We start from the raw sequence: 144179 nt of genomic DNA on the forward strand, positions 1-144179 counted from the left end.
TCCTTCCTGAAGTTCAGGCAGCCTGTTGGGGTGGCTGGGTTGGAATCCTGGAGGCCCATTAGAGGTGAGCCCGTGGCCCGCGTGGGGACGACACCCCTCACTGTCGTCAGCCCCAGAGTTAGGTGGAGCCGTTCGGGAACAGCCTCCAGTAGGGTTGGATTCGTTTTGGGGAAGCTTTGATTATGAAACATTTTCTCCTTACGGTGCCGAAATCTTTCTCCGGGTGATCACCCCGCCCCTGCTGGTGTCTGCTCCCCAGAGCTGCGGAACGTGGCTCTCCTCGCCCTCGCAGCCTCGCTTTGGGAGGAAGGAGGCCCAGAGCCATGGATCGGCAGGGCAGCCATTGCACTGCTTGGTTCTTCTCCGTGCCACCCGCACACTCAGGATGGGAGCTCACACGCAGTCACCGGTGTGCATGTCCCTGAAGGAAACATGGAATCCATCTGTGACCCTGGGTTTGCGGGGAGGAGCAATCGGTTATCCCAAGCCTGGCCTGTGTAAGATGTCCAGCGTCAAAGTCAAGGAGGCCGGCGGGGAGCAATGCCCTTCCCTGTGTGCTGTGGCGGCTCCGCGCCTGGCAGGGCAGGCGGCTCCCGGCTCCCAGGGCACTGTCCTGGGAGCCGACCCACACCTCACTCCTCCGCTCAGCAGGGCCCGCCGGTTGTCTCGCGCCATCCAGCCCCGCTGGCCCTTGGCCGGTCCCACAGTTTAGAGGGTAACCAGGCAAACAGACGAGACTAGAGGTGAGTCGCAGCAGAGGTCTGAGGCACCGGCCCCTGACGGGGTGCACTGGCTGGGCTGGGGGGCCGCCAGGACGCTCTCCCTTGAGCTGGGCATGCCAGGCCACGGGACAGGCAGGGATGGGTCGAGGTTTGAGAAGCAGGCTGCTCAGGCCGGCGAGCAGCTCCGTGTGGCTGGGACACGCTGGGTGTGGCAGCTGGCACGCCAGCAGAGGCTGTGCTGCAAGGTCTGGGGTGCCCTGTTGCAGGTGGGGGCGGGCTTCCTGGGCGTTGGAGGACTAGGGAGGGGAACCACCTGCTCAGCTCTGGGGCAGGAAGGCGGTGTAGCCAGCGGTCCTGAGGGACGTTTGGGGACTTGAGACTGACAGCAGGAGACCGGCCTGGGGCTGGGGCTGCATTTTGAAGAAATGCCAAGGGCTGCGCTGAGCTGCAGGGCGGGAGGGGAAGGACCGATTTGACAGTTAGGAAAAGCAGCTTGCGGGACGCGGACACGATGGGGACGCGGGAGGAGGGAGGGGGCTTGAAGGAGCCGTGAGGCACGGTGGCCGGGGCCCTGGGAGTCGGGGCGCCGGATCCTAAGGTGCTGGGAGGCACTGGCCCAGTCAGGGCTCACTGGGCTAGGCTTCATCCTAGAGGTGGGGCGCAAGCAGGCTGCCAAGGACGGGCTGCTGCGGCATCCAGTGCAGGGGTGTCATGCTCCGCGAAGGTCCAGAGTTAGACGCAAACCAGGTGTCAACACACTGTCACCTGGGAAGGCCCCCCCCTGCCCCCCCTGCATCTCCCCTTAGCTGTCCTGCCCAACACGGTCCTGAGGAGTTTCAGGTCAAGTGTCCCAAGGGGTCTGGCCTGGGATCCCAGCACCTCCTGGGGTCGCCTAGGGTCTGATCCGCGCCCACCTTGGCTCGGGAGTCGGGGCTGGAGGTCCAGCCCTGGCAAGTCCACTGGGTTCTCCGTCGCTTAGCGTCTAACTCACTTCCAGGGTCAGTCACACCCCTTTGCCTCTTGCCTAGCCAACGATTCAGCGCAGTGTTTCGCAGACGGGTTCTCAGCTTTTCTACAAACAAAACCACAGACCCAGCCTGCTGTCGGCCACAGAATTATTAATTCAAACTTAACATAAAACAAATGCCTATGTGAAAGTTACAGTATGGCAAGAATATTTATTTTGAGTGACTGAACTATACACTTCCTGTTCAGTGTTAAGGAAAATTGGTCTTTATTATTCCAGGGAAATGTCAGGATCACTCAGTATTGTAGCATTTTGACCTGTGTCATGTGGAACTAACTCCCCACATGTTTCTCATAAAAATATACATCAGAGGTGGCTTCAAACTGAACGTCAGACTCAGTTAAAGGTACAAACCTCTTCAAAGTTATTGTGAATATCAAATACAACAATCAAATGCACATCAGCACGAGCTGCTTTTTCTCAGGCGCTGCCTCATGCCGACAGATTTAGCGACTCTGTGTTATTCTACTTGCTGGAAGGGAAGCCTCTGCTCCTACGGGAATGACCTCCGCTGGCTGAGGGCAGGCCTGGGCTTCGGAGAAACTCCCTCTCCACGTTCTTTAAAAATGTTTATGACCACTTAAAAAGCGTATCTTAAAAATTTGTTCTCTTTTGCTGATCTGTGTGATTCCCTGGTGTATACATATGATAAGTGTATCAAGCTGTGCACTTTTTTTAAGTTACTGTTCAATTAAATGAGTTTTTTCAAATCCCATGGACTACCAGAAAGAGTAACTTGTTAAAACTTCTTTCTAGTAAGTGGTCGACAAGAAAGTGTTTTGCAGGTACTTATAAAATCTCAGTTCTGTAACCTACTCAATCTTAAGGTGAAATTGTCTGCTCAGCAAAGGGATGACTCGTCTGTATCTCCGCGTTGGTAGGGGTGGAAGGGTGGGGGTGAGAAGAGGTTGGATCTCCTAGGTTCACAGGCATGCGAAGTGCTCTGTGGCTCTGGCACTATTTTGTGATGGTAGTCGCTAAATTCCAAAATGGTTTTTGTACCTATTTTCTTGCTCTAAACATCTTAGAAGACTCAGTGATACCGAAGGAGCCTGATTTCCAGAACATACACATTACTTTTTAGGGTTAAATTCCAGAAAGTGTAAAGGCTTGTGTGTTTCTAAATTATCGATATTTGCATGCTTGGTAGTGAGGTTGTTTCTGATTTTCCCTCACCTTTTCCTTTTGAAGCAAATCCCCTTGGATTACCCTGGTTTAGAGACAGTGTGGTATACTGGTTAGGTGGGTGAATCCTGGCACCAACCTACCTAGGTTCAAATTCTTGCTCCTCCACTGGTTAAGATGGGAGTAATACCTCTTCTGAGGTCAATTAAATTAATAGAGCATGTGGGAAAGTTATGAGACCACAATAAGCTCAGTAAAAAAGCTGGACACTGTAAGATTTCCTGCCGATCAGTTCTAACAATAAATGATATAAAATGCTTTATTTCGTGTCCAACAATATGATGCCCAGACTGAGTCTGACGTTTCAAGCACCCAGCTGAGCAGTGGACCCCTCTAGAGAAAATCTAGAATTCTTGCGTGGAATTCTTTTGACTCCTTTCCTAGTCAAATAGCTTCATTACTTAGGAACTTCAGTATCCGATAGAATGAGGACAGCATAAAACTTTTAAAAATGATCAGGCTGGGCATATCAACATTTATTGAAATACTGAAAGAAAATTCCATTTCTGTTGAGAAATTCCTGGCAAGAACTGACATGATAACATGGGTTTCACTGATACAGTAAGAAGACATCAAAGACTTCACGCTCTAAGCACTGTGTGGACTCAAACCCAAGGTAGCTGCAGATGTGCAACACAAATATTCAGACATCACAGATGGTCTGTTTACAAACGTAGACCAATGTCACTGACCAGGCTGAGCCAAAGCCTCTGTATTGGCGTCTGCTTTGACTCATAAATCCAGTGACCGATTAGGCAGTTCTGATGTCTGCTTACACATTTCATTGGCCAACTCTGAATGGGCCACAGATGCTGGCCACGGCACACTGTTGTTCACCAGCTTCTGTCCCCGTCAGCAGCAGTGTGCACGGAACTCTGTGGCCCACCTTTCTGACTGTTCTTAGGGTGTAATTAACTAGGTCAACAACATGCCACTAGTTGACATTTTTTAGGCTTAACATTCAGTAGGGAGTACTGCAGATTTAAAATAAGAAAACGTGGACTTTCAGAATCGATATATTAGGGGTTTTCTGCAATGTTAAAAGACCCTCCAAAGAGCTGTCCTCAGTCTTGTAACCACCTCCTGTTTCAACACGCCTGCCGGAGCTGGTGCATCGGCCGCTGACACCAGCCTTGCTCCGCACGTGTCTTCCAGCCCACTTGGCTTCTAACTGGGGACAGCAACACTGCCGTTCGGTTTAATGCTTGGGCTATGGACTCTGATCAGCTGTTTGTTAGGCTCGGGGCCCTGAAGATAAGCCAGGTGGCGGAGACCCTGCACGAGGAGCTGCGGATGCTCAGCTCGGCTCACGCAGGCCCTTCTTGCGGACGAGCATTAAGGTGAATGATAAAAATAATGAAATGATCCTCTTTGTGCACACAGGAGTAAGAACTAATATCTTTGGTATACAACTTACAAGGTCTGGAAAGGAAGACCAGGTCAGCCTTCACCCTTGTTGAATTTACTTGACAACTGAGGAAGCTACTTACTTGTCACAAAATTTACATCAGATTTTAAATAAACTATGGTAATTATGAAGATTTACAGACATTTAATCAAGTGAATGATTTTAATTCATTAAGACCCTTCTCTGTCCCTGAACTATGTTCCACTAAGTTGAAGACATGCTACAGTAAACACATATATTTGGTTTCTTCAGTCTTGGCTGTTATCTTACACAAAAGGTGAGACCGAGGAACAATAAATTAGCATCGTAATTGTCTACAGTTGAAACTATGATATACAATATAAATAAACTATTCAAAAGCCAGAAACATTTATGAAAAAATTAAGGGACTAGGAGATACTTCTATTTTTTTTACAGTTTTCTACAAGTGATTGTGCCGCTGATAATCTCAAAAAAATTAAAGTCTAAATGAGATTCCCATTTTGATTTTAGTGTCTCACGACATACAATAATTAAACCTGTAAAAAATAATTACCAATCAGAAAAATAATATTACGGAAATTACCACTTTAGCTATTTTGTAATGTCACTGTGTCCCCGCCCCTGCCCCAGGACCTAAAGAATGTAAACACTGTATTTTATTTGACTTTAAAGTGTTAATACTTTATTTTAAACAAGTGTTGATCCATGTCTGCACAGCTACCTCGTAATTGTGAAATAAGGCAAGACTTCCATACCTGTGGCTTGCATGTTAATAATACTGACATCACTGTTCGGAGTTCTTTGTCCTCCAATATTATTTGTTCTATGGCAGACTTTGGTCTATGACTTAGCTCAGGAGCACGCTCTTCCTTTCCCTTTTGGGGAGGGACTTGAGTGACTTTGGTATCTTTCCAACCCATAGGTAAAAAATCACCCTTTTCACTCCCCGTTTAAAGGACGTTCAATTGCAGTGAGAACGACCCTTGTGTCACTCAATAATCAGCTCACCCTGCTTTTTGCATAGCTTGACATGCTTGTTGTTCTCAACCACTCAGAACTGCGACTATTTCATTATTTTACTTTTTTAAATGAACTATAAATTTTGACGACCAAAAAGACTGATGTATCCTAACAAGCCTTTTGGCAAGAAGTTTCTATGAAATTCAGTAATGCCAAAGCCACAGTTCAGTAACAGCAGAAATAACGTCTAGCTTGCTTTATTTACTACGGAGCATTTGCTTTAAAGGTTTGTCGTCATTTCCCTTATGTTAATGAATGCTTATATTAAGACCACAGGAGGGATACTGACTTTTTTTCTTTTTTTTAACATTGTGAGCACGTGACAAAACAACTCAGAGCCTACTTAGAATGGCAAGCTGACATTATTAACAGACTCATTAGCTGTTTGCAGGTCTGAGACACAGACACCCAAAGTTAGGCTTTTCATAACTGGAGCTACTCGAGTGTGTGGCTGAGCTCAAGTCCTTAGTCTGTGATCACAGCACAGGAGGGGCTGGGTCCTCAGGAGGAAGGGGGGCCCTATGATACATGTGGCTGATGAACCCTTGAGAACTGTCAGTTCAGCTTTACCATGGAGGAATTCTGTGAGCTCAAGTGCCCCACTGTGTAAGCCTAATCAGTAACACAGACCAGTTCCTAGACTTCTTCACAGCAGAGATCAGTTTAAATATACAAGAACTGTTCTGTCCGATTTTATTCTGACATGGTGTGGGCATCCATCTGTGGGTTCAATCCACTCCATTACAGTATTTTTTCTATGGAATCCTTTGGGGACACGGAGCCTTTGATTCACAGTTTGCAATACAAATACCCTGATACATCATTTATTTGCTATTAAGTACTTGATTATTATGCCTTTTTAAAATTGAATATCTTTTAAACCAAGTTCTTAGTGTTGCTTGGAGCGGTCTAGAGTATTTTCTTTCTTCCTTCCTGTTTTCCCCCCTCCCCCCCAAACTCTTTTTGTGTTGAAAGCAGAGTTCCTACGGGCTGTGACTTAAGCCCTTTTGGCATGCAGCATCTCGATGAGAAGGTTGTTGTAGGGCACGTCGCCGTTCAGGTGCTTGTAGTACAGGTACTCCTCGGCCTGCATGCTGATGGCCCTGATTTCCGGGAGCCGCAGGAGGAGCTGCCCGAACTTCTCCGCCTGCTGCGGGTAGTTGCACATGGTGTAGTCCAGCAGGGCCGCATTGACTTGTTCCTGGACACCTTCCACCAGCTGGAAGTTCTCAAGGTTCTTGACATCTGGATTAAACACACAAACAAAAGGGCACACTGTTTCAATGGCATTTTCATTCCTGTGTGCTACGGCAGTGTGTTCAATTAATGGATGTGTTTTCCGCCTGACATAAAGCATACTTTATATGCTGCTGAATATTCAGTGAGCCCCACGCACCGTGGTTCCTGGGAAAACGATCACAAAAGAGCTTTCGCAGAATGTCTCGTGGAGATTCTGCATATACCGCACGTCAATTAGAAACCGATGGATTTTGAGCAAGGTCAACTCTTTTCATATCCTACAAAAGGAAAGGTTTGCGGATTCCTAAAGTACAGGGATCGTAATATATTGCCAGCAAATGAGTCCCTAGAGAAAGACCTATCTTAACCCAGTATATTACACAATTCATATAATTCTGTATTAATTTTTCTGACCCAAGGTGAAATCTGTGTCCAGGGTGTGATGTAGTTAATTCTAATAAAAAGTGACAGGGTTCTTGTTTCTGTTTGACATTTTCTAAGTGATTCTGAAAGCCTCTGACTTGTCTAGCCTATGCTAATGAGCCATCTGGTACACTCCAGCGGCTGCCAACCGAATATTCACTGCTGGGAACTCTAAAATATATATCTTGGTGACTAATGATCTTTATCAAATGAAAGCCTTGTCCTTTAGGCAGAATACAAGCCAGGATGGCCGGTGCCCTTTAACCTGAATGCGATTTCTAAAGTCTGATACTTTTCTTTTTTCTTCTGCCGCTGGGTCACCCGTGTAGAGAGGCTGACCATCCTGCTGTTTTAAGGCAATGGCCCTAGAGGTCCTTGTAAATACTGAAGAAGAAGGAAAGAAAGACAGACTGACATACAAATACACACACAATGAGCAAGGGAAAATGGTTATGTTGGAATTTCTTTTCTGGAGTTTATGTTAACTGTACAACTTTTATACAATGTATATTTAGAAGCCTCTGCAAAAAATATACAAATGTGTATCTGTTTACACACATCCAGGATAAAAAGTAACCAGATGCAGCCATGCTCCACCCCTATTTTATTTCCTAATTGGACAAAAATAAATGATTCTGAGGAAATCCACATAGAAGACTAAAAGGTTAATGTACTAAACTCAGTTAACAGTTACCATAGGAACACATATCCATGATTTTTGGCATCATATTCTGTTAAACAGCCTTTACACATGTGTGTGTCCGTTCTGGTATCTTTAAACGCTTTTACAATAGCACAGTGCCTCACGTTTGCTGTGGAAATGTGTCCCGGATGATTTCACTGTTTACATTTCAAACCATCACTTTGCATTAAACCTGCTTCCCCCTTTCCATCCCCAAGTCTTGTCCCCAAATTAAAAACAGTGAGGAATTAGTATTGGAATAGATAAATCATGTCAATGTTGGCTACCACATCAATTTCTAAGTGAGATGGGAGAATCAAAAGTATCTATTAATTAATGAGAGGTCCAACAGACAAATGCTATACCATCAGGAGCTCTGAATCTTCTTGTGGCCTTTCACTGTCATTCAAGTTGTTGTCCACTAACACTTTACCCATGTGGCACGTTATAGTGAATAAAGCATTTTGCTCTAGTGTTAAATTTCTTTTCAATCATTTAAAAATGCTCCTACCTATCAGTTACATCTGGTTCAAAACTACAAAATGTAAACAATTGGAAATACCTTCAATATGCTGTCCCTGTGTATGTGACAGAAAAATCCACCTTCCTGTTAGCTTGGTCTCTGCCACGCATGTTACACCGCACAGGCGCACATTCAGGTTAGGGATCCAGGCCCTTCGTAAGGAGCCATGGCAGAGAGCCGGTGCCACTTAGAAATAGTGCATCTGAATTCTGGCAAATTTCCGTGCTGCTTCTCTTTCCACTCCACCCCCACCCAGAGAAACAGTATTTAGCTTTCTCTTTACACACCACTCGGAAACTGAGAAACAAAACACGCCACGTGCAGTGTTAGTGGTTTAAACACAATGATAGAAAGAAAAACTGAAAAGAAGCATTATTTTATGCTACAGTGAAAGAAATTCTCACAAGCCAACAGTCACTGAGATTCATAGGGAGGATGCAGGAATTTGCACGGTATAAAATGTAAGATAAACGAGTAACAGTCTTTTTAGAAGTTGTTTTTTCAAACTTGTTTTGATAAATGTTTTGAGAACAAGCTTCAACCTCCTGTGATGAATTATGCCACTCTACTAAGAAGAACTCAAAAACTAACAGACATAAAACAATGGATAGATCAGAAGTTCTGGTTTATCCCCTTACTATCATGACAGAATGATTGTTCGAAGTCTTCACATCAACATTCACTGGATAATTTCTACAAATTCTGGCCCAAATCAGCACCTTTTCCTAAAAGTTTAAAAACATGCAATTTTCCTTCTCAAGGAAAATATACAAGTTTGGCATACTTTGGCCATATGCACAACTTTTCTCTAAAGTTCATCAGCGTTGAATTCACATGACTGAATGAATTATCCCATTAAACTGTTTCTATGAATTTATCATTAAATGTAACAAAAATTATCCTTCTAATTGCCCCAAAGTCACCTACTGTATGTCTATTTTGTTTCTATATACACAGGCAATCTGTCATTTGGTGGCAATGGTCCTGATATGTAAGATAATAAGGTCAAAAAAGGGAAGAACAGAAAAAGAAAATGATTTTGATTGAGTTACTCATTTACTGACCAGAGTCCCTGGACCACGGCTCTGCTGGCTGGCTCTCTCCTCAGCTACGGGTCTCTTGCTGCATTTGTGCCGCCTCCTTAACTGGTCACTTCCCTGTGTGGTCTAAAAGCATCTTGGGGAGGAACTGTATGTGCTATAGTCCAGGCGTCCCCAGAGAACATCCACAAATGCTCGCTTCGGATTATGGGTGTATTTGTCCGAGACTGTTAGAACTGTGAAATTACCTATTACACTAACTGTTAAGTATCTTATAAGCCAATTCCCTTTCTTTCTCTAATTCAAAACCTGAAATAAAATATTAAAACATTTTACAATAGTGTTTTCTACTCAGAGAATCTTGTGGTGAACCCTGTTGTGATCTGAATAGTTAAATCTTAATTTACATGTCTTGCCAATGAGGATTTTCACTGCTCAGGTCTGCTTTACGGGAAACATGTCCACATTCCCATTCGGATCTGGAATCAGGTCCCCCTATTCCTGAGTCTCTTGCAGCTCCAGCCTCGTTTTCTCCACCTTGGTTGAGACAGTTCCCAAGGGCTTAAAAGCGATGGAGAAGATAATCACCAAAATACAGATTACCTGGCTTTGCGAGAAACTTGGAATTCTCTGTTTTATGTGGCTCACTTGTATTTACTTTCTAGGAAGACGCCGCTCTAAGTGTGCTCCCACAAAACTCATGATGGAGTTGATTTTTCTGCTAATTTCTGTCCTTTATTTTTAAGGACAAAGAAAATGTTTTAGTATCTAAGATTAATATATTTGTCTTGTACCAACATAGTTGTAAAATATAAATATTAAAATATTTTAGGGGGAAAGAGGTCCCCAAAGACAGTAATATCTCAGTCCCAACTAAGTCATGATGGTACTGATTGTAATCTTTACTTTTCTGCTTATTAATATGAACCCATTATATAAGTTATTTGTCCCCATGCCTCTTTAATCTTTCCCAAATAACAAAGTATCATAAACATGTTTCTATGTAAGTGAAGATTTACTTCTACCTAACTGATATCTGTTTTTTTTTTACTGAAGTATAGTTGATACACAATATTATATTGGTTTCAAATATATAGCACAGTGATTCAGCAGTTACCCACATTATTAAATCCTTCTTAAATCTTTACCCCAACTAGTGTAGTTACTACCTATCAACATAGAAAGATGTTATAGAACTACTGACTATATTTTCTATGCTGCACTTTCATCCCCGTGACTAATTTATATTATGACTGAGATTTTGTGCCTCTTTATCCCCATCACCTATTTCATCCACCCACCTCAACCCTTCCCCTAATCCATGATGCCCTTTCATGAAAATTTAAGCATAAAACATTTTGAAATCTTCACCATTTTCTCTGGGAGGTTCCTTCTACAAATCAAGTCCTGTTCCACATTAAGTACTAAATAGGAGCCAGTGTATACAGGAGTCTTAATTCACCTATAGCAGGAATCCCTATACCAAAAATTCACACATGAATGGACATTAAGTTATGTGAGAAAACAGAATCTGGACAAATTATGATATGTTCTAAGAGCCCCCAGAAATAAGAATTTATGAGATGTGTTCAGTTCCTGTATTAAAAATAGCATCTGCATTATACCTGGACTTTTAGAGAGTGACCTAGCTGGAGGAGCAGAGGTTGATATGAACCCCAAATTCCCATCAGCTCTGTAGCACTGGATCTCAAACTCTCCTACATTCGGCAGGCTACACGTGCCATTCAAATTTATGTAAGCTTCATTTTAATACAATTTAAAAACACAAGTTGATGAACCATATCATTGCAAATTCTGGGTTGGAAATTGTACATAAAGAAACAGAGGTATCCCAACCCTTTCTCTATAGCCTTTACATTTTGGTGACTAGCAAAAGCATTTTCTGCTTCTCCTCTAAGTACCAATCTCTTATCATCTATTCTACTTTATTCACTCAGGGACTAATTACCAACTTTTTACATGAAGCAGCATTACTATGAGCTCGCAGTGGCATGCTCAGGTATTTTCCATCCTTCTTGGAAGTAAAGCCTTAGGTCTTCTTGAATATATTTCAGCTCTGGCTGCTCTGGACACACACAGCGTTCAGGCTCACTTGAAGATGAAGATACTGATTACTGCCTTCTTAGTACCCGCTGTGTGGCACAGCCTGTAAATCTCCCCGTTCAGCACACGCTTTTCAGCAACGGGATGGGGCTGGGGGTGGGGCACAGTGAGCCATCTTCCACCAAGATTCACCTTTCCTAATTTTCCACCTGTGGGAGAAAATTTGACCTTGCCCTTTGTAAGATATAAAAGGAAAGGAGAGGTGCCAGTTTGCATTAGAGAATGCTTTTCCCTGAGCTTCTGGAGGGATGGCCATCTGTAAATTGGCACACAATTTGTCCTGAGAAGACCCTTTCTTTGGGTAAGTCAGAAAAGGAGAGAGAGAAAAAAAAAGGAATTTTCTATAAGGAATTAATTTTTTAAAGGGCCATATTTAAACCATGTGTATAAATAATTTTGTAAGAACTTTTAGAAAGCAACATGTTAGTCCTTTTCATATGAAAACAGTTCACTTAATAAAGAATGAGGGCCCTTTGCAGGTTGGAGATGGGAGAACGGGGTACTTTCAGGGCCAATGGCTAAGATTAGATTCTATCCTGTTTTCAGCAAAACCTGCAACTCAAGATCTTAAATCCATCACTGCTAAGGCCTCTGTATGTGTGTGCTTATTAACCCAAGAGTTATTTTTAGCCACTATAACATACAAGTCAGTGTCTTAGTATGTAAATTACTAACAAGAAAATGCAACTCTTTGCCTTGTAAATTACTCAAGTGTGCATCATTTACTATTTCATGCCTTCATGCACATACGATATATGAATTCATTCATTCACTCATTCATTCATTCAATCTGACAGCTCTGTGCCAGGTATTAGAGATACAGGAATGAAAGATGTGGTCCCTGTGTCAGGAGCTTATTAATGTGATGGAGACCAGCAGCGGGTCCCTTGCGCACACGTAAGAGAGGCATCTGACCCAGGCCTGGAGACAAGCAGGGCTGGGGGGTGACACCTGAGGGGTTTAGAGAGAGGAGTCAAAGTGAGCCGAGCGACACATGCGTGAGGAGGGGACCCGGCAGACGGCGTTCTCCATACAAAGCCTCAGAGTGAGAGCACAGGGGGCCTTGGGAACGAGGCTGCAAAGTGGCCTGACTCTGGCGGAGGGGGACAGCAGGTGCCAGGCGGGGGCGGACTGGGAGCTCGGACTGTGAAGGGCATTCCATGTTGGGTAGTGTCAGCTTTGTTCTGAGAACAACACAGGAGCATCAGAGGCTTTTAAGAAGGAAGGAAAGGGTCAGTTATCTTGATTTAGGAAGAGGCCTCCGCGGGGAGGGCGGAGAGGGAGCCGAGGCGAGGCCGCTGCAGGAATGCGGGCGAGAAACACTGCGGGCTGGGGGGGCAGTGGGGAGCGGGGGTGGGGAATGCACTTGCGTGGCACCAAATGGTTTGCTGGCCCTGGTCAGTGTGCACAGCAGGGGCGAGTGAAGGTCAAAGGTGGTGGCCATTGCTTCGAGAGGGGCAGAATACACAGATATAACAGATCTGAGGGGCGGCACTCAGGGAATCTAGGCGCAGCCACGCTGAGTTTAAACGGCACGTGGGACATCCAGTGATGTAGAGGAAATGGCTGGAAATAAAGGTCTTGACCTTGACCAAGAGGTGGGACTGGTGGTCTAGACTTGGGACTCACCAGGGGGCTGCTGATGGATGAGACCCCAGGAGTCGGTGAGAACGGGTAGAGAGGAGGGAAGGGGCGCCGCGGTGGGCTCTGGAGAAGGATTCACCAAGGATTCTACGTTGAGGAGGCACTGAGCACACTATGAAACTAAGACTAGAGAGATGAAATGCCCTTTCCAAGGTCTCGAGGACAGGCCGACCCCGAGAACAAGGGGGCAGCTAACATTTACGAAGCACTAGTCAGTGTGCAAAGGATCTTATGCAAGTTTTCTCATTTAATACTGTGAAGAATCTTATGGGGAAGGTACTGTTACTCTCATTTTCCAGATAAAGACATAGATTTACAGGGGGTTCAGTAACTCTACTCGGTCAGCTGGTAAACCAGACCCTCCAAGCCCCCCAGGTCACAGCCCGCAAGCTGCTGCTGGGTTTGGAGGATGGGATGTGCTGTTAGTCAGTTTCTCAGGAGTCTCATGCTACGTGAATGAACAGTTCTCAGAGAACCTGAATGAAATGATACACTGCTGACATGTACCACACCTTAATAATCTTTGATGATTTTGAAGGTGCTTGAACATCTTAAATGGTACGGATCATGACTGTAGGTAGTAGTCACAACTGAGGCAGGACGGCCTAGTGTCATAGGTCACCCTCATCGGTGACCCCACCCTAGCCCTGCCCACTGGGACTATGAGGTGCTGCGGCTAAGAAATGAGAGCTTCCTCACTTCCATCTGCTTTACATACGGAATTTAGAGAAGACGTCACAGTTTGACAACCACTTGATTTTTGTGCTGCAATCACAACGTTCAACGGGAGGGCTCGTCAACCTATCTCATTGACCAGTCCTGTCAATCAAGTCATTCAATGACTCTAGCTTGTTTTCCCACCTGCAAACTATGGGAAATTAACTCATATTTCTCAGAATCACTTAGAGTAAAATGATACACTAAATGTGAATAAACTTTTAAAACTGTGTAAGCATTGTATCCTCACAAGGCATTACTTTTCTTACAATTTATGGATAATATTATAACTTAGTGATTGATGTGGTTTCAGTACACGTCTGGGAAGTGATCTTCCTGAAGAGCAACCCGATCACTTTCCCTCCACCAAGTGTCACGGACCAAACAGAATCTCTGACTGTTGCGTCTTCCAAAATTAATGGGAGGCAGAGTGAATATTTGTATGTTTATCCCAGTATCAATACAAAGAATATTCCAAGAAATCAGGACCAATTCTTAAGTTTTGGTTGAAGACTTCCCAGTCTGTTTTATTAATTTTGAAGCCAAATCTTCCCAAACATACATGGTGGCCCTCTGCACAAAATGCTACAGACCCATTGCCCAGTACAGTGGTGAGAAAAGTCCAGGCTCAATTCCCTGCACAGAAATGTCCCCTGCAGGGGCTACTGCCCTTGGTAAATTTTTTGTTCACAGTATGTCATCTCCAAGAATCAGCGGAGTTTTTTCACCCACTGGGAAAGAATATTCCTCACTATTGAAATGTCTTGATTTCTAGTCTTAATTTCATCTCTTAACAATAAGATCATGAGCATGTCGCTGTCCTGGGACTGAGGCCTCCTCATCCATGAACTCCATGGCCTGGACCTGTTCTCAGCCCAGCCCTGATCGCCTGCAACTGATCAGGGAAGGGAGGCACTGGATTCATACTGTCCACACACAGGTCGGCCCACCACCTGCTATTTTATTCAACCGTCTGAATATTACTGCAATTTTCCAACATGGTTTTTGGCCTGAATTAAGAATTAAATACTTTGTTTAGTTTATTGCTTTGACTTGACACAATGCGCCACAGGAAAATGGCAACTGAATTCATTTTCATCAGAGTAGCCCCGTCCTTCACAAGGAACGACGTGGCTCTCACTTGTGCAAATATGAAACTCGCAGAGATTTCAGAGCCAGTTCCTGTCTGTGCTGACATGTCAGGCGTCTTTTCTCAGCACCTAGAATATAGACTTGGATACAAACGGCATCACTTGAATACCTGAACAGAACATTCCCTGCGTTTATGTACATTTCCTTCTCTGAGTAAATCTGAAATCCCTGGTCACTGTCTGACCCTGGGGCCTCCTCCCCGCTCTGTGGACGCACTGGTCTTCCCTACGCCGAGCTTGTTTCTGCCTTAGGGCCTCCTCATCTGCTGTTCCCTCATTCTGGGTGGTTCTTCCCCTGATGGGTGGGACTCACTTCTTGGTTTTACTCCTGTCTCTGCTCGAGTCATCACCTATTCGGAGAAGCCTTTGCTGACTGCCCTGTTTAAAAGAGCTCTGCCTCACCGTGAAATCACCCTCTGTCCTCATTTTTCTTTAAAAATATACATAACATAGGGAAGAGATATTTGTACATCCGTATTTGTTCACAGCAACATTGCTTGCAATAGCCAAAAGGTGCAAGCAGCCTAAGTGGCCACCGAGGGACGAACGGACAAACAACATGCTCCACACAATGGGATGGGCAGCAGCCTGGAGGCGGCGGCACATGCTGGGGTGGGCTGCGAGGTGGTGGACTTCGAGGACACCATCCAAAGCGAAAGATGCCAGGCACAGAAAGACGCATGCTGTATGACTCCCCTGGGAGGTCCCCAGAGCCATCAAGTTCAGAGAGACAGAATGCAGACCGATGGCTGCCAGGGCCTGGGGGAGGGCAGGGGGCTGCTCGTTAACAGCCAAGAGTTTCGGTTTAGAAAGATGAAGAGCTCTGGGGACTGGCTGTACAACAGTGTAAATGCACCTAACACTCTGGAACTGTAGACTTAAAAATGGTTAAGAATGTTAAATTTTACTTTACATGTATTGTACCACCATTAAAATTTTTGAATGTAACATATACATCAGGTTTAAACATAATGTAACGAACACCTATGAATCGACGGCTCTTAAGAACGGGAACTTCACCAACACCCTCCAGGCCGCCTGTGTTTTCCCTTCCAACGAATTCCTGGTGCCCAGACAACCGCTCTCCGCGCCGTGTTCTCTCACCCTTGTATCCCTGAACTGTATGTTCTCACTGTTGCTCGCTTGACTGACGTCACATTACACAGTGATTTGTCTGAGATGTAGAGTTGCCTGCCTCCCCCCACCCCCCAAGAATGAGAGCTGTGGACACGGGACCTGGTCTGGGTCTCCAGCAAATGTGTGAGGGATGAAGGACTAAGTTTCTCGATTAAATTTTCTTGATTAAATATTGTTTTGGCCTAAACCAAAATTTTTTTTTTCACCCTTGACTTGTTGCTATTCTTCCACATCAAATTCATGGCAGACTATTTTTGTTTTCTGTAGACTTATTTCATACCAGTAAGCAAAAAGCATCCCCCCGCCCCTCCCCCAGCATGTGCTGTGCTTTCTGGGGAAACGGATTCTAAAAGGCATATTGGCTGCTGCTCCGACTCTGGCGCCGAGCCTGCCCGTGGTTTTTTGTTGGAATCCTTTGACTTTCCCACCGCTTTTGCTGTCCACGCTCTACCCCTCCACCAGCTCACCCCGTGACCCACGCTGAGGGCTGTGGAGAAGGACCTTTCTGGGCTCTGTAGATCCCACTGCTCGTCAGAATCTCCGACTGCATCTCAAACTCACAGTGCCCCACACTGAGCTCGACTCCCCAGCTTCCTGAGCTGCTCCTCCGGCTTCTCGTGGTCAGACCAACATCCCCCCGGCTCACCACAGGCACCGCCGCTTCCACAGAGCTCCCCGGAGCCTGCTCCTGTTGATTCTGCAGCACCTTCCACTTGCCCACCACGCGGGTCGCCGGGTCACCCCACGGTCACCTGACTGCCAGTCGTGAGAACAGGGGTGCATCTATGTCGTTAATGGCCACTCTCTCCCCTAGGCCTAGCTTGGTGCCTGGACTACGTGGGAACCCATTTCACACTTGCTGAGTGAAAGAATGCATTTTCACATTAATTCACACACCAGTCTTTCCCTTGCTTGTGTCTGGAAGAGCTGCCAAAAACTTCCGACCGTAGCTTCCTTCCCATCCTTTCTTGCCCCCCCAGCCCCCGGTCTGTGCCCCGCCTCCCCTACGAGGCTGTGTTCTCTGGAGGCAAAGTCTGGGGAATGTGTATTCCTCACACAGCACACACAGCACCACACACACAGGTGTGCACACGGGCTGTCACACTTGCGGTGTGAATCACAGTCCCACGAACATAAGGCGGATGCAAATCGATGACCTAAGGTCACACTGAGCACCTTCCGCGTCCCATCGTCCCAACTCTCGACTCTCGTGCAGTTTTAGAGTTCCTCACCTTGTTAAATTTATAACCAATTTCAAACAGAACAAGAGAATACATTTCTTAGAATTTATTCCTAGAAAAAGTATTTGATTCACAAAGGAAGAAACTGATTTCAATGAATAGAAGGAAAAACATTCTGGTGTGTCTGGTGACAGGAAGCGGTAATGTGAACACCGGGGGCCTGACCGGGGCCGCGCTGGGCTGGGGCTTCACCCAGAACGTGCGCATTCTCCTTCTTTGTGTAAATTTGCATGCCATTTTCCAAGATTCTTAGAAATAAAAAAGGCGGCAGCAGGTTACCCTAAAGGGGTCTGAAGGTCATGAAGTGAAACAGAACACACGTTCTATCAGCCTCTCCACACCAGACGACAGTGACAACCACATAAAAATGCACGGAGGGGACAGAGTGAAGGAGAAGAAACTTTCTGGCTGGAAATCGATTGAATATTTGGAGCCAGGAAACAGAATTTAAAGCGGCATCAGGTGAGGCCATTTCCTGGTTTCCCTCTATTTCAAATAAAGCTGCGTGTCCAAAAAAACTTAATACCAAAGGCAAATACAATGCTTGGCCACACAGGGAGCATTCCAAGCACACGCGTGTCCAGAATGGCGGCTGCCTCACCGGCCAGCCTTGAGCGCCTCGGCCCTTATCTTGTTATAAAGACCATATGTCCCCTTAGAATATGAAAGGTCCACATTCATAAAAAGCAGCCCTTCCTTAGAGAAAAGCTCTTCACTCCATTCTTGGAGTCACGTCCTAAAACAGTTTTTGAATCCTAAGTTCGCATCTGATTTCCATTCAGGAACTTCCTGGGTTTTGCAAAGTTGCCTTATTGCCTCAGAATAAGGTCTGGGGGGCAGTGTGTCCAGGTGGCAAGCCAGGACTATGAATAAACCAACATCACCCTGTGAAAGGGAATTAAACAGGCAGATCCAGGTGGGGATATATTAAGCCGAATTTAAGCTGCGGTTGTTGAATTGGGCCTGTACTACATGTCTGATTTGCCTCGGGATAAATTCAGCTTTCCTGCTAATCGAATGAGGAAAACTGCCTCAGGTGTGGTAAAATTTACAAGAGAGCTGCCGAACAGCTCTTGTTAAAAATATTAGCTTAAAGGCATTCTTATCATCTTCAGGATAAAGACTGTATTTGCATTTAATTATTGATTTCAAACTTTTATGAACCTGGATCAAACATCGGCTCAGCCAATTAAAATGTTATTTTGTGTGAGTGTGGCGGACAGCCCAGTCCAGCTCGGCACGCTCGGCTTTGGGGACGCGCTCTTGGCAACTGTCTGACTTTCAGAGAGGCTATTTCTACTAGAAAAGAAAGTAACATTTGAGAATATGCATTGCATTTAGTAGACATGGTACTATATTCAAAACAAATAGTTCATTTGAAACATTTCTCCACATTATGGTGTTGGTCTAGAAGACAGAGATGGGATCTTCTAGAGGTGTCTACCCATACAATCAATACTCCTTCATAATTTGGCATTTAGAAAGAAATCCTCTTTCTGCTAACTACCGTTAGTCCATGGGCCATGGGGCACTTGGGTGGCCAGGAGCAGCCTCCCGTTTGCTTGTTCCCCACAGAGTGCTCGTTAGAGCTGCTGTCTTCTACCCTCTAGGTCTTGAGCTGCAGCAAGGGACCCCAACTCATGCAGAAATGGGACAGGGATGAGAAGGGAGGTAGGTGCCATGGGGAAAAGAGGTTTACCTGTCACCAGAGAGCAACACCACACCCTAAAAATCTTTTCAAAATAGAATGGTTGGCATCAAAGAGGCATCAACATCTCTACAAGAAGATATTCAGTGTCTGCTGTGACTTGTATCACTCAATCCTTGGGGCCCGTAGTGCATGAGCCGGACACTCCCTAAAGTCTGCTGAACTCAGCCTTGTGGCCCCGAGGCCCTAGGTGGCAGGACAACCTGGTGCCAGACAATGCAGGTGGGTCCCCACCGTCCTGCTGTGCCAACCCCAATGCCCATGGGGCACGGGGCCCCGGATGACATCTCTGCAGTGTGTGGGCTTTGGCACCTCCTGAGAATGGATATGAGGCGATGTGAAGCCCAACAACTGGAGGGCCACAGGTGCCCTGGTCTCAGGGACCATCTCACCTCAAGACGCTGGACGCCATAGGACTCTGACATGCCCTTCATGTGGAAGATTAAGTCTCGATCGTTTAAAAGAAACACCTAACAGTCAAGTCAATACAAGGATGTGTAACAGGGTAGGAAACTGCCTCCCAAGCCGCAAGAAGTACAGGAAAACGCTACCACCGTGTTCTTCCCTGTAGTCGCTGGCCCACTAAGTCTCAGCACCTTGAACTGTGTGCTGACTCGGACCCCACAGCTGGGCTTTAATTCTGATGGGAAATTTCAAGAATGCCCTCCCTTCTGTTTCATACGCTGCATATTTAACTCATGAGAAATAAGTTCTGTCTAACACCAGCAGCAGGAGTTAATGGAATTAAGAGTGTTCTTGATGTGTCATTTATTATAACCCAATTTTTAATTATTACAGACCTTTTATAGGTATTCCATGAAATATATATTAAAATTTCCAAGAATAAAATATCTGCTTAGTTCTTTGAACTTTTCTCAGAACCCCTTCATGTATTTTCTCTAACTGCTGCCAATACTCCAGCAGGCCTGGTAGTTTCCCTTCTGAGAGACACACACAGTAAATTAGGAGAAAACGACCTATTTTCCCATTGCCTCCACTGGCCCAGCCCTGTTCCATCACACCACACTGTGTTAACTACATTGCTTTTGTGCAAGCAGCGTGCTGAGGTCCTTGACACTGCATTCCTGCAAGAACACCTACATACAGCTTTTTGTCGCCAAGTTGAGTTGTTGTTCTGAATTAGTAAAGTTTATTGTACTTTGTATGTTGTTTGTGCTTGTACTAAAAATAAAAAGTAAGCTCACAATCAGTAAAATGCTTGCAAGTTTATGCCGATGAGGACTGTTACTTATACACGTCTGCTCTAAATCACGTAGGGATTCTTTAGTTTGTAGTGTTAAAATAAAACTACTCTTTAGGAGCAAGATATACTTATTACTTGTTATTCCTTAATTTCCCTTAGTTTATTAAAATTCTGCTCAGTGAGACCAGAAGTTGAAATGAAGGGGGGGAAAAACCCATCATTTCAGCTGACTGACACTTGCTCGGAACCATCTGGACTGTCAGGAGGAAGCAGGAGTCTTTGGGGTGAAGAACTCGGGGAAGGGGAAAGGGAAGCTGATTACCTAACAAGATCATTAAGGCCAAATACTTCTCAGTTTTTTGGACATGCTTTAATTAATAATTTATCCAATTGCTCAGGGATATGCATTTGTGTGTGAAAGGCAGAAAATCCATATTACCCGTTTGTTTTGTATTTGTTTAACCATGTAGCAGAGAAAGTAACAGGAAAGATTAGTCTAAGGACTTGTAAGAGCTTGAAACATTTTGCAAAGGAAGCTATGTCTTCTTTTTGTAGTGCAATCATGGACTTTGCTAGCACAGTGAGAGTAGTGATACTCAAATTATCTTCCATCTGATCAAATTTGTTCTATAAATTGCTATGCTCAACTCTAAGCCCCAAGTAAATGGAACTAAGAGCATGGTCACATCTTTTAAATGTACTTTAACAGTAATTACCAGGAGGCAGGGCAGGGCTTGGCTGGTAAGTACTAGCGGCTCCTTCACCCTCCTGCAGCGATACCGTGGCTGAACATGAAATATCTCCGCCTCCAAGCCCACCCGGTGCGGCTCCCAAGCTCAGGGACGGTTCTTCCAGAGCTTACACAGAGAGCAGCTCTCCTACGGCATCTCAGCAGAGTCAGGGCTCCTGGGCTGGTCTGCCCGACCACATGCCCACAGCTCAGGGGGCCTCTCCTGTGCCTCCCGAGGAGGCTGCTAGGGAATTTGCCCTCTAGAACCATAGGCCTCCTGGGGCTTTTCCAACGGACGGACGCATCCAGGACTTATGACAAAACACAGCCCATTCTCCATACAGGAGCCTCGCGGTGGCTCAGCGAATACAACCCACCATCAGACTCAAGGGCAGCTCTGTCACTCACAGGTCTGCAAGCTGTAGTTGGCATGTGGTAAAAGCTCTCATCTTCCAAGGTAGAGGATTTAAATAATTTTGCATTTTGATTTTTGGATTATCTAACGATCAGGGCTGTCTTTAGGCCTCCATTAACAGAGAAAACTAGGGAGACTGAGATTCTAAGTTCCGACAGCGCGAGATGAGGCCACAAACCGCCTGGGTCACGTGGCCGTGACAGTCAGCCACGGCTCTGAGATGCTCCCTAGGTATGAGATTCTTCCGCAAGCAAACTGTGGTGCAGCTACTCCCTGGTTGTGGAGGGAGAAAGGTCTACCGTTTCCCGTATTTTAAAATAAACACTTCGAAGCATTAAGCATTTACAAAAAAAAAAAAAACCAAATGTTGAGATGTTTGACTGTCTCCCTGTCTATTATATAATTAATAATACGTGAAAACAATCCTTTGAGCTCTACTTTCACCTTCTAAGGATGTCATTTGGATTTTAAAATATTTTTAACAAAATGCCCAAATCTTAGGTCGTGCGAGGTGAACAGAGCAATTGCTTGTATTTTCTGACATCTGTTCAGTGCGAACAAATCCCTCCTCATTCACGTATATCTGATCAAAACCAGTTTTATTTCTCTCCTTGAAACACAGTCATAGAGGAAAGGAAGTCAGTGCGATGTACAGAAATATATGCCGTCTTGCAAGAGCTGTGGAAGCATCTTTCAGCTTTTAACTATGGCGCTTTTGTATTAATGATAAACTTCTGAAAGAGCCACTCAGGCTGATGCCAAGGGATGGGGATGTGGGTGAGGCGAGTCAACGTGAGCCCGGCCCCGTCGTAGGGATGCGGCCGCTTCCAGCTGCACGTGCACCCTCTGCTCTGGCCAGACCCTTCCCCAAAGTCTCGATGGGATTCCTGTAACGCCTGTAACCATCAGCTTATGCCCTTCAGGGGGAGGCAGCCGTGGGACCGCTAGAGTCGGGGCTCTCTCTCAGGCTCTCGAGGGCCACCCGCCACTCCGGGCTGATTCACGGGGTCCGTGATGCCGCCGCTCCTCGAACCCACCCAAAGGCAGCCGTTTCCTCTCGCAAGGCAGGGCTTCGCTTGCTGCCCAGCTGCGGGCAGTCAGAGAGGACACACGGCCCCTGCCTCGGGGGGCAGACCTGTCCCTTTCCTCAGTGTGTCCAGTGAGACAGCAGCTGCCAGCAAGTGGGAAGCCAAGCACAGGAAACCCACTGCCTGTGGGGCTGACCCGCACAGCCCCCCGGGCTCAGTCATGCTTACACGCCCCAGCGCTTGCACTGCGGAGGGATCCGGTTGGACAGGGACACAGGCGGGGAGCTGGCGGAAGCAGAGCAGGTGGGGCGCCCCGGGATGGAAAGGTACTTCTGGGGACAATGCAAACGTAAACGTATACTTCAGAAACATAAAAAAAAAAAAAAAAATCTAATACTTTTCTTAGAGAATTTGCATAAATAATGCACTAATTTAAGAATTCGATTGGATCACAGAATAATACTGATGCCAGTGCAATTCCAGAAGTTTTTTCTGACGTACAAATGTCCTTTATATTTTGGTAACTAAGAAGAGCATTTCAATCTTACGTGACCGGGGATGAAGTAACTACGATCACTGTTCCTGGTGTATCTGGGACTCATCTTCCTTCCTTCCCTGTTTCCTGGTGCACATGTCGCTGTCTCATTCTTCCTGTACTTTCGATTCCTGTTTCAAATGTATTCTTTTGCTATACGTATTTCAAAAACATTAAACACATACTACATGTGTAGCTGTCTGAGCAACAACCTCTCTGGTGGGGACTCATATGAATTGATGGGAAATATGCTGTCATTCTGAACTTCCTCCTTATCCTGACCCTAGGGGCTTGGAACAGCTGCGCTGGAAAGCCCCTACTGTGTGTGCATAATAATCCTTTGCACATTTTCCTGCGCGAGTTTGCACCCTCTGTCTACGGAGTTCCAGGGCAACCCGGGGCCACTGCGACATTCCCAGAGGGAGTGTGCTCCTAGGACCTCAGGGGAGGCACAGCTTGGCATCAGGGTTCCGTGTGTCGCAGAAGGAATTCTTTTTAACTATGGGAGACAAAGTATGTGGAAGGAATTTGCTGCCAGATGATAGGATTGTTTTTTAAAAAGCACGAGTGTGGCATAGGGGGCAATGCCAGCTTAGTTTAGAGACTCTGTAATCATGTCCAGCTGAAAACCATCCAAATGATCTTCCATTATACTTAGACCTCCAATCCTAGTCAGGACAACCACCTCTAAAGTCAGTTAAAAAAAAATTCTGAGCGTAAATAAAATATAAAACATCAACCAGGAAAGTAGCAGAAGAGATGAAATGAAAGTGAGAATATAATTAGAGGCTGAAATTAAATGAATTATTTTTACAGTTTCAATCGTTAGGGACAGGCAAGGAAAAAGGCTGACCTTTCCCTTGTCACGGCTCCTGCTGAGCTAAGGGAAAAAGGACCATTTCCAAGGCAGTGGGGTGGGGTCTGTTGCTAGTTTCTTGTGTTCTCCGACGTTACCACCTTGGGCTAACTGGAACTAGGCTCTCCACAGTCCTTGCGGGGCACACCTTTCGGGCCAACAGATGCTTACTGGAGGGCCCACAGCCAAACGACATTCTGGTGTCAGAATGTCAAAGGGAAATTTAAAATACTCATGTCACTTCTGGTTAAAAAACACAAACCCAGAATTTGGGAAAAATATGAAAGAAGATGGAATCCTTGGAAAGTTCATCACTGAAATATTCCTCCCTTTCCCCCTGGAAAAAAAACATCCCAAAGCAATCAAACCACTTGCTCAGATTCATCAGTATTTTTAACAGGGTTGCTTGGGGAGGCTGACCTGCTCAAGACTGTTTGTGGATTATTTCCAAAAATACTTTTGTCACTCCGTCAAACTTATGCAAATGAATGCAAAAATTATCAACATACAGGCTGAATATATTATCACTGAAGATAATTTTTGTAACTGGGTTTGGGGTTGGATTGTAATAGTGAAGTATGAAAAACCTTTATCTAGATTATTACAATCAGAAAGTAATGAATATATATGTATATTCATGTATATGTATGTGTACAACACACACCTGAATACATTTCACTGCACATGTTTTTGAGATTGGGAATTCAACAGGATTTATGATTTCATCTCATTCAGATTCAGGCCTTGGCGGGATCTGCTTGGGAGATCTCTTTATGTTGCCCCAATTGATGCTAAAATGCCAGAGAAGCTCTGAGGACTTGCCTGCCCCCCAGACCGTCAGTGCGCAGTTCTGCTCTTCAGCATTCCTGCCTTACACACACTAATTGGTGGCTGATGTGATCCCAAAGGCAAATACAGGTATTTGTTGCTTTAAAATCCTCTTATTCTTTTTTCAACATGTGCTTTGAAAGAGAATGAAACTTGGTACGTGTGTTTATATAGGACTCCTGAATCTAAGGCTTTGACGCTATGACTACACATGCACGTGGCGTTTAGCATTCCCACTGCTAGGCCGGTGCTGAGCGTGTGACTGTGCCTGTTACCGAGGTGGCGGCAAGTCCTTTTGGAGTCAGTCTGGCCCATTTACCCGGCACGTCCTCTCTCTGCCCAGGTGACTGGAGGGAGACAACTGCATGACGAACACGTGGGAACTGCATCTTTATGTCCATCCTGGCAGTGCCGCTTGTGTTCTGGAAGATGATCATGCCCCTTGCCCACAGCATTCGAGTGACTCTCCGGGTGCTCTATTCTACCATTTGAACACAGCAGTATTTAAAAAATTCCCTTTAGCTGATTTATCAAATTCCACAATTTTTCATTTAATCTGGAAGAAAACCAGCCATGTGTTGCGCACCTTCTGCTGGAAAGTATATAACAAGGGTGCTCCTGTAGTGAGGGGCTCTTTACTTGATGGACACAGTAATGAAAGCTCCCTATTGATTTTTCTGTAGCTGCTTGTAACTATTATAGTTGATACATCAATAGAAAAGGAAAGCACAATGTTTCATGGGAGGCAGAAAATCAGAGAATACGTGATGGTCTGACAGTAAATCATGGTATAATCTCAGGAATTGATACATGGTTCCTGCTAACTTGAAACCCATGGCTTTTCTTAAGAAGACTGTTCCATAATCGCCTGATACGTCCTACCTAACAGACTGCACGGAACAGGGCTAATAGACACAAGATGCTTCACAGTGTAAAGAAGGGCCTTTTCTCCTCCAGGGGAATAAATGGGGGACATTTCAGCTGGGTAGTACGCCGTCGGGGGACCATTTCCATTTTGCGCTCTTCTTTTCAGAGCTGAAATGTGATGGACTCTAAGCAGGCTCAGAGCACAGGTCACTGCTGAGAACAGCAAACAATGGGAGGGAAACGAGCTACTATTAATTCTTAACTCCAAAGGGCCTGGAATGAAAAACAGAACTCTTGTGGAACTTGGGCACCGGAGGAAGAATATTTTAGTTATTGGATCAGAAAAGGGAACTAGGCTGAAAGGACTTGCCCTCCAGCAGTTTCTGCCTCTAAAAAGGCACCCAGAGTCCTGTGACTCATGGGTGATGCCCTTATGTGATCAGAGACATAGTAAAAAAAATGCTTGGGGCATCTGAATGCCTGCCTTCTGCTTTCAAAAAAATCTCAAATCAACAAAAAGACCTCTAAATTGGTGTGATATCTTGTGATTTCTGTGTCCCTCACTCTCGACCATCTTCATTGAATATCTGCACACATCTGTATATATGGGGTTAACTCTAAAACAATTATACCTATGCCGTAATTTTAGTGTTTAAGCCATTTTACAAGCATATTGTAATTAGCCCATTAATTACTGGAGCTTTGAGCACTGCTGAAAGCTTACCCCATCAATGTATTAATTATTTAACAAGGAGCCATGTTTTTAAGTGGTGCTAGTATCATACAGAGTTTTAGCGCTATAAACACACAGGCATGAAATATAAATGATACTTACTAGTGTCCAGGACTGTTTCTGTCTTTACACCAGACTGACGCTATAAAAACAAGCTATCATGGATAAACTGGTTTACCTATTAACCCCTTGTATGAATGGCACAACTTTGTATTTTCTCCACATGGTAGATAAATATCTACCAAGGGATTGGAGTCTTATTCTTCCATTTGATTTTGGTGTCATTCTGCAGACTGAACGAACTGGGATAGCAAAAAAGCAATAATCTGCCCCTTTTTGACGATAGAAAATACAAACCTCACTTCTCCTTGTGCCCAGAAACCAATTTTTATTTCATTTTTGTAGATTATTTGTTGAGCTAATGAAATGTATAGAAATCACTCAGGTAGAAATGGTGATTTAATAAATTTTATCAGGGAGGCTTTTATTGTTAAAAAAAATTTTTTTTTGTTCAAATTTAAAGCTCATAGAAATTAGACACAAATAAAGGGAAATAAATCCCATGCTTATGGATAGGAAGAATTAATATTGTCAATATGGCATCCTGCCAAAAGCACTTTACAGCATCAATGCGATCTCAAAACACCAAGAACATTCATCAATGAACTAGAGCAAATAATCCTAAAATTCCTATGGAACTTCAAAAGACCCTGAAAAGCCAAAACAATTCTAACAAAGAAGAACAAAGCTGGGGGATTATGCTCCCTAACTTCAAGCTCTACTACAAAGCCACAGTAATCAAGACATTTTGGTGCTGGCACAAGAACAGTCCCATAGATCAATGGAACAGACTAGAGCTCAGATAAAAACCCACACATATATGGCCAATTAATATATGATAAAGGAGCCATGGACATACAATGGGGAAAAGACAGCCTCTTCAACAACTGGTGTTGGCAAAACTGGACAGCTACATGTAAGAGAATGAAACTGGGTTATTGTCTAACCCCACACACAAAAGTAACTCGAAATGGATTAAAGACCTGAATGTACGACATAAAATCATAAAATTCCTAGAAGAAAATGGCAAAATCTCTTGAACATAAGTATGAGCAATTTATTTGTGGACACATATCCTTGGGTGAGAGAAATAAAATTAAAAAATGAACAAATGGGGACTGTCTTGTCCTCTCCTGGCATGAGCCGGGAGCTCTGTCCTTTCACTTTATCTCTAAATAAAAGCCTGTACCTCGCTCTCCTACCTTGACTGTTTGTGAAGCTCATTCTTCGGCTCCACAAACAAGAACCACGGCATCATCTTTGGGGGCTTGTCCGGGATAACTTCGGAGGTGAGTATCGGCATCCAAACCTGCCTTTTCTTTCACTGTCCTTATAGAAGGAAGCCGTCTGTGGCACACAGCATCGGGTGCTTGTCAGCCACTTAAATGGGACTAGCCTGGCTGCCGATCTCCAAGTCTCAAGCGGCAGGTACCTAATAGATTTAAGTTCTAATAGTTAACTCTAATATGTTCCAGAGGGCCCCTGGAACATGTCAGAGGAATTTTTTTCTCATTGGAGAAAGTATTTGGCTAATTTGGCTTATTTATCTGATATATAATTACCTACTTAATTACCTGGAAAGCACTGTCAAAGGGAATGATGCTAAACTTTGTTACTGAATGTTTTGTGTTACAGAAATATCCAAGTTTCCTTATGTCAACTGTCTTACAGTAAGCTCTCATCAGATCTTTAAACATTGTCTTGTAAGTCTTTTGTCATTTATAGTCACTGTTTTATTACTCCTAAGCTAGTAAAGAACTAGATTTCAGCAGAACAGGTATTGGTTACATAAGATTAAGTGAACTAAGGAAGATGATTTTGTGGCTTTTTGTTTCAAACGTTGCTGATAAAAGTGTTTTAAGCTTTTTCTCTTAAGCTGACAACAGTTTATTAAATGACTAATCTTTATAAGCAGAATTGAAACTTATCTTTCTACCTGACCCCTCAAGAATTTAAAAGCTTTCAGTATTTTTATATTTCATGGCAGTACTTACATAAGTTCAATAAGAACCTGCTTTCCTTTTAAGAGGACCAATTGAAAACACTGGTTATATTACCAAGGCTTTGACTGGAATGTCATACCTGAGAGACACGTGTGTAAGCTCAGATATGAACAGACAGCTTTAAGGAACTAAGGTTGACTATATAGAGCCAGCAAAGCCCCTTGGAAGAACTGGCCTGGTACCTTGTTTACAGAGTTCCCAGCAGCCTTACAGGTGAGTAAGGAAGGTCACTTCCTGGCAGGTGCAGGAGCCTCAGGATGTTTTGGGGACCTCGAGAAGAGAGGAATTCACCTAAATCTATAGGTATTGCAGGCAAAACCTGATGGCAAGTCTGACTTGGCTGTCTGGCCTCAAGAAGCCTTTAAAAGTTCAATCTGAAATTCCTTACAAAAAGTTCCAGCAAAGCACATTTAAAAGAGCCCATGTAATCAATTGCTCTTCTTGCTGCACTTATGCAAATAATAAAGCCAAGTGTTAATTATTTTCTTAATCTGGTTACTTCTAATAGAAATGAGGGTGATTTTGGAGAAAAGTATTGTTTCAATAATGCAGCCTTGTCCATACTAAATCCTAGTACTAGTCATTGAGACATAAACTAGATCCAGAATTTCTAGCTTCTTCAAAATATCTAGCTATGATTCTCTAGATGCTTTAGTTTTATCCTATCATTTCAATTAAAGTTTTACTATTTCCAGTTCTCATATTCAGCCATGCATTCTTAATCTCATCAGGTCTGTCCCTCCAGAATGGAAAATCCAACTCCAGATACTGCCACTTAACCTAACAACACAATTTATTCTATCTTGCCTAGAAGCCACAAAACTGCAAATGGAGATAGAACTTGGAAAGGAAGTGCCCATCTTCCGAGGCCCTCTCGAATGACCACTGATGGAGACCTAGCTGCACCCACTACTGCGCCCCCTCTCAGCGTGAGGCAGCCAGAGCGGTCATCGCCCCCTTTCACTAGCAGCAGCTAGGGTCTCTATATGTAGAGGGGGGAATAAGACAGGGACCATGGATGTAGTCAGAGTAGGGTGAGGGCCCCCGGAGGGGGCAGGGTGGGATATTTGCAGTCAGAGCAATGTAACTACATGCAAGGAAACCCCCCCTGCTAAAACTCCATGTTTAACATTGAGCTCTAAAATCATTCTTCAGTGAAATCAGTTAATGTTCCCCAGATAAAGAAGAGCAGCACATGTTTTATTATGCTAAACTTTTGTAACCATGTGGAAGATTCATTTTAGCATCCTAAAGGCCCAGGCCTATGCGCTGTCTTTCCTCCTTCAGATCTGACAGGTGATTCTGCAAACTGGGCAACTGACTCAGCTGCAGGCCCAGCTGCAGACGGCAGGGTAAAGGGCAGGAAGAACTCCATCTTGAAGATTGTATTTTAACACCCAGGAAGCTCAAGAGGCAAGATTCTTTAGTAAGTAGACACAATACCTCAGCCCACCTTGGGGGCTGGGCAGGCAGCCTTTTGATATGCCCCCAGACCAAGATGCTGGTATCCCAAGGAGAAATCAGAGGAAGTTGCTGTGTTAATTCTAAATATTCAGAGACCACTTAACAAGTCCACACCCCTAAGCTTTTTTCACATTCCCAAATATCCTCAACTGCCTATAAAAACCCCTAGACAACGCACCACCATGGGCTTTCTTGTCCCCTCCTGGCGTGAGCCGGGAGCTCTGTCCTTTCACTTTATCTCTATATAAAAGCCTGTACCTTGCTCTCCTGAAAAAAAAAAAAAAAAAAATGAACAAATGGGCCTACATCAAACTAAAAAGCTTCTGTACAGCAAAGGACACCATCAGCAGAACAAAAAAGCAACCTAGAAATATGGAAGAATATATTTACAAATGATTTATCTGATTAGGGGTTAACATCTAAATTATATAAAGAACTCGTATGACTCAACACCAAAATAACAAATAACCTGATTAAAAAATGGGCAGAGCATCTGAACAGACATTTTCCAAAAAAAATACAAATTGCCAGCAGGCACAGGAAAGGATGTTCCACATCGCTAATCACTGGGAAATGCAAATCAAAACCACAGTGAGTTATCACCACACCCGTTAGAATGGATACTCTCCAAACGACAAGAAATGTACCGAATGTCGGCGAGCATGCGGAGGAAAGGGAGCCCCCCTACACTGTCTGTGGGAGTGTAAATTGGTGCAGCCACTCTGGAGAGCAGCAATGAGGTTCCTCAGAAACCTATAAACATCGTACGACCTAGTAACCCTACTTTTAGGAATTTACCTGAAGAAAACAATTTAAAAGGATGTATGCCCTCTTTGCTTATTGCTGAATTACTGACAATAGTCAAGATATGGAAGCAATGGAAGTGTCCATCAACAGATGGATATAGAAGATGTGGCACATACACACAATGGAATATTATTCAACCATTAAAAAAAAGAAACTGCCATTTGCAACAACATGGATGGATTTAGAGGGTATTATGCCCAGTGAAATAAGCCAGGCGGAGAAAGACAAGAATCATATGATTTCCTTACTAGTGGAACAAAACAGCAGTAGACTGACTCACAGACCCTGAGATGTGACTGGTGGTGACAAAGGGTGGGTTGAGTGGGCGGGAAGGGTGAGGGGGACACGAGGGCAAAAAAATTCTCTATCATAATATAACTTGGTCACAGGGATGGTAGCACAGCATGGAGAACATAGCCTGTGACTCTGAAACGTCTTCCTATGTTGACAGGTAGCAACTGCACTGGGAGCGGGTGGGAGGAGGTATGTAGTCATTTGCGTGACTGTTGCACCAGCGTGGTATACACTTGGTATGAACTATCCTTCCATAAAAAAAATCTAAAGCTCATCTGTCTTGTTTTTGATTCAGACCTTTTCCCTAATGTATCAGCACTTCTCCATTTTTTAAGTCTGTAATACCGCTTTCTTTCCCCATTTTTTCAAAATTTTTACTAACATGTGATCATTAATAATCAACCAAGCTTCTATTTTGTATAATCAACGGAAACCATATATAGTGCCAGATCCTACTCAGCATCAGACAGCTACCAGTGTACTGACCTGCTACCATTAAGTAAAAACTAAAGAAATTTTGTGTTCTTTTGCATTTACAACCTTACTGCAGACAAATGAGCAGTTTTTAAATGAATTCTGGAAACCACTGAAAATATTTTGGGCAGTCTGGTGGTTACTTTCGAGTTCCAGCCCCAATCTGGGAACCATGCGTTCCACAGGCAGGCAGACAGGATGAACTTACGTTGCGCCCACCTTAGCAATTTGCACGTGGTCACTATTTAGTAAACAGTCCTGATTTAATCTTATTTAGTATTTAAAAGCTATCAAGTTCTTTTTTTATTAGTAGAAGATTAGATCTTAAATGTATCATAAATTGCCTTAGAAAAGATCTAGTACTGGGACAGGGATGAAGAATATGAAGAATGGCAGGTGGTTTCAGTGGTATTTACTGAGGGCTATTTATTCAGACTGGTAAAAATCAGAGCTGTGTCGTATTAAATCAAACAAGCAAAGGAACCTACAGAAGTGCCTTATGCCTCCAAAGAAAACTTCCTACACTAGTCTCAGCTAAGCCATCCAGAACAGTGGGGTCCACCCGAGAGGGATACAGGAAGTGAAACTACTCTTTTTACTTATTTCTGTTTGGAGTGCTGTAGACAGTTCATACTGACTTTGAGGAATCCTCTGTATTACCAGGGCAAACCACACGGATGTATTTCTCCAAGTAAATTAGGACCTTAAGAAACTTACTGTGAATATTGAGCAACCTCACTAATATTCAGTAGTCTTCTATCTTGGATTTAGTGAACTTAAAATTTCATTACATTTATATCTTAATTTTGCTTTTTATTAAAGTGAGAGGTTATATATGCATATGAACCATTATTTATCAGATATCAAATTTTGAAGAATGAAATTGTATTTGGTAATAATCTTTGGTAAAGTTTATAATCATTTATCCCATGAATTTCTTTTCAAAGTTCAAATCTCTGAAAGCAGGTACACATCTATGTCTGTGTGACGAAGTGCATTCTTCCAGTCATAATGGCCCTTCTTGCAGTCATGTTAATTTTGGGGGTATTCAGGCACCCAGAAATCTACAATGGGAGGACCTAGTATGGCCAGACCTTCCACTTTTTTAGAAGGAACCTGAAATTCCCATTTCATATTGGTTCTCTTCATTTTAAGAGTTGAACCACCACCTTTAAAAATCATCCAAATTTTATTAATGGGCCTTCAGTTTAAGGCATTTACCTAGTCAGTATTGTTCAGACAAGGATTGGTGGACCACCTGCTTCAGACTCACCTTGAGATGTTGTTTTAAAAATGTTGACATTACTCTGGAAATTCTGAGTCAGTAGTTCTGGGCATTATTAACAGCCGCCCCTCCCCAACCTCCAAATGATTTTAATGAGCAACAAGGTCTAGGAATTACCATTAAGCCTAAAGTGTTTGAGAATCACTTTAAGAGGTGATTAAAATAGTTTCCCAGGCCCTGCCCTTACTAGCTGGTAGGTCTGAGAGAGGTCCCAGGGCTCTGCACTGTCCGTGAGGACCCCAGATGATGCTGACGTAGGCGGCCTGCGGACAGTGACCTAAGGGTCTCACATTCTAGTAGCACAAACAGCTATCACACAATCACGTGAGACCAAGTAAAACGGGGGCCGCAACCCGGGCTCTGCAGCCGGCCAGCCTGGCCGGGCCCTACTGATTTGAAGGGCTATACACCACATACCAGCTGGCCCCGTGGAACTTACTTGAGTACGTTCAATTTCCTCACTTGTAAAATGCATAGATTTTAGTTCATATCATAATTGGTGAAAGAATTACATGAGATAGCAATAACCTCAAATGTCTTGCACATCTGGCACATAGTTTCTTAATAAATATTCCTTTTATTAATATCTTCTATATAAGACTACTTTTTACCTTTGAGACTGGGTAACACGTTTTATAACAGTATTTTAGATTACAATGCATGCTGCAATAGACACTAAGAAACACACTGGGTTACAGGAGAGAGAAATGATCTCCCAGACAGGAGGATTGGGAAAGTCTCCCCGAGAGAAGGGTGGGTTTTCAAGAGCTTGCAAGGTCGGCGGGAGCCATGACTGGCGTTTCAAGAGAAGTGGGAGAGTCAGAGAGTGAGATGAAACGCAGGTGCCAGGAATGAGAAACGGTCCAGTTTGTGGGGGACACAGTGGCTTGGAGGGAATAGAGGCCCGAGGGGCAGCAGCTGGGGCAGGGGCGGAGTCCAAGGGTGCAGGACTGTGATACCATGTCTGCGCCCTGGGTGTTACTCTGTGTGTGCGAGAGAGACGGCAGGGGGACATGGAGGGATGTCAGGATCTGTGGAAGAAAAGCCACCCGCTGGACTTCAGTTGAGATGCCTCAAGGCCTCCACATCTTGGCGCTCCCTGTCTGTTTTAAACATATCAACAACAGGAAAATACAAAGTGAGAGAAACTGATAATAGTAGACTCAAAAACAGTACCAACATCTGTCAGAAACAGAACAGAAATTTAGCGGGGGAGCTGGGGTGACAGTGACGGGGGCTGGGGTCGGCCTCGGAGGGACGGAATGGGGGCTGTGCCTCAGAGAGAGTCAGGGCAGGCCCAGGGTGGGGCAGGGGGTCCTCCTCTGCTCCTTGTGTAAAAGGAGAGAGAGAGAGGCAGGAGGCAGGCAGAGAAGCCTCCCCTGTGTCACTGCCTGAGCTACCATCTCGGCAGGCCGCCCTCGGTCTGTGACCAGGTCCGACCCACGCCCAGCATCACAGGGCAGCCTTAAGGGCTCTGAACTGGGCATCTCGTGGTGCCGCTGTAAACAGAGAAATGCTGAACAAAAAGGGAGGTCAAACTGGTCAGAAAGAGAAAAAGTAAGACAGGAAAAACAGAAACAATAACCACCACCAAAAATTTCACCCAAAACAAGTCTGCCAATCACACTGCGAAAAGCCATGAGGATAAGAATCACCAAGGAAGCAGCCGCAGAAGGAATCGTTTCCATGGGGGATTCAGGTGAAAACTCAAAATTAACTCACTATAGAGTGTTCAAGAGATAAATAAAGCAGTATTATTTATTAAGAAAGAAAAATAAATTATGAAAAGTAGCAAAAATTAACTAACAGCTACAGATGAAAATAACCTATTAAACATCTGTAGAGCAAAAAAATATTCAAATAAAAATTTTAATTGATGGGACACACGCTAGGATAGATATGATTGAATATAGAATTAGAAGATGTTTATTAACACAAAGAACAGCACCGTGAGACAAGGGGAAAAGGGCATGAAAGAGAGTGACATAGAAAATAGACTGAGAGACTCCATGTTACTAGGAGTTTTAGCAGAAGGGATTACAGGGAAGTAATGTATGGAAGGAGAGTAAAAGAATATTCAGTGTGTACTTCTGGAATAAATCTATACTTAGATTAAGTTACAGTGAAAGTATAAGATATCAGCAATCAAGAGAAAATCTTAAAAGTTGTCAGGGAAAAATGGCAGTAGATTTCCAATAGACTTCTCAAGTGTTTATATGGAAAAGCGAAAACAGAATAATAATTAAGACTATTTAAAAATGGAAAGTGGAGGGACTGCTCAAAAGATATCAAGATTTACAGTAAGAATACTTAAAACATGTGGAATCAGCACTATGATAATCAGATAGACCAATGGGACACTAGTCTGGAAGGAGACTCACATGTATACAGATCTTGAATAGATAAGAAAAGTGGCATTAAAAAGTGGGAAAGACAAAGTTATTCAATAAACAGTGTTGGGACAACTGACTGTGAGGAAAATAAGACAGAGTAAAATAAAAACTCAATCTCTACCACATATTATACACAAAAATTAATTCTGGGCACATAAAAGATTAAATATGATAATCCAGGTTTCAGTGTGTTCAGAAAAAGGCTCAAGGAGAATGTGTTTTATGACTTCAAAGGTCGAGAAGGATTTCTTAAAGAAACAACAAATATAAAAAAATTCCTTGGGATGTAATATACAGTATGGTGGCTACAGTAATAATGCTGTACTGTATATTTGAACGTTGCTAAGAGAGGAGATCTTAAAAGTTCTCAAAAGAGAAAAAAAAATTTCTAACGATGTGTGGCTGTGAGGTAGATTTATTGTGGTGAGGATTCCAGTACGTACGTATATGCAATCGTTATGCTATGCATGTGGCCAGTTACATGCTGATTTTCAAAAAGCTACAAAAAAAACAAAAAACACTAAAGAAAATATTGATGAATGTGTCTACTTCTGTGACATGAAAGATATATTAAATATAGTGTGATAAAAAGCCAGACTATTCTCCCTATCATCTATCTATCTATCTACCAATCAATCAAACAGAACCCTTCAAATCAATAGGAAAAGCACACATCCCAATGGACAAAAGACATGAAGAGGTACTTCAGAGAAACATAAAAAAGTCTTCATCTCACTAGTAGTCAGAATGCCAATGAAAACAGAATAATAATAGGAATTCCATTCTAGTGTTGACGATGACCCTGGGAGCCCTCAGTCACTTGGCTACGAGTGTAATTTGGTCCAGCCACTTGGGAAAATAATTTTGCAACCTCTAGAATCGGGAAGAATTACCCGGCAATATAGGCAGGAATATGTGTAGAAAAAGGTTCCCTTCTCACTGTGTATAATAAATATCCATCAACTGGGGAATAAATAAAAAAAATTATGGAGTACATTATAATGAAATTTGACAACTCACTAAAAATGATGATACAGGATCTGGATTTATTAAGGTTTCCAGAGCGGCATAAAACAAAATAGAAATCTGGGAAACCTAACATGGAGCAAAAAGGGTAAATTAAGATATTTTTAATCCTAGCAGCCTTATTCTTTTGTAAGATAAGAAGTTTCTGCAGCTCCCTCTGTGGAAGGGGAAGCCCCTTGAAGTTATGATTAGAAATGACACTGTCACAGTACTCGTGGCCCTCGGTCCCTTCTGATACGGGCTGTCCCCAACAAACGCCAGCACATGTGGTTAGCCAATCTGTCCGGCAATTTCTCATGGCAAGCAATGACAACAGTAACTTTTTTTTTTATTTTAAAAGAAACTGCTAATTACTAAAACTCTATCCTGACTATGAATTCAGGAACATACTAAAGATTAAATGATAAAATTTTTATTTTGGTATTCTTAAAATACTTAAAAACATACATGAATCCATCTTTTCATCTCTGTTTCCTATTCTCCCGCCCCACTAAGTCCAGTCCTCTGAGTTTGAAGCCAGCAGTCTTGGGAAAGGGAGAATCTATTAATAATTCACGCTACGAATCTCTGATGAATTGTCAAATACTGTTGACAATAAAGATGTGTAAGAAGATAAGAATTTGGACACCAGATGCTTCTTGACATTAAAAAGAAAATCTGCACCGAGTCAGTAGGTCAGTCAGTGTGTAAGACAAGCACCCTGTCATTTCAGCAGTACGCCTCTGGCTTTGGCGTCAGAAAAGCTCGCCACCTCACTCCTAAAACTGGCAAATAGAAAGCAGGACCACACTTGGCAGTCTTGATTGGGATGTTGAAGGGCATTGCTAACCGTTTAAAAGTCACTTCCGAGAAAGATCTAGAAGGATCAGATTTCGTCCAGATTCCTGACGGGTCTACTGAGAATGGGTCCCCATCACCACAAATGACAAGCATTGCATCGGGTCCCACACTTCACCACGCCAACAAACAGCAGCAGTGAATGCGGGAAAATCTGGGCTCTGAAGCCGGAAGTGCACAAACCCTTGTTCTGCTACTTTGTAGCCGGGTGATTTTGCGCAGTTGACCTCTGTTCTCAGGGAAGGATAGTAAAACAAGAATGGCTAACGATGCTTGTCTTCTAAGGTTCTCTGCGGATTAGAAACCACAGCACAGATGAGGCGCTCTGCTCACAGAAGACGGTAAGAAGTCGTTCCTGTAACTGAACATGAATTAAGCCAAGGGCTGCTTTTAACAGGAACTGGATTCTGAGCATGGTGCGCTAAGCGCTAGGAATTCAGGATGGAAACAGAGCCGGCCTTCTCACAGCCGACTTACAAAACTACAAATAGCATCTGCGGAGATTCGTGAGAGAAGCGGCAGGAACTCAGCAGGAGTGCCTCTCAGCTGGGAAGACCTCTGAGGCGCTGAGCGTGAACCGAGATGCCAAGGGCGGGCCTCACGCAAACGCCCCGCAAGGCAGATGCTGGCACCCTCTCTTTCCAGATCTGCATGTCGTTACTAAAGCAGGGTTCATTAAAGAACCCAGGACTTTGGATTCCAAATTCCCACATCTCTGAACCATGAAAATATTTTTAAAAAATGCACAAATTCATGTTTTGAATCTCCTCTCCTTAATCTCCTATGCCACTTAGTCCCTCAAGCTGAAAGCTAGCAATATGAGGAAGGGGAGAATCTGCTATTATTATTACATAACTACAATTAATAATTCTTATTAATAAGGCATCATGTTATCTTGTTCAAGATTTGTTAAATAAAGAGCAAAGTTAATTTTGCTTAAAAGTTTTCAGTTCTCAAATTCCAACATATTCTCTTGGAAGGAATGAGTTTCCCAGGGTTTTAATTCCAAAAGAAATAGGCTTTTTTAAGTGAAATCTTCTATTTTGTATGGATGAAGCCATCATATCTATTTGACTATTAGATTTAGAGACTAAGTATTGATAGGGGTGAAGGAAGAATATACAACCTTTTTAGGTAGGTAAAGCTAACCGCAGAGGATTTACAATGCTAGAAAACTGGATGAAAAACTTGAACATTCCTGGCATAGCATTCTCCAGGAGCAGATGTCTGCCCGGCCACTGCACCCAGTCAGATCACCATCTGGGACCTCACCTGCCTCCAAGAGGACTAACCATTTATTATTTGACTTTGGTTTGACTTGGGACCGGCAACAGGTGAAATAAAGCCAAGTGGCTCGAGTTTGCGTCTTCTGACATAAAATATCAAAGAAAATAACGACTCCTTTGGTTAGTAGATTGAAGGTTTCAAACTATGGCTTGGTACTGAATTAATACAACAGTTACTGTTGACGTAAGGAAGACCTTTTTCATAGAATCTGTACACCAAACACTATATAAAGAAGTATTTCCCAATAAGGGGCCTATACTTAAGTGACTTTTGCTGATGTAAATACAGATGCTTCTAATGATAAGTCACTGGTACTATGTGCCAGGCATTGTGCTAAGTTCTTCACACTACTTATGCCATTTAACCCTCCCAATGATGCTTTAGGTAGACCATTAGTATTTTGACTTTACAGCGGGGAAACCGAGGTGACCTGAGCTGCCTATGGATGCAAGTAGAACAGCGATCTGAACTCACGCCTGCAGGCTTGCCACTGGGCCACTGACCCCCCTCAGCAGTACATACCTAGTTAGGAGTGCCTCCCTCTTCCTCCCTTCCTGCTTCATCTACTATTTTTCCAGAACCAAATCGTAAGACTTAACTCTCCTGTGTGGCATAGAGTGAAGACAACAAGGTCCGGAATCAGAAAAACTGGCGGGGGGCCTGGGCCACCTCAGACTCCGCAATGTGGCCCCGGGCACATCGGCCACGCTCTGAAGCCAGTCACATTCTGTGAAATTACTGTAACCCTCACGATGTGCTATATGTAAAGAGTACTTCCCAAATAAAGAAAAGTTCTACACATTAATTAGAATGATGGCTGCAGGGACTGGGGGAGGAGGCAACCGGGAACCACTCTTTAATGGGTGCAGAGTGGTGATGGCCAAAATGCTCAATTTCATGTTAGGTACATTATTCCACAATTAAAAAAATATCAAAAAAAACCTGTACCTTAAAAGAAATCCCACACAGATGATAGCCCTGCTCATACGACGACTGCTTTCTTGTATGACAAGCGGCAGGAAGGATCATCTGAGGCACGACCAATGCTTACTCGTTGCCAAGACTGGACAAAATCATGCACAACCAGCCTGTGGTCAGTCTGCACTCGGGTCACCCCCACCTCTGTGGAAGGCAGACATCCACGCACCCCCAGTGAAGCTAAGGGCACTGGTGTGCATGACTGTGGAGATGGCCGCCTCTGAAGCCCAGGGCGCCCAGGACCACGCATGTGGCAGAGCCCGGCCCCGTGGGAAAGTCGTGGGATCCTCTGCACATCCCAGTGATGACGTTCTTAGATTTCATTGGAAAGGATGGCAGAGACAAAGTAGGTCTAATTGTGAAAATAACACCAAAGCGTGTTTCAGGAACCGCGGATGCACGTATGTGCGAACGTCTCAGTTCCAGGCCTGACGGTGCGACTTACACAGGTCGCTGAGCCCCGATTTCCTTACCCACAGCCGATTTCCTTGGCCTCAGCAGCGGTGCAGCTTCTCTGCTCTGGTAAAACCCTAGGATTCAACACCTTCCCAGGGCCAAAGCCAGAGTTGCCATCAGAGGTCTGGGTGGCTCAGGGTGCGAGGTTCGCGCGGAGGCCCCGCACACAGACCCCGGCTCTCCGTGCCGCTGATCACTGGCGGGTCTATGTAATGTGCAGGTTGAGAAGGGCCTTCTCCTGACAAAACAGGACCGACAGGACCAGCCCGTGTGGAACACACTGGTGGGTGGGAAGGAGGAGCCGAAAGGAAGAGCAGAGACGTCAGGTTTGCACAGGACTCGGCCACCACGCCCATGGGACCAGGATCCCAGGACCTGGGGCGCAGTTGCACCTCACACTGAGGGGCTCCTTCCCTTGGTAAAGACTCTGCCGCCCATCCACACGCTGCCTGGTGCAATGCGGTTTGTGGAGCTTAAAGTTTCCACGTGATGGAAGGCCTTTAACTTTCATTTCTGCTTTTGGTCCCTGGCTTGACTGGCCTATTCGGAATTTAGCCGTCTTAACCAAACCCAGCCAGAGCTCAAGCTTGGCTCAGCGGATTCTATCAGTAAACCAGAAAGGCTGATTAACCAATTGTTCAGACGTGAGTCCGAGGGGCTGTATTTTGAAATATACCCTAAGGCCTCAAAAGGTCACTGTGTGGCCGGACCTGAGCTATGTTGTTAGCCCACTAACCTCTTCTGGGTCAGAACTGATACAGCCACTTTATTCTGAGAGTTTAACAGCTGAGTGGCCCTGCCGTGCAGGGAGAACGCCCACCAGAGCAACCGATGTCCTCATGCCGACTATCAGTTTGCCAGGCTAACACACCTCTGAAAAATCATCCCACTCGACAGCAGTACTTAGCAAAATGACAGTATTAGTTCTAACAACTAAAAAATGATGAATATTTTAGGCATAAGCTATTCGGAAATATGCCTTAATAAATGCTATTTAGGCAATTATATTCTTGTGCCAGCAGATAACAAATGATAATTACTTCTTCCACGGCTATAAATATGTATTGATTAAGTTCAAACTTGGAACTCCAAAATGAATTACATCTCATCACTGCTAAACTGCTTTGCTCACTGAAAGAAAAAAAAAGTCCACATAACACCTATTATACTGCATTTAATTAAGACAAGCATCAACTTTATGTGCCATTATTTGCTTCTACCAAATCTCTATGGTGTAAATATTGACCGGTGGCATCTCTTGAATGCTAATCAATCCCTTCTGAATTTCAGATGATTACATACATTTTAGGAAATGCTTATTTCCCCACATGCATATCCACCCTCAGCTGCACAGCTTTCAGGGAGGCGTCAGTAAGAAGATATGCATAGTTATTTGACAAGTGTCTACTGAGCATTTTTCTAAATTAGAGTATCACATATGAAAAGGTAAAAACCGGGACTGAATGCTAATCATAAGAACCACCCTGGGGTGTCTCTTTTGCTGATCTGACTTCATGAGGAACAATTTAACCAAATGCACTTGGGTAAAGATGAGAGGTGCGTGTACTGCATCACCAGACTTAGCAAGCGTGTGTGTGTGTGTGTGTGTGTGTCTGTGTGTGATCACATTTAGAGGAAGGCTGTACTAAACATGACCAGCCTCAGAAAAGACAACTACGGCATCATGAGGACACCGGCTGTGCCGTAGGAGACCATCTTTCATGCAGACACATAACACAGTCTCACAGCCCATAGACGCCTGTGTCTGTTTCAGAACCGAGTTAATGAGTTGATACTCAGACATACGTCATGATGCACACATACAAATATTTACCAGTTTTCTGCCTTCTGAAGCTCTCCTCTGACAGCCCTTCCGGAGGGAGGTGGCCAGCTAAGGAGGAGGAACAGGTGCGCCCAGCTGGCTTCCGCGGCGAGCTGGAGATCTGCTTTCCCAAGAACAGGACCTGCGCCCTCTCTGACTTACGCATGAAAGTGCATTTTTCTTCAGGTGCGGTGAACGCAGTTTGATCACTGCGATCAGATTTCTCTGTTGGATTCATAAACCTCTTGCATTAACCAGATTTAATGTTGCTAAAAAGCAGAAGGGGGATTCGTTTTTCCTTTTGTTTCTGTTACTTTGCTTAACACTGCTTCCTTACGCACAAACACACGCACATGGACCTTTGGTGTAATGGCAAAAAACTCAGGCCCAACAAGTTGTCTCTGCAGGAGAATTGGAGGAGGTGGGGCAGAAAATGCACCTTCCTTTGTAACCCCCTGCATCCCCTTTTCCAAAGGTGTGTCCTCCAGTATTTCCAGGCGACTCTGCAAGTGCTGAGGGGAGGGAGCACCAGGACCCCAGTCCTGCCCGCGCGCACACCCCCGCGGGGCGGGCAGCTGGGAACGCCTGAGAACCGGGGTCCTGAGCGCAATGCAGGCCCAAACAACTTTTCTTTCCCAGCCAGACAACCTAACTGGCCCACTGTCAGGTGATCCTGCAGATGCCTCCTCGGCACGCGAGGGGGAATTCTGAGAAACCTTTGTGGTTTATACTGCAATGCCGGGCTAACATCTGGACCCACATTAGCAGGTGGAAACGCAGTTTAAGCAACCAGTTTACAGCTTGCCCTGCCCGACAGGACATCCTTCCCAGGGGTAGCAAACAAGCCAGACGGGACGAGAGGCTGTGCACAGGGGAGTCTGCTCATCAGAGGGGAGTTCTCTGCGACCTTGCTGGGAGCTTCATAACAGTCCATCCTGCTGGGCAGGAGCAAGCAGTCCTCCCTGAAGGGGGCCCTACCTGAACTGCCCCGACTTCTGGGCTGTGTTGACAGGGCAGCCTTTTGTGGGCCTCCCTAATGACTGGGCGGTTACTCTTCCCACAAGCTCTTGTTGTCTCTTGTCCAGTGAAACGTGGGATCAACAGTTGCCCTGCAATTCTTTGCCTGTTTTATAAAGCCTTCATTTTTCAAATATAAACATATGAAGTATGTGTATAGAGTCTGGTCCTGACAGGAGAGGGTGCCTATGTGACCATTCCTCCTGAGTCTTACGCTCTTCACAGGGGCACCGGGGGCTCGGATCACACAAAGCCCACCTCCCTGTTGCTTTACCAATGGCCCCATTGCAAGCTTGGACAAAGTGTCTTGGCCAGGTGCTGACCCTGAATGCCAGGAGGAGAAATGGTGTACTTAGGCAAGGGAAAACAAGGGACAGACCTTTACTTAAATACCAAAGCAGAATTACAAATAAAGAACAAATACCCATCATATCAAAAACTAAGCCTTCTGGAAAACTAAGCCCTGAAAACAAACTTCCTTTCTGGGAAGACTGAACTCATCCCACTGGTCCGCTGGCAAACACGGTGCAATATGACTATTTGCACGGCCAGGATCGCATTCACGAGCAGAGTGACGGTGAACCCTCTGGCAAAGTAGAGGTTCTACCTGGAGAGGGAATCTGCTGATTCTCCCCACCAAGGAGCTGCTTCTCCGGAACCTTATGACACGTTTGCTCCCCTTTTTCTATTTTAGGGTTTTCAGTGCCAGTGACCACCGAAGGGGAAGAGGATGACCGAGTCATGTTCTTTCAGTGAGTCCTTTTACCATCACAAAGAGCTCTAACACATGAGAAAATAGACACGCAGGTAATGAAGGCTTACAGTCACTTAGTTTTTCTAAGTCTGGGGACTGCTCCAAAGAAAATGTCAAACCAAAGAGACAACAATAAGCTCTAAGGAGGGATTCTTAGGACAGGGAGTACAAGGGTTGGTCAATGCTTCCTACTGGCTCATGGAAACCTTGGAACTCAGAGGTCCCAGAGACAAAGACAGAGACAACTTACGATATATTTAGAAGCCAGGGGCAATAAAAGTTTTCTAATAATTTAGTGTACTTAATAAAAATTGGAGAGAGTCATGTAAAGCAGTTTCCCATTTCTATCCAAGAAAGGATGGTTTTCTGTTTTGACCCATTCTTCAGGTGACTGTCCCAGTTCCCTACATCATTTTGTCTACAGAGATGGCGCCTTGGTATGTAGGTGATATTTAAAAAATACTGATGTGTAAGTTCACATGTCCCTGCAGTGGACAGTGGGCCCCAGCAGAGAAAACACGGTCTGGCGCCTGGGGTTGCTAGCTCTAGAACCGGCTCTGGGCCTTAAATGTTGGATAAATCACCTAATTTTTACAACTAGAAAATAGGAGGGAGATGACCTCTTGGTCCCTTCCCCAGTAAGGGAGAAAGTAAGTGGTTCATGCCTGAAGGTGTTTCATGACGGACACCACCGAAGAGGGGAGTTGGACTCAGCCTCTATTTTACATTAAGAATCCCCCCCTTCCTAAGGTGCAGACTTACATCCTTACTGTCTAAAGCAAAAAAGATGTCAGATTCTCTAATATTTATGCATAGGACCTATTCCCTAACTCCCTTTCTCTCAATTTTGTACTTGTACTTTTTTAAAACTAATTTTTCCTAGTTCCCATTAGTTTCTTTTTAAATCTACATGTTGCAAGGAGAAGCATTCTTTTATTCATGAATACAGTGTTATTTAAAACCCACATGTCAGGTGGTAGGCTAGGAGCAGAACATATACTTCCTGCGTCCGTGGACATTCTAGTCTGTTACTCTGGGAAGTAAGAGGCCTTTGCAAAGAAACCTGGAACCGGAGAGCCCTGTTTAGTGTAGGGCTTGGTCAGCTTAAAGTAGCCACACAGACAAGGAGAAAAATGTCCTGCTCTGCCTAACGTATACTCATTTTCTCCTTCCAAATTATGGTTTTGAAGGTCTTAAGGACCTGAGAGTGTGACCCATCCATTTTCAAAACCCTTTCCAACTAGTGCATCAAGTCACACACATACTATTCTTTCTGGGACATTTCAGCAATTGCTTAGATGGTCGTTTCTGTTTTCTGAACTGCGCCCACTGCTCACAGTGGGGGCTCGGGTGGGTGATGAGGGCATCTGAAGGGCAGGAGCCTTCTCAGGTGAGTCATTCCCGAGGCGACCGCAACCCACTGTCCCAGGGGTCGCCTCCATGTGGGTGAGTCCCACCCGGGATGCACTGCGGTGTAAATGAATGTCACATTCAGAATCTGGAAATTCGGTGTGGACCAAAGAACTACCATGATTAACAAAGATGGTTCTGTCCGTCCGTTCTCATGTAACCAGGGCTCTGTCAACGCTAAGAAGGAGGCATGGCATCTCCCAGCCGCTGAAGGGCTGAGCCGCATCGGCCTGGGACAGAACCGTGCCTGCGGCCTGGTTCTCATCCTTATGTGCCCGGATCGTGCTGCAAGCCGGCTTTCCCCAAGGGCTTCTATGAATGAGCATCTCCTCTTATAAACCGGAAGGATGAAAATCCTAATAGCAATAGAGCATTTAATTTTAAGAAGGTGTCTGCCAGGCAGTCCTTTGGAAAAACTAGTCTCAGAAAAATAACTGGTACCTGAGGCAGGGCTTTGGGTAAACCCCCAGCCGGGACCCGTCACTAACTGCTGCGGCACAGGTTCTGCTCCGAGTGTAAAACCAAGTCCGCTTATACATCTATGGGGTAACACCCTGTTGGTCCCTACTGTGTGCCAAGCAATGTGCTAGGAGCCTGGAATCCGGAGAAAAATGTGGGGTGCTCTCTGACCCCACTGGGGGCTCGGCCGGGACCCAGGCCCACACTGCCCGGAGGTGCCTGCGCGGAGCCGAACCGTCCTCCCCTCATCTCCGCGGACTTCCGCAGCCCAAACTTAAGAGACTTGGGGTGTATGTCAGCTGCTGTCCAGGCTGGGGAAACCTCAAAAAGGAGTAACGATTCCTTTAACTCAGCTGAGTATGAAAAAAAAAAAGCTCTCAGAAGCCCTGGAAGTCACACCATAACAGGGGTGTTTGCTAGGGGCAGGAGGGGCATGTGGCCCTTGGACTTTCTCTCGCCCCGGGGATGCAGCCAGAGTCCGGCAGGGCCTGGCCACTGGGTCTTGAGGCTGAGGACACCGAGACCAGAGCCATACCGTAGTTGGCACAGTCCCGTCCCCTGCTGCCTCGCGCACTTACGCCGCATTACCATCGCTGATGCTGACGGGCTTGAATGCACAACGACATTATTTAGGTCAGGACTCTGCAACTAAAGGCCGCATGACTGCTTCCTGGTTCTGCGTTTGTTTCTAGAGATGGAGCTGGTGGCGATTCTACTCATCTCTGGAGCACGTGCAGTAATGGCACTGCCTGGGCAGCGCGACCCCACACACTTCGCCCTCTGTGAGTTATCTCTGCATTCGCTGGGGACAGACAGCAAGCCTCCTTTCACCGGCCACTCTGATTCCTTCTTATAGAAGGTGGGAGTATAGACCAATAATCCTTATTTTGGCCTCTCCTGGGTCATCAATTTTAATTAGCCAAATTAGACTATCTCCTTTTCTGCCAAGTTATCAATGGGCTCAAATTAGGTTATCTCTTAGTTAGGCAAATATATGTATATATATAGTAATTTAACAGGATTTTAAGAAAACATTACAACCAGGAGCAACTGGCCTCTAGAGTCTACTATACACAGAGAAATATCCTGAGGGAGGGGTATTTTTAATTTTAGTATTTTTTTAACCAGCTTAATCAGTTGATGTTTGCTCATGGATACAATCTGAAGAAAATAATCTTTTCAAGAAATTGAAGAATGATTTTAGAAGGATGGTTGCTACTGGAATTGGCTTTGACTGAGATCAGCTGCTGTTCTTGGAGATTCTTGGTCAAAGCACCCAGAGACCTGGCACTCATCCTAGACTTTTCCCTCACAGCGCCGTCGCACGCCGTGGTTCACACCCTCCAGTGTCCGTGTCCCCTCATCCCCAGGCCCGTGGACGGTTAAGACCACCTTTGAACAGTTTCCAGCCCCGCTCGGACCAGAAAGGCAAGTCAACGTTTGTCACTTGCCCCTTTTAAAAGAATCCTGCTCTATATCCTGTTGGCTTACAGAAAGGAGCCCGGGGCCCCAACTGGTCAGCACCGTGCTCCCAGGGCTACCTCCGGGCCCGACACACAGTAAATGCTCTAAGTATTTGTTGAATGTCCCCAGGGTCTTCCGTGACCAGGCTCCTGCTTCCCTCTCCAGCCATATCCGGGGCTTCCCTGCAGCCATACGGGATTCCTAGGATTCCTGGACTCTTCCGCTGTCTCTTGCCTGCTTTTGCACCAGCTGTACCTTCCACACAGCACACTTTCTCTGCTTCAGCTCACACCTGCCTTCTTGTACCACATCTGTGTGCAAAACTCTGTTTCCTCTCTCACTGGGAGAATATTGCTGCAGCCCTCTCTCAACACAGCCCCTAGCCTCCGATCCATCCACAAAATCCTCATTTTCCTCCAGGCTGGAGGTTGGGCTGGGATTGGAATGTGTCAGGTCTCAGTCTAAGGGCTCGTGTGGGTTTGGGATGGCAGGTACCGGCTCCAGACTTGGGCTCGGGTCCCGAGGGTGATCCTGGTATTTCACTCATTCCCATGACAGATAAAAGAGGTGTTTGTGGGCTGGCCTGGGTACCTAAGTTTAATTATCCACATACCTCGATAAAGCTACCCCCAAAAAGATTAATTATTGTTAAAAGGGGGAAAAAAATGTTTTCCATCCATAAACTGGAAACCTGGCCTTCACCGCCAGTTCCTTCTTCCCTGCCTCTTTCAAAAGGAACTCTTGATCGGAACTCTCTGACCTTGACGTGAAAGTCATCGCTAAGAGGCTCTAAGACCTCTTACACATATGTTACCCCATTTTTCACTTAATTACTGGTCAAATATACTAGTTGAAAAGACTAAGCTCTTGCTGTAACCAGAATAACTTGTGGGATTACAGCAAGCAGGCTCAGGCTACCTTCCTCTTTATTTTCTGAGAGCTGTTCTCGGGTAAAAGATGTAGACTTCCTTGAGTAGAACTTTCCTATTTCTTGTGGTTAATACAGAAATCACACAGCATGCAGTCCTGGCACTGTAAACCTTTGAACATGACATCTATGAAATTCTGTTGTCTTTTTACATTTTCAGTAACATTTCTTTTCGCTATATTTATCACATTTTCCAAAATACGAAAATGTTCTTTTTATTTTACATGTTGACTACATGCGAAAAATTGACTCCGGTTCTATTACTTCAAACTCTCCCTTTATTAGCAACAGTTGTGTGGTGCTGTCAAGAAGAATTTTAAGACGAAAATACCAAATTTGGGGAGTGGACACATCTGTTTTACTTTGCCATTTTATTGTTTTATTTCTTAGGATATGAATTCACAACTATCTTGTAACTGAAGACTAAAGAAAAAACATGTGTTAGCAAATCTGATTTCTGCATTTTTTTTTTCATTCAAGGGAAGTTGCCTCCCTCAGCTGTCTGCCAATAAGTAATAAATGGGGACTTGGCGAAAAGTTTATTTAAGTTGGCTTTATTAAGCCAACAAAATAAAGAAATCAAGTATGGGACAGGCAGAAAAATCTGTTCCTTTGAAGTCAATAAAAATCCATCTCCTTAATCCTTTTTTTATTCCAAGCAGTGGTGATTTTTCTCAACTGACTCACTGAGAACCTTGATTCAGCCAATCTGTCTTGCTTAGTTATCCTTGTCCTCCAAAGCTTCCTTAAGAAGCATCGTTTCCCCTTGACAAGCATCATCTTTTACACCGGCAGAATGGTGCACTTGGGTATAAACATTCTCGACTTAACCCGGGTACAGATTTAAGAAACCGGTTTTTAATTACTATCCATATTTTCAAGAATAAAAACAGCAGTAGCTAGCAAGCTGAAGCAAAAGGCATATAGAAAGGACCGAAAGAAAGAGGGCTAAAATTCGAGGCCGCGTCTTTCCTAAGTGATCTCCATTCAAACCCGTCACAGCGTTGGGAGTGCTGCCTATGGACTTGTTCCATTATGGAGGAAAATGTGGGAATCCACTCCAAAACCCCCTTTTCCATACATACCCAACCTATCCTCTTAAGGGCCATGAATCATGCAGAGCACATACATAAAAATACATTCGTCTCATGATGTTATGCTTGAAAAGAAGGGCTTTATCCTGGTAGAACAAACACACACACTGACTTTAAGACACTCAAGGTTCGGTATCATCCAGTAACCTGCGGGTGTACGTAGCACAAGAAAAGAATTCCTTACCTAAACTGAAAAGCACCAAGAATTTCAGACACACGAACTCTCGTTGATCGAACTGGAGAGACCGAAGCTTTGCCACTAATTCCTGTGCGTGACTCATGAGATTGTTGAGGGTGGCCCCCGCTTGTGACGCTATTATGGAATAGTCCACCTGTAACAGAACCACAGCTTTAACGACTATCAGAATCAGAAATATGTATTTCCCTTGAGACGCTTGGAACTGTGGGTAAAATCAGACCGCAGGATCCATTTATAACGGAGGGGGCTTTTCCCATAAAGTAGTCGGGGGTATTCTGATTGTAACATGGATCATCATTGGCCTGACCCATCTCACCATTTTGCTAACAACCTTCGTAGGGAACAGGCTTTGACTCCCTTTATTTTACAGGTATATTATCTTTATCTTTTTTCTGTTGCGAAACTGCATCATCACATAAGATTCACGTTTAGCTCTCATGAGTACATTTAAAGAAAAATACACTGTACACAAAAAGTGAATCCAGGACAGAGTTCTATGAGCACACAAGGACAGTAACTAATATAGGAGTGGAGTGAAGGCACAGATGTTTCCGTTTTTATGAAGAGATACATTTTAAAGTAACCATCATTCAAGGCTGCATGCTTATGTGATGAAGGAATCATAGGTACATTAGTTTGCTATTTCCTAAAAAGCTACAACTACTGTTTTCACAGGATTACTGATACATTCCTGTCTAAAGACAACAATGATCTTAGGAAGAAGAATAACTTCTGAATTTGGGGGGAAAAAAAAAAAAGCTTATTACCTTGTTTACTTAAAAGCTACTTCGATGCACCATGTCACATTATTCACGGGGGCAGAAGAAGTTAAGTTTATAGCGATAAGCTGACGTGCTGGATGGCTGTGGACGGACGCCCTGGCTTGGCTGCTGCAATCACAGTGCGTGGGGAGAGCCCGGCTGGCACCTGACGCTCTGCTCCCACCTGCCTTCCTGGAGAACTCTTGGGCAACCGGATCCTCTTTTAGGTGCATTTAATATTTGCAGTGGCAGCAAATTTGTCTGGGAGGCAAGCCCTCACCTGTCACTCACGCAGAGCAGACTGTATTAAATTTTTATATTTATTGACATTTCATTACCATAATTGACTGCATTTGCTTCTCTAGGAGAAGGCACAGGGCTGCCTCCTAAGCAGGAGAACTAGTCCCCCGAGTAGAATTTGCAATTAAAAACGAGGCAGAATGGATTTTTTTTTTTACTGTGTAAATATGATGAGTTGAATTTTCAGCTTTAACCAGAGAATGCTGGGTGTACAGAAACCTTTTTCAAGAGTGAGAAAAATTATGAGTCAGTGGAAAGATGACCCCCAAAGGTGTCCATCAGTTTATGTGGCCTCAACTAGGCCACTGTTAGTGTGTGTTCTAGGAGGCTCTCCCCTCAGACACAGCACTGTCCCTGTTTTGTCCCTGGGCAGACATCTGTCCCTTAAATGTAAACATCAAACATTCTGAGAGCTCCTTAGGTTTCTGCTTGAGAACGTGTGAAGGGAAAGGGCTGGTACCCAGGCAGCCTGAGCCCCGAGCACATTATGAGGATAGGCCTGGCACCAAAGGGGCATCTCAACGGTGCCGCCACAGGTTCCCTTACAGAACCTCCTACCCTAACGACCCCTTCTTAAGTGGTGCCCACGCCCTAGATTCTTCAAAACCTGCACATAGGCCAGCTGCTCCAGGGGATGATGATGGTAACACAGCCGACAAACAGGAGAGGGGGGAGACGATGGCGAGGACGCCCAGTGGGGCCACACAAGTGGAAGGAACCCGACACGGAAGAGGCGGCGATCCCGGCCACTGCGGCCACTTGAGCGCGGAAGCGCCTTGGGCTCAACATGTGAGTCTCCGTCCCTGGGTGTCCTGACGGCTGAACCATGCAGGTGAGCCAGGTGACGATAGGGTGCCTCCTGCGTCTGCGGTTCTCAGGGCGTGAGGGTAGCGGGGACATGCCACCTATTGAAGCTCCGAATCCCGCTAAATGCTCACTGCTCCTGTAGCTTAGTGTGCACAGAGTGCATTTTAAGCAAAATCACTAGACTCCCTAAACCAGGAGCTATCCTGAAGCAAATCACAAGTACGTCGGTAATAGTATTTTTAATTTTTAAGACAGGGTTAAATTTTGAAATGTCGTTCTGACAGCCGTGTAATGAGTTTAGCTACTAGAACTTCCCACCTGAAACTGCAGCACATAACTGAAATGAACCTCAGTATTTTTTTTAGATGGGTTAATTAAAATTCAGTATGTGCGTAGTTCTAACAGGTGTGTAATAATAAATTCAACTATTACAACTTCGTACTTAAAAAGAATGCCCTGTAACTGAAAGGACTGAACTTGTTTCTTAGGATCCTGTATGCAGCAAGTAGCCTATAGTGAGATGGACTTTGGGAAATGTTATTGCAACAAGTTTATCGCTATATATTTATTTACACACTGATTTGAAAGCTCAAACATGCTTATTAAATAGGGGCTATGGTAACCCTTCCTTCAAGGATAATTTATCAAACCGCACGACTCTGAAGGAGGACAGGTAATTCATTCCTGAAACAGCACACAGATCTGCAACTTCCTTACATTTTATTACAAACGTAATTATTTTTTCATTGTTGAATGCAGAGTTTGAGCTCATTTCATGAGCAGCTGGCCTTGTCTTTTATGTACTTAGTAAAATTAATTTATTGCTCGCTTACATGTAATCTTTGTGTCATTAAATTCAAGGCAAATATTGAAGAAATACTATAAGCTGATGTCCCCTTTGGATAAATTTCACTCATCATGAAGGTAGAAACAGTTTAGCTAAATTGCTTTTAGTTCTAATAGCTGAAATTTTTAATGACTTGTAAGATGCCTGTCACTTTAATATGATACACAATAATAGAAGATAATGAATATATTGCCGGCAGACCATTCCCTTAGGATGATATTACAGTGGCTGTTAATTAGCTACAATATGCAAATACGAAAAGTGACCCACTTCAAAGTACTCAATTGTTATTTTATGTATATACATACATATATATATATATAAATAGATACAGATGTGTATGTTTTGTGTGTGCATATTTAAATACTGGACAAAAATGACTTCTTGTCATAATTCTAAGATGCTAAATAATAAAATCGATTTGGCAATGCTTGATATTATTAATAATTATTTCCCTGTTGTTTAACAAGTTTATTTAATAATGTATTTATATAGATGCCTGTTAAAAGACATAATTAAAATGTAACGGCTAACTTACTAGGTGAGAAACACGAATCCTCAGTTCGATACGAGGAACTGGCACCCTGGGCTACTCTTTGCAGTGGGACTATTTCAATTTCTCTGGTTCTGAATGAACTATGAGGGGACTCCATTCTGCAAATGTGTACTGGGCAAACAGCGTGGTAGGCACTGTGCTAGTCACTGGGCTTATAGGAAAGTTGTGCTATTTTATCTTTCTTCTCTATCTCCAATCCAAGTACCAATTCTCTGGAAATCTGCTCATTTTTAAAAATTCAGTCTAGGCTTTTTCTCTCTCCTCTACTGTATTAAATGAACCACATTATTTACCATGAGCTGCATTCAGGAGGAAAAAGCCAGAACCTGGTACCAAGGAGCACCTGGGACCCTGCATTCCTTAGCTGGTCGAGAAGAGCTGCTATGAAGTACTATGTGGGAATGATATACATGCTTTAAGGTGACAGCAAATTGCTCCCCTTTGTGTCAGGACTGTGGCCCCACTATTACAGGCTGAAGCACATTTAATATTACTATTTACCGAAGTACTCAGAATTAACCTTTTCATTTGTTCTAAAGGAATCATCACAGGGCAGTTGAGAAAATTCTACAAGCAAACCTGGAAATTTATGGAGTGATTTGGGAGCACTTCTGGCTAAGGTGAGGCTGAAAAAAGGTAGTGGGGTTTAGTTAAAATGTCACCCAGCAAGCCCATGTCCCTGCTCCCCTGCCCCTGGGACGTCCGAGCACCGTCACCTGCCTCCACCTGTGAAGGAGGGGTGGGCGCAGCACCCTCACTTTACGGGTATTCCCGAAGCCGGACCTGACAGTTCCAGTGACCACCTGATCCCCTCTCACTTCCCCTTCTGGACCTTCTCCCGTCTGGCCTGACCCTGCGTCGGGGGCTTACCTGGGAAAGGGCACAGTGCAAAGGTCAGTCATCAGTCAGCCCATGAACTACACCCCTCACACTGGGGGCAGGACGGTGTCTGATTTCCCCTCCCATCTCTGCCTTCCCTCATTCATCAAGCCTTCAGAAACCTTTTTCAATTAACGGAATAATGGATCCCCTCTCCTAGAGGGCAGTGGTAAGCAGCCCAAAAAGGAAGTAATGCCATTTAATTTGTTTCTGTGGTACCAGCATCATGACTTGATACAGTGTGTCACGGAGGCCGACTTCTATCAGTTTAAGGTCTCTTTGCACAGATCCACCGTGGAGTTCCTTGGCAGAGAATTATTTTATTTTGAAAAGTCGGAAAAGCCCTCATTTAAAATATATTGTGTCCAAAAACTGAAAGAGAACACTTGGTGTAGGGTGGTGGTGTTATGATTTTCTTTTTCCCTAGCTTTCCCTTAATGCTGAAATAATTTTATCATAGTCAGTAATCATCACATTAAAATCTCTTCTAGAAAATTTAAATTTATTCTTACAATGTGTTTACAATGCCCCACCAAAAAAATTTGGGGAAATTCATGTATTTAGGCTAAATAAAAAAAAAGTGAAATTTGTTTTGCTTGGAAATTCCATACAAGCTGTCAGGCCCTGAAATTACTTGAGGACCCCGCCCCCCGCCTCCCCTCCGCCACCCACAGAGACCCTATGCTGAAAGTTAAGTCCTGTGGCAACTGTGAGTTTTACCGAGAGGCAGTATATGGCGTGTTGATTAAAGACACCAACTTTGGCACTGGCTGCCTAGATCTGAATATTCTCCTGAACTCATTTGTTGTGCTTTGACCTTGACTCAACTACATCACCACTCCTTGCCTTAGTTCCTCATATACAAGAGGAAGATTATAGTGTTTTACTCATAGGGCTGGTGACTCCATAAATGTCAGCTTTTTACTGCAATTCTCTGAGACAGATTCCATTATACGCCCCACTGCACAGGCGAGAACTAGGAAACTTGAGAGGTAGAGAGACCAGCTTGCGTTACACAGCCAGTCCAAGATCAGGGATGGAGACTTGAACACAGGTCATTCTGAGACTGAACACTTCACACCCACACACACACCATTTTCACACCAGAGAGCAAGCCATCTGCGCTAGTCATGGGCGTACACGCTACGCATAGTTCAGATGTTATTAGACCATAAATACAATGAAGGGGAAGTTCTCTATTTTTTTGCTTTCTTCAGCTACTTCATATCTTTTTAAAAATCATCCTCCCTTAATATTGCTTTCCTCTTACACTTAATATATTTCTATCTTTCCTTTCACCACGTTCTAACAATCTTCTTAAAAATCAGTATACAGAAATAATGTAGTTTTTTGTAACTGTTGACAAGTATCTAGGTTTCCCCACCCTTGCATTCAGGGAAGTGTTTGCCATTCCAAGAAACTTGTAATTAACATTTTCACGTTATCCCCCTGGCCCACAGGGTAGGAAAACTGCACGTCTACTGCAGTAAAAAGCAGTTGATTATTGTAGAACCACTGCTGGTATCTCAGCCCCACAACAGAAAGTTGGAGGTTAGTTATAAAAGGGGATAGATGATATCTGGGATGTGGTGAGGAGGACTATGTGGGTCTGGAGGCCAAGTTAACTTATTTTAATTAAGCACTTTGGTCAAGGCATGTCAGTTCCAATTCAGTACAATCAGCTAATATTTATCATGCTCCAAAATATTCAGCACTTAGTAGGTGTTGTGCAGACACAAAAATGTCTATGACCCCTCGTGAAAGTATCTCCCTCGCTCTGTCGGGAAGGTCATGTGTTGGGAGAGGCCTCCTTTGCAGCGCTGTACTTCCATCTTAAGGAAGTCCAGGAAGCCCAAAGGTATGTTTAAAATGTTTTGTCTAGCCTATTCCACAAAGGGAAATAAAAAGATCCCCCCATAATTTCCAGGAATGACAACATTCAAGAACTATTAGGCTGTTCACTTGGATCGGGTGGGAAAGAGTAGGGGGAGCTGGACTGAAGTGTGACTCACTTTGCGGGGGTGCTAGGAGAACCCAGGCTGCGGGGGGCGCAGGGGACCCACCAGTTCTGCACCGGGCGTCCCTCCTCCCGTTGTGTCAGCAAAACACAAAGCAGCAATAATTGATACTGAAGATGATCAATACATACCATCAATTCCTTGGCTGCTCTTGGTTTTGAAAATCAGAGAGACAAGAAACGCACTTTCTCTACTTTTTAAATGGTAATCACCTTAACCAGGCAAAATGAAAATTTAAGGCAAAATGAAACATGAAATGAGGAGTATTTCAAAGAGCAGGAATGAAGTGCTCTGAGGAAGGCTGGCACAAACCCATTTGATTTCTGAAACCCAAAAGTAAATGAAATCAAATTAATTTATGGGTTGGTTCCTAGCTGGGCAGGACTGGGGGATGGGCAGCTGGGGGTCTCCCCAGAGCTCAGACTCTGGAAATGGGTACTTCACCTCCAAAGACGTGGATCACTGGATGAAAATGCTGAACAAAATCTGAAGACACAGGAAGTCGAACCCATTAAGACTTATTTTCTCATCTAGAGAGCTTTCCTCCGAGAGGTGCCGAGAGCAGGGACCAGGCAGGGACGGACATGGCTGGACTGATCTATTTTGCAAAAAACCCCCAAAGAGTGCTTGCCTTTAATTTGATTGGGAAAAGGTGATTTATTAATATGATAAATAAACAGCAAATGATGTGGAGATAGCCTTTCATTTTCAAATATGCACTGCTGTGGTTTCACAGCACATAAACATTTATGGCTAGACGTAAAGATCCCGGTGCCTGGGCACCAATGTACTGAGGCACGGCTGACTCCCCTGCAGTGATGCGTGGACAGCAACGGCCCAATGGACTAAGGGGATCACTGTGGTCCACACATTTATTTTAGCAACACACCAGCTACAGAATGGAAGCTAAGACCTGGGATGTGCCAGAATCCCGTAGAGTTGGAATTATGTCTGTGATATACCTTCTCTTCCCCCCAGGTATCTACCAAGCCAACGCCTCTCCTACTTCAAGTCTTTATTCGAGTGTCACCTTCTCAGTAAGGCCCAACCTACTGTTCCTGTTTAGCACTGTAATCTACGGGTCACAGTGCAATGTACACCCACCTGTGTGGGTGGATGCCCTTCTACATAGCGGTTAATTTTTTTTCTTCTTTTACTCAATAGCACTTAGACTGTTAATATATTATAGGTTTGTTACAGGATCATTCTTTATCAACAGCTTCTCCCTGTTACAAAGTTACATTTTGTGACAGTAGTAATCTTTTCCCACTTTGTTCACCAATAAGTGCCAAAGCCCCAGAACAGTGACTGGCACACTGTGGGATGTTCAGTTCAGTCAGTATGCGTGGACTGACTAGCATCCACTCAGAAAGGAGTAGAAACTAACTAACAGTAATTTCCTCTCTGTCTTCCTTTTGAATGGTGCCTGGCTCTTCAACTAAAAGTCCTATCCCTTCTCATGTGCTTGCGTTTATGCCAAATATTTAGATAATGTTACGATTTTTGAATGAGCCTTTCCCACCAATACAATTCCAAACTAGTAAGGATTCCACCATTTATAAGGTTTTTACATTGCCGACAAACACACGTAGTGGGTTAATGCAAAAACACGTGGAAAAAGCCCTTGGTACTAACCATTAATTCTGACCTAGCAATTGTTCTGACCCTTCAAAGCACAACTTTCCATCCAGCCGACTGGAAGCCACAGAATGCTGGTGATTATGTTTGCTTTTACAAGTCTAACTGTAATCATGGGAGCAGCAATGAAGCTCACCGAGTCAGCTTTCCACAATTACTTACAGCCAATCTCTTCCTTTCAAAGCACAAGAGTGCTTCTGACCTACTTAAATTCCTGCCATTCTCAACATGCTTAATAAAAATATCATTTTTTTTTTTTAGTCTCTACACTCACTTGTTGCCCAGTAACCAGGAAGATGGATCCTTCCTTCCCGTGGACCACTTGTCGGTAGATGTGGTCGAGAATCAAGAGCTCACTCCAGCAGTTCTGCAGCAGCTTCATTTGGTCATCAACCTGCAAGAGAGGTAGGAAGAAAATGTCACTGTGACTACTTTTTTGTGTGTTTACGTAGTTTTCTACATAAGGTAACTCCCTACCAGCAAGGAAGTGTCCATCTACGGTCGCCAAAGACAGACGCTCAGAAGGTACATCACTGCTCCTGAAGAATCATTATTTTCACTTGGACGGATACTTTTTAGGCCACATATAAATACTTAAGCTAAGTAATTGTAATCAATGAGCTGCTAGGAACAGGTACTCCATTAGCCCGGCTACCTAACACTAATAGAGCTATTAGGGAGGCTTCTGGGAGGCGCGGGCGCCTCAGGCTCTCCTCACCAGACCCCAGGAGAACGGCCTCGCATGCCCTGCGCTCATGTACCCAGAGGTCCATACATGGAACCGGGGCTGACGTTAACAGTACAGAGACGTGAGCAAACCGCCAGACCAAGGAGGTCCATCCAGAGACCACCAGCGTAACACGCTCCTTCTGGCCCCGGTGTTGAGTGAAGTCTGATCGCGCTACAGACTTGGAACAGAACCACCACCAGCCGTGTTCTGCTGATCCGCACCTGCTTTACGGTCTGAACATTTTCCCCAAACTCTAAACTTCAGTGCCCCGATGTGACAACGGGGCAGAGAACAGGGCCTCCCTCATGGATTCAAAGGGAGGCGTGGTGTCACAATGGGCGCTGCACCCACTCGCCATCCTGCCGCCATTCCTCACCAACAAACACGTACCCAGTTCGTGCACCACCCACACACGCACGGCCAATGTGAGCGCACGTGGATCCAGGCTGTGGTTATTTAACCCTTGTCACCTTGTGACGTGCACCAGCCAAAGGCCCTGTACTCGAGTGCCATGGCCATGCTCAGACATGCACTGCACATCTGTCCCTCATGCCGGACGCTGACTTGTGGCCAGTTCTTAAAGTTTTTGTGTATTTCTTTAGATTTGATTCACAGAACATGCCTTTGCAATTAGCAGAAGTGGTACCATTACAATCAATTTGCAGAGGACAGAACAGGGTCTCAGAGCAGTTTAGTGCCTCCAGGATTCTTTTTCTCTCTCTCAAGCTCTAGGCTGTCTCCAAGTTACACGAAGTGGTGCTAGAATTTTCTAAGCCAAATCAATCGAACTCACTTTTAACAGGTTCATTGCTAAGCGGCCACTCAATGGGACTGGATAGTGGGTGACTCTTAGGAATACACAGTACTGAGAGAGCTTGTGGCTGACCTCATTTCTGTGAGTCCAGGACACAGCCAACACCATCAAGAGAGTGGTGGGCATTTCAGATGCGGAACAAAAACAGGGATTTCAGACAGTTACACACTTCCTAGCCACGAGAGCCTGGATAGGCCACTTAATTCTCCAAACCTTATTTTCCCACCTAAAAGTACGTGAGGTAGTTCTTGTGAGGATGACACAAGAGGGTCAGTGGGAAATCCCCTTCGTGAAATGCAAACAACACCCCAGAGCAGGAAGCACCACCCGAAGGCCCCCGACTGCTGGGCCACACTCACTCTGCTTAGACGGGAAAGGCGACTGCAGAGACTGAAGCTACAGTCAGGCTCTGCGATCAGGGAAAGGCAGCCCCACCATCTCCATCAGAAACACCTCCAACCAGAATTTCAACCATGAAGTTAACATGTTTCTGAGAGCCACATTTGGTGGGTGTAAGCGCCAGACCTGGTGTACAGTGAACAGGGCATGCGGGCTGCACCTTGCGGAGCTCCGTCCCTAGCGGTTTAGTGGCAGTGACGCTCACCCTCCCCTGCAGCAGGAATTCCCTGGAGCACGTGCGTCCCAGGTCATGCTGTGCACAGAGGCAGACACAGACCCCCCTCAACGTTCTCTGCCGACAGGTGGCACCAGGAGCGGTGGTCTGCGACCCAGCACCAGGGACAGATTCCAGGGACCGTGTCTCTCAGATGCTTGGGGTTTCCAAGCAAGTGCACTTTATTCTGCAGGGTTTTATTATATTCTCGTTCCAGCAAATATACCATCAGCATCTTATTTCAAACTTATGGGTCCATGATGGCTCCAGTGTACGTTTTCCTCTGTGATGTAAGGCTTTAGTTACATATTTACACTCTCTTCAGGGAAGCCTAAAAACCCTGCAGTCACAGAGGCCTCCACAGAAACAGTCACCGTACGCGTCACTGCTGCAAAGCATCTCGAGGTGGCAGGGGACAGACACTCCTCCGAGTGTGCTCAGGGACATCGGGAGGGGGCCACTGAAGGGCATTCACACAGCAAGAAAACGTGGTACTCCCATTTTGCACGTGGGAAGATCGAAGAGCCAGGAGATGACCCGCCGGCTGTGGGGAAGGGGAGGAGAGGAGTGGGGGCTCGGCGAGGCCCGTTCCCCGGAGGCATCTCGGGGACGGGCTCTTCCCCTTCGCCCGTGCTGGTTGCCGAGCAGCGGCTAAGAAACACCCGTGGTCCTGGTTTGCCACCATCAAGCCATGTCCACACTGCGAGGTAAGAGAACTGACTTTTCCTGGTCTCTTTTCTCTGGGATGCTGAGAATCCACTTCCAGACAGAGTTTTGTCTTGTGTGTAGAAAAGGAGTCGGGTGGATTTTCAGACCTTATTCCTGAGGCTGTGCACGTGGATATGGGAGAGAGACAGTGAGAAGGGGAGAGAGATGGAGGGATGGAGGTGGGGGGGGTGCGGCAGGGGGAAGGCGGACCGCCGGAGGGAGGGCACATTCTGCTCTCCCGGGCCGCCTGCAGGTTCCTTACAAGGAGCTGGACAGGCTTGTGAAGTCTGCATACATTTCCTGGTTCCTCTGCTTCTTCAGAAGTTGGAGGAATAGGCGAAAATGCCCATTGCCATCATCAGCACTTCATTTTTGGTGTCAAATCTTGTGCTGCTCCTGTCACCCTCTCTTCCTTTGTGCCTGACAGAGAATCTCTGTGACAATCTCCTTGTCGTCACAAAGTCCAGCAGTGGCTCCTGCCTCTGGCGCCCCTGGGGTGTGGGGACGGCAGTGACGGCCGGACCAGAGGCTGTGGCTCCCAGTGACCCCCCCAGCCCAGAGATGCTCCCGAAGGGATGCAGGGCTGCATCGCCCCCGTTTCCCCAAGGATCTGCCCCTCGCCTCTCCGCCGCCGGTGCCCAGCCCTCAAGATGAGCGGGCGGCTCCTCCGCGTCTGTGGAACCGAGACCACCGTGACCTGACACACGCGTGCCGGAAACCACCGCCGACCCACTGCACGCGCAGCTGGCCCTTCGTAAACACTTCTTGACTGATGGTAATTTTAAAACCCTCCAGAGCAATTGATTCCTTGTTTTAACACTCTCTGAGGAGGTTTTCCACACCAGCATTCCATTTCAGTATTTTCCATAATTGATTATGTGATATTTTATGTTATCTTGCAACTGGCGAGCGTGTAGCTTCCCAGCACTTCAGTGACATGGTTTTCGCGCAGTTCCGCGATCAGAAGGGCAGGTGCATCTGATGACTGACTTGTTCCCTATCTCTCTAGATAAGAAAGGTTGGCAATTTTGAAGGCACTTTTTCATTGGAAAGCAGGGTTATTGGTGATATGGGGCTGAGGGGGAAGAGGGGAGAAGTAATCTACTACTTTTGACTGAATTCTCCAGGTGTTCACACCAGCCACACCACCAGGGTAGCATTTCGGGAGCCCAGAGGGAGGGAGGCACAGCATAATTTCCAGTGTATATCAAAACCTCTCACTAGGCAGCAATACCACCTCATATAATCCTGTGTTATCAGCCATAAAAAAGAAGGACTTATCTCAGAAACCTAGTTACTCATCAGAGAAACTATTCATGCTGATACTGTAGATGAGCGTGTAAAGGAATACAAACCTCATATTGTTAAGGAAGCGCCTTCCCACACCCACAGTGTTAATCATTAGAAACGTGTGCTTTCTCATCAGAACAGAGCATCTGGCAGCAGTCAGAAGGAGGAAAACATGAGGATGGTTCTCAAGCCCACACTGAGCCCCTCAGAACATCTCTCTCGCCGCTGCCTCACTTTCCCTCTTGCAGGAGCGTTTTAAAGTTGACACCATAAATCTGAGGTGGAGTTTTAAAAAAGGTATGTCTAGGAAAACATTCTACTGACATGGATTGGAGTTAAAGCTTGGACCTGAACCTATTTTTTTGGGGTCACTGAGTCTGCTGTCCCAGGACTTGTGTTAGAAACTGGGGGGAAATCTAAGACACCATCCCTGGCTCCAGAAACTCATTCCCAGGGAAGAGCCGGCAGTAAAAATCTGTTATCATTATCTCACCGGCATAAAAATCCAAGGGGCAGTTTACCTGCTTCATTTCTTGGGGAGATGCCAGAGCATTCAGGGAAGCCCCCAAGAAGGGTGCCTTTAAGTAGACCTTGAAATCACTTAATAAACCCTTTTTCTCTGTATTTCCTATTGGCACAACTCTTGGAACAAAGTATTTAAAAAACAATGCAAAGATTCTTCAGAATCATTACAAAGTGTAGCGATTACTCTGGATAAAAAAAGAAAAAAAGTTCCTGGAGGCGGCCCTCCGTTTCTCTACCCTTCCTCCTGTGGCAATGATGGCAAATCAAAACCAAGACAAGTCGAGACCAACTTCACAAATCTTAGCAGGAACCTGCTCTGGGCAAGGCGGCCCCACAACTGCTTTCCCCCATTACTGTTTGGATAAAGAGCGCTGATGACTATCTGCCAACTCTATAATAAACTGCTACAAAGTCCAACAAAAAGTGATTTCACATTAACAATGATTAAACAAGAGCTAAAAACAATACTGTACAAGAGAAGTGACAGCCAGTCAAACTCCCCTGTCAGCTGTTGCAACAGCCATGAGATTTATGACCAGAAGTCCTTCCCTGTCCTGAGATAACTGGAGTGACTCGCATGTCCTTTCTAACTGGGTGGCTGTGGGTTCACAACACAAAGACCTATCTGTCAACACTTGGCCAGGCAGCCGAGTTATTCCGGCCCCTTTCTATGTTCCTCCAGTGGAGCAACAAAGGATTTTTCTCTTCCTCTGGGATCTCAACTCCCTTTCACAGGAAGGAAGCAGGAGGCAGAAGGGTCTAGATGCATGGCATCTGCACATTTTTTCATTTCCACGATCCCTTCTGACCTACATGCATGTCACCCGCCATCTGGGTCATGACCAATAGTCCACAGAATCTAGGACCTAGGAAAGTCTACATGCTTCCTTCCATCTCTTGTTCTAAGTTGTCATACACACAGTCATTAGAATCATCTATTTTGGTCATGATTGCTTTGGACAGGAACGCCTTCTCAATTCCCAGATTTCCCCTCGAAGACCTTGACCACACACACCAGACCGCCCTCGCCAGCGGGTGCCTGCTCATCCGTCAGGCGAGGGCAGCCAGGGCGCCCAGAACCGAGGCTGTCAAGGTTGCTGAGTGGCTGTCATGCAGCTGATACCCTTCATCTCAGGGAAATGGAACCAGTCAGCCCTGCCCCGCAGCCACATGATTATGTCCAGGGAGATAGGAGCGCGGCTGCCAAGTGAACAAGCCCGCTGTCAGCAGAAGGAGGAGAGAAAGAATAAAAGACACTGGGCCCCTACTTCTCGACGCCCTCACTGCAGCCGCCCTGCAGAGGCAGTCAGAGGTCCTGAGCCTCTGCAACCCAGGGTCCAGGACCCGGCACCGACTACCACGGAGACTCACAAGAACAGGCTCAACAAATCCTGTTTAAGAGATCAGGAATGGTGGGATTTGTGTTGGAGGCCTTCCATCAAAAATTATTACAATTCAAACAAAGTCTAATGCTTCCAAAGGTAAGTTTCACTTATCCTGAACATTTGTAGGCCTGGTATAGCTTATTTCCCAGGGGATGCCAAATGCAGTATTTATATAAAGATGTATTAGTGCCAGATACTCAGTGATGATTTTTGGGGGGAGATGAGACTGCATAGTGTACACAAATGTCAAATATCATTACTGACATAGACACCACCAGACAACATAACGTAACTTAGCCGACTGCTTTCAAGTAGAATGGTAGCTACATTCTCAGAGTGTCAAACCGAAGGACGCATTTTTCCCAGTTTTGATTCCCCTTCTTACCCACATTACAGAAAGCTTCCTGTTGAAGTATCAGTGAATTACCTGCTAAGTGTAAGCGCATCCTCTCTGGGGGGTCAAACAGGAATCTGCACTCCCTCACCAGCGGGTGCCTGCTCATCCGTCAGGGCTTCTGTGTCTACTGTCCCACAGACAGCCACGTGTAATTTACACAATCTGATTAAGGTGGGCCCTGACAGGTCATGAGATTTTCCACGTGTCTTAGGGAATCAATCTCATTCCACTGCTCTGAGTTCAAAGCATGTACAGATATAAAGAGATGGGGAAAATGGGAGTTTCTGCTCCTCAGAGAATGTCAGCTGTGCCCACACTTCCCCAAAGAGTTGCTCTGACATCATGAGAGAGTCAGTAGCTGGGGCAATTCATCCAGGTTGCATGCAGCCCTTTGCAGAGTACAGAGGACAGGAATTGGCACAGTGATGAACTTGACGGCTGCCCCAGCCTCGTCTTTAGTGAGACTGGTATTAAAAAGGACAGTTTACATGAGGGCATGGCTAACCTAGGAGCCACGTACCTTGTCAGACTATGGACGTACCCCCATCAACAATAAATCCGACAACATATATTATTGTTGGGTGCTAGTAAGACTTGAATGAATGTAAGGCCTAGTTCTTATTCTCAAGGAACTTATAAATGAACTCAACAAACAAGACATATCCATGCCAAATAATTTGTGTACAAGGTAACAGGAAAGGTGTTAAACACTGTGGAACCAGTAATTAGAAAATGAGTATGTATGTGTATATATGTTATGTTTGAGTGCATGTATATAGGTCATATCCTCAAGAAAAAGATTTGAAGTTTACATTTACCTATAATAAAAGATGAGTAATGAAATAAGTAAGAAAATGGAAATGAAGAACTAAGTCGAAGCCAAGAATAGCATCCGCCCCATAACTAAGCTCCATGAGGGTTGTTCCAGTTGTTGGAAATGGGCCACTTTGGTTTCTTGTAGCCAGAGCACCATTACTAATGTTAAAATCAGGCAGTTACAGCTTCTCCTAGTGCTGGGCTCCCGAGAGAAATTTCTAGGGCTTCTCAGAGGAGGGTTCCAGATGCAGTGAACTGGATCTAGTAACATCCTCTGCACTTCCGGATGCAGGCTGCTAGGCGGACAGGATTTAGCTACACGGAGCCTTTTAAGGCTGTTGGCAATGTTAAAAGGGGCCGAGATGATCTGGTCCCAGGACACAATTTTCTAATGGTGTTTTCCAAAGATAAACAGAGACAATTTAGAAATAGAGAGCATTATGTATTTTTAGGCCCCTCCATTAATAGCAGAGTTCAGGACCATTTCACACTCTAAAGGAAATGGATGGGCTTTGTTGCTCGGAAACCTGAGTTCCTATCTTGGCATTCCCATCGCGCAGCTTTGGGCAAAAAATTCAAACTTCTTGAACCTCAGCTGCTCTCATAGCCACAGTTTTTGTTCAAGAAGATAAACGTAAATGTATCCAGTTCAGTGACCAGCACCCCACTAATGGTAGTTCAGTCTACCTCCAAATATATAAAAGAAGGCAAAATGTAAGAGGTGCTAAAGGAAGTACAAAGGAGAACATTTCAGGTGATAAAAAGGGGTCGATGAGTGAGAAAAGAATAATTTGGAGGTAGATTAATGTGAAATACCTTCCAGCATTTTTCTCTTGCTGAGTGTTGTTCATGAGGACCACTGCCCGTTCCCTGCTCCCTGGCCCAGGGCTCCCCTCAGACCGTCTGAGCCCAGGCCCTTGCCCGTCTGACCAGGCGGGTGTCACTGCCCCAAGCAGCAGAGCTCCGGGGATGCAGGGGGCCCATTACCTGGGCACTAGCGATGAAGACGGATGTTAAGGGAGTCCTTGGGGTACTGGAGCGGGAAAGAGGGGGAAGCGGGGGGTCACCGGGCATGCCACAGGCTCCATTAGGACCCGAAGGTCTTCGTGCAACTTCTTCCTTTCTAAGATACATTTCAAAGCCAGAAAAAAAAAACCATTTTTTTTTAGAGGCTACAATGTCCTTGGTCCTTTCTGGCTGGCAGCTCAATCAGGCAGTTGGCCAAAGAAAGGAGGAAAAGGACCCAAATGGCCTGAGTGTCCCTCACCAAAAATACAACCCAAATCAGGGCAGAGGCCGGGAGAGGCCCCTGCAGCCCGATCAGCGGTGGGAACTCGCTGCGGACAAAGGCTGCTTGGAGGATTCCCCCGGCCCCAGCGACACGCAGGGGACCCAGTCCGGGCACTGTCCCTCTCCCCTTAGAGTCCCATCGCTCAGCGTGCGGTCAGAGGTGCCCAGAAACGGGTTCGTGGAGAAGTGGTGGCAATGGAGGGCAGAGCTCCAGGAGTCAGAGGTGCAGCCCCAAGGTGAGGGTGGTCACTTCCAGGCAAACCCAACGATTTCTGCTTTGCGAAAATCTCTCAATGGTGTGTATTGGGAAACATTCACTCCGGTGCCCTAAACACAGCGTGTGCACACCACAGACAGCTCCCACCCGACGTCCTGCCTCCGGAGCTGCGAAGGGCACCCCACCCTGTCTGGATCACACCCTGGTCCCGCTGGCAGCAGGGCTTTCTCTTGATCGGTGCTAAAGGGACTGAGTAACCACCGTAGTTGAACCGCTTGGTGTTCCAGAGGAGGGCACTAGGGCAGGCGGGCCGGGATGCGCGCGCAGCAGCTCAGGCACCGGGGGACGCTGGCGCTCTGCTCCGGCCCCCGGGCCCGGCCACTAGGGTCTTTTTCCTATAGGAGAAAAGAACACTCTCCCTCCTTTTCTCTCTAGAGGTTGGTTTTTTGAATACAATGTTGCCTTGACTGTCTTCCTGCAAGGGAACACACACATTAGTAGCCACTTAACGTCCATTTCAAATATAAAGCAGCTTGTAATTTGAGAAAAAAAATCCTTTGGAAATATAAAAACACAGATGTCAAATGACAGAAACTTGGAATTATCTGGACATAAATTCTAGACAGATGCTCTCTCCTATTTGGGAGAAAAGATTAGGAAGGGTGACATGGACGGGGGGTGAGCTAAGGTACAGTGTTTACTTAATTCCAAGGGGGCCTGATTTGGGCCCCAACTGAGGCAGAAATGAGGTTCTCTGGGGTGAACTGGAATTGACATGCAGGAGGGGTCTAGCGAAAAAAGGATTATGCTCTTCATATTTTTGACAATCCAGATTATTATATGACATGACTGACTAGATATTCCTCTCAAGATACTTAGGCAAATAATAAGTTAACAGAACCTGGGACCTTTTCCCTAGTATCCCACAGGTAACTCCATCAGGAGGTGTCCCATTTGGTCACAACTGATCGAGTGGCACCCTGCCACCATTGGTGGGAACCAGCTCCCCCCCCACCGGCGCAGCACTTGGGGTCCCTGCCCCTCACACGTTCGAGCCCTGCTCAAGTGTGTCACCTCTGGGAGGGCTGGGGAACCCCTTCGTGGCCCGGCCCCAGTCCCAGAAGACCCAAAGGTGACCTGAACCATCACGGGACTGCCAGATGCCTGTGCCCCTCCCTGCAACTGCTAACAGTTCAGCAGGGGGAGTGCAGGGCTTCTCAACCCCACTAAAGGGCCCAAAGACGTAACACTAGCCACCAGTATCATCTGGCACTAGCTTTGACCGAGCTTTAGTTCCCCAGTTCTAAAAAGCTGGAAACATCCTATGTAAACTGCAAGGTAAGGATTCTGGAATCAAAATCACACAAGCTAGATTTTTAGCAACACCCATCCTGTGGGTGAGGTGGGTGTGTCTTGTGATGTATTTCCCACTACTTCTCCTCGCATTTTCTTTCTATTCCAAGTTCAGGGCGAAAACCCTGCAGGCCACGGGGCTGTACTGCGCGTCCCCCTCCCGCCAACCCCCACCCTATAGACCGAAGCAGGGCCCAGCTCCATCTGTCCCCGAGGCCACAGCTCTGCAGCTTAGTCCCAAGCCGATTCCTCATGACTTCCATATTTCTAGGTGGTGTTTCCTTCATTCACCCTTATAAACTGTACAGCTATGGGGTTTATATCTTAATATAATGATAAAAGAAGGTAAATCAAGCTGAATTTATGCACAGCTATCCTGATACACAGAAGTTCCTGCAAAGATGCCTGAGAAGTGAGATGCAAGATACTGAATCCCACTCTCCCACTTATTCCCACTGGAAAATGGGAGAAATATTTTTGGATTGAAGGAAGGTTCTCTAATGGAGGTGGTAGGAGTGGAGCATCCTCGAAGAAGAGAGAAGTCATCTTCATTGCCTTTAGCTTTTGCACAACGGAAGTAATAACCTACGTAAGCAATCTTGATTATGTTTTATATTAAGTATGGATCACCCAGAACACGGGCATAATATTTATAGGAAGGTATTATTTACACTTTGCACACACCATGCTGTTCTTTGGGGGAAAGTAATCTTCAGGGAAAGAGAAAGCTGTGTGTTTCTGTCCGCGGAGGCACCCTCATGGCACGCTGCTCACATCTGCTCACATCCGACATGGTTCGGTGACATGCTGCGCCTCCAGTCAGCTGGCAGGCTGGTTTGTAGGAGTAGGCTGGCCGACTGACGTCAAACAATGAAGTATTTCAGCCAACTCTTAAAATTAATTTTTGAGCTGAACTGAGGTGACATGGATACCCACCTAGAGGTGGACCCTCACTACACGCCAGTCACACAGCAGTACTGCTCACGCAGCTGGCCCTATGAGCACCCTACTGCGTGTCACACTAAGCAAGCAGCATCATTATGCTGTGGGTAGTGTCTCAATCATGGGAATAATAAAAACACAGCAACATGAGTGTAAGTGTTTAAAATGAGTCAGTCACGCATCCTTGTCTTAATGATGTTTGCTACATGCAAGTCATGAAGCAAGGTGTCTCCAGGTCCAAATGCAGTTCTTTTCCTATTACTTCTTTATGACCAATTAGGACTTTCTCCTGCCAAAAATTTTTTTCGAAAATCTTTCTTGAATATTGATTCAGAACCTAGAAGGTATCAAAAAATAATCATGATTTGCTCATAGGACAGAGTGCCTGAAATACTCCACCTAAGCAGGAGCTAGCCTGGTGCTCCAGGGCAGTCCAATCTGTGCAGCATCCTCCTCTCCGAGTCCCAAGCCCCTTCCAACTTCATCTGAACCGCCTGCTCATTCCTCACCCGCAGCCTGAATGCGGCAGGTTGGGCCGAGGCCTCTGGGTCTCCTTGCTTTCGCCGGGCGCCCAGACAGAAGCCGACGGAGCGGTGAACCGTGTCCTGAGATATATCCTTAGACATGGAATCTTAAAAAGCTCTGAAGTGGCTAATTTTTTACAGGAAAAATAAGCTGTTTTTTGACATCTAAAGTGTGACATCCAAAATGTAACATTCAAAGAGACACAGAGGCACATTTCATAAGCACCCAGCCAATTGCATTTTGCAAAAAATCTGGCATTTATACTTGCTTCAGACACAAGCTTCACTCTTTCTCAAGGTACAATCTGGGTTGAAAACGAGGAAAATCAAGTCTAGGAGACGACTTTAACAGAGCACAAAGCCCGCTGCTCGCTGCTGTCCAGCAGGGCTTGGGCTGGAGGGTCCAGGAAGGAAAAGGGACACTTCAACGACCTTCGACCACCCGCCATGGAGGAAGCCCGGCAGGGGCCGTGGGCGCGGTTCCCCGCCCCCCCCCCCCAACTCTACTCTGTTTTTAAATAGGAGACAGTTGCTTGCTGACTTGCACCTGCCTCACCCCTAGAATTCACATGGCCCCCCGGCTTCAAAGACGAAGTACACAAGGGTCACATAAATGTTTACAAGCTGGATTCACCAAGCCACTCCTTCCTCGATGTTTCTGCAATTAAACAGTCACACATATATGGAATGGCAGTGTTCTCACAAAAAGAAACGCAGGCGGACCCGGAAGATCCTATTGAGCAGGTATTTTTTAAATTAAGAAACAAACTAAGTTTTCGTAACATCAATGAATGCTACACTTTAAAGCAAGCCGTCCACCTCTATCCAAATACACTGAACCCCTGCACTGAGTACACAAGTTAAAAAAACTACAAAAGAAAGACAATACTCCTTATAGCTGAAAAGCAACCTCTTTCTTTAAAAACCTTTTCTGAGTAACTGATGTACAAGCAAGAGATCCTAATACTAGGAACCAAAAGGAGGTGCACCTGTGCGTGGCTGTGCCCCTGCTCGAGTCCTCGGCCGAGAACGCTATCCATCTCCATTCACACGTGAGCTGAGCAGCTCAAGGAGGAAGCGCCAATGAGCTCTCAGATCGATAAGGTGAAGTATGGAGATTGATCTCTTCCCAGAGTGAGTACATTAACGAGCTCCTCTATATGACCTTTGCCCAGCGTACAAATTAGACTCCACCACAAACCACAATCTTGAATGGGAACCTTCAGTGCTTGCTTTTAATAAAGCTCACTGCAGGCCGACCTCAAAGATGACTGTCAAAAATTACCGTGCATCCATCCTTTCTACAAACTAAGAGGTCTTGCAGAATGAATATTATATCTAATTATGGACAATGAAACATAAATGCATGCTTCTAAAACAAAGCATCTTGTTTTAAAAAGCATGGTCATTTTTTGAACTAAAGGTGCTGGATATCTTACTAATAATAAACAGGACGCCCTGCTAATGGCTTCACTTCATTCTCTTGTCAGAGTTCAGGGAGATACCGCTGTGCCCGAGATCTGTGCTTCTCAAACTTTAAGCCACCTACAATTTGCCTAGGTAATCTTGTGATTTAGCAGGTCTGGGGCAGATTCTGCACATTGAACAAGCTAACCAAGTGATACCATCCTTTCAATAAAAAGCTCTAGATAATTCCAGCAAACAGATATTCACCTTGACACGTGCATCCGTGTGCACACACCAACCTTTTAGGCATGGAGTATGGTCTGAGGGCAGAGTAAGACAGTTTTGCCATAGAAAAGGCCTGACACAAACCAGGCTCTACCAGCGGCAAACAGATGAGTGGGCGATTGGTGTAAATTCCTGAGCCTTAAGTTATTCCAGCTTATATCAAATTCTATTCATAGTGCCCCTCCCCCCACACTGCGCCTTGCGACTGTTGAGCTAGTGCATGAATAAAACTTAGGACAAGGCTTGGCCTCCATAGATAATGGCCTTAATTAGAGTCTATCAATGATCTAGAAAGTAGGATTAGTCCTTTACCCTTCATCTAGTCAAATACTACAAAACAAGTAATCGTTCAATGCAAAATGAAAAAGCAAGAGCTCTAGGTTTGGACGTGGTCTCCTCATTAATTTTCTGACCAGAAAGAAAATGTAGTTGCCGGAGAAGCCCAGAGGGACCTTGACCTCGGGCAGGTGAGCACAATGGCACCCAGCTGCCCCAGGGTGGCCGCAGTGTGAGTGTGTGTTGGGACGGGGCAGCGCTTGCATGTGGGGGGTCTGCCCGTCAAGAGACCTACACCCTCGTGTCTGTGCTGTCCCCAGGGCCTGGCCAATACCCTACCCCTGCCAGGACAGTGGCTGCACGACCTCAGTGGTCTGAAGGGTTTCTGTCACTCTGGGTCACTTTCGTGCACTCTACTTATCTGCTGATTTGAAAATTCCAGGACGGGAATTGCATTCAGTTGGCATCAAGCTTCAACCCCTACGAGAGAGTAAATGCCCGCAGAATGATGACACTCAGATCAGGGGTTTTAAAAGTCTGATCAAGAGGTCCAAGAGGTTAAAACCATTTTCCCAATTATACTAAGATGGTATTTGCTCTTTCCACCCTCCAGCCCTCACGTCTGAACAGAGGCCACAGGACGTAATGACATCACAAGGGTGATGAATGGAATGTGTGCTTGTGAATTCTTGTGTTTAACCATTTCTCCATTCTCACTTCTAATTAATACTGACAGTAGAAACGTATATAAACTAAAGGTCTCTGGAGTCCTCTATCATTTTCAAGAATGCAAAGGGTGCTAAGATCAGTAAGTTTGAGAACCTCTGCTTTGTATCATCATTTCTGTGTGAGCAGAAATCAATTTCTGACAAGCTAACAATTTTGTGGACTAACTACCGAGTTCAAATTCTGTGCTTGGGGTTGAGAGAGGTGACAAGGGGCAGGAACGAGCTGGGGAAAAGGGTGATATGATCACTATCTGTCCCTGGGTTTTGTCAGTCCCAATTTCAAATGGTTCCCTGACTCCATTTAGATTTGTCACATCCACGGCTTTTAGCTTGGTGGTGGTGACAGTATACGTATGTAGATCGGCTGACATTGAAGGACATGCAAACCACTACAGGAATGTAAGGAAGAGGGTAACTAAATGCAGCTCAAGAGGCCGAGGGAGGTTCTTAGAATTGTGCGTTAAGCTCAGCCAGGTATGATAAATGCCGTGAAGGGGCATCTAGGCAAAGAGATCGAAGCGAGCCGTAGCAGAGGCGTGGTGATGCAGGAGTGGGGACAAAGACGAGCAGGTCGGTGTGCCCGGTGTCAGGGAACGAGCCCGGGGTGGGAGAGGAACGATAGATCATAATGACGGGTACCCGGTGGGGAGTTTTCAACTTTTTCTGTACATGCAGTGGAACTTGGTCAAAACACCTGGAAGGAGAAAATGAGAGGAGTAAGGGAGACCTCCTGGAGGTGGTGTCTGTGATGTTGGTGACGAGCATTTATGTTCTGAGTGTGCAGAAGCCTGCCGTGGAGTCTGCGGAGGAGAACGGGGTAGCAGTGCTTGTGGTGGCATCTCTGTAAACAGATTACAAGACCAACGACAGAACTCAAGAAACATACATAAAAATACACAGCGAGAGGAGCCGGTGAAGGGACTTTGCAGGGACCACCAGAGAGAAACGCTAACAGTGACCAAGAGGTCTGCACCCAAGAGGGTCTCAGTGGTGCTCGGCGGGGAGGGAAGGGGGACGCTCAGCTTTGGGGGCCCAGCCCTGGGGCTCCACCCACAGGCACTGGCCGTGGAGACACCGAGAGTAGGGGCAACACGGGGTACAGGTACCATGACCAGGGACCAGGATGGGCACCTACGGGGGTCTGGATTAGGAGGTGGGGTGTTTTTATTTTTAGGAGGGGAGCCTTGAGGGGACCCAGGGGAGTGGGGAGATTAAAATGCACGCCGGGGATGAGAAACCTGAAGTGAGAAGGCGGGGTGGAGAGTCCACGTGGGAAAACGAGGGGAGATGAGGTTGGACTAGAGCGCGGAGGTGAACCTCCCTCGAGGAGGCCTTGAGAGGCGGTGTGTGGGAGGAGGCACCGCGGGGGAGCCTGGGCACAGGAGGGGTACGGGTGTGGCTACAAAAGGCAGACAGGCCACAGCAAAAAGGCAGAAACCACCCAACAGTACTTCAGAGACTGTCACGTCCACCTTTCGTTTCATGTCCCCACTTCTAACCCAGGTCTGAGATCTAGATAGAGAGGCTGGGACTCGAACTTGTTAAGATTTCACTCTCCTCGGGGGACCTCTCATTGCACGCACCATATTGTGATGTAATTACCTGAATTTCATTTCCAAAAAAGTTTCCAGAACTCATTCTCTCCCCACTCTCATACCGTTAATAATAGACATAATTATTTGTCACACATAAGCCTCGGTTGGCATACTAATAAAAGGTAGGCAAAGTCACTTAATGACAGGGAATGAAGCGCGTTTGACTCCTCAGGTCCTCCCCCACCCCGACCCCGGCCAGCATTTCCGTACCCGCCCACGGAGGGAGCGAGGCTGACAACCTCACCAACTCCTGTCTCCTTCCTCTGGGCTTCGGTGGTGACTCCAGGCTGGGCAGGCCTTACATCAGACCCAAGAGCAACGGGAGAGGGTTACACAGACCAGAGAAACTTGTCCGATAAAATTCTATGTAACTACAGAACAGGCACCAAATACATATGAATAAATATATTTGGTGGTTTGAACAGGAATTGTCTTGCTCTTTAGCAGGTGTTTCTATTACAATTTCTGAAATGTCCTTCCTGCCTTGGCGATACTGAGGCACAGGTTTGGGAACAGCGTTCTACCATCTCCTCCTCCCCCCCAGATGACAGTACTGGTATTCTTCCGCTGTACCCCCCACTTTGACAGTAGAGACCATTCCTAATTCACATCTATGTATCAAGGTTCTAGCATGGCACACTCTGCATGTATGATTTTAATTTAAAAATACCATGCAAGTTGTACATTGCCCCTATTTTATACACAAGGACACCAACGATGAGTTACTTTCCTAAAAGCACATGCCCAGCAAGTGGCAGGGCAGGGCGAGGATCTGAGGCCGAGTTTGACTCCAAAGCCTTCTGATTCCCACCCGAGGCAGCCTCCTGCGCGGTGAGAGGCCAGCTGGGCCCGGGTATTTTTTGAATCAATCAAACACAGCACCAGACACTTTCATGCATTGATCAAGGAGAGGGGAAATCAACATTTCCTGGACATTTTCTACCAGAGACTTGACTTGTGTCAAGTCCTCTCATCTCCCATTAAGCCACTTAGAGAAGTCAACACTGCATTTTACAGAAGAGGAGACTGGGCCTTCAACAAGCTCACTAGATAACCTACAACCGGGAAAGGGCCCAGTCCGCCTCTGACCCTCTCCCACCCCCGAGGGCTGGAGCAGCTCCTGGAACAGTGGCAGCTCCCGCTGGGGTCTCCGTGGGGCAGAGCCAGGGTACTCCAGCCGGGACCAGCATCTTCTAGTCACTTGACCTGCTACAAAACTGCTCACAATGTGGCTCAGTGACAGAATTAACACGGTAGATTTTAGCAGTGTTCAACCACGGCATCGTTTTGTGGCTAGAAAACCTGATCCTTTTTTGCTAAGTGTATTTGTTTTCCTGTTACATGTTGTATTTGTGGACAGAATATATACTCCGATCCTGCATTTTGCTCTGCCCAAACTGTTTATTGTACTTGCATCATCAAACCGATGAGTTAGAGATGTCACTGCGAAAGGACTGATGCATTTTTAATGAAACTGCATGATACGGATGCGTGATTCTCCAAGAATAATGGCAGAGCTAGGGAGTTCACACAGGTAAGAGCTTTGCAAGTTTGTCTGAAAGTCTGCAAATGGGTATCATTTAACTGTAACATGGACAAGTATTCTTAGCGGTTTCATCAAGCTTTAAAACCATTGCTTATTCATGTGATGTCTACCCATCTCTGTGATTAGCTCACCTATACTTACTAACTATAAATTTATGAAAAAATTATTCTTCTTAATTCTTCTTCTTTTTTTTCTTGACTCCAAGCAGAAACACTTAACTATTAATATAATCTCAGAACCTATCCAGGGAATGTACTCGAAATGGTGAGGTCTCCTGAAGGCTTAAAAAGAGGGGGCACAGAAACATTCTACTGTTCATACGGTTTTAATCCTTGATTAGGCTAGTTTGCTAATTATACTTTTTCTAAGTTAGTGTAATTATTCTGAAAAGATTTCTAGTCACTAATGTATACATAAAATATCTTCCTCAAGGGAAGGAATCTTGTCTGTACTCGTGTTGAATTTTCAAGTCCTAAAACATTAACTGTCATGCAGCTGACACACCTGCTGAATAAAAGACTCTAAAAAGTACCTGGTGAAACCTAAGGTAATTAAACTGTGCATTTATTACTTCAGTGGTGTAACTGGAAGGAATCTAGAGTTCAGACTGCTTCAGTAGGTACTGGTGGGTACTCACAACCCAGTCTTTCGTTATCCAGGTACAATACAGAGGCTGTGCAAACATCCAAACAATGTGTACAAATTCTTATCATCTCACCATTTGACCTGATTTAAAAAACTATGTATGCTTGCATATATATTTTTTGAGCTGCTTAAAAATGGTAAGAAAACTTAAAGGAAACATTAAATGAGAAACTGCATGACAAGAATAGCAAATTTGTTACTGAAGAAGAGGCACCTGGAGTTAACGCTTTAGAATGAAAATAATTGATCTGAATTTCAGAAATACAGTAAATCGAACCTCTGCTCTGGCGTATTTGTAGGTAAAACCAATATAACTTCAATTGCTTACATAATGACAAAGCACAATGAAAGAAGGTCACAGAACTGTTTTACACTGTTGATAATAATCTGTTGTCTGGTTTAAAGTTACCATTAGAAAACTGAGTTCTGAAAAAAATCTTGACTCATACAGACAACTTGTGACTTTTTACTTTTAAATGAAAATAAAGCATTACTATTTTTAAATTCAGATTTTTGGTCCAAAATTTCTAGACTGAAAAATTCAGGGACACACAGTCTGTGTTTAGTTTCTTAGGGCTTAGGTTAGAAGGGCCACACTAATTCCAGGAAAAGATATAAATGCTTTCCAAAGGTAGCTTGCATATCTTTTTAGATTAAAAACTGGCTAATGTAAAAGGTTTGTAGATTCACAGCAAGTGTTTTGAAAAGCTGACAACTAATTATAGAAGCTTGACTGGACTAATCAATTACTCAAAATCAACATTAGGGACCTGTTATATACAGAAACATGGGAATTTTATCTCCCTTAATTAATGTACTAAAACCATGAGTCTAAACCATTCTATGTGAAATATGAAGGCAGAGCAATCTTATTATTAAAACTCCTTTCAAATAATAAATCGACTTTGTGTCTAACAGATTTTTTAAATTCTTTATTTCAGTTTGATTCCTAATTTTGTTACTTTGTTTTATATTTTTAGAGACAAATGTGAACCAAATAATTAATACAAATTATTAGTGCAAGCATCCAAATGATGTGTACAAATTCTTATCATCTCACCATTTGACCAGATTTAAAAAATTATGTATGCTTACCACAGTGCAAAACATCTAACAAGATGTTCTTGTAACAAAAATCAGTTTTTGTTTTTCAAGGAACTTTTATTATATACATAAACATGATCATTATTTCTAGAAGTAAACATATCTAGAACGTAAACTTTTCAAAAGTGCATCTGTTGTATCCAAATCTGTTTTCAACAATTTATCCTAATCCAGATATTTTCCTAGACTATCAACAAAAATTTCCTCTTACAAACAAGCTTTCAGGGAGCAGTTGCCTATCAAATACATGCTGTGCTTTCCCTCCAGTGGGAACTCTCTCTGGTGTTTAGGAAAAAAGCAAGTTCTTAAATAGATTCAAACCATAGGAAAACCAGAAATAGATGCAACCAGACACCTGCTGATGAACAGTGACAAATCCCACTGACACCACACTGACCCCCAGTTAGTCCAGATTTAATTAAGGGCATAATTAAGTCAGTGGAACAGAACACTAATGAGTGTTTTTTTTTATATGGGTAATTACACATAAAAATACAAAGTGTGACGGAGGCCTAAATATATCATTAAAATGAACAGTACAGAATAACAACAGAGTCCTAAATATGCGTCTTCTATTGCAAAAAAAAAAAAAAAAAGTTGACTGTGTCTCAGGCTGAATAATACCCAGGCAAGTTTATGTTGGCTTCATGCTGGGAACATTTGTTATTCTAATTTTGCAACAATAAGCGACTATGCGTATTGAGATCCTGTTTTCAATGCAGATTCCACTGGCTTTGAAGTCTTTCTGCTTTTAGCATTTTGTCCAACTGCAAATGAGCAATTAAGAGACTGTTGGCAAGTATCTGGCTTCCTACGGATCAGCTTATGGAGGTGTCCATCTGAGCTGGGAGACCACAGATGCAGAAGCCTGGAGTTATTTACGAATCCAGAATGAGCTTCCATTATGTGAGACCCTTTGATTTGATCTTCACTTTAGGCACTGACATAACCCACAGGATCGGGGGTTGACTGACTGGGAAATACCACAGAGGAAAGGTAAACAGAACTGAAATAAAGTTGATAACTTTTCAAACATAAAAGGAGGCATTTAGGTCACAGGCAAAAAAAAAAAAAAAAAAAAAAAGACTGAAACCACCACGTTACGTTCTGTGATTGAAAAGCATGCCTGTGTGGCTTGGGACCTGCCCTTCTGCCAGGATTATTTTGTCTCTTGTACCCCCAACTGGGGGCTGAAGTCGTTGGCTGCCTTTTATCCATTCACCCAGCAACAAGTGGAAAAGCAGATTCTCCTGACTGCTCACACTTACATCCAACTCTCTCTTAATTAGCTTTCCTTTAAACAAGTGACCACGTTTTCCTCCTGCAGATACTGAACGTGTCTCTCCGGCTTCCTGCTCCTGGTCTAACCTGTGCCTTGCAATATTTCAGAGGAAAAGAGCATCTTTATAACCCCATTGTGAACAGGGCTACGGCCAGATGATACTGTATCTTTCTATTGTGGGCTGGGCTTGACTTGGTCTGAATACGGATTGTGATAAGGGAGCCTCGTACAGCACACGTGACTGTCTGTCCACTGCTGCACACAGTGCCTCTCGTTCAGAAATTAAATCCGGATGGGCACTCATGTTATCCGGCTGGCTGCCCCATATTAACTTTTTATAAATACCAATGTATCTACGGTGCTAATGCAAAGTTTCTCCATGTGAAAAATTTGCTTTTGACAAAGCCATTCAGGACAAAAGATGTCTGCAAATGGAATTCTGACATCTCATACGGCGGTGCGCTCACCGAGCACAGCGGCAGCGGAGCGCCGAGCCCTGGCGGGAACGCTCACCTGTTGTTGAGATAGTGAGTTTACGGAGGTCGCTGTCCTTCATGTGCACCATAAAAATAGGCATTAGCTTTCTGACGAGGCTGGTGGTCAGGAATTGTAAAGTCAAAGTTTTCATACATACACATTCCCCGGCCCAGAGTGGATAATTAATTGCTGAATATTTATATATTAAGGAATACTAGAACCCCAATACTTTAATGACTACCAGGTCTATGAACATGAGGTGGGGACTAAGTGACCTTTGCAGTCTTTGACTCAGCGATACAACTTTTTAGAGGGCACACAAGGTTAATTCAAGAGACTGGTTCCATTAATACAGGGGCTGGTTCGTCTTTCACATTTGAGCCTTTCGACGTATCTGTTGGTGGCATTACCACCCAGTGGTTCCCGTGAGGGAAGCTAATCATCAGTCTCTGTATAAAGCATCTTTTTTCCAACTGTCTGTTCACCCCTTCCCACAAGTCACCTCGGACTCTCTGAACACAATAACAGAAATAAGCCATTTATTAAAAGCTTATGGGGGTGCGCAAACAGTTATAAAGTCAAAGGCTTTATGTAGGCAACTTTTAAAGCCCAAATGACTGAATACTGCCTTGGACTCATCTTGCCAGACAGACACACACAGTTGATTTTCTATGTCCTTTTCACCCCTCATGCCACCCGCCCCACTCTGGGGCAAAGCCACCCTTATCAAGTCTTGTATGAATGAACAGAAGTGTCTTCCAGCCCCCACTTGCCTCCTGGCTCAAAAGGAACTACGAAAATAGCAGCAACAAACATCCGACAGCCTGCCAACCGGCCTGCACACGTCCTGCTCTTAAAGGCATGTGAAAGGTTGGAGAACTCAGCAGAATTTTTATGTACGGGAACAGGCCCAAGGAAAACTCACGCGCCATAACCAATTGTGGACAGAGGATCATCTATCAGCAGACAAATGCAGGAACTCCAGAATGTCTCTCCCCAAATGAAATAATATATCTTTGAAAGCCAATGCCCGTTTTAGGCCCGAGGCCCATATATCAAGCCAGAGAGGCTTGTGGAATCGCTCCAGGGCCATTAACCTTCCACCTGTTTCCCCTTGTCCTTCAGGATGAGACCCTGCCCTTGGTCGCCCTCCCTCCCCCTGTTCATCTTCCGACAGAGTGTAAATGTAAAGCAGCGGGCTTGGGAAATAATTCAAAGGCAATGGACCAGGGGCCTGGTTACAAATCTCTGCCACTGGCACTGTGACTTATGCAGGCAGTTTGTCACACACGAGCCAGGTGACCTCTATGACATAACTGAGAAAAATATTGCTAGAGATCAAAGATGGGATTCGGGGTGCTCTCGATGACGGCCCCATGGAGGGAGCGGGTCCCCTGCTGCCCCAGGAGCCCCCCTCACACAGGTAACGTTTGTTCTAGTGAAACAGAAAGGGTAGGCCAGGGACTCCCTAAGTGAAACAATTTCTGTCAAGTAGAATTGGGGGCTGTTCTGTAACATCAGGAGTAGAATTTGTTTTCTTGATAATACAGTTGCTGTGCACGCCGGAAGCAGGCAACAGAAATCTATCTCATTTGACCTTAAGACACAAACAACTTAAGGGCTATAGTTATGAAGGTTAAAAAGAAAGTTTTACTAAATCTTACAAATTTTCTAGGTGAAAGAAATCGTTTAGTCAATTTTCTGAGGCTTACACTACTCATTAATATGAGTCACCATGTTAGGTATTATATGTAAAAAAAATGGTAACAACTAAAACATCAAATGAGATCATGTGCATTAAAGTATTTTTTAAAATCTGAGGCTTTCTCCAAATGATGTTAGAATTTAGGAAGATTTACCTATGAAGGGCTTAAAAAAACAGATTTACCTATGAATGGCTTCTGCAAGGAAGGGGGCAGTTTATTCTTAAATCTGAATCAGAATTAATTTCTAGTTTGTATTTATCACTTACATTATGACTTTCTCCGGTCATTTTGTGCATTCTAGTATTCCCTAGGCGCGTTACCTCTTTGGGAGGAGTATTAAATTAAGAATATTTCATAAATTAAAAACAGCATCAATTTGGTCTTGCTTTGCTCAATCAAAGATGCAAGCATATACCTTAGTTCACACATTTCCTGTTCTCAGACAGGGACTCCAGCTGGGAGCAAGTGGCGAACTGGTCACCCTGGGCCCTGGTTGTGCACAACAGCATCTCTTTCAAATGCTATCCTGGTCTTTAGTGGGCCAACTAATGTGTTTTTATCCTTCAAGCACCTGGACACCAAGGTCAAATTTCTGACTTGTGAAAAACGACAGAAAATAAAAATATGTCTTAAAAAAATAATCAGGAAGTTCTGATGCCAAAGTCTGCAGCAATTTTAAAATGCCTGCTCAAGTCTTCACAGAACAGTGAAGACACTGGCCTTCCTCAGAGAGCCACGGGTCCCTGACCTGGGACCACCCACCCCTGGGCTTCAAGGGGTCTGTGACACCCTAGGATTGTAGGCAAAATTTTTTGTTCATGCGTTTTTCTGGGAAGATTAATAATAGTTTTCATCAAACACTCAGAAGTGTCCGCGAGCCAAAGAATTCACCTACAAGTTGACTGCTACAAAGTAGAATTGGAGGTGTTACAGTTTTTACCCCAAACTGTAAACAAAACCTGTGGGAGCCCAAGGAGATTCGGGATTGTCCAGCCTGCCCGAGTTCCTGCAGAAGTTCTTATAGACGACGCACGGAAGGCTGACCAGGTGGGAGCCCTCAACCATGATTCGTTAGAATGACAGAGGTACGGAGTCCCAGGCCCTGACCGCCAGGTCCAGGACTCTCACTATCTGGGACACCTGTCTCTCCTTTGCCTGTTACTACTTGAAAGTCAGTTTGTTTCCTGTCCCTTAAAATAATTTTCCTGTGATACAGAAACCTCATTTTAAGAGATAACTCTGTGTTTAAAAGAACATAAAACATTTGAAAATTATGGCCTTAGGCACCTGTTGCTATGAATAAACATTAATAGACTTTTATTTGTGGATTAAAATTTTTTTTCATAAAAACAGCACTAGAATGATGGATATTATGCCTTGAGTTCTTGTTAGGTTTTCTTCCTGAAAAAGATGGTTTGTACATGTGGAATATGACACGGTAGGCCTCATTTAGAAGTACGTCTTTCACTGTAAGCACATTTTAAACTTCTCTGTAAATTAATATTTAACTTGCACAGATAAACCCACCGTCTCGCCCAGTAAGTGTGGGTTAGTGGGTACCCCTTTGTAGTATTCATGAAAATTCCAAACAAAGACTACACAAGGCCGCCTATCACCAATAAATACATTTCTCCTCACTATGATCATTTTGAATTCTCTATGCTTCCAAATTAGTAACAAATACTAAGCAAGAGATGTCATGTGTTAATCTGAATTCTCAGATAAAAGTAAGCCATTTGTGATTTCCAGTAAACCACTTAAAATAGTCACTTTTTTTCAAAGGAAATGCTGGACACCAAACATGGGAGGAGAAAATACTCTAATCATCCTGAAATTTTTAATCCACTGATGTTCTTGTATGATTTAAAACAAATAAAATATGGTCAGCTTGCAGCCAAAAAGAAAATTCCTGGGCATGAATCACTGCTTACATTCTTTTCCATCCACAAACAATTTCGTTTGGGAAAGTTGCCACATAGTATCGACAGTGACAACAAACGGCATTGTCCCGTGAACATCTGTTTCCCACTCCCACCCTGATAGGACGGCTGGGGGCTCAGGGCTCCCCTGGTCTTCACGAGTTGCTGAGCCACAGAGGAACTGGAAATCACTGGTGCGCTGAGGTCTTATTATTGGAACACAGGAAAACTTTATCATCATGCTGGGAAGTTCTGTATCTTTTGAAATATTGGCACCGGGGTTATGTTAGCACATTAAGCCATGCGGAAGACAACTTCTGAAGAAAAAGGAGAAAAAAAATTGTTTCTTGTCTATGATGTCCTTGGGGGTGAGGTTCCCCCTCCATCTTCATGTAACTTCCTTGTCCACCCTCCACTGAGAACTGTTTTGGTTTTTAAAGATGCTATTGAGTTGGTTTCTTGTTAGCACTTGAGAACTGGGAGAACTAGTACCTAGGAATTCTAAGCTGAACATGATAAACACTATTGTTTGACAAAAAAGAAACACGAAGAGCTTTTATGTATTTTTTTTTCTTCTAAATTCAAACTACCATGCTTAAGTTTTTCTGAAAACCTGGCCAACAGAGGGCTCTTAAGACTCCCGACTAGAATTCTCCATCCCAGACCAAGATGTTCCAGGGAGGAAGGCAAAGAGCTGCCCACCAGGAGCCAAGCCAGGAGGAATGGGATAAGAGAGGTGGGCCCCGGACAGGGACCCCCGACCTCTGCATCCGCAGCTGAACTTGGGCTGTGAGAGTGGTGGTGGTTCACAGGACCCTATCAATGACCACGCAAGGGCACAGGGCAGATTTCTGCCCCACGCCGTGTGGCATTTACTTCTGACAAAAAAATGGGAAGGAAAGTTGTTTGCAAAGGTAATTCTGACTCAATGTGCACTCAAATAATTTGCATACTCCAAAGTAATTTGCACGTCGCTGAAGCAAACGCAGGCTCCCTTCTCTCTTTACAGTAGTTAAAAATGGGATCCTTTAGGTTAACTAAAGCGCTTGGTGGGATACGCAGTCCACATTTGGCTTGCACATATTTTTTACATGTCTCATACTAAAAAGACATCGAAACATATTGTACGAAACAATTTCTTTGCTTGACAATGCACATAGTAGGCACTCAAAAAATGCCACGGAATAAATCACTAAGTGAAATAATCAGAGCTGTCTTCAGATAGGAAAATAATAAATTCCTACTGGGAAGAGATAATCCAGAAGATGATCTCTTCCATCAGAATACACATAGTTTGTAAGTAATGTATGTTTTAAAAAACAACCTACTCATTACTAAACACACCTTTTCATCATTTCATATCCTGAAAAATCACCAAGAACATGACCATCTTAAAAATAATTACTATGGTTACAACTTATGGGAAAACATTCAGATCTGAGGGGTTATTTTTCTCCTTTGATTCTAGTCAATACTGATTAAAAACAAAGTACTTGAGATTTATGTTTCCCTAACTTTTAGCTACACTTTTATGATCAGTTCTCAAATTATTGCACTCAGAATTAGTTATCAGATCAGAAATTAGAGGTAGACCTCTACATTCATGCACATAGATCCTTTTGTTATAAAAAATAAAATAGAGATACGTTATATAGAACAAGTTCCTATGTTTATATTATCTTTTATGCTTTTCAAGTATCATGTCATTGGCTCCTCACAAGGCCCTTGTAAGTACAGATATTTTTCTCTTTTTATATATGTGGCCTCCTTTGACATCGTGTTGATTCAAGTGGCACTACCTCTGTGCAGTTTTTCCCATGCCCACTACATAGAGTAGCTCTGCCCTGTGTTCTCATACACGCACCACCTCTGATACATTCTTTGTAAATTCTAATTACACGTTCACAGCCTGTGGCCCTGGCCTCGCATGGCTGGTAGGCAGGGGCCAGGTGTTTTTATTTGCCGTGGATCCTACTGCTTTATGTCTGGAATATTGGGGTCCCCATATATGATTGCTGCACAATCCATCAGGAAGCTGGCTGGGGGTTGTATGTGAATGCTCTGACCAGAGTGACAGAGCTCCCTGGTGGCTTCTGTGACGCTGAGCCCTGAGCCCCTGCGCAGGGCGGCCATGATGCACCACTGCCTTCCTGACCGCAGCTGGTTAACTGGTCCCCTATAGGTGCAGTCTGACCCCAACCAAGTAAGTTAAAAAGGCAGGCATTCAGTGCTGATTTTTATCAGGAAGTGAAGATAAAATTCTTCATCACACCTTGTGTCACCCAGAGGAAACACCCGCCTGCCAATTTTACACACATGCCAGTAAAAGAATTTCTTTGGCAATCGGACAGCATGGAAATGTCCTTTTTAAAAATCAATTAACCCTCTAAATTTCATGGGCTTGCTAGAAACATTTCCTATGCCATGGAATACAAGGCTCACCGAGATGCTCTTCCCCTTTCTATTTCTGGAATCTTCTTTTGTTCATACATGCTAATAATAGTGGCAGAGCTGGGGGGTTATTTATAGTCCAGAAAGCAGCATGACTCTGAACGCTTTATTCATTTATATTTCCTGTGTTTATTGTTACCTTACCTTTTTGGTGATTAAAATTGTTCCTTCAAGATTTTATTTAGTAACAAATCACCTGTAAATAGCTTTTCTTTTAATATATGAAAGCCTATATTTAGACTCAATAAAATATTTTACTCCAATTTCCATATTAACTAAAAACAGATTTCAATGGTGGCGGGAGAGGAGCCAACTGTTTTCCTTCCAAATTTTATATGAATCTTATTATTTGACCCTTAGGCGTTTTGATTACAAGAAGTTCACTTTATGTGGTCGATCACGTACTCTCAAATCACTCAAATTCTGTCTTTCGCTATCAAAGCAAAATTGCTATTATGGCTAACTAGCCATGAATTTATTAGCCAATAAACTAAACTTTAAAAGATACCTGACTGCCATATAATATGGTTAGAAAATAATGTACAATGCCTCTTCCCCTTCCCCCACCCCAAATGGCTTACTGGATGGAATACAGGGTCTCTATGAACACCTACACCTAGGAAATCCCTTTGAAGCCAATGAGTTTTCAGATATAAGAAGCATCCAGAATTACATCAGTTTTGCCACATTGATTTCTGCTATTCCTTGAACTTGATTTCATGAGTGAGTTGCATCCTATCCCTTTGTAAGTATTTCTTTGTAAAAACAGTCCTATCAAACATGAATCCCATCTTCCCCACATCTAAGAAACAGAAACATATATTCCGTCAACCTCCACCAGCATCCCATATTCTTGGAGTCCTTTATTACACAGCAAAGACAGTTCTAATCACAGAGGTGAACCCAAGATCATTTGTGCATCTACTTTGAAACCGATCAACTTTTAAGACCTCTGGGGAAAAAATCTGCTAAATACCGTGACTGGCTGTGTGTCAGAGTAGAGAGATGCTCAGTAACATGGGGTGGGGCGTGGTACTGTGGTCTCACTGAGTATCACCTTTGCTTCCCATACAAGTTTATAATCCATTAGAATGGAGAAAATTTGACCTCTTAAATCTAAATCTATTTAGAGAAACAATCAGCATTTAATTAGTGCATTCAGTCTTGAGAGCTCTTTCAATAAAAGTACTTTTTACTCCTCTGCTCTAAAACCTATCGGAGAGAGGAAAGTGGGAGCAATCAGGTAAAACATTTACTCACCACCTCTCACTGTGGGCTGATTCAACAACTAGGTTTGCCGCGCACGCAAATGTAACGAACAATAAACTTTGGGCACTGCTGTTTTAAGTGCCATCGCCATTTCAATGTGTTTTTACTGTTGTGATAGAACTAAAACACTCCTTACCTCAGGAAACTTTGTGAAACACTGCATTTGGGCAGCAAAATGTTTTCAGATCCAAGCTAATTATTGATGTATCATTTTTATTCCCTCCCTCCTGAAGTGAAGCGCGAGGACTCAAAGCTATGGGAAAACCAGAACCGCCAAAGCCCGAGAGATGACATCCGGTGGGCCCCTCCCTCTGAAATTATTTTGTATGGTGCATTTGATTTAGAAAATCAGAGAACATTAATCAAAGTGGGTTTTACAAACGATGTGGCTAATCTCTAAATTCTCACCAGTTAGTCACCTGGGTAAATAATTCCTGACCCAAGAAAATGAGTCGAACAAACCACCTCCTAAGAGGATATGTAGCTGGGAAAAGTGGATGGTTCGTTCTCATCTCAAAAGGGAAATTCATTCTCACTCTCTTCTGCAAAGTGTGCCAACACAGTTCTACCACTGCCTATGAATTCTTCCAGAGCCTTCCACTTACCAGAAGGCCTGCACACACAGGCTGACTGACGGTCCGCGAACACCGTCACCGCTCATGTCCACACACAGGCGGGGGGGGGACACGCTCTCACAGGACCAAAGCCAGAAACTGGACCAGCTCTAATTCCAACTTACTTACTTCGCGTTCTGGGATGCTTTCCTATTGAATGTTATTATTCATGAACAGTCCACGAAATCTCCTGGCTGATCATTTTATTTGAAGGATATTCTTGTATGTAGACTATTGAGAAGTAGAAACCGTAAGTTGCTCCAGAATGAGACCTGGCTCCCACAAGTTGCTAGACTGCCTCCTCCCTCCCTTAATTACTCCTCAAACCAAAAGTCCACCCCGAATGCACAGAGAGGTTCCGCCATCCATTCACCGACTAACAGACGCTCCTTTGCCTACCCATATATTTTGTGTATTTATTTAATCTTTTTTCCAGCTTTACTGACTTCCAATTGACATATAAAACTTTAAGGTATTTAAAGTGCACACTCAGTATACATCTAGTGTATTAACTAGCTGGGGGGTGTCCTTTCATACCTATCACCTCAAATGTTTCTCTCTTTGGGAGTTTAAAAACATTGAAATTCTTCTCTTACAAGATTTACGTCAGTCATACTACCTTCACGCATGAGACGTACTTATGAAATTTTGCTTCACTTTCCTAGCAATATTAGAAATGAATAAAACACTTGAAAAAACTTTCTTGATCAAAGTCTTTCAAATTTATTTTGAATTTTGAGCTCTTGAGAGTGAACACTTCACAAAATGTTCTCGAGCATTCCGTTCTAAAAGGAATGAGGGCCCAGCTTAGAGGCAGCCACTCAAGGACACATAGACACGACAGAGGCATAATTAGGGGTTATAATTTTCCAATGCTCCTCTTTATTAATTACTTAAGTCTAACCTTTTTACCTAGATGGAGAAGGAAAGACCAGGAAAATAAAAATCTAACAGGAAATGTGAGATTATTTGGATTCCTCTGAAGAACAGGAAACAATTTCCCCAGTATGAACTCCCTGCCCCCTCCACCAAACCTTTTCACCAACGCCTCATAATCTTTCCGCAGGAAACCCCCATCTTTCTCCGATCACTATGAAACCTGACCTACAGAAAGCACTGCTATTGTAGAGTATGAATTTTTTATGAATCCTTCATCAGAATGTAAGTAGAACTTACAGCCCTTTCAATCTGCACTGGGTCCACACAAGGAGAGTGGAGTAGAACTCACAGGACTGTGTGTGGGCTACTTTCTCGGCTCTTGAGGGATCAAAGCATTTGTAAGCACAAGGGCTCACGTTTTTGTAAAATGGGAAAAAGAAGGTGCGTTTTCATCAAGAGCCTCCTAAATTGTTAAGCTTCAGGTTTCACAAAGTCAGGACAAATCTCTGCTGCAAGTGACACTGACTTGGGCTAATAAATGAACTGGCAAGAAGTTTTTACAACTGCAAAGATATTAGACGAACTAATATCAGCTTTTTTTCAATGCCTAGAACAAATTAAGGCAGGTTCTAAGTAGTGGGAAACCAAGTTCTTCTGGAATCTCGGGACATTTAAGAATTGTAATAGATAAAACCCTCGTTATCAGCCAGGTCCTTGACACTGGTGGGTATGACATGTTCATGCTCATCTGTAATTTTGTGGATAAATCCCTGGATTTGTCTTTTAATCCAAATACCGCCCACTCCTCTGCGCTGCAGGGAGAGCAGCATCACGAAGACTATAGATTGGATACCTTGTGTCACTACAGAAAACGGAAGTCGATAAAGTTCTTAAAAGAGCAGCAAGGATAACTAAAGGACTGGAGATAAAGCTTAGGAGGAATATTTAAAATAAGTAGCAATTTTATTCTCCTTAAAAGGCATGTGGAGGAGGACAAACCGGGTTTATGTCAAGGTACTGACTCAAACTTTGGGCCGAGTTCTTTAGCAGAATCCATGCTACTACGCCTTTGAACCGAGGGGTCCACAGTTCCCCCGCTTCCTTCAGCACAGAGTGACTCTTAGGACAGGAAAGCCACGTGGGGCAAGCAGCTGACGTCCTCCGCCATTCATTTCCCAGTGTGCCACTCCGACTGACTTTGTGATCTGGCCAGTCTGTGTCAGCACAGGGGGCCGCCTTCACTAGATTCCTCTTGCCCAAGCTACTGAGATAAGGGTGGTGGTCCCTGAACAACAGAATATTTTTAGGTTTTCATGCAGCTGCAACTCAACAAGTAACTAAGTAAAAGGTCAGGAGCAAGTGAAGGGCACATCCTGCTTTGACTACACACTGACAGACCCAGAGGGAAGGACACACGTACACAAGGCAGGCCTTGAGCTGCATGTAAAAGAAGTCCTGATGCTGCCGGCTCTGGAATGGGCTGCTGGGGCCTTGCAGAGCATTCCTGCCTTTGAGAAGAGCTTGAATTCTTATCTGCATGGGATGGTTTGGCTGAGTTCTCCTGAATGAAAAGCGAAACTGTGATTTCCAAAGGGCACACCTAAGGACCAGCTCCGGCATCCAGACCTTGCTGTCCAGGGACCTTTGTAGAACATGCACGGGCCTTGCTGTCGGAGAGTCTGATTCCCGTTCTCCACAAAAAACGGCTCTCCGTGGCTCAAGCCAAAAACCCAACTTTTGCTTATCTCTTCTTTTTCTCTCAAAGCCCTTCCTAGCAAACCGTCAGCTTTCACCGCATCCTGAGTGCGTCCACTTCCCCATCTCTGCTCCCACACCTGCCGTGCCTCTGTCTACGCCACCATTATTTCTCTCCCGCTTGCTGCATCTGCTACTTCCTTTCACCCCATTTTCTACCTGCAGCCTGAGCAACAGTTCTTATCACGGGGATTTGATGAAGTCACTCCACTGCATAAATTCTCCTATGAATTCCTGTTCCCAACAGAATAAAACTCAAGCCCTGCATGACTTGGATTATGTCAAACTTTTTGAGTTTATCAAGAGCCACTTTTCCCCCCTCAATCACCAAGTTCTACACACAATGACTTTCGTCATGTTTCTTGAAAATAACTAAGTTAGTCTCCACCCCAGGGCCTTTGCACTTGGTGTTCCTCTGCCTGGATTGCTGTGTCTCCAGGTTGAGCAAGCCTAGTTCTAAGTGCCGACTTCCTGTCAGTCTTCTCTGAACTCCTCTAAGCGCCCCCTTCTCCCTCATACCCTCATCACTCGTGATATCCCATCAGTTCACACTACCTTTATCAGTCCGTTCATCACCACTTCCCTCCCATTAGAAGGTGACCACCAGTAAAAGCAGTACCGCAGTACCCTTGCTCATCTTGTTCACGTAGCATCCCTGGTTTAGAGAAGGACTTGGCACACAGCAGGCACTTAATTAGTAAATACTGAATGAATTAATGAATGATTCATCAGGTCTGGGGTGGGACCTGGGAACAAGTAATTTTAAAAGCTCATGTGTGATTGCTTTAGGTACTCTGGGCTACACAGTCCCCCCTGAAGGTGTATGTAACCTGGAAGGCTGATGGAGCGCCATTAAGTCAATGATCATCAAATAAAAAGCCACAGGTGAATTTGACGTTAAAAAGAGGGGGGGAAAAACCCTCCCTGGTCAAAAAATGTTACACTGAAGAAATATTAAAACACCATGTTTTAACAAATTAAATTGCCATCTATTTTGTTAAAATAAACATGAAACAAGGACCAGGAGCTTAATTTCATAGACGTCACCAAGTATCAGAGCTGACGTAGGGGGGAAAAAGCCCAGGGGTATATATATATATATATATATATATATATATATATATAAAAGATATCAACTACATACCTTTTTTGCAAAAACAATAACCACAACAAAGTTAAGTGGTGCTTAAAAAAGGAAATACTGGAATGCATTTTCGGCTAAATGCTGGGAAACGAGGGAAAACCGCGGAGGAACACAGTATGCGTCCATCCCAGTTACTGTGGGACGTTTCCAACCCGTCGGGGTTTTCTGGGCGTAACTTCCTCCCGGGGCTTCCCTCTGCCCGTGAATAAGATCCAGACAGGGCCGATGTGAGAGCCCTGCTCACCTGTCCGGCTTCACCCCTGTCCACTCCCTGCGCTCGCGGCTCCGGCCACAGCAGCCAGTGCTGGCAGCCCCCAGACGCGCAAGGCCGGTGGCTCTGGTCTTGCACAGACTGTTCTCTGCTGGTCAGGCCTCCCGAAGCCCCTCACTCTCGCCGGCTCTTCTGGGTCACAGATTCTACCGTCCTTCCAGACCCCCGCGCCCTTCCTGCTGTGCTGGGCACCTGCCCTCGGGCACATCTCTGCTAGTCATCACTGGACGAAGGCCGTGTTTCTCAGGGTCTTGGCTCACTGTCTGTGAGAATCAAATCACATTGTCCCCCATCTCAGACACGGCTGCAAGCAGTCAAGATCACATGCGTGCCGCTCACAAACCTGCGCGGGGTTTCGAGTCGGTGTGTTTACCGAGTTTGGTGCTCCGTCAACGGCGCCTGACGCTCCCTAGGAGCTCAAGAAATGCTCGATGGGCGAGCTGGCGAACAATTCAGCTTTTATGCTAATAAATGCATGAAAGCCAAATATTGCCTCATCCTAGGTTGTGACTATTTACGCCAGATGGAGTTTAAAGGGGAGCTTCACAGCCTGACTCAACACTAAAGAAAAATGTTGCATCCTGGCAAAAGGCAGGCATAAGTGTTTCAATGCTTTTCAGATCCTAAAACTGCGGATGATATATGAGCGGAATGAAGTTATGTTTTTGAGACTGCAACGTTTCATTCATAAAACCATGCTAATTCTTGATGGCCAAAGAAAACTCCTTCGAAAACATTCATCGCCACGAGTCCTAGTGCATGAGTGCAAAACAGGAATGCTTTTAAAGCAAGTGATTCCCTAACAAAAGTGTACTAGGGCTGCTGTTCCCACCCCGAGTACCTGATGGGATCTGGTCCTGACTTAAAGGGCGGTGCAACCATATCACAGCGCCCGAGCACCTCCCCCGCTTTACTTGCCAATCAGATCAGATACTCTTTCCTCCAAAGCAGCAAGAATCAATTAAAGTATGTAATAAAGTGCTAACTAGCTAATACGGCAGTTAGCATTAGGGGCATTTCAAGCCTCTGAGCTCTCTGCAGCAGAACCCGCTTTCATTTGCTAAGATCCTGTAATTGAAAGAATGCTGTTAAGAGTCACCTTTCATCAGCTCCACGAGTTAGGTTTCCCGCTTTGATAGCTGCACCAGGAAAATCTGAGGCACCCCGAGCTGCCCAATTACATTTGATCAGCTAGTCAAAATAATGTAACAGCTTTTCATCACCCACAGGAAAACTTTTGAAGAATTCTGTTGTCAACATTCTTGCACAAACACTGATGTGTATCATTATTTTACAAGGGGAAATGGAATAGTAAGTTTTTTTTTTTAATTAGGCCACAAGTAAAGCCTGTTTCATCAGAACTTCAGACCAGAAGAGCACCACAGTGATGGACGGGCCGCGTGGGGCGAAGAAGCCTGGGTAATGACCACAGAGCAGGCAGGACACAGGGGGCAAAACAGAACGACAGGCCTTAGAAAGAGCCAGCAGTTCTGCAGAGAACACGTCTGACACCAGGACAGGCCCTCAAAGTCCACGAGACACACACGTAAGAGCCTCCAGGGAGGATTCTTTGGGGTCCACAACACATGCGTGCATGTCATTGTTTTCTAGCGAATGCACATCAGCGCGCCTGCGTAAAATCAGGAACAAGATGTCACTGAAAACATCATCCTGAGAACTGTCAGATCACCAAGAAGACACATTTAATGTTGCTCAAAAGTGAAAACAAGCTATCTCCATGTTCCCTTCCCCATGAAGGCGGTTCTCTCCCTCCCGCAAGTCTTGATGGCACGAATTCAACATGTATCCAGTGCTTACTGTTTCATTCCCTTAAAAATATGTTTTTGATTTAAGTGAAATAATTATACTGTTCTTCCAGGTAAAGGATTCTGTAAACAGGGTATTTGGAAATGCGACAGTCCACCCACAGAGGTGGTCTTGCTGTAGACTTTAAGGACCAACAACAGTGTGGCCACTGATGAAAGGCTACTTACAGCCACGCTCCTGGGCCTCGGCAGGCGGCCTGGGGTCGCGACGCCTCCGGTTGCACAATGAAGGACAGACTTTAGACCTACTGGCCAACTACCCTATCCGTGGTGTAAAGAAAAGGCATTCTTAGACTTAGAAGGCGTATCAGGTCGTAAAGTTAATCTTGAACGTTGTGTAATCCTAGTCACATTTCTCAATACTCAAGACAATGGCGTTTCCTTTCAGTTTTCTGAGAGAAATGAGCAGCAGTGGGGCTCAACAGCCACGTGTACCTCCGATTTCTGATACTTCTCAGTGTCTGGTGATGCCTTCAGAGAACACTACGTGTGAGAGACTCGTGGAATGAGTCCTGCGAGCAGGAAGCATCTGACAGGGATTCCCAGGAGGATGAGAAGGGAGGGCACTGCGGACTGTTTGGGGAGCAATTCAGGCAGGACGGCAGGGCCCTGCCCAGACACCCTCGCAACTATCAGAAGACAAGGCCTTTGAGGTCGCCTCTGTGTGAGGGTTACAGGGGATCTGCATGTCCCCCCTTCTAAGCCTGGGGGACAGAAGTTTCTGACCCTTGCTCACTGAATCTGACCTGCTGCCCCTACAGAAAATGCCACCGTGCGGCAGTCACTTTGCAGTGAAAGGACCAGACCTTTCTACCCAGGGCCCTGAGTACAGCCCATTTCCAGGGCCCACCTACCCCACTGCTCCCCTTGCCTTCTCCACCATCCTGCAGAGTTCAGGTCACCCTTCTGCACCCCCACATTTCACCTGAGAGGAAAACGCAGGACAGCTGAGGCTGGGGTTAGCGGCCCTGCACCCCTGGAACCATCACGCCGTGCAAACCTGTGCGTCCAGGCGGCTCTGGGAAGCCTGGGCGTGAGAGGGAAGCGAGAGAATCGAGCTGAGTAACGGGTAAGGGAGTCCAGACAGACAGGAACGGAGAGGCGGGAGTGACGGGTGCAGAGGATGAAGAGCGCCCGCCCACGGCAGCGGTGCCTCCAGAGAAGCTGGCCCCAGGCCTGGCCTGGATTCAGCCGGGTGCACAGAATATGCAGATACAGGCGGAACTGGGTTTTAAGCGTCGGACATTGAGGGAAGACACAGCTGCTGCAATAGGTGGAGGGAGACGCGCTGCTGATCCTGAGCGTGGCAGCTGTTCTCGGGATGGAGATGAATGTCTTTAACGTGAAGAACGGCTTAAATGCCCGATTTCTATGCAGCCATTCTGCAAATGGATGTTGAGGCCTCAAAGACTAGTGTGATCTACTTTCCAGGCTGCAGAAGAACAAGTCAGAGCAAAGTCATTCCTCACTTATTCCTGGGAAATAAAAAGACCCATTTTACCTCATAGATTCAAAGGGCAAAGTCTCTCAGAAGTGTGTCAAAGGGTGTCACCCATGAGCCACATTCTTGGGTTTTTACCCATTGCCTGACTTTGTGTGACAGCGGGAACCGCGTGCAGACAGGGATGCAGGGGGCCCCACGCCCCGACTCCCAGGGACTAACCTCAGCCGACTCCTGCTGCTGGGCAGGGAGGGGCTAGTCCTGGAGGAAGCAGGGTCCTCGTGATTCTCAGCCAACAGAGACGTAACTGCCCCACACAGGCGAACGGCCACAATGGTCCCTACTGATGCCACAGTTTGGGGCTGGGCAGTGAGGTGCGGGCACTGGAGGGGGGCGACGGAGGACCCAGGTGTTTCCCAAGTCGGGAGGACACGTGCTCCGCAGGGTCTACGCTGCCTCAACAGGGACTGATTTGCAGGTTAAGGCTCAGGGCTCCAGGGGGTGGGGTTGGGGGGGCCTCTGCAGCTCAGAGCAAGCCTCTGGGCCCCTTCTGAAGCGAACTCATTCAACGGTTCTGTACTAAGTTCTTACAGTGTCCTCCTCTAAAGGAAGGAGTTGGGTATCTTTGGTCAAATTCAAGACAACTGCCCTCTGTGGCTGAAGGGCAGCAGAGGCCCTTTAAGACCTACTGTGAACCGGTGCAGGCACGGCACAGTGAGGGTAGTAACAATTATGAAGAACTTCACAGTTTACACAAGACTCGCACACACACTTTGATGTTTTGGTGAGAGCATTCCACTTACTGGCGATGTGACTTGGGGCAATGAGGGCCCGTCTCCTGTTCTTAGCATCCAGGGTCCACACAGGGGAGGTGCCTGCCGCACTGTCATCTTAACTGAGATTAACAATGAAAGCCCTTCCCAGACTTCTGACTCACAGCACAAGTTCAATAAATGGAAGCTATTATCTTCATCTCTTGTCCAAACTTTGGAGTCAAGCAAACAATGGAAGTGTTTTCTGTTGACCTCGAGTCTTCCCTGAACCCTCACATCTACGAATGCAACCCCAAGCCTTGGAGGTAGATTACTATTTTCTCCCCATTTCTCTGATTGCTGCTCGCTTGATTCTTGACTGATCCAAGGGCCTTAGTTAATTCTGCTGGTACTAAGAGATTATTCGGCTAAAAGGACTGGTGGGCTAAAAAACTAGTTTGCAAACTTCTGCTAGTCAATTAAAACTGCCTCTATGGACCACTGCGATTCAAACGTGCCCCCTAGAAAGAATGTCATGTGAAGGCAATGGCCCAAGTCTTCTCTCTGTAACGAAACGGACACGTATGCTGTATGCACTTCACAGGGCTGTCCCGAGGATCAAACCAGAGAACAACTTGCAAGCTCTCAGTAGATAGCCGGCGAACAGGAGGCCCCCCACAGCGGCTCATCTTCCTCCCCTTCGCCATCAGACCTTGAGCGGAGCTAGGAAAGAGCCACTTTTTCTTCCTACTTTCATTGTTCATATTCAGACACCTGGCAATGAACGGCCAACCCAGTTACACAGGGACTTCTTGGGTGTGGCTGCCTGTCCCGGGCTCTCCCCAGGGTTCTAGTAGAGAAAACACAGACCAGTAGGGACAGGAAGCTTATTGGGTCTGTGAACAAGCAAACCCAGTGGGAAGCTACGATCATCACCAAAACTCCCACCGAATATCCTGGCTTCTCACGGAAGCTGTGGGCCCAGAAACCACCCCTGTAGCGCGGTGCTGACACCAAGCTTCCCAAGAAAGAGTCTGTGCTGAGCCTGCAATTGGCAAGTGCGTATTCACTGCAGCAGAGCAAAGTTAATACTTGTTAAAAGTAACTGAAAACTCTAAGGACAAAAAACAAGGATTGACAGGGTTGGGTGGGGAGAGGAGCTGACCGCCGAGAAGCACAGGAGGATGTGGGGAGGTGATAAATTGTTCGGCATCTGACTGTACACGAAAGGGTGTCAATTTTAGGGAATCTCCATTGTACCTTGATAACAAGAACTAGTGCACAGCAGTTTCGGGATGCCTGGTGTAATTTCATGACACCCAAATGAAAAACACAAAGCTGAAGAACAGACGTCTATGCAGTCAGGGGGATGGTTCAGCAGAACGAAAGAACTGGTCACAACACAGGCGGGTATCACCAAAAAAAAAGTGGATTCATCCCGTGGACAGTCAACAAGCAGAAGGCTTACGTAACAGATTCCTTAGCTGATCATAGATGTGCATGCAGTCACACGTGGGCAGTAAATAAGACTAGCGTGACACACACCTCAACACCATCAAACGAGAGCCTCTGTTTCAGGCCCACCTGGACGAAATCGTAGAAGCAGATGTTTGACACCTGCAGACACCGGGGAACTGTCAAGTCAAACCTGCTGGTTCCCGCGACCTCTCCAAATTCACAGAGACAGAGGGAAGTGTCCACGCCCATGTCTGGTGGCTAAAAAGCCAGTTCTCTCATTACCTTGTAAGCCTACGTGGAGCAGATTTATCTTAGTCAGGTACCTTTTTGATGAGCAGACACAGTAACAGGTATTTTAAATTGCCTTGAGAGACAAACACTTCTCCCCTCTTGACCGGAAATCACTTTAAAGTTAGTTTCCTGCATATCTTCCTCGTCCAGGAATAACCATCTTGCATCCAGCGAAATAAAAATACAGGTAAGGGAAGAACTGGGCTGTAACTCGGGGATGCCACCCGAGATGGGAGGGTGCTAGAATCAGACTCCCGATCCTGAACCCCACTTCTCAGGCAGAGACAAAGGAAGCAAGACGGCAGGTCAATGTGGGGAGACTGCCATGAGGGCTTCCTCCACGCCTCCACACAGAGAAGAAGGGCTAAGCTGCTGAAGAATATAATTTAAAATTGGGGCAGAGCCGGTGAATCTCAGTCTACAGACCTGCACTGTTTGGGGGAGGCAAAGGTTTGGGAAAAGGTATTTAGAATTTTAAAAGTAAATAAATGAAGCTCTGCTGCAAAAGCTTCTAGAGCAGGCCAGAAAAAAAGGGTACTTGGAAACTGGCTTCCACATGGCTGAATTCCTCTGGCACAAACTCCCTGAGTCTCTGAGGCCTGTTTTCCACAGAAATGCTAGTTATGGGTTTCAGTCAGGATTAATTTAGTTTTTTTTTTTTTGTTATTCCTACATGTATCAGAATCATTCATCGAGGGGAGCTTCTTACATATCCATTCCCAGAACCCTCTTAAAGACGCCTGGTCTCATTAGAAGATCAAATAGATCCTCCGGATTCATTAGCTGTTCAACAAAGTGGGAATTGTTTTCTCTCTGCTCTTGTGTTTGTGAGATATTTGAGAGACAAAGGAGGGAAAAATAACCTAAAGAAAATGTACGATCTTCTTAACTCACAAAGACAGCTCTTTCAGCATTAAGAGGAGGCCTTGAATTTGCTTGATTCCCAAAAGCAAATGGAAAACATAAAGAGTATAGATACTGTAAGACAGATACGGTTTAAAGATTAGAAGGTGCAAGGAATGTAAGATACTTCCTAATATTTTATAATTAGTGGCTCCTCTGTCACCTGGTTACAATCCTACATTCTCTTCCAGCCTCTTCACAAACGTACATGAGAAGTACTCCATGCTTAGCATGCTCAGCTCAAATGCACACAGGATATAACCGTGGGTTTAGCTATTTTAACTGCTGAGCACAACCCCTATGTCGCTGCGGAACCCGATTCTCCCAGCGAGTAAACTACATGCAGAAGACTGAGCCCTCGAGCAGGAGAGCCAGACACTCTCTGCAGGCTCAGCAGTGCTTGCTGGTAGAGCCACAATTCCCCGGTGGCCTGGAAAAATTACTGTAGCTTTCTAATGTGACTCTCTCACTCCCGGGGGGCTGTCTGGGCTCAGAGAAAATCTCATTATTAGTGATTAAGTAATTGCACGGTAGTGACGGACTTCAGATAACCCAGAGATATGCTTTAGCTTCACTAGCAAAGGCCTGTGTTCTTGGAGTCAAAGGTTACCCTATTCGTGAGTGTGTGTTGGGTGGTGGGGAGGGGATCATGCGCATGTACTATCCCTTTGAACCTCAGTCTCCCATTTTCAGCTCTGCTGTTCGGGAGCTCTGTCATCTTGGACAAGTGTCATTTCCACTCCTGCCTCAGTTTCTTCGTATGGAGGAAGAAGAGGAGGGTCAAATATCTCCATGATCTCTTCTGAATCTGGAAAATCTGTGAGTTCTAGACAAGGAGTATCTTTTGATGCACATGTGCTTTTTTAGTAAGCTACTAGTTGCAGCGTTTATTTTGTCTTTCTCATCATCGTGGTGGAGATTATAATTGGCCCTCCCTTACAGGTGTAGAGAAAAGTAAGACGGCTGCTTATCTGGGTCCTGTGTCCCCCCTTCTTTCTGATCATCTTCCACCTCTCAGACTGCGTTGCTTTGTTTTGTTTTGCTTTTGTTGTTAATGTGTTATTTTATAAGCTGCAGGTTTGGGAGCTGTCATTTCCTCTTTTCTCATTTCAGTATTTTGAATAGGAACTAGAGTTATCTTTTTTGCACCTCAGCGACATAATAGAAAAACTAAACAACTTATTTCCTCTGGCTCTTCTGTTCCTGTGAGTTGCAAACAAATGAAATCTTGTGTCCTCTCCGCTTACACATGGTAGAGAGGGTACCTTGTCCTGGGAGAATGAGCACGGGGGCATTTGCAAAATTGCCTTATTACCCTATTACTCCCCAGGAACGAATACGCGGACTTTCATTGCGGTGATCTGCCCTCTAAGTAATTCTCTCCATGGGTAATTTGCTGTCAAGTTATCAAGAAATAGACAAATGTTTAATGAGGAGCATTTATCTTCCCCAATAGTGTTAAAAAATAACTTTTGCAGGAAGGCAGGGCAGGGAGTGGACTGCAGGCTCCAGGGATGTCTCGGAGGCCACGTCAGGAGGAGGAAGCCATTTTCAGGAGTTTTCTTAGTGACGGCAGGCTGGCAACGTACAGCGCATGGCCCACAAAACCTTCCGTAGAATCATGTTTCTGTACTGCAGGTCATGCCTCATTAGTGAGTCATGAAATCATTTTTGTGGGTGACGACCAGAAATTTAAAAAACGTGAAATAAACTGGACTAAAGAAGAACAGAACAGAAAGTATCGAGTGAATGGCACGGAGGACGTCATGTGCTGTCGACAGAAACTTCGCATGTGTGTGTGACTATGTTCGGTACACCGAGTTCCCATGTAAAATGTATCTCTGACTGCAGGTCACAGTTAAAAAATTCTAAAGCCCCCGGCCTGGAGAAAACACTGCAACCCACATTTTTCAGTGTTGGCTTCAAACAACTTGCTCAGTTTTTTGACAAAGGAAATTCATAAATAAATAAAAGGGAAAAGGAATTCTGCCAAATGCAAATAGTCACACACACACACACACACACACACACACACACAACTCTATATTTAAACTATCTCTACATTATTTCGAATTCTCCTTCTCCTGGGAAAAATACTTCAAGTGAATGGCTCCTCTGAATGTAGGGCAGACTGCAGTGGGTCACGTTTGTCTCTTTCCTGGGGGTGCCCCCCACCCATGGTGGGCACTCCCCCCCTTTTGTATGTCTTTTCCCTTTCCTTTTTGAAAGCATATTCTCATGAAAGACTGATGAATGCAATAAGCAACAGTATAAATGACTGCTGATGCTTTAACATGCCCTGTTTCTAAGGGTATTTATTTTTTTAGCCAAATATTAGAAAGAATCTCATAGAATTTAGCTACAGGGGGAAGAAGAGAGATTTGGAGGGAGAGTTGTTCCCCTAACACTCTTAAAGGAGTCCTTCTGTGGCTGTTTACATTCACTTCAGAACATTTCCTTTCTTACATGTAAATAATTTGCACCATTTCTTTCCCCGGCAATTCATGAAGCACAACCTCAGCAGTCTCTTATTTTTTAAAACTGATATTTATGGAACTGTCTTACCACTAAAGGAACAATCTGTCTTCCTCAACTTTGTATTCATTTTATACCAAACTTACTGTCTGGCAATTTTTAGGTCCTCACCTAGCAGAGGTCAGTGACGGATTATATAATTACAACACTCTAGCACACGGACGACAGTCTCCCAGGGTCCAGCTAGTCGGAGTCCAAGTGTGTGCTCTTTTCCTTGCATATGAGACCGTATTATGCAAAGCTTCCACATGCTTTTCATGAAAAAATAAATAGCAATTTTAAAACAGCCCTGGCTTACTGAGTAGAATACTAGATGCTTTGCCCACGGGGTCTCATTCATGCATTCCTTGCAAAACCTCCTCAGTGGAACTGCGATTACCTCTCTCAGTCCCCCTCCCCACCAATGACCACCACGTGGACATTTCACAGGGGAGAAACTACAGCTCGCAGACTGACAGCCTGTCCACGGTCAGGAAGCAGGGGAGACACAATCCACGCTGAACCCAGCTGCCTGCTAAGGCCTGCCTTCCTTGCTTTTCACATTTCCTAACTGTCCAGCCGGATCTAAAATGACCATTTTCATTTTCAAATACCTTACCTGTTCTCTTAAGGACAAAGTTGTGACTGTAAGAACACCAGGAAAGTTTTTTTTGTGTTTTGAATGAAAACCGCCCCAATTATCAGAGAGTGTTTACATCCTCAGAAAATATCTGGCCCGACTGTGACAAATGCATTCCTTGCCCTGGGCGGCCACATCCCTCCAGCCCAGCCACCTTGTGAGGCAGCAGTAAGCGACGGGAGAGTCCAGAGCAGGACCCGTCAGCAGTGTCAGGTATTCTACAGACTTGATTCCAGATACCATTTTTTGTTTCCATTTACAAGTCAGTGCTTGAAGACTGCGGGGAAAAGCACTACTTTCCATTTCTGTGTGGCTCCCGTAGTCCCTGGGCCGTCTGCACAAATGACTTTGAACAGTAACCCTTTAAGTCTGCTTTGCACTGTCCTCTTCTCAGAAATTTTTGCATCTCCTCCAAAAGTCCTAGGTGATCAGAACCCTCGGATATTCATCAGCCATACCTCCCCCAATACAAGAAATTCATTTTGTAAGAGGTACTACACTTCCATATCAAATCCAGGATTCACTTTTGTTTTTAAAACAGAGAATGAAACCAAATGTGGTTTGCTGGCTACTCTGAAATCCCAAACTTCTCTGTAACTTTCCTATATTAATTCAGTCTTAAGTTTCAGGAAATAAAATAATTATGTAGTTAAACGGAGATCCTTATACAAACAAGTACTGTGTTTACAATGTACCGATTCATTAAACTCGACGCCCCACATGGACGAGAACTAAAACCCGAGCCGAGACCAGTAAGCTCCCCATCCTGTGACATTCGGCAGCATCCTTTCGGAATCTGCTCCGAAAACAAAGGCTTCACCGACCTAACGTCGAGGTAAACAGGCAGTAAATACCTACTTGATGCTACTAACTAGTGGTATCACCTTTGGGGTCTGGACACAACAAAACATCGGCATTGTTTGGTTTAAACTTGGCACCATTACAAGAGAGCTCTTGGTCTTTTAAGCTCAATTTAAATTTTCTAGCCATAAACCCTCGAGTTAAAGGGAGGAAGAAAAGACATTTTGGTAGTGAGAAAAAGAAGTAATTTCCCTTCATTTCACACTAATTGCCATGCCCGCAAAATTAAGAGCTCCATGAAATCCATGAAATAAAAGTCCCATAAAGTTAAGCTGCTACAGTCCCGAAGCCAAGATCATAAAACTCTTCTACTGTGTTAATCATACAGGGAAGAAAAACCAGGAAAAACTGTGTTCTCAGAACCAAGATGAGTTAACTAGGAACAGAGTTGGGACTCTTGAATGGGGCAGTAACAGCTGTAAGAGCAGAGGACGTACCTTCAGCTCCCGGAAGAAGATACTACTTCTGGCCCACTCCACGATGGAGAAGAGGGTTTGGTCAGCCATCTTGCACATAAGCCCAAAGGTGCTCAGCTTCTCGTGCTTGCTCCGGTTGGCCTGCTCTTGCTGGAGGTAGGCCATGATTTTGGCCTGGACTTGAGGCCCGTCCGGCTCGCACTTGAGCAGTTCCAGGATCAGGTGGGGGATGCTCGCCGGCGAGCCGGTCTGGTAGCTGTCCACGTAGGAGTAGCCCAGGACCGACTCCGGGGAGCTGGTGTATGGGTCGGGGTACTCCGACTTGATGGCCCGGCTAGGGAAGTGGCCATAGGTTTGGTAGCCCTGCAGGCTGCCTGGAGGCGGCATCGCCATGCTGATGGGCGACGTTACAAAGGGACTTCTGTCGTAGTCCGTGGGAGGCAAGGCAGCGTGGTTCAGAGGTAGGCCTTTGCTGGCAGAGTGGATGTTCTGAATCGCCGAGGAGATGGCGAGCTCAGAGGGCATCGCCTGGATCACCTGCGACACGGCCTCCAGCTTGAGCCCGTTGGCCCGGATGAGGGCTTTTTTCTGTTGCTTCAGAGCTCTGTCTCTCTTGTACATTGGCCCGAACTTGTTCCTTCCTCCGCGCATGCGGTCGGCCCTCACCGCTGTCGGGAACAAAAAGGAAGTCAGGGTATAAGTTAGATGCAAATTATTAGCATTTTCCACATCTCCGGATACTTGTAATTTCATGTCAAAAACTGACCAGAACTGCTATGTGTGTGCTTGTTTTCATTACAATAGCTCACAAAGATTCCAAAAAAAAGAAAAGAAAGCCACGTCCTCTTTATTTATGAATTCTTTCCTCCAAGTGTGTTTGTCATCAAAAAAGTATTTTGGATTCGTCGGAACATAGTAACCCTTTGGAGGACTGAAGAGATTTCATCCTGTTCGCTTACACATGGGGGACATGACCCATTACTAAGAAAGAGCATCATTTCCTATTATGCCAGTTACCCTGGGACTCTTTGCAGAACCCAGACTGCGGAGAGGAACCACAAAAAATCAATGAACCCGTTTCTGGATCAAACTGTGATCATTTTCCCTGTGAATATCTTCCTCCCTCAAAGCCATTTTGGTTGACTTGCCGCCAAAGGTTTGGGTACATGCTTTTCTTGGAAAAAATCATTTTCACCTGAATTTGAGGAACCCATCTCAGTCACGCATCAGTTACTAGTTTTGATTTAAGCAGAAGTGGACCTAACGGAAGATTGATTTCAGAAGCTGTCCTGACAGTCCCCCATCACAACGCTGTGTAGGGTCGGGCATGTCTATGAAGTCAGCGAGCAGTCCCCTTGCAGTGGCCAATGGCGACTGGACAGAAAACAGCAACCTCTTTGACAGCTTGTGACATGTCGAAATTGCTGGAGGTTAAGTTTTTGAGCTTCTTATCTTAGGATTAGTATAGCATTAAAGATTTATTGTGAATGCTAGGTACCCAGAATACTGCAAAATAGTTTTTCATCTGAATTATAATTAACTAAATGTTCAATTGTGTCATACCACTGTTAAGAAGCAAGTAGTGACTTACAGTTAAGAAAGCATACTTTTTAAGATAAAGAAATGCAACCTTCTCCTTTTGCTAAAAAAAAAAGCTAACATCATGTGAAATTACACTTAATTTTTAACATTTTCTCCTCTGAGTGTCATAATTATAGCAAGCACCTACCACAGTATTTTGCTGTTTGGAAAGAATAAAGTGATCAGTAATAAAGAAATCTGTTAAGTATGGATCACACCTTTTCCCAATCTCTTCTTAAAAGCAATAGTGATTTACAAGTTCTTATAATCCAAGTGGCTAATTCTATTGGGAAGGAATCTGCTATGAATGCAGCAGATTTATTTGAAAATTTTTAAAGTATTTCATTCAAGTCTGAGTGCCATGTAACAGAAAAGCTCCAAAAAAAACTAGCCTGTGCCTCATTGATCCAATAAAATGCCCTCTTGAATCTGGCACCTATCAGTGATACGTATCCCTTTTTATTATTTTATTAGCAGTGTATGTAATCTGTGGAAAGTCAGTGGTAGGTCAGAGGCTGAAAACCAGCAACACCCCCTAAAGGTCCCTGAACTACAAGTTATTTACAGCAGTCACATATTAACCTTACTGCCTGCCAATCTGTACATTTTAAGTACAGGTTCTGCTCTTTCAACATAAAGTTTAATGTGGCTTTTGAGGAACCTTCTCTTTTCTTGTCAGACCAATGCTACTGATTCAATAGTTCATTATTTTTCATGTTTCCTGCTTCTCAAATTTTATTTTGCAGACGCCATCATTAGCCAAAAAAAAGTGCTTTCCCACACTACCACAGTTGATAACTCTACATCTGTACACGAGAAAGATTTTTTTATAATCAAAGTCTTTCACTCTAATTTAGGAATCATGAAATTAATTTTAATAATTACGATAAGCATACCTTTTCAAAAGACTGATTCCATTTAAAATTAAACATTACTGGGGCATCCTGATTTTGAAACTTGAAAGATTTTTTTTTCTATTTTTGCATATTACTTTCATTTGTTCTCAACTGAATCACTGTAGTCTTGTTTTCATCTAACCTGACCTTTTTGTATCAAATGCATCTGGTCCCTAACAAACAAACAAGGTGGAAAGGGGAAACTGAGTATAAAATTTTTTTCCTAGTAGATTGCACCAGTGTTTAAATGAGACTCAGATTATCCTGCTGACAAAACATAAAAAGATCTTACATTATTGTCAGTACTATTAAGACTAGAAAATGTTACCATGTTATAAGTACAATGTTGTTTCAAATCCTATGTCTTTCCAGAGTTTTAACAGGCAGTAGTCTTTAGAAGAACCTTACCTTCTAGCTTCATTCCAACACTTAGACATTTTTGAAACCGACAGTAAGGACAGCGCTTTCTCTGTGTTTTGTCAATTTGGCAGTTCTGGTTTTCTATACATGTGTACCTTTTATTATTTTGGACTGTTCGCTTAAAAAATCCCTATAAGACAGAGAAAATAGTGAGACATAAATCTAACACCGGTCTCTTCCATTGTTTCATTTTAAGGAAATCAACAGTAAATCCTTTCATTGCTCCATTTCAGCTTTTAGGTGGTTCTGTGGTTTGTTACACATTTTAACAAGATCAACCCTCCTCAATAGTGCCAGATCAGACTGGAGATTTTTCTGTCATCAGAATTATATTCCTGAAGAATGACATCAAATCTTGGGGAGATCTGGCCACACACCATTTCATCTCAGCACTCAGAGAAAAATTACCTTCTGCACTGACCATTCATTTTTTAAAAATTTGTTTTCCTATTTACCTTCATGTTGCAGATAAGGTACTCATGGAGACCTGTGTTGTTTTTCAGTAGTTTGATACAGTTTCAGAGAGAAACTGTTGTGAACTATCAGTGGAAAAACTGAACAGCAAAACACCTCAGGCCTTTTACAAATGCCAACACTACATAGTTAAAAGGGAAAGGATTTAAAGAGTAAAATGGAGAAAATATTCATAATTCTACTGGAATAGATTCAAGTTGGAGAACTCTGTGGAAAAAAAAGGTGAAACTGATAGAAAAGGAAAGCATATAGAGTAGAAAGCTGAATTTCAGCAGAATGGATCCTGGCCTTGTATTTCACACCCAAAAGAATTAATCACAAATAATAACAGCTTTACCAGGATGGTATATTCTTTGTTTACCTTACTAGCCATAAAGTGAAATAATCTTACTTTGTTATAAAGAATGAAGGTCTTTTCCTGGCAGTGGCATAAGTAGTTGTGCCGAGATTTCTACTTTAAAAAATGTTGAAAATACCAAGTATCAAATTGACTGGGGGTCTATAAGAAGTAGCTGAGACAAATCCTGAATGGATAGTTGATAATATTAGTAACAATACTAATACCTTCTTTAAAATTTCTTGCATTTAAATTTTAATAGTACTTTTCTAATTCTAATAGTACTAAATACTAACAGTACCTTTCTCATGTTAAAATTTCTTGCATTTAAATAGGTCATATACTATTACTTATGAAAACTTTATGAACTAAGACCTGGTTTCTTATTCTTTATGGTATAAAGTTTTTAAAAAACCTTAAAAATATTTTTGGAATAAATCAGGATGAAATCACACAGTTGAGAATTTAGACTTTTATATCTATGGATAAAAAATACTGAGACTTGTAGCACAGAACACTCTGAACCTAAAAAATATTTGGGAAATACTCTGTCATGGTCCCTTCTCAAGAACAACGATGCTTTAAATATATATAAGTCAAGCAAAATCAATATTTAGGACTGTTGGAAATAAAAGTCTTCCCACAGCTACGTCACGTTACTACAATAAAATATTTTAAAGCAGGAGTCTGGCAGTTTTTTGAACAGCATAAATTTCTTTGCCTCGAATTAAATCAAGCACGTATTTCTAAGAATCATCTCCCTCTGACTCTTTCTCTTATGTGTGAGTCTAAAAAAGACAGCCCAAATTTAGCTTTAAAAAACAGTCCAATGGTTATTTGGATTCTAAACATTGTATTTCTCAGATAGCAACGTGTAAAGCCAACCTTGCAGCTTTCACAGGTGAGGAGCCCATAGTGGTACCCAGATACTTTATCTCCACACACGGGACAGAGCTCTTCCAGATCTTCATCGTAGGAGTAATTCACCATTTTAAACTGAGACACTGAAATGAGAAATGTATGCACATGCCCAATTAATTTACTAGGTTAAGGGTGAATCCTGCAGTGAAAATCATTTTGGTGACTGGCGGGCAAATATCACTGGGCAAAATATAAAATCAAAATCGTTTTTACCCAGGGGTACTGAAGAGAACTATTTTTACACAGTGAAAGTAAAACATCATTTGGTACCAATGAGCATGCATTTCCTATTTTTTTAATTTAAAAATAATTCCAACTTTTTTAAAAAAACTTTTTTTTTAACTGACCACTGTTGAACACAAATCTCCTAACTTTGTCACATAGAAACATGAGTTAAATAACTTGATAATTTGGAACTTCTTTTAAATCTCCTTCATGTGAAATTCCAAAATGTCACAAGCGCACACGACAATCCCAATCCCACCGTAAGTGCCCGCTTGGGAGACCACCACGGCCATTTGCAAATACTTGACCGCCAACTAAAGACCCAGAACCCTGCTTCTCAGCAGCCGCCCCACTTTGACAGCTGTGTTAGATTAACTGAAACGTTCAGTTCCGTACTGATAGGACTCCTGTCCTGGATACTTGCACCGCCTATGAAAATAAAGGGAGAATGGGAGGGCGTCCGGAAGAAAAAAAAGGGGCGACAGAGGGGGAGACACACAGGAGGCTTTGGTTTCGTCCCATAGTGTGTAAGTCCTGTAATGAACTTCACACGTTTCCGATCATCACCGCAAAATACGAACACCCCGAGATCGCCCTGCTACAGTCAGACGGAATCGGGGGCGCTGCGCGCTCGCCGAGGGATCGGGTAACCGCTTCGGGGGGCGCAGCCCGGGCAGGCGTCCGCGGCCGAGGACGACGGCCAAGCGCCCCGGATGATACCTGATCGACCCCCCCGGGCCCGCGTCCACGCGGGGGGAAGCCGGGGCCGCGGCGCGTCCTGCGGGACCCCGGCGCGCACTCGCCTCCGGCCCGGCTCGACCCTTGCTCGGCTGCAGGCACACCAACCCCGCCGAGTTTGTTTTAAGTTAATCAGTGGCCGTTTGCAGGGGGCAGGGCGGGACGAAGTTTCCTCTGATTTGTTTACCAAAAAGGAAAGAGAGAAAGAGCCCCCGGCCCACCCCATCCCCGAACTTCCCCGGCCACTCCGGCTAGAGACTTCAGTTTTTGTTTTTCTTTTTCTTTAAATAAACTTCTTTTTTCTCTAAGGATTCTGCAGCCTCCCGAGACGGTCGCGGGGTGGGGCGGGCGCTGGGCTCCGGGCAACACAGGGGAAGGATGCCGAGCGCAGCCCGGCCTCGGGTTTGGGAACCTGGGGGCCCGGGGGCGCCGACGGAGGGCTCGCAAGTTCGTTTACAGCCCCGTCTCTCTTAAAAGTCGCTACCAGGGTTGAGACATGTTTTAGGGACAGAAAAAAGGCTGCTTTCCCAAGTGTATTCTCTTCCTCTCCCATTCCCCTCCCCCCCCAAAGTTAACCCGGCACCTAGGGGGCACGGTAAGGCAGCCGTTTACAGGGGGCCTCGGTGCCCACCTCGGGGATCTGACGCCGAAGAGACCGGGGTTGGGTGTGAGGGCCCCCCTGGAAAACTCAAAGACAGGCCGTGCGGGCAGACAGACGCCGCCGGGCGCAACCCGGGCATCTGTCAGCCTCCCGGGTGCTGGAGCCCAGGCAGGCGTTTGGAGGACCGACTCCGGGGGCAGAGTCCCGTCTTGAGAAAGGAGAGGGCACGGTGGGGCCTTGGGGGCCTCGGCAGCGGGACACGGGCGGAGACGCGGCCCCGGAACGCAGGGGCCGGCCTCTTGGTGGGCGCCCCGGGGGTCCCTGCCGGAGGCCAGAGCAGGCGTGGGGTGGGGTCCCCGTCCCCAGCGGCTCTTCTCCAGGGGCAGGCCGCGCGGTATGGCGGAAATTGAGCCCGGGCGCTTCCACGTTGCTCTCGAACCCGAGGCTGAGCGAGCGGCCGCCGGCGCCTCCGGGGCCCTGGGCACAAGGGCGCGCGGAGAGCCCCTCCCGAACTTTGCAGAAGCAGCATTACCGTGGCTTTTCCCTCTCGCTCTCCCCCACCCCAAACCCCTTATTCTCGCCTTCCCGACTTCTGCCTCTACCTCCCCTGGGCTACTTTCCTCGACTCCCTCATTAATGCGCGCGCAGGAACGAGAAAGCAGGAACTTTCCTTTGCACCACGAGTCGCGCCAGCCCCACAGGCGCCCGGGGGACCCCGATCCCCTCTCGGCGCCGCTCCCTCCACGCACGCATCGCGGGGATCCCAGGCGCCGCGGGAATGCCTCGGGGTCGACGAGGCTCTCCCCAGGTCCAGCCTCCCAACCACCAGCTCGTCTCGCGGGGGGATCCTGCCCCCGGGCACCACGCAGCCTCCCCGCTACCGCGCTTCCCAGCGCCGCGGGCGACCCACCCCGCGCCGCGACCGCGAACTTCGCTCTCAACACCGCCCCGGCCCTTTCAAGTCCGCCCGGGGGACGGCAGGAAGCCCCGGGGATCACAGGCGCGCCGGCCCGCACGTCCTGCGCGCTGGAAGGGGCGAGGATGGAGGGGCGCCGCGGACTTCTCCTCGCATTGTTCTTCCCAGAGCAACTGCGGGAAACTTACGAAGGGCCGAGTCCAGCCAGATCTGGAGCCGGTATTTGGGAATGCGGCGAAAATACAGCCAACGGGATTGCCTTTTTTTGTTGTTCGCAACCAAACGAACAGGACTTCCACATCCCCAGTTCTCGCACTGCGGAGGCGGCTCTGGGCGAAGCCGCGACCCCTCGGCCCGCTCGGCGGCCCCCGCGCAGACGATGGGGTTGCGGGAACTCTTCAGGCCGGCTCCGGCTGTCCCCCCCCGCCCCCCAATTCTGGGGTGCCACCTGCACTCTAACCTTGGACAAGGTTTCCCGGAGTCGCCTTGTCTCTCTGTAAGGAGACTGTCCCGGGCAGAGCGTTTTTCCTCCACTCAAGGGCATGGGTTCAGATTCCCACCGATACCAGGGAATGAGAACCTGCGCGGGTTTCCGGCGAAACATTCCATTTCTTAGAATGACCTTATGATTTATTTTAAGTTACCTTCAGTCCGAAGATGCCCACCTCGGGCTGCCATAGAGCTCGAAGCGAATTAATTAGAAGCGGCCAATTAAGCACGGCTCGGAGAACCTCCGCCCCGCATTGTTCCGGAGCCATAAACTTTTCCGCCTGCCCCGGGGGAGGGGCCCGAGCCGCCGGCTGCCCCGGCCCCCGGCTGCGGGCGCCCGCCGTTCCCCCCAGCGCCGCCGGCGCCGCCTTACCTTGCATGTTCTCGGGCATCCGCCCCTGCTCCCCATGCGATCGCGCCGGGCCCAGGGCTTCCGTCTCCGCTTTGGGCAGCATGGCCCGGCGGCTCCGTGCGGCGGCAGGGGGTCCGCGTCCGTCCGGAAGCCCAGCACCTGGACACGGGCAGCACAGATTCAACGCCGGCGGGAGGAAGGGGCGCCCAGGGCGCCCGCTCACCCACCCGCTCGCAGGCGCGGAGCTTCCGCCGCCTCCGGGGCTGCCGGTCCGGACCCCGGAGCCCCGTCCAGCGTCGCAGCTCCGGAGCCGTCCCCGAGCTGCGGGGAGGAGACAGACGAGGCGAGGCGAGGCTGCGTCCGGCGACCCGGGTCGCCTCGGCGAGGGCGCAGGCGGCGGCGAGGGCGCAGCCGCCCGGGGCGCGGATCCGTGTGCAGCCGAGTCCGGGCGGGCGGCGGGGCGGCCGCGGAGCTGCGGCTGCCGCCCTCCCTCCTCCGCCTGCGGCTGCGAATCGGCCGGGGTCTCCCGGCCGCCCTCCTCGTCTCCCCGCCCCTTCCCCGGCCTCCGCTGCCCTGCGTGCGCTGCTGCAAGTGCGGAGTTGGGAAGTTCCACCTCCCTCGGCGGCCTGGCCCACCCCCCCCGCGCGTCCCAGAGCGGCCGCTTCCAGCCCGAGGGGGCCGGGCCGGGAAGGAAGGGCGGACGGCGAGGCGCGCGGGGCAGGTAAGTGCGGCCGGACTGCGATGCGCGCAGATGACAGTGAACGCGGACGCGGGCTCCGGACTCGGGTCGGACCGGCCGCCAGCCAATGAGGACGAGGCGCCCGCCGCAGCCCCGGGGCCGGCCCCAACCTCTCCACCCCGCCCAGCCCCCTCCCACCCCACCCCGGCCCGGGGCGGGGGACGTCCGCGCCGCGGGTCTTACAGCGAGTGCGAGGCGACCTCTGTCTGAGCGCCGCGGCGGCGGCTGGGGAAGCCAGGCGGCGATTTCCGCGAGCCGAGGGGAAGGCAGACAGGGAGGGGCGGGCGTGGGGCTGCCCCGCGCGTGTGTCGGGCGAGGGGCTGGAGGGGGAGCTAAACACCCATTCCAACAACCTAAAGGAGAGATGTTCTCAAAAGAGGGGCTGGCCTGCGCGCACGGGTCTCCGGCTAAGCCTTCCTGGGCGCTCAGGCCGCGGAGAGGCCCCGCCGCGGGCTCCGGGCGCCCTGGACCGGACGAGCGCCCCGGCTCCCTGGCCCGTCGAGGGGACCGCCGCGCCGCCGGGAGGTCACTCACTAGCCGGAAATTTGAGGAAAGCTCCTCCCGTTTCCCCCCTCGTCCCCAGTTCCCTGCGCACTGGCTGCGGCCCCCGCCCTCCCTCTCCCCAGCCCCCCACCCCCTGCAGCTCCACGCTACCGCGGCGGCACGCTTCCTAAACTATAGTGAACCGTGTTTCCGTATAGAAAACAAGCACCAGTCTGGGCTTTACTTTCTCGGTCTGGTGTGTCTTCGGTGGGACGACCCACAAGAGGTCCAGAGGTTCAGCCCTTTTAAAAGTTCTAAAGAACCATCTGCTGGGCAAGCTCTTCAACCACCCACCCCACCGGATCGTCAAAGTTTTTCATATCTCATCCCAACGAGATGAAAAACATTTTTTCCCAGACTCCTGACTGCTGAAATGCCTCATACTCGGGGTCTGTTGGGAGACGGGGTAATTATCAGAGTCCACCCACAAGGGGGTGAATTTGAATTTCAAAAGATCTGAATTTGTTATTTGAGTGGCTAGAGATCACACACAAGCTGCCCAGTCCGGTATTTGATGAATGGAAAAATACTCCAATCACTGCCCTGCGTAAGTCGCTCTTCATAGGAAATGGGCTGTTCATCGCCCACTCAGGCCTTTAAGATACTGTTGGCTCTCTAAACGGATGTCATTTTGCTCCTCAGTATATATTCTAAATCTAAGTCATTTACATTTCAGTTTTAGTAGGTCATCAGGTTTCATGAAAACATTTAAACTTGGGGTGGGGGAGGGGGCTGCCCCTTACTTTGTAAAGTGGAGTGGGGCTGAAGCTGCCAAGATCAGCGACCCTTAAGAGGCTCAGATTCTCATGACGGTATCAAGTCATTGTCAATCCATTTTCAGTATTACTAGTTATTTTAAATTTGACTGTGAATTAAGAATCTATACTTACATAGCCCAGAAAGGGAGTTAAGTCTCAGGGCCCCCGCATCAGGGCCTGCAAAGTCTGCCTGTGGATTCAGGTGAGCTTTGAACATCAGTTTTTTGCAAAACCTTAGAAACAACTTCCTCTCCCTGCAAAGAGCTTATGGGGCACTTACATTGCACCTTCCCAAACACCAGTTCTGGGGACTCCAGCCTCCCCAGAGGGGGAGCTCCCAGCCCTCGGTGTGGGAGGGAAGGCCCTCTGGCTGAAAGCAGGAGGAGGTCAGGAGAATTGAAAGGAGTAGAAAGAGGGTCTGACAGGACTGTGCAGCTGCAGTGTGGCAGGAACCCAGACTTGAGGCTGAGCCTGACCTCACCAAGGGGATGTGCTCACATTATTAACCCAGCGTCAGCCCAGAAGGGGACTTGCTTGGCCACGCGAGTGGCTCCTCCGTCCAGAACAGCCTGCCCTCCCTTCACACCCCTCCAACACCAGGAGCGATGGTGACAGAGGGCCAGCTGGCATTCATTTATCTCCCCACAGGGCGGGGGGAGAATAGGGGCTAAGGAAAAGGTTTTAAAAATCTTCCCTTAAGAAAATCCGCCGTCGTAGCAGAGAGGAAAGGCCCAAGGCCTTTTCACCTTATTTTGAAGCTCTAGTCCAGGCTGACCACTCTGCTTACTTAGCAGCGATCTGAGGGCACCAGAGACTCAGGAGACCTCAAGGAGAGAACACTTTTCTGAGAACCAAAGGGACTCGGCGGTCCAGGCCTCCGGTCCTTGAAGGGAAGGGCTCCCTAAGGCCAGTCCCCACCCGATCCCCTCGGGGACATGGAAACCCGTCCTTGATGGACGACGGGGTCAATCTTGCACTGGAGTTGCTCTCAGAGAACCGAGGGCACTCTCACCTTTTCCCGAGTCATTCCGCAAGGGCTTTAGGGGAGCAAAGGGGTCCCCGACCCGGGGACAGGCGCAGAGGGTGGGCAGCGGTTCCAGGCCTCCGACGCGGCTCTCATCACTGTCCTCCAAGCGCCCCCCTCCCCACCCTCTCAACTCTCACTCTGCCCCCTTGACGTTTCAATTCCTCTGGACAGGAGGCCCCACCGGAGCCGGGGAACCGCTAGCGCTGTTGTGTGGGATCGGCCCAGGCTACCCCCAGAACACCCTCTTGGAAGGAGAGCTGGGGCGGAGCCTCGGCTGGGTTACCTGGGGGAAGGGCCTAGGCTGCCGAGGCCGCAGGGTGAGGTGGGCTGCGAGTAGGGGAACTGGGCCTGCGTGGTCCAAACGCCGGCGGTGGTCCGGGTTGATTGACAGATAAACCGACCGGCTTGGAATAACAAAGCCCCCGCACGGGCAGACCCATCCATCCTCGGCGGGGACACCTTTCCTGTGCCACTCTGCCTCAGCGGAGACACCCGCAGCCCGGCTGCGGCACGTTTCACCTGTGGCAGAGACCACAGCCCGGAGCCCGCGGAGATGCCTCTGGCTGTAGCGGCCGTGCGCATTCTCAATTTCTGCGCTGCACTCCTGCCAACTTCTGGCAGACTCCTCTCCCCACTTGCCCCACGCTTCTTCCCGACCAGACCGGTCTCCTGGGCTCGTCCTTTCGGGTCTGACTCTGTCTTAAGGCGTTGATTGACGGTTGCAATTACGAAGGATGATGGCTCGGGGAGGCTCCCGCAGCCTTGATGAGCCCGAGAAGCGCAGCCCTGGCATATTTTACCCAGGCACCGCGCTACGGGGCCGTGCGCCCCCCTCACCCTGCGGGCTGCAGCTGCGGAGTATCGCGCTCCTCACCCGCGAGGACGGAGCCGCTTCGCCCTCTCCCCGCCTCCAGCTTCCCGCGGGTCAGCGCAGCCTTGCCGAGCGCGCCGGGAGCAGCCTGCCCTTGACCTGACCTGAGACGTGTCGGTCGGTCCCGCGCGCTCCTCGCGTGCAGGCTGCAAAGGGACCCCAAGTCGGGACTGGTTCAGGTTCATGGGCTCGGCAAACACAGCTCCCGAGGACGACTACCTCTCCGCGCGCCTACCTGGGAGTCGCCTCGCACGAAACTTGCAAATCTGCAGCCTTGGAAACAATTCCTAACGCCTCCTTCCCTCCTACTTTTCAGTGTTTTGAAGAACCCAGTATTACTCTGCTTGTAGTACGTGTCTACTTCCCCCACACACACCCCCAGAGAGTCTCCACTCCTAGGCCGGGATAGCTCGAGGGCAAAGAAAAGCAAATGTACCCGCCAGCTGAAGCTCTACCTTCCAGCCCCTCCCACGCGAAAAGCCCATCAGAAGTCATTTTTGCCTTTCTCTGCAAATTAGGTTTAGTAGGAACTCCTGGGTTCAGCTCGCGAGCTCTGGGGCCTCCGCCCCCGCCTGCGGGCTGGTCCGCGGGCGGAGCACTTTAACAAGAGCGGGGTTACGCTTCGGGACAGACGTCTGCATTACTGGGGAACGGCAGTTCAGCCGACGTTTTGGAAAAATGAACGAATAGGTGAGAAGTCGTGACTCATTAAAAAAAAAGCCTTTTCTGCTGCAAGTGGACATAACTCTCTGAGACATCATCAACAGGCTAGTGCGCGAGAGACCCTGCTGCCCCGGAAGGGCAGCTCGCAGACGCATCTCGGCCTTCCTGGGGAGGGAAGTGCCAGGTGAAGCAATTGTCTCGCTAATCCGGGCTCCTCCCCCGCTGCCAAACAGCCTCCCGCCCCTGCCCTGAAGCAAAGGTGAGGTTTTGGGTTTGGACTGTCAGAATCTGCAGCCTTCGCTAAAAAGGCTACGCTGTAGAGCTTTTGGACTTCATTTTCCGTGGGGCACTTTGCCGCCCCCCAGGGGTCCAGGCGCGCCGCGCTGCCCTTTCAGGCTGGTTCCCTTCCGAGTGGACTGGGAGGTCCGGTCTTGAGAGAGGAGCTGGCAGGGGAGATCATCTTGGGTCTTGGGCAGGTGGTCCAGTCTAATCTCCATCTTCCTCTGTAATTGAAATGGAGATGTGAGTCAGCCCCAGCTCCGAGCGGCGGGACTCCACTCCGGGAACCACCTGGGGACAGCCCCGAACACCGAGTGACGTTCTCGGGGACGCTCCTGGCGCCAGCAGGCCACCAAGCGCTCAGTGGAACCAGCCGATTTGCACGGCGGGTCCACTCCCCGGGCCCCCTCCCCCTCCTCGCCCTGAACCGGGATCCTTCCAGGCTGCCATTCAAGCGTTTAGGGCCAGACTGGAAGTCTCCTGCGGGGAGGGGTCACGTGCCGCCCACCTTCGGAATCCCCGCGCTTCTGCAGCGCTGGGATGTACCAGGAAAGTCCCCCAGCCCTACGGGCTGCTAGTTCTCAAATCCAGGAGCGCCGGGTAGAGTGGTGGGCGTCTTGCAACTTGGGTCCATATTGTGCGGCAAAGAAAGTGGGAATTACCGTGGTATCGCCACCTTCGGGCTTGGGGTGCAGAAGCAGGGAAAACGTTAGGGTCCCGGAGGCGACTCACATCGCGCGGGCAGGCTGTTGGCTGGCCTCCAACCTAAAGGCAACTTCTGCGACTGAGGGCTAGTGGCCAGCATTCGCCGAGACTTGGGTCAAATTCATTTGCTTTTCCCCAGGGTTTCTTGTTTGGAACCTGGAAGTTGCTTCTGAGAGTTGGTGGCAGGTCCCGACTGATTTTCTTTCCAATTCTTTGTGCCCGCTGGGGAAGGCGGCGCATGGCGGGGCAGAGTCTGTGGACGTTCAGATCTTGGGCAAGGAATCGGCATTTATTGAGAAATATTAGCGCGGAGCGTGGGATCAGTATCCCACAGCAGGAGGCACACCCGGGTTTGTCCAAAGTGCTTTTAACAGGGGAGGGGGGTGCTGAAACCACCTATCTCCCTATCTCCTCCCCTCAGGAAACTAACGGATACTTGCTTCTTAGTGGAGAATATTCTCTCCAAAGTCACTCATTTTGAGAGATTTCCTTGGCCTCCTCATCCCCACTAACTCTGTAGCAAATAGATGACCCTGAATTTTCTCTCATTTCCCTTCTCGCCCTGTCAGGAGCCCTGAGAGTTGCCACAGTAAGCACATACCTGCAAGGTAACTGCCGTCCAAACTCCAGAGACCCTTCCTTCCAGGGACATCCCGAGGAGAAGGTGTCAAGGGCCTTCCCGCCCCGCCCCGCCCTGCCCTGCCCCCGGGCTCCCTCTTGAGGCGCTCTCCCGGGGCCCCAGACCCCCGTCCCCATCCCAACCTGAATTCTACAGGAATCTAAATCTGATGTCCACTGTGCAACGAATGTGAAAATAAAGACTCAGTTAGAAATGACTTTCTTAATCTCAAAATGTCCTTAGGAAGAAAGTCTGAGTTAGACCAACACTGTTTTTAAATTGTAATTCCTTTACATCAACAAGAGCGAACAGTTACCACCTTGAGGAAGGAGCATGGACTTCAGAATCAAATCCGTGAGTTCTGTTTACAGTTCACGCTCCTGACATACTGAGTGATCTTGAGTAAATCACTTGGCCTTTTCTGGTAAATTTTTTATCAGTAAAATACGGTTAAGAAAGTAAAATTTATAGTTCATGAGGTAGTGCCAGAAAGCATGCTGTTAATAAGCTTGTATTTCTCACCTTTCTGCTACTTCACCCAAACTCATCCCACTGTAAGGAAGGTAACTACCAAGGGGAGCACTAACCATTCTAGGATCATTACAGATAGATCCCTGCAGAGAGGTACTTGCTAACTGACTGTCAGGCTGCAAGGACTCAATTCACCAAACGGCTTAAGTTCATCTATATTCACATTATTAGGTGTTTAAAAGTTAAGTATATCTTTTCTTACCAATCACACAAAAACACACATAACACAGCTTCCCAAAAGACCAAGAAAGAGGCAGACTTTATTAATTTGGTCAGTTTCAGTCCCCTTAGTCTCTCAAACTCACTCTGGTCCTATTTCAACTCTTCCCAAGGGCTTCCCCAGACACAAATGCCTCCCAAACTTCTGAAGTTCCTTGAGCCACGTGGACTTCTCGGAGAACTTTTTGTTCTGATAAGGTGAAGAGTGAGGGGGTGCCATGCAAAGAAGAAGCTGTTACCCTGAGGTAGGTTCTGCTCTTGGGGAACAAGATTTCTGACCCTTGCCCTGCAGAGGGCTCCCAGGAGGGTTCGGGGAGGTCAAGCATCCAGGTGGGAGTCTGTCCCAGAGCTCTTCTCTAGCTCATCTCAAGGTCAAGGCTGAATCCAAGATAACCTAGACATTGTGTCTGGGTGGAGAGGTCAAGTTAAGGAAAAAAGCATTACCAAGCCTCTGTTCTCCCTCCCTCCATAAACCTTTAATAGAACAAGAGTTTATTAAGACACATAGTAAAGAAATCCTTTAACTCCAGTCACAACTTGTGGATGGAGGCCAGTAAAGAGAATCTGGGCAGCACTATCTTGGAGGCAGTCTGGGGCAGGGAAGAGAGGAGGCACGGGAGCTTAGCTTCCTGGAGGGAACTGGCTGCCTTGGTCCAGCAGCAACAATCAGAACTTGGGCTTGTGTGACTGTAGCTGGAGGTCAGAGAGACATAATGGGCTCTCCCACTTTGGGCTGCATGCGTCTACGTGGAGAGGCCCTCGTGGACGCAGAGTTAACTGAGATTGTCACTGGACTAAAATCAGGCCCCAAGAGCGCTCAGGGGACTAGCTAGCAAACTTCCTATCACAGGCTCAATACAGTGTTTGCATTTTGGATTATGTGCCCCCAACTATGTAGACATAACTCCCTGTGGGTAATGTACAATATTATATTGAAGGTGTGTAATATACTCCATAAATGCACTTAGTCTGAAGAATGAACGACATTTAAAACAAAGCATAGTGTTGGTCACAGTGCAGGAGCATCAGTAAATACTTGTTATATGACATGTTTTGTGTTACACACACTTGGCTCTTTTGATATAGGCTTTATTCCTTCTCTTTCTTAAATTAGTATTGCTTATCACTCAGTAAAAACACCCATCTTGGGAAAAGGAAAAAAACTTAACTCAGAACCAATTATTTCAGTGTTCCAGAGCTAGTTAGCGCTAAGGGAACGATCTGGTTTCACCCCAAGTCTGCGGCTCCTACGTCACACTGAGCATCTTGCAGTTGGGCTGAAGAACAGTTAGCTTACTTCCACTTTTCTCTCTGAGTACAGATACCTATACCCAATTTTCATGGAACCACCCATATGCCTAGAAGAAAATGTCCCGTCCAGCTAGGACCCACAGAGACAGCTTTTTAAATAAACGGACACACATTCTAGTACAACACAACTGAACTGACCATAGTTGGGAATCCTGACTGAGCTCCACACACCTGGGATCAGGCCTGTGACCGCTCCCCACCGCATCCCAGCCGGCCGTTCGCTCCCCACCCACTCTCTGCGGCTGCACCTGCGAGTTCTTCCCGGTGGGCAGCCAGACCCCAAATGGAAGAGGAAATTCGCCTTCAGGGATGAGGTCAGCCCCTTCCGTCCAAGTGTCCAGTCTGATGGCTCCACGTGTCCCCTCCTCGTCTCCGTCAGCGCTTTGGGTGACTGTCTAGCCAGGAGCCCCGGGAATGGCCTCAGCGCTCCGTGGGGGCAACAGCGTGAACAAATGGACTCTCGGTGCCAACAGCCACCCCGGGAGACTAAGATGTTGCCACCAGGGCCATCTCATAACCACCTGTGGGGCTGCAGTACCCGGGAAAGGAGGGGGCGGCCGCCTGCGCCGGAAGGGGGCGGCCGCCTGCGCCGGAGAGCCAAAAACGGGAGCTTTTACGGGAAGATGGGCCTTTCGCCCCCCCCCACCCCGCCCCCCACGGGCCCCGGGCCCGGAAGTGCCTGGGCAGGTGTGCGGCGCGCTCCCGCGGTGCTTGGCGGGGCTCGGTCCGAGCAGCCCCTCGGGCGGGACTAAGGCGTGCGGCCGGCGCGGCGCTGGCCCCGGGCCCTGCGGTCGGGCGGGCGCTGCTCCCCCGGCTCGGGCCGGGCCGCCTCCGGTGCTCCCGCCGCGGGGGCGCTGGGCGCCGGGGCGGCCGGTGAGAGGCCGGCTCTTCCCGGCAGCAGAGACGCGAGCGCCTCCGTCCCCGCCTTTCCCGCTCATTCCCCCGGGGGGCGGTGGGGCCTCCGGCCCTGGAACCGCAGCCCCGGTGCGCGCCCCGCCGGCCCCGCGCGCGCCTCCGAGCGCGCATCGCCCCGCGCGACCCCGACCCCGGGCCCGGGCCCCGCGCGCCCCCGAGGGTTCGGCGCCCGCGACCCACGGTGCAGCGGCTCCGCGCGTCCCTTTCAGCCCCTTCCTTGTGCCCGGGTTTTCTTTCTGTCTGCGGAGCAATCGGGTCCGTCGCCCTCTGCCCGCCCCCCCGGTGTTCCTTCCCCGTGAGACGGGCACTTTCTCGGAACCGTGTCCTCAACTGATACCCTTTAGCTGTAGGTGACCCGTAAAAACACAATCACGGTTCCCAGCGGAGCCAGCTGGTCATTGGAGGCGAGAGGAAAGCCCAGCTTTGCTTTTCCTTCTGGGAGCCCGGACTCCGGTCCTGCCAGGCCGCAGCGAGCCCGCAAGCACATCCCGGGCCTAAAGCGTAAGAAAGTGCTAGAAAAGGCATAGCCCTTGAAAAGCTGGGGAAGCAGAAGGGCCTGCGTTCCAACACTGGGAATCACAGACCAGTGGAGTGACCGCCCTGTCGTCCTTTACCTTCAGGATTAACTGAATAATATTCTCTTAACACTGTCAAGTTCATGACTTCTCCATTTTTTTAAAAATGAAAATTAGTTTTATTTACTTATGTTTATAGAAACAAGACATCCTCATTGTTTTGAAAAAAATTACCCTTCACTTCTCATCTTTAATGATTATGCATTTTTTTGATTTGTCAGAAAAGATTTTCTATATCTGCAATGAATGAGACACCATATTGTGGTGTAGCTTGAAACCTCACAAATATTTGAAAAGTATTTGTTAAAGTTTGATCCATGATGACTCCATGTGGCCACCCTGTTTCAAGTTGTTCAAATTTTAGTTTATTATTTCTGATTAAAAATTATTAGAAAATGTTAGGGATAAGATTAATACATGATGCATTTTATTTTCTCTAGCTGTTTTAGGCTAATGGAATGACACCCAAAAACAGTGGATATAATTGATACTACTTGAAATATCCATTTGCTTTTTTTAAACTTCAACTAAAGATAAATGTGTGATATATACATGGGCTTATGTGCTTTTAATAAACACAATAGGAAAAGCAGTGACCTATACTAAATACATCAACAAGATCAAGTTACATGTATCAATATAGTAGCAGAATTATAAATAGATGATAAATAGAGCAACTCCTACTTACCTATAGGTGTAAGTCCGTGCTTTACAGATTCTTGTAAATCCCCAGTATCCGAATTAGAAGACATTCTTAGTGAAATTACAGGTGGTCCCTTGGCTTAAAATACAAATCATTGAGCACAAGAAAGTGCAGCTTCTCAAATTTTGTAGCCTTGGGGAAGACACATCAGACTAACCCTAAGTGAAAGTTAAGAAAAAGCAAAAAAAAAAAAAAAAAAAGAAAATCCAAGAATTCAGAAAGTTACAAGCAAGTCTTTCCCTGGACTCTGTACTTTTTCTAGCATTAGTGACCTGCTGTAAACCATGTATCCAGTTTCATGATGGTTTCTAATCAGAAGAATGGAAACTTTTGATAGGCTTGGACTGATCATATGACTCTATGCAGGTTGATAAGAGGACCCTGTTATAAAGTGACAGCAAAAGAGATAAGAACTCTTGGCAGATAATGGCCCAGAAATGATTAACTCAGAAGTGGAGAGGTGCTATGAAGCACAGAGAGTGGAAGGTTGTAAAACTGAGGGGTCAGAAGATCATACTTAGTGGATAAAACTCCAAACCAGCTTAAATCCACTAACTAAACTTAGGCTTGTGACATACCCCCTTGATGTCATCACTTCTTTGCATAGAGGAGGACAGATACAGCTCTTCTGACCTCTGTAAATATATTTTAGATTGATAACATTGGCAGACATTAATTCTTTAAGTGATGACTAGAGAGATGATTGACACTTTGAAACACTGCAGGTAGCATTTCCAAGCTTACGGTCATTTAATTATTCATGTTTTGTCAACCAACTTTTTTATAGTGCTTATTCACTAGCTGAGGAGTTAACCTTAGCTTGTTCGTATATTTGTCCATTGATTGGAAAGGCAGCCCTGTCTCTTTACCCCTAATAAAGTAAAACTTGTACTTTAATTTGTGCTGACAAAATGATGAATATGTAACATATATCCCATAATTTTTAAGTTATTATTCTTTGTTTGAATCCATGGAAAAAATCTGGATCACCCTTTGCCGTGAAAGAGCTATCACCCAAATGCCTAAGGGTCGTTTTAGGCCCTTGTTGAATATCCTTGTTGTTCTTTAAAGTAATAAAATATAGATTCTTAGAGCAATGAATGCCTTTTCCCATGTTGTGGTAATGGTTGTTTTCTTGTTTTTTTTAAATTTTGCTAAAGGAGCAAACATTTTTTTGCTCTCAGATTGTCTTTGGAAAACCCAAAGCATTTATATATAGCATTTTTCCTATCAGAACTGTATTTTTTTGGGAGGGAGGCGATTAGATTTGACTGCATATAATGAAAGGCCAGCATAACAGAGGTTTAAATAGGACTTTTATGTCTCTCTTAGAAAAGAAGTTCAGAAGTAGGCAATCCAGGGATGGTAATGGTTCAGAGAAGTTATCTAGGACCTGATTCCTTTCATTTTACTATTTTCTATCTCTTGTCCTCATGTCCCAAGATGGTTGCTAGAGATCCAGCCATCACTGCCAAGAAGCACTGTGGAGAAAGAGGAGGGAACAGATACTCCTTTTCAAGGACATTTACCACAAAAACAAATGCCACAAAATAAAGTAACATACTTTGCTTACATATCGCTAGGCAAAAATTAAACACATACTCATACTTAGCTGCAAAGGAGGCTGGAAAATGAAGTATTTTAGTTGGGCAGATAATTTAGTATTTCAAACTTAAACAGATCAGGTGATTTAATCATCCATGTCAGTTCCTTGAAGTTCTTTCATTAAATAATCAAACAGTACATAATGCTAGAAATGTACCTATGTATATGTTAAAGGACATGTGACTGTGAAGCAGCAAATAAAAATTATGACCTCCCCCAAATTTTTGCTTATGTGAATTATATCTGTCTGTATGTATTATATTAGGAATTAAGGTTGAGAAAGTAAAAACATTACTAGTTATTTATAAGTATATTAATTTGTTGTTATCAAAATATTTTAATATAAATAACATTTTACATTTAAAAACTATTTTCCAAAACAAAATAATTCACAAAAAGCAGCATTTTTTATGTCCAGAAGTCTTTTTAATGTTCAGCTTAACAGAAAGTTGGATTTGCATATCTGCTTCTGAACTCAGTTTGTAGCAATATATTGCTTTGGTTGAAATATATAAGAAAATATGGTCTTCAAGATAGGAAATTAGAAAAAGGAGTATTATAATAATTTTGTCAGGTAATTATGGATATTTTCTTTCACTCTAACCCAAAACTCCGCCAGTGATATCTTCTTAAAGATTAGTCGAAATATGGGACCCGAAATTCTAGCTGTGAACTTTCTGTACTCTTTTTCTTTAAAATTCATTGACCTATTTATGCTTCAAATATACCTTTTACCAGTGCATGATTCTGTTATATCTTAACATTGGTAATTTGAAAAATTAGAATGTTAATGAGGCTAATGTCCCAGTTTTAGTTTCTATAGAAGAAAAATTTATAAAGGCAGAAAACAATTTGCAAGCCCCTATCGGCACATTATCTCTAGCTGACACAGAGCTGGGCCTTAGTTAGGAAGGATCAGTGCCATATTCTTAGGGTGCAGTTGATGAAGAAGAAAGGGATCTTCTCTGAAATTCTGATTGGATGAGGACGCTCGGTTAGTTAGAATAAATTCATGCCACTAGCTAGTTCCAATGTTAAAATCGAAATTTTATTTTATTGCTTTACTTTTCTGGAACAGAATCTGCTTTTTCTCAGTGACTAAAGTCCATGCATATTTTCAAGCCTTTAATGTGGTTTTAGACAGTATTACTTTGATGCTTCTTTTAAACGAACTAACCAAGGGAGGGTGTGTGTGTGTGTGTAGATAATATATAACTCATACATGGCCATTTGCTGTGACATGATTTCACCTGTCATGTGATAGATTTAGCAGTCATTGAAGACTCACATCCCAGAATTCATGATTCCTTTTTTTCCTTGTTGTTTACTCTGATTACTCTTGTTGACATTTCCCCTCAGGTCTCACTCTATTCCAGTAGGAACTTTGGAATACAGCATCAGAATGATAAAAGCGCTATATGGAGAGAGACCAGATAGAAGGGAAATGAGAATAAAGAAAGGCCTCCCACCTCTCTCTCCCTCCCCACTCACTGCCTTTTATCTGTGTTGCAGGCTCTGAACCCTGGCTCCCCTCTATACCCAGTTTGGGTGGCTCCTGGAAGTCAGGGTGAGAAGTGGTCGTAGCTATGTCTGTGGCCCACATGCGTGTTGAAAGTTAGATATCCACATAGCCTCATCAGCGGAGATTCTGTTGAAGAGACCTGCTCATGGAAGGTAGGTAGCTTACAACTGGTACAGGTGTGCACAGAGTGAGGGAGCTGGTAATACTGGCTGTCAGGGGAGGGGGCGTTTGATGAACATGCTGGTTTTCCTTTGAGCTTTAAGGTCCTGTGTATACATAACTAACCCACTCCACTTTGTATGAACACCATCTAGGTAGTAGTTGCTTAGATTAATTTTTTCTTTTAAATATATAGTGGATTTCAAAATACGATTTTTAAATTTTAGATGGAAACTCAGGGCGTATCTTTTTGTATATTTTATACCAGTAACTACTTTGGAATATGTGGTTTTCTTTTACACATGCCAAAGTGTTGGAAACTCATTTATTAAGGCTTTACAGATTCTTTAATCCATAAGATAGCATTGCCCATCAAATTCTCCCAACTCTGCCTATAAACCTAATTGTTTTCTCCGAGAAATCACGCAGTTGTGATTGGTGAATGCATTCCAGCTGAGCCTGAGAACGCATGCGATTTGTGGTGGGAATGAAGGTAGTGGCCACTGGGATTTGGATCAGAAAGTTTATACCTCCCATCCCTGCTTTGACCCCTACTTGGGGGCCAAGTGATGCTTGACCTCCCTAAGCCTTGAATTCTTCATAAATGAAAATGACAAAAATTAAGGAATACAATGTTTGTTGTGAGAACTAATTTGAGATAATATATAGAAAGTGCTCAATACATATTTAGAAGTCATTAAAAACAAATATGGACCACATGCCTTGAGGTCTTAGAAACACATCTTCCATTATGATAGTTTGGAAGACATATGCAAGATTTTTGTTTATGTGTTTTGCTTTCGACACTAGTTCTTAGTTACAGATACTTTTTGACACCCTATAAAAAACCTCATGTGATTCTTATAATTTAATGGCCATTACATAGTGATTGACTTTCATTCTCTTCTTTCTGTATTTAGCTAATGAAACATGTAACAATAAATAGATTGAATTTAGTGCTTTGTTTTTATGCCTCTCATTAGACAGAATTATTTCACAAAATGTACCAAAAGTAGAGGGATCATAGCATTAGTAGGTTCCTAACAGCTCCTACCAGCACCTTTTAAAAATACTATTTGCTATTTTCACTCTTACTTTCCCGTAGAACTTACTGGCATGCTGAGGAAACATTACATTAATGAGTTACTTTGGTCTTTTGAAGCTTATCTATCAGGCTGATTTAATAGAAATACATACCCAGTACTTTGTGAGAAGTGAACATATTTTTGTGAAAGAGGATCGGCATAAATAACGTTACATGAGACGCAAGTAACAGGTGGTCAGAACTCAGCTGCGCAGGCAGTTAATAAGCAATTTACGTTCCAACTGTGCTAGGGGAAAAACAAAACCAATCATAACTTCAATTTTTAGTAGTTATTTTTCTCAATCAAGGCATAGTCTAACCATTTTTTTTTTTGGCCAATGTGGGCATTTTCCATCAAGGCATTTTGTTTTAACATCTTCACTATCCCGCCGAACGCATCAGACACCACCACATGGCATATTTATAATGACTCACATTTACAAGGGTACATGTTTAAAATGATAAAACATTATTTGCTAACTGATTTCAGAAAGGATTTGTAAATGATTGACAGATAACTAATGACTCCAAGGTGTCTTTGCCAAAATCCAAAAGGCATTCAACAATGTCATCTGAACCCATATTGCAAGATGCTGTTGAAGTTCGTTAATGAGTTACAGTCCCTGTAAACTTCCTGAATATGGTCTTCTCAGACTGGACATACACGTGAGGAACTGATATTCTTGTAACATAGGATTTCTGCTGAGCTGTACATGAACATAAACTGGAAAGGGCCTTTAAGTCTGTTTACAGTTTGGGTTACTTAAGACTAAGCACCCTTAATGATTCCTTACTCAAGGGACTGATTACACCAGATATTGGGGAGTTTGTGGAAGGCAGAAACACCGAGCTGGCTGGTTCCTGCCGAGCTGTCGTCACTAGTGCAATTTGGCTTGTGTTCTCCACTAACGAAGCCATTTGTCGCCAGTTTTATGAAGGACCTGGACTAGGGTTGGCACTTCTTTTTTACCAGGTTCCTTAACAACCACCTAACCCCCAAATTATGCAAGACGGTGGATGGTGGGTTTGGGAAATGAGTGACTAGGTAAAGATTTCTCCCCATTCTTTTTAATAACTGTGAGAATTGTGGCATCTGGCAGGAAAGATAAGTGACTTTTACACAGTACTATTATGGCCAGGTAAATACTACTCACTTTTTATAGCACTAATAATTAAACAGAGCCTAGTCAATCTTTTCGCAATTGAAATGTTTAGGACTTTATTCTTCGGCAGGCTTGTGTTGAGTTCCCCACGTTTATCACTATCTATGATCTGTGCCTAATGACTTACGGTTTATATCTTTATTTAGAGTAAATGAGATAAACTCGGTACCATTTCATTTCCATTTAAGGCTTTTTAAAACATTTAGGCAAATAACTGAATTATCTGAACAATTTTTAAAAGAATACTCCCTAGAACATCGACAGGATTTCTCTAGGAATCAAAAATTATTTTTACAATGTGGAGCCACAAAATAGATCTCAGACATTCTTAATTCATGAAGCTGAATGTTACATATTACCCAACATTATCTGGTAGACCATATGAATAAAATAATCTTTCAAACAATAGGTGTCCCTCTAGAATGAAGTCTTTTATATGGCCAGATCTTTTGTGTGGTCATTTAAGTCAATCTTGATGTGTCTCACTTATTCTAATAGACATTGTTTTGTGTCCTCTCAATCCTTTGTGATAAAAGAAAATGTTTAATCAAAAATGATAAGTAAAATACAATTTAAAAATAACTGTTACTTCATTTCTCAACACACAGCAATCTGTGATTAGTCAAACATCAATGCTGGCTGTAATAAAATAAGGGCATCAGTGCACAAGTGTTACCAGTTCCATTATATTTTGGGAAAGAAGCATAAAACCAAAAAAGAAAGGATAGGTTGAAAAAAAACTGAAGGTATTTATAAAGGTCCGCTTATACTATATGAAATTGAATAAATAAAAATGAGTTTCACAACGTAGGCCAGCTTTCTACCAATTATTTTCATTTCCATGAATCTAAAATGTTACACCCGCAAGCATTATTTATTTAGATACTAATCCGTGTTATATTTTTCAAGACCTTTTTAATTTTCCAGAAAGCCACAAACTATCTGATTTTTCTATGTTTAGAAAGTTGAGATTTTGGGTAAATAAAACATTTGGAATCGTGAGATTTCAATTATCCATTCTTTCTTTGTAAACTTCCATGGCTACATAAGCTTTACTGTGATGTTTGAATGCAGTGCCTTTTTGCCTTTATTGTGATCTTAAAGTTTATTTATTCCCATTAATTATATTAATATCAGAATACATATGAGACTTAGAATGACTCTGTTACTAGCCATATGATTTTCAACTAGTTTTTCAATCTCTCTTTACCTGTCCACCCTCCTGTATGACTTTCACATTTATTGAGCACATATTATATGTCAGGCACTCCACTAAGTACTCTATATACATTCTATCACTTAATCCTCAAAGTAATTATTTTATTCCTATTTTACATACTAAAAAAATAGGACATTTTAAATAATTTGCCCAGTGCTACACAGGTAGAAAATGATAGAGCTGAACTCAAGTCCATGTTTGACTTCAATGCTCAAGGTCTTAGCCACTATAAGATTCTGCCCTGAAAAATTATTTTATGAGTTAAATGATGTGGATGCCTCATACATGGTGGTCATTCGATAACTATCATTTATCACTACTGATATTGATGGCTGGAAAAGTTTGCACTGGGGAATGCAAAGGACTTTAAACACAAGTCAGTGATGCCTTATATCCACGAATGATGTAAGCACAGATAAAATAGCAACAGATTGTAGGGGCAGCCCCGATTTATCATGTCCCTAAAGGAACTCAGTATCTTTTATTTCAAATGCCCCCCTTTTGTGATGAATGACCACCAACTTGCTAAATCAGAAATTTGGGTATCATTTTAAAACCCTCCCTCTGATTTACCTGCCACACCTGTGCTGTCGACAAGCTCATTGCTTTCTTTCCTGGGCACGGGCGTCCCCTCCCCGCTGGACCTGCACCCCCTTCTTCACCGTGTCACACCAGAGAGCTCTTTGTTCCCGTCCACAGTGTGGCCTCGGCTCGGGGCAGCCTGTACGCGCCTCTGGGGACGGTGGCAGGGTCAAAGGAGAGCACGTGTGACGCGTCTAGCCCGACGACTGGCCCGCAGGTGGCCCTCATTTCCCTCGCTGACCGCTGCTGTGGTCTCCCCGTGGATCCGGGCCTGTACTCAGCTTCCTCCAGTCTGTGGGCTACGCTCCTGCCTGAAGAACTGAAAAAAAAAAAAACCAGTGATCACATTTTGCTGCTTAAAATTCTTCAGCGATCTGCCATACCCTTTAGAATTAAGTTTACCTCTAAGTTGGAGCCACAAGACCCTTGAGGGTTTGATCTTTTATTTTTTTCACCTCTCTGATCTAACCTCTCCCAACCTTCACATCCACTCTATGCACTGGCTACGAAGAACTATGTGAAGTTTCCCCAAACATCATGATGTTTCAAGCCTCTGCCTGATCATCTCTTTATTTGCCCGTTCATCCACCCGTCCGTATGTTCCATCAGCTGCAAGGTGCTGGAGTCACCGCGGATGCAGAGCCAGCCTCGCCCGGTTCTGTTTGCTGCAAGAGACACGCAGTGGTAATTGTCCGCCAGCACTAACCTTAGGATGCTGGGGCGCGTCCTGCAAAGATGAGAGGGAACTTCCCAGGGGAAACGGCCCTTGAACATCCTTGGGGGCAAATTAAAGTTTTAGCCAAGCAGCCAGGGTATTCCCGGGAGGAAGTGGCACACAGAAGCCGTGGAGGCATGGGGGCCTGAGGCGTGTTCAGGGACTAACGCATTCCGCTGGGGCTGAGCCCGGCCTGGGTTTAAGGATGCATCCCTGGAGCATTTCTTTAAAAGGCAAACAAATGGCAAGAGGGAATAGCCAGCAGTTGGGGAATGGCTAAATAAATGACAGGGTCTCCACTTCATTGCCTTTAAGGCAGCCGGTAAAAATAGCTGAGTGTAGAGCCTTACTGGGTGGCTTGGAGGGGTTCATGTGAAGTATTTATTGGTGTATGAACAAAGCTGGCCATCGTGTGAGTGCGAGAATCAAGCGAAAAAGGAGAAAACAAACTATAGACGTATGATCACATGACACATTTATGTAAAGATCTGTATCCAAATAAAATAGAGATTGAAATGACTTGGAAAATGCAGACAAATACAAAGGGAAGATACACGAATCACCAGTAATCCTGACATTTTGAGACCTTAACATTTTGAATTATTTTCTTCTAGTCTTTTCCTATATAGGTAAGGGCTCAAATAAAGACAAAATTGATATATTACGTATATAGTTCCATATTCTGCCTTTTTAAACATTGACCATTAGATCAGTACTTTTTCCACCCACTAAGACACACTTTTTTAATATCTGGCTGTTATTCCTTCAGACGGCTCCTTCCCAGCTTTCTCTCCTGTTGTGGGACAGTTAGTGTGTATATATTTTGCTGATTTAAATGATCTCATCACTGACTAGTTGTGTTACCATGGACCACCTAATCTTTTTGTGGCTCAGTAAAATGGACAAAGTAATGGTATAGGGTAGATGCGATGAGTAAAATGATTTAGAATATATTTGCTTATTGCTAAGCCTGGTGTACAGTAAGTAAATAAACTGTCTCTGTTCGGATGCTCTCAGGCAGAGTATGAGAATCTCTTGTCTTCTCAGAGATGGCCCTGCCTACCTCGTGTCACTGCTCTGAGTGGTTACCGAAGTGTTGCACGTGGCTAACGTGGCATCTGACACACAGCAGGCCCACAGTCCCTTTCTGCTGGTCTCCCGTGCCTGCAGACTGTGCTTCCTCTGTGCTGCCGCAGCGCCCAGCCTGGAGCTCTGTTGTAGGACTTACCTCCCCACACCGTGATGGGCTCTTTCCTCTCTCACTTGTTCCCTAAGGTGGGAGTCTGTTCCTTGTCTGTCCCCAGCACCCAGCTCAGTGGCCACCTGGTGTGGGCTCCTGGTACATGTCCAGTGAAGGAGCCGTAGCGAGAAGGGGGCCCAAGAGAAGGGTTACTCGAGGGAACAGGGAAGAAAGAGACGAGAGAAATGATCCTGGGAAATGGGGTTACACTGCCAGGGAAACAGAGGAGATAGTGGGAGTGCAGACACGGGTGAAGATCTCCACGTGGTGCAGGCTGGGGGAGCCAGTGAGGAGACTGGCCAGTGAGCAGCAGGGCCGGACCCTCTGCACGGCCATTCGGCCATTCGCAGACTTTGAGTCCCTGCTGTGTTGCAGGCAGGGGGTGAAATTATGTAGAGAGTGTCTCATTTAACCATTTCAAGCACCCTGGAATAAGTAAAAGATATTAATTCCTCCATGGAGGAACTATCCCCCAGAGCTATTTTAAGGATGACAAAAGTGGAGATTTGTGAAGTTAAATTATGTGATCAGGGTCAGCCAGCTAGCAAGGAGTGGAGCTGTGATTCATGGGTCTGTCTGGCTCTAGGGTCTGGGGACTCACTGCCCTCCTGTCCCCAGTCCTTTATGCAGCTAGGCCCAGAGCTGGCTCAGTGTTTGTCAAAGGAGGTCAAGTGTGTCCTGTCGGTCACCGTGGTGAACGGCGCAGCAGGCCTGCCTCTCAGTATTCTTCTCCCTTAATAGTTTGGCGTCTGGTAATTGACATTCGCGAGGCGCTCTGCAGCGATCTGTACAGAGACAGCCCTGTAGTAGGAAACCAAATCGAGAGGGTCAGAATGTCCCCCTAGAGAGGGCGCAGAGGACCTGGTTCCCGTGGGCGAAGCTGAAGGCGCACTGGCCGTGCCGTTCATCAGCCGCAGTCTTCAGGCTCCGGCTGCCGGAAAAGTCACATCTGTCATCCCAGTGCTTCTGAATCATCAGAGGAAAGAAGAAAATTGAGGACAATAAGTCGAGACAGGACGAGAGAGGTATTTTCCTGACAGTGTTGGTGACGTAGGCAGGGAGACATTTACAAGGCAAAAGGCAAAACCAAAGCCTATTTTATTTTTAAGGAGAAAGATGAAGATAGACTCCTTCAATTGCAGAGAAGAGAAAGGTTAAAATGCTTGAGAATATGTTTTGTAAAATCACAAACGTGAGCTTTAGAAAAGCCCCAGTTCTGAGTGCGAGGAATGAAAGAATTGTTTTAAAATAAGGATTTGAGCTTTTAGATCACGGCACCATGCTTTCTAATTATGGCTCTAGAGAAATGTCTGTGGGCAGTCCCTCTCCGTAGGGTAACTGCTGCAGAACTACAGGGGAATATGCGTGCTTACTGGCCCTGGCTGCACAATGCGCTCTGAATTCTGCGTTGGACGTAGTACAGTTTTAAGGGCTTATCATGGCTTTGCAGGGTTCCCACTTCTGGTATGATTGGGTTTGAGGTCCTTGTAAAGAGGCTACCTCACTAGGGAAAGATTTGAGGGATTTTTCCCCTTTAGTTCATCAAAAGTAAAAGCACTTTGACATTCTCTCTCAAATTCAGTCTCAGTAGACAGTTCCCGCTGTTGGTCAGAATTCCCTGCAGCTAATCATCGTGTGGGAGATGCGGTGTATCAGTTAATGGGAGCTAATGATTTGAACAATGAACATTGATTTTCTTTTCCTGATCATGCCCAGGGTAAGCCCCCTACTTTGTACTGTAGGGTGGGAGTCAGGTTTGATTTCCAGTGTGACTATCTGATAAACTTGAGGCGTTTGACAAAAATGTGAAGTGATTTTGGTTCACTCTGGGTAAAGGCTGCCGTTGTGTAGTCTGGGCAGCACTAACATTTTTTGTGCAAAAGTTTATCAGGTGAATGTTAAAATCAGCTTTTAGGTAAGTTAAAGAATAGGCCATTCTTATAAAACAGTAGAATAAAATACATCCTGAATCCATCATTAAGCAACCCATGTCTCCCTTCCCCCCGTTCTCTCTCCTTTTCTAGGCATATCTTTAGGTTATTTTCCTCTTGAAGACACTGCATTTCCCTGGGTTCCGTTCAGAGAGTAACAGAAAGCCCAGAAGAACTTGCTTCAACAAGGACAATACCCTCTCTCACGTCGTAAGAGCCCAAGGCGAGACGGGCTCACGGCCTGGTGGCATCTTTGGGCCCCTTGCGCTTTCTCTCCCCACCACTGCCAGCAGGCTGGCTTGTCCCCTGGCAGCTTTCCCTGTTGCCAGGTGGCTTCAGCAGTTCCAGGACTCACACCAGACAACAAAATCATAATATCCCCTGTGAGAAACGAGGGTGTCCTATTTGCTCTCTTCTCATCAGAAAAGAAATCCCCACAGTATCACCCCTGTGGATTGCTCTCTGTGTCACTGACGAGACCCTGGGCACATGCCAATGTGCAAACCAGCCCTGGGAAGGGGTCCGGAACGGCCATGATTTGTTAGATGTTCAGGGGCGAGCCTCGACGGGAGCTCACAAGAGTTGCTTTTCCATGATTTCCAGCGGGGAAGATCAGTTTCCTGCCGGCAGGGGAGGAAGAGGGAGTGGGCTGGGGTAGTCAGTGCTGGCTGCATGTTTCTTATGCTTTCTTCTCCTCCTGCCCTCTTTAATGCCAGTGTCATTTAAGCAATTTTGCATTTAGCATGAATTTCACATAAGTAGGGAAGACAGAGTTCACAAAGTCAGAATGGGGCGGTGTGTTTGGGGGTTTAACAGCCTGAGGCAGGAAGGAGGCTCCCCTGCAGGGAGGTGAGGGACGGACCACGGACCGTGGGTCAGAGCAGTGGGCTAGCTGGAGGTAACCCCTCAGCACCCCACCCTACCTACTCTACAAAGACAGGATGTGCCAGCGGCAGGAGCCCTGAGAACCAAAAACAAGCCTGAAGCCATCAAGATTGGAACTCGCGTTCCCCAGGGATTCTGTGCTAGTGGTGCGGAGCTGTGACCGCGGCCCCCAGTTCACTGATGCGGGCGGTCACTTTCGTGGTGCTCAGAGACTTCGCAGCAGGAAAGAAACACAAGCCCACGGGAGCATCCACGGGGGGCGGACAGAGCAGCACCAGGATACGTGTGGTGTTTTACGTGTATGATCGCATTTGCTATTCAATGCAAACATGGATTCATTCTGTAAAATGGAAAATCTTTTTGCTATGTTGATACTCACTTTCCAGTTGGTCCTTTTTGAGGTCCGCACTTAGGGATATCAGGTCTGTGGTGTAGACCTTTGCTCCACTTTCTTTTCTCCCATTTCCATCTCTCTCCAGTTTTCTTCTATTCTTAGCCACTCAGTCATACAAAGCATCTATGTAAATAACTCCCTGAAGATGGATAGCCATTAACTGGACCACTGGAAAATAGTCTTTAAGATTCAGAACCGCAGTGAAGTCAATCCTGAGGCTCCATCCTCTGTCCTCGCCCGGGTTCTCCTGTCCACGCTGTGGCTGTGACCTTGACTCTGGCTGGACTCCAGCCGCTGGAGAGCTTCAGCAGTCGGGCTGATGTTTTTCCTGAAGGTCCAGCGTTTATCGTTCAGTATTATTAAAATCAAATTTGCAGGCAGTACTGAGACCTTATGATGTCCTCCCAACCTGTCCTGGGCTTTGTGGGAGAAACAAAGAATCAGAATAACAGGGCAGCAGACTCCGGACCTGGAGGGTTATCATAGTTTCCACTCTTTATATGTTTGGTGTGTTATTAGATTACATTGCCCCCTGCACGTGGACTTAAAAGGCATGTTCCTAGTACCAAACAGGAAAGAAGATGCTCCTCGGGGTTAAAGAAGTCTGTGTGCCCAGAAGCAGTGGAGTCTGGGGTCCAGGGAACAGGCACTGACGGCCAGCTGCCACGATCTAAGCTCCCCTGTGCTGGATGACCTTGGGCAACTTACTTAACCTCTCTGTACCTGAGTTTCTTCATCTTAAAATAAGGATAGTAATCATATCTATGTCCTAGGGTTTTTGTGAGGATTACAGGTGGTAATCACACCGGAGATCTGGCACATAGTAACAGTGAGTGGGGGGTCAGCCCTCTCTCCCCGTTGTTTCCACAACACTCAGCACTTCCAGTGTGAAAGCTTTTGACTAGAGCTAGAAAATAAGTATTGATTGTGATAGATTTTAACAATCATTCATTCATTTTAAACATACACACACACACACACACACACACACATAAAGCCTCCCTAATAACTGCTTGAGAACAAGACTAAGAATTGGCACTTTGGTAAAAGCTGTTTTGTAGTCCTTTTGATATCAAAATTGATGGCATAAAATGAATATAGAGAGTAGTTGGGAGGGAGGGGCGGTGTATACTAGGATTTTCCTTTTTTTGCAGAGGGAGCTGGGGGAATCACTGATTTTGTTGATCTGGACTCAACTTGAGAGGCTGGGCAAGCCTGGCGAGGCGCAGGAGGCATCCTGGGGACCCCAGACATCTATTTCCCCTCTCTGAAGGCTGGTCTTACAGTTTCTATAGAAAGTATCCATCCATTAATTATTTGATCAGTGAAGGTGTGTGAGATATGCTGGGGTTCAGAAGTGGGGAATCAAAAGGCAAACAATCTGTGAGAAATGCTTGTACATGGGAAATGATTTAGGGGATTAAAAATATTTCCTTGAGGAGGAACAACCTAAGACAGGCACAGTCGCGGGGGGGGCCATCAGGTGAGAAATTGGGGATCAACAGAGGTGAGGCTCAGAACCTCACACCCCTGTTTTGAGAGAAATCTTCTGCATCTGTGGATGTGTTAATGCCCTTGTCTAGCTCGGATTAATACTTAGTCCATAGGCACAGACCTGATCATCTACATTTGCCCTCTTACAGCACTAAACTATGTTTTCTACCTTTATCTTGCATCTACCTACCACTTCAGCATTTTATTAAAAATAAAAATAATAATAATAATAAAGGGAGAAATGTGGGATCCACATATAAATCAAGTATAAAAATCAAACGAATATTCATATTTGACCTGATTGTTTATAGTTCATGATGCGTGATCAAAACCGAAAGTTTCTGTGATGACTGCCCTTGCCCTGTTCACCATGTAAGAACTTATTCACTATGTAAGAATTCGTTCACCATGTAAGAACTTGTTCGTTGTGCTTCAGAAGATTGGAGACTGACGAGAATTAGGCTTGGGGTGGATTAATGATTGTGCATTAAGCATTGACCCCCCTATAGAGAATTTTGTTGTTGTTAACAACCATTTGATCAATAAATATGAGAGATGCCCTCTCAAAAAAAAAAAAGATATTTCCTTGAAGAATGGGTTTCAAAGCAATTTGGTAACAAATTAGGTGTTCCCGGTTTTGTCTTATTTGAGATCAGTAAAACCATTATCAAAGGTTAGCCCAGTTTGGGATCCACAACACTTTGTGCCTCACCTTAAGCCTCAGGTGCATGACTGTCATTGTTCAAGAAGGTGGCTGGACAATTTCGAATCACTACAAGGATCTGCCTTAGTCCTAAAGTCACTAAGAGGCACAAAAGACCTATTGTGTTGACAACTTTTTTGAAGTGTTATGGGAATTGCTATTAGGTTAACACTTTCTAAATCTTTTATTAGATAATTTCAAATGTGCTTCAAATGCAGCTTCTTAGAGAAATACAGGTTTCAAAACCGTTTCTGAACCATTATCTAAACATCTAAAGACCTTTAATTGAATTTGCAATAAACTCATGAATTTAAAAACATTCTTTGGGTAAAGCCAAACACCACGGAAAAGGCTTTCAACAGCGTGAATTTGAATTGTTTTGCGGTGATGTTTTTTCTTCTATTCAACTTCAGTTACGTCATCTGTAAAGACTGGTTGCAATTATAAATCCACCTTATCAGGTTGCTGAGGAGGATGACAGGGAAAAATTAGCCCTCCATTCAATTTTAATAAAATTAAATTTAATAAAAAGCCGCCCATATTTCATTTCTTTTCTACATTCAACATAAAAGTTATACTTCATAACTTTAGGGGATCTTTCTTTACAGCTCTTGTAATTTACATTAAATATTTTATTCTCAGCTTATCTTAAAATATGATTTTATAGCTAGAGATGCTCACGTGTACATGTGTATATGTGTGTGTCTATGTATTCGAAACACTCAAAGTACTATCTTGACATTAAAATTTTTATCACTTTGAAAACTAGGTAGTATTTAGTTTTGATCATTGCTTTTCTTTTCTATTTTATGTTTTGGAATGGAAATCTCACCTCATGTCACTCAGGATGGCTTGTCGCTTTGGTTTATAGATATTTTGTGTTCTTCCTGGGGTGGGTTCTAGGGAGCCCGAAGAACAGCCTTCCTCAGGTTGCCCAGATATCAGCCCTTTCTTTTGGCTGACCTTCATTCCTGCTGCACCACTAGGAAAGGAAAAATATTGTTACTTCCACTTAACGAAATGGAAAAACTCAAGCATGACTGGTTGTGGTGTCCAAGTTAGAGACACAAATCGGTGGCAGGGCTGAGAGCGCGTAAGTGATGGCTGTGGGGGGAATGGCCACGATTATGATCCCGGGTAAAGCCTACCCACTGGGTGCTGACTCCCCAGGCAGGTCTCACCACATGGGAAGCCCCCAGTCTGACACTGATCTGATTGCATTTTTACACAGGCCTGATGTTAACAAACTAGTTATTCTTTTCTCCTGTTGTGTATCTGAAAACCAGGGAACGTAGATCCTCTCCGAATATCTTTCAAACAGCAAACAACTCCCATCAAATCTGTCTTGCTGGAAATGCAACATTAAAACAAAATCCCTTTGTAACAACAGTGCGTTTAAAGCTTCTCAGTAGAAACATCATTTTTGTATGTCTGACTTGAATCTTGGTCCATGTACTACTGAGGGCCAGGCCTTCCGGGAAGACCTCTCAGATTTGTTCAAGGTGTCCTCACAGTCCCAAAGTTCCAGAATCATTGTACCAGACGATTAGCATAGCGCCGTCTTTTGTCACACCAGGTTTAAGATTCCTCCTTTTCCTTTTCCTGTTTGGAAAAGAAATCATAAGCAGGAGAAGACCACTGTACTGGCCCCTTTTCCTCCGGACCCGCATGAGTCTTCTGGCCCCCGGGGTGGCTGGCGGCAAGGCCCGTTCCCCGCGCGGCGAGGCCACGCTGAGCTGGCCGCTCCGCGGTTCTGCTGCCTGTCCGGAATAGAAACCCCAGACACCAGCGTATCCAGTTGCCTGTGTTTCAGTCTTTACAGTTTCTTGATTTTGAACGGACTTGTCAAAAGGTAGGAAGAGATGAAATATCCAGAATTTTTAAGCTATTGGGGAATGAGCGCTTCTCGGGTATAAAAAGAAAGCAGCCTGGCAATTAGATCAACAGGCACAGTAATATCCGTATTTAGAATCTTCCAAGATCAAAGCCTTTTTGCTGCTTTAGAAACAGACAAAGGCATTAGGCATAATTAAATTTGTTCATGAAAATGACTGTTTCTGATTTATTTGAAAATGAAAGTCTTGAAAGAGTAATCCAGGACAAAAATCCTCGCTTTCTCCCATCTCTCGCTCACTTTCTTTCCTATTTTAACAAAATATGAGAATCTCTCGGCGTCTTCCTCCTCCAAATGTTTCCGAGTCTTTCCTCCTAGGCTGTCACTCCACTGATCAGATGTTATCTCAGTTTCCTCAAGTTACAGGAGAGCTTTTATTTATTTATTTTTTTTAGTTACAGAACTTGGAAGCCTTGGGGGTATTTTAGCACCAACAGTGAGCAAGAGAGAGAGGTTGAAATCCTAAAAAGAACGTTTTCAAGTTATAAGAACTAATGATCCAGCTGCCGGTATTTAGGTATTATTTACTTTTGGTATTAATTCATTTTTACTGTGTATCTCTTTTGTACCAGGCGTGTGCAGAACCGGAGTCAAGATGTTCCTCTGCTGGGACAACTCTGCGACAAGCCTGTCCAGACCAGCAGTTCTCCTCCGTTTACCACCTCGAAAACGCATCATGACAAAGGTCTGTATTTTAAGAGATTAAATCCTCTCCAATTTATGCATTTTAATCATGTTTATGGAAACTCCAAACGTTTAGGTAGTAGTCTATGGTTATAGAAGTAGAAATAACTTACACTTTCAAATATAATAGATCAATCACTGGGCTTATATTTGATCGCATATTGGTGGCACATTCTATGAAAGACACAGTAGAAGTCTAAGATCATCATTGCCCTCAAGGAACTTACAGCATTTGAAGAGTCTAGTCTTTTTTGGGGGTGGGGTAGGGTTTGTTTGGTTATTTGCTAAGCTGGTTAATTCTTTTCCACTGGGTCAGGACTCAGTGTGAAAGAAACAATTTAAGTATCCCCAAGTATTCCATTTGCTTACTCTTACATCTGTGGCTTAAAATTCCTTTGGCTTTGGAAGTATTTTAAGATATTTTTTTAATATAAATAAACATGGATGCAATCTCTTTCATACCAGTATAGACGTTTGAAAATATTTATAAAAGACGATACAACTTTCACATCCATTTTTATTATTCATTTGCATGGGCTTTATGAATCTTAAATGTGATTGCTCGATTTGCCCCAAATAGTCCTTTAAACTTCTGCAGTTTCCAATTGCATTCCTTTTATTTGTTTGAATGGAGAATATTCTTTCACAATCCCACACATGCTTCTTACCTTTAATCTGAAGTCTCTGATGAGGTATGTTTGAACCAGTGCCGCCTGTGGACCTGTTCCCTGAACACACAGTCAGCGACTGCCTTGCTAATGGCGCGCTGGACCGGGGGTGGTGGTGAGGGAGAGGGAGCCCTTCGTGGGCACGCGCGAGACGACAGTGCGATGAGAAACACCGTCATATCGCCTGTGGGATTTGAAGAGTCCCAGTAACTGGTCTTGAGAGATTTGAGATGTGGTATCAGTTTGAGAAGTAAAAATCATCGCTTGAAAATTATATTCCTCTCCCTACCTGATTCCCAAAGGCTCGTGCACGTCGTTCACTTGCGGTGGTAAGTATTTGGTCTTTCCCAAATCCAGACAAGAGAGTGACGGGAACAAAAGTGTTAAAAGCAAAAGGGAGCTTTTATGTTGTGTGTTGTTGGCGGCAGGGTGGGTGGGGCTCATTTTGTTCTCCAGAAATCTCTCCATCCTTGGGACAGTTGTTTGCCCGTGGACGTCTGAGTCACCAGCAGCTGAGCCTGTCTGTGAGGGGGAAGAAGAGAATCCTGAACGTAACAAGAGAAAGGGAGCGAGCGAGTCCTGGGGAGTTGAGTCAGGAAAGTTTTTGCTTCAACTTCCAGTTTTAATTTGGGGCAAGGTGTGGAGCTAATGGCACAATGAGAGCTGCCTGCCAGATCTTTTTTTTTCTTTTAAATCAATCAGACACATTGTTTGTTCCTCTGGGTTTGATAGACATGTTGTAATAAGGTCCTGAACTGCTCACTGCCTCTTTATGTACCTTCTGTCTAAAGGCTTGTTACTATTGTGACCTATATTCATGGAACCACAAACAATGGGTTTAACCATTAACTTTCAAACCACCTTTACATGAATTCTTTTATAAGATGAGAATTATATAGGCTTCCACTGGTTGCTTAGAGTAAAAAATAAAAGGATTCAGGTTGAACTGGTTATTAAGGAACTGGGAGTTGGTGGTTAGGATGCCCCTAGACCCAGCAGGTGACTTGCCCCGACCTGACCATGTTAGATAACACTGTTTAGCTGACATTCCAGCATCCCCGAAAAATCTAAGGCTTTCTAAGGTTGGTTTGGCTGAGAATAAAGTCAACTTGTGGCAATATCTTGTATTCACTGAGTAGAACTCCCAGCCTGTGTGGATACTTACGTCCATTACGGGACTGGGTATGTATTTCCTGATCCTTCCCAGTGGGCCTTGGGAAGTTAAAGGCTACAAAAGACACAGTTTTCTCAAATGACATAAAACACTGAAGAGGTTGACTGAAATCCTATCCCCCAGACTTATAATTATCTCTACGAATTTGCTCTTCTATTTTTAATTGAGCAACAACATACACAAAAAAAGGGTAGCTTTCAGAAAACTGTACCATCTGGTGATGCCTGAATGCTTTATTAATTTTAATAATATTTCCTGCAAAATAAAGGAACCACCCCACCGGAGTGGTGAAGCTGATGTTATGTGCATTGCTCATGAAATGCCGTTAACATAGGAGCTCATAGGTCTTCCATAGTTTCTACTTTTGATTTTTTAATGGTGTTTAATTTCCAAGTGCCCTTCTGTATCACTTGAACTCACACCATACTTTACATTTTTCCCCTACAACATTAGAAAAGTCTTTTCCTACCATTGTGGTAGATCATTTTTCAGAACTTATCTCCAGCTGGTTTAACCTACTGGCCCTAATTTTCAGATCAAGAAATAGAAACACAGAGAAAATAAGCTATAGGTTCAGCACAGTCCTGGAGTCAACAAAAGCCACAGTCTCTCGGCTCCCATCCTGACTTCACTTTCTGAGTCTTGGCAGTTTCTGAGTGATTACTTAGAGAGTGCATTCTCTGATTTACACGTGTGTGCTCTGATTTTGATGATTTAATCTGCTTCATCAATGTTTTGACAAACTTACTGCATGTGCCTCTCATCTAGCTGTAAATTATACAATGTGCCAACTTTGGTTTTTTTGTTGGTCTTTTGTATGCTTATTTTTTTCCCCCACTTAACTGTTTTTTTCCCCCTGTATATTTGAAATTGAATTCCTTAAGAAAGCCAGTGCAATTTATGAATCTCCCAAGGAAAAGGACTGTGACCTATAAATATTTGCAGCCTGTCAAATGCATACATAGCACCTTACATACAGTAGTGCTCATATTTGAATCCATCTCATTTGTCCTTTGAGAAAACATAATTTTTAGGTTCTGAAATATTTTCTGCTGGTATTAATTGATACATCACTGAAGTAGAGCTCTTTAGTTATCTGGTTAAGATCAAGGAGACCAAAAAAAAAAAAAAAGATTGTTTAGTCAAAGGATGCAGAAAAAGCTATTCATCCCTAGGTATTTTGTTCCCTCACCAATTTTGCCTAGAGTGCCTGAAGTTCCCTGCCTGTTTTAGGAGTTAACAAATAACTTCCGTCAGGACTTACGTGGTGGTACAGCGGCTGGGAAGTACTGTTTTATTCTCATGAGCCACATAGCCAGCTGGAGACGAGTTTTTTATTTTCAGTGTAAGGGCAGAAGCTGTTTCTGACATGCTGGGCCAGTGGGAGACTCTTGCTGCCAATGGGCAAAGACACAACTGTGCCAGGAAGACTAAATTACTGGGTTTCCCCAGAGAACATTCAGATCTATGTCCATTGTATGCAAACCACTGTCTTGGCTTGAATGGGGCATTTAGCCCATAGTGAAGTACAGGTGGTGGTTTTTGATGGGGAGGTAGAGATGGTGTCTTGCCCGTGGGTTTCAGCCCCAGGCAAGTTCGCTATGGATTCAGTGCGACCAAAGAAATTGACAGCAAAACGTTCTTTGGGGAGAAAGGGTTATACCCAACTTTATTTCCAGGTGGCAGGTCAGTCACTAGAATCCCATTCACTCAGAGTGAGTCTGCCTGCAGCAAGCCGGTCTCTGCCTGGGGCCCCTCTGTCCTCAGCGCTGCCACCCCTCCAGCCTCTGCTCTGCTCTCCTGCAGCCCTGCAGCCCTGCCACCATGTCGTGCCCAGTGCACTGGGCGGAGCTCTTTTTATAGAGTCAACAGCCATGTATTGCCCACAGGTGTGCAGTGAGCTAGTCAGCCATGGCCAGGTGAGAATCCTGGCCACAGGAACTCTCATTTTATCCACAAATGGGTAAGTTGGCAGTACTAACTTAACATTAAAGTTAGTTCTATATGTTGCCATTGGTCATTTCCAACCGTTCTCAGTTTTAAATTTGATGCTCCCCTCTAAACTGGTAGGCTTCTGTTGAAATGAACAAATCAACTGTATTTTGGTGAAAGTGAAGTCAGTATCTATGTGGATGTTATTAACCTGGGAACCTGCTTCTGTGTCTTTGAAATGAGAGCTGAGGTTGTTTTAACATGTATTTATGTCATATTGAAGATGACTTTTCTGATTCCAGAGATGAGAAGCTCAAGTATGAAAAGATAACAAGTTATCTAGCAACAGACAACAATTCTCTAAAGTTGTCCTGGCCAATATGGTAGCCACTAGCTATTTAAGTTTCAGTTATTTATAATTAGATTTGTTTCTTCAGGTGCATAAGCTGCATCTCAAGTGCTTAGAAGCTCATCATGACTAGTGGCTGCTGTAGTGAGCACGCAGACACAGAACCTTTCCATCATTTCACAAAGTTCAACTGAAATAGTCAGATAAGGTATTTGCATTTGCTTTTATACTTAACATCATCACCAGAATATTACATTAAATTCTGGCTAAATTCTGACGATGGAGGCGAATCAAGATACCAGAAAAGGCGATTCCAGAAGCATGACAGCAGAAGGTGAGGAAGGGACCGTATTATGGATCATGATATTGGACAGACACATCCACATGCTAAGTGCCCAAAAGGGGAATCCACTCTGATGAGAATGGTCCTTCCGGTGTAAGGAGACCTGACATCCCATGGCCGTGGCTGGATTGTTGAGCGCTGTTGTAGAAATTCACCAGAGTAGTTCTGGAGGCTGTTTGAAAACATTACTTATTTTGTTGCTTTATTTTTTATTGGATATTTTATTCCTTATACTGTTGCAGCTTATTTTACTTTCACTGGATGCTAGAGGTCAGTGATCTCTCCTGTGCTGTTAGACACAGCATGTCATCTCTTGTAGCAAATTAAAAACCAAGACTTCCCCATAAAGGGCTGTAGAAGAATAATATGCTAGTTCTTTACAAGTATCTTGTGCTCGGGAGAGTGGACTGGAACGTCCTCCAGCAATTTGAGCTTCAGCTAGCACAGATTAGCTGCTACAGAAGTCTTGCTTAAATTTAAGGCATTTTGTAGGAACTTTTAGCTCTGTTCTAGTTAGTTTTTAAATGCATCGGCTAACATGAAACCGGAAGGATGATTATGATATAAGATCATATATTTATCTGTCACTATTTTTAGAATGTTTTCCATGTAGATTTTTCTTTTATTTTGCAAGATTTGGATGAAGATAGTAAGTTCAGCTAAGACATGTCTTGTGAGATGCTTTAAAGCACGCAAATACAGATGTTTCCATATTTTCTTCATTCCTTTTCAGTCTTCATGGACATTCTAGATAGGTGTAAATAGGGTAACTTGAAGTGTTACCTTATATTTTAACATTTTTTATGTTCTTCTCTGTTACTTCTTTGTATTTATAATCATATTTTTTAAAGTTGCTTCAGAGTCCACCATGCCGACATTTACTTGGTAACTTCTATCTTCCTGAGAATGATGGTTTCCAATCATTATCTGTAAAATGGGAAGGACGCTTATTGTTAAGATGAAATAAGACAATACCTAATAAAGTGTTTAGCCTAGAGTCTGGCACATAAAAAATGTTAATTATTATTACTCTTACTGCTTTCATGTTTATTTTTATTCCCTTAACTGCTAACAAGTTGAATATTTTTTCGTGTGTTTTATAATTTGCACTTTTTAGTGTGACATATGGTTTTTGGGGGAGTTGACACTTATACTGATTTTTCCTCCAATTTTGAATTTTTATTGTATAGGAATTTAAATATTTTATTTTATCCAGGTATATTTTCTTTAGTATTTTCTTCTATTGTGTTAAAGTAGGGGAATATATTATTATCACTCTTCCAAAGACCTGTTTGCTAATTTGTAGTAATTTAAAGACTATGTAATGTATCCCATTTTGGTGTTTAATTTTATGCACTAATATAAATCATTGTTTTGCCTCCCTTTTCCTGTCTACAGAGTTATCTAGTTATCCCCACACTATTTACAAGTAATCTTTCCTTTTGCATTGTCTGTGATAACTTATTCTCCACACATTGCCTTCTGTTCCATGACTGTCCGGGTCAGTAATGAGCTATGATTTGACCACTTCTTTGAGGTCATGGCGGCAAGTGGTATCCAGGAATTTTTCACTGACTTGAGACAGTCCGGTGTCGACAAAGCCACTTGCTCACTGTATTCTGTGTTACAAGGCGACTGTCGGTAATGCACAAGAGTTTAGTCTTACTTGAAAGCTATAAATCTTATCTTAGTAAATAAAATAAAACTGGCTAATGATCACCAGCCATATTTCCTTTTCTTCCAAGGGATGTGCTTAAAAAGAAAAGGGGAGGACTTTTACAACAGCTGAAACAGCTTTTAAGCAGAAAATAGCCTTAAGTTGACCAAGGCAGGTCATCCTCATTACACAAATACCCTTCTCAGGTGAATCCTTTCCTGTTCTGATTGTTTCCACAACTATAGAACTCCATAGGGATTATGCTGAAAATATGTTTTTACACAAATATGTTTGTGCAGAATATAGGTTTGTGTAAAAATACTTTAAAGCACTCTATTTTCCAGAAAGACCAGGAGTTGGTGTCCATTAAGTCATGTCAGGGCAGATTGGTTTTAGAGGAAATATACCCAGTGCTGGTCATCTTTCTGTGATACACAATTCCAATTATCTATGGAGGCACATGGTGAACCGGCTGGGTGTGGGTTTGGGGGAAGCCGGTCTGGGTAGCTGTGGCCATTCAACTGTCTCGTGAGGGTGAAGTCAGTGTGCTGCTTCTGGACTGGGGTTCTCTGCTTGGAGACAGATCTGGATTAGCCACAGTGAATAGGACCGACCCAGGTTGATGCCTCTGTTCTCATTCAGCTGAAGTATAAGGAGACGGTCTTTATGGTATTCCGACTGCACCTGTTTTTCTTATGGTGGAAACATCATGGACTTAGGTGAATGCCCTTTAGCCAAAACTGCAAAGAACGTATCGAGCTGCATCTCTATTCATGGACCCATGCCTTCTTTTACTGAGAGAACAGAGCTCTTGTGTTTTAGTTGTTTACAATTCAGTTTTGGAGATAAGACCTACGCATATGAAAATTTAACTAGCAGTAAAAACCAGTTGTATAAATCAGAGTCAAACGATGGAACGGTGACTGAGTGAGAGTTCAGAGGGCGTGGACCATGGGGTAGGAGGGGCCGGGAGCTGCGTCTCAGGCACGGCAGGTCACAGCTGCGTCTGGAAGGGTGGCCGGGTGAGGAATGGAGACGGCTCTGGGGAGAAGTGCCTGAGGGAGACGCAGGGACCGCGAGGAACCGGACGTGCTGGAGAAGCAGTGACTCGACAGGACGGGCTGCTGTAGATGTTAGGAGGGGGCCCTTGGACTCTGAATATGAACGACCTTGAATGCCACACTTTTTTTCCTAAATAACTAAAAGAAAATTGAGTTTATTGACTTATTGATCTTATCCAACAGCTCTTTGAATTTAAATGCCAGATATCATTGTGAATATATTTGGAATTTTGCCCTTCTAGTTTTGAGTTGGGTCATAGTGAAGGGTCATTTGGATTTTCAAGAACACAAAAGAGTAAAAAGAAAAAATAGAGAGAGAGGCAAAACAGAAGATTTTAGGGCAATGAAACTACTCTGTATGGTATTATCATGGCGGATACATGGGTGGATTTGTCCAAATCCATAGAATATCCACCAAGAGCGAACTGTACTGTCAACTGTGGCCTCTGTGTGAGAATGCCAGGTCAGCGTAGCCTCATCGGCTGTAACAAATGTGCTGCTCTGGTGGGGAGTGTTGGTAATGGGGGAAGCTGTCACGTGTGAAGGTAGGGTGTGTATGAGAAATCTCTGTGCCTTCCACTCAATTTTGCTGTGAACCTAAAACTGCCCCCCGAAATAAAGTCATTTAAAATAAATATACAATAAAATAAAAAAGAATACAAATGTGTAGTAGACCTATCTAGGTTTCTTTCTTTTAAAAATTTACATTGAGGTAACCAAGGTAAAATTTTTTAAATACACACCTCATAGGGACAAAGATGTGAAATA

At 45.2% G+C, this 144179-nt stretch overlaps 1 protein-coding gene and 1 long non-coding RNA gene across 8 annotated transcripts; one reads left to right on the plus strand and one right to left on the minus strand.

Moving 5' to 3' along the window:
* Positions 1 to 3377: 3377 nt before the first annotated feature.
* On the minus strand, positions 3378 to 119303 carry NR5A2 (nuclear receptor subfamily 5 group A member 2). 7 transcript variants are annotated; one of them, XM_037004700.2, is made up of 8 exons: positions 118939 to 119303; positions 108517 to 108654; positions 105139 to 105257; positions 103431 to 103572; positions 100567 to 101213; positions 56761 to 56880; positions 48666 to 48813; positions 3378 to 6589 (listed from the first exon to the last, which is right to left on the minus strand). In XM_037004700.2, the coding sequence occupies exons 1-8, from the start codon at positions 119000 to 119002 to the stop codon at positions 6342 to 6344; spliced, it is 1626 nt and encodes a 541-aa protein (XP_036860595.1). In that variant the 5' UTR covers positions 119003 to 119303; the 3' UTR covers positions 3378 to 6341. The 7 variants fall into 7 exon arrangements, with proteins under 7 accessions (XP_036860595.1, XP_036860596.1, XP_017515436.1 ...); XM_037004701.2 differs by lacking the exon at positions 118939 to 119303 and adding an exon at positions 109418 to 109829; XM_017659947.3 differs by lacking the exon at positions 108517 to 108654 and having other exon boundaries at positions 118939 to 119301.
* Positions 119304 to 121876: 2573 nt separating this feature from the next.
* LOC118969819 (uncharacterized) lies at positions 121877 to 134164 on the plus strand. Its single transcript, XR_012122999.1, has 4 exons — positions 121877 to 122232; positions 126799 to 126971; positions 128050 to 129267; positions 130267 to 134164. It is a non-coding gene; the product is annotated as an uncharacterized lncRNA (long non-coding RNA).
* Positions 134165 to 144179: the final 10015 nt, after the last annotated feature.

The sequence above is a fragment of the Manis javanica genome, chromosome 11 (genome assembly GCF_040802235.1).
Source record: "Manis javanica isolate MJ-LG chromosome 11, MJ_LKY, whole genome shotgun sequence".
NCBI classification, from domain to species: Eukaryota; Metazoa; Chordata; class Mammalia; order Pholidota; family Manidae; genus Manis; species Manis javanica.

Coding starts and splice junctions, on each gene's coding strand:
- NR5A2 (XM_037004700.2), bottom strand. CDS start 119,002: ATGTCTTCTAATTCGGATACTGGGGATTTACAAGAATCTGTAAAGCAC. Junction 105,258..108,516: donor GATGCCCGAGAACATGCAAG/GTAAGGCGGCGC, acceptor TTCTCATTTCAG/TGTCTCAGTTTAAAATGGTG. Junction 48,814..56,760: donor TCCTGGTTACTGGGCAACAA/GTGAGTGTAGAG, acceptor GTTCTGTTACAG/GTGGACTATTCCATAATAGC.